The following is a 144,179-nucleotide window of genomic DNA, read 5'->3' on the forward strand; positions in this document are numbered from 1 at the left end:
AATCTCATATCTGTCCGTTCAAAACGAAGCAACAGGATGGGAAACCATTAGCATAGCATAGCATAGCATAGCAAACCCTTAAGACATGCAACAGCTAGCTTCTCCCAACTAGCCACATTCAGCAAGTCACTGTGTTAGCCAACAGTCTGGGGCATTATCCCGCATAAAAGCACAACTTCTTTCTTTTGTTTCTCTTTTTTTTTTACACAGATTATACAAAAGAGATATAGCATGTGTTATGTTGGGTAGTGAGCTTTAGAGGCGCTGGTGATGAATAATTATACTTTCGGATGGAAACACTTTGGTCATTTGACTTAGCTAGGCTAACTTCTGGATGCTACTTCATATTTCAATAAGCAAATATGAGATTGGTATCATTCTTTGATATTGCTTTGAAAAAACGATTTCTTTAAGTTGAATTTAGCCCTGAGAAACACAGTAAAATGGTACCTTAAAAACATTGAAAAGAGAAAACACAAAGAGGCAGTTTTTCATTTTCTCGATAATACAGCATATGTTTACCTCTTCAGCTATGTACAAGGCTTATCAACTTTCCGGGTAAAATCAAAAATCAAATCATCACAAAGACTTTCAATCACCTATCAACTCAAATGAATAATATTGGCCTATGATATCATATGGATTACAATGATGGAGCACACCCAGGATACCTTTTTGCAAACACACAGCGTGTTTATGTCTTAATGTGTGCCCTTTGACGAAGAGGAATGATGCAACTAAAATAAATAGACATGGCCTGAGTCTCCTTGGATAAGAAACTGCCTCTTTATTTGCCAATACGTATTCAGTGTTTCATTGCCTGAGAATTTGTCCACAGTTATGTTGAGATAAGTAAATAACTAATGGTGTCAAAAAATAATCTTCATCTAAACTGGTGTGGCAAGAGGTCTTTAATACTGAGAGGAATGATTTAAGGAGACTTCCAAACACTCAAGGATCCACTTTCCTCTGTGTCCTATCTCAAAGTGTCTCAGACCCAGTATTGGTTCTTTTTTAAGGCCGGGTTCGTTGTCCGACAGTCCTGCAACAACTCCGGGTCTGCGTCTTTGGAGTCCATGTTTGACATTGGGATGTTATTGGCCGGGTCAGTTTTGCGAAAGGTTTCTGTGCCGGTAGCCACCTCTCCGTTTTTGGGCTTTGATGCTGCCGTCTGGACGTTGTGTTTGCCTGTCTTGTTTTTACGAATCAAGTAGTAGGCCAAGACGCCTGCCAGCAGCAACAGGAGAAGGATGACCAGGATTGGGATGAGAATAGACCAGAAGCTGCTGCGCCGGGAAACATGTGGATTCCTGTCGGTGCCAGCGCCTGCAGATGCTGTGGTGGGGGCTTGTCCATTGGGCCAGTCCATGTCACCATTCCAGCGGGGGCTAGCTTGAGTGGATCGAGGGGACCCGGCTACCCCAGGGATGTCATTACTTTCCTTTGATGGGTCATCTAAGGGAAGCCTCAACAGAGTGGCAGGGTAGACCCCCGAGGCATTGTAGGGGCCCGTCTGGAAGGAAAACACACATTCTGCCGGAGGAACCCCATGGGCTTTGAGCAGGAAGCGGGCCTCATCCTGAATGACACTACCTCGTGATCCAGAAGGGCTCTTCTCTAGGATTTCCATAGCTACGCGGCCCTCATCTAGCTCTTTTTGGCTGAATGTGTCCACTGGCTGACCTGCACCAGGACCTCTAGACCACACAAAGCGAGCCCCCTGAGGCTGCTGGATGACAGTGAATGTAGGGTTGGTTCTCGTCTTGTTTGCCAAAGGAGTTGCATCCAGAAGCTTCCTGTCGAGTTTAACAAGTGCGCCTTGAGGTAAGAGAGGATCCTGAGCGATGTTGGCCAGAGGCTGCACCGTGATGTTGAGGACAGAGGTGACATTGGCACCCCTGCTACGGGCTACAAATGCAACACTGTCCCGAGGTGAAGTGGACTTTACAAAGCGGACACTGACTCTGCCTTCCTTGATCTGTTTCTGGGTGAAGGCGGATGTAGGCTGCCGGTCTACCATAACAGCTGCATACTTAGGTACACTTGTGATCTTGTAAAGGATGTCCTCCTCAACAGGGCCCCCGGTAGTTACCTTCAACATCTCCTCAGTCACCAGGGTCTCATCATCGCCTTGCTTCACCTTGATCTCAGGGGCTTTGTCAAGAAGCAAGGTCCGAGCTAGGACGCTAATGTGGATCGTGTGTGGCTCTGTTTGGTGTTCTCCATCCGAAACGATGAATTCCATAGAGCCATCGGAAAGGCTGCCATCGCTGTCGAAGCCCACCTGCATATGATTGACCATCTCCTGTGTGAACTCAGAGATGGGGTCCATTGTGAGTCGGTCAACCACTCGACCGTTGCTGGGGGCTTTTGTCACTTTGTAGTATACCTCATCTGGCGAACTGTCCTCGTCTTGAGTGTTAAACTGCTTCTGGGACAAAACGGTTACGGAGCCTTGGAAAACCTCCAAGAGCATGTCTATTGTGACTAGTGTTGGCGAGTCAGAGCCCCGCCGTTTGATTGCGATGTGAAATACCTCCTCTTGGACCAGCATATCCGAAGGTGAGCCCACAGACTCACCCTTAAACTTTAGACTGGCACTGAAGGAGAAGCTGTCAGAGGAAGCACCAGAGCCATCATGGAGATACTCCAGTTTTCCTTGAGCTAGGTCTTGCTGCTTAAAGAACTGGGCAACACTGGACAGGTCCTGACCACCAAGGGTGATACGACCGTGGTCAGGGAAATGCTTCATATCGAAAATCACATCCACATTGCCCCGCTTATCTTCAGGTAGGATAGCCAGAAGATTTGAGGCGTCAAGAATTGAATCGTCAATGGCTTTCCTCTGGCCTTGCACAATATCCAAACCTAAGGGGAACACAATTAAAAACAAAGAGAAATGTTACTATCATACACTATTTTAAAATTAAGTATGTTGTTGTGCAGTTTGGGAAAACAATATTAAACCATGCAGCACAGTTAATTTTGGATGTTGGCACATTAGGAAAGACAGGTGGAGGGACCGGCTTGTTGTTTTGGACATTTTTGCAAAAATGTGACATTGTAAATAGAGTTGATAACATGATAACACTTGAGCTATTCAGTGATTCCCACTTAAACTAAGGTCCTTTAAACTAGGGTATCACTTAAATCCTATGCAAATGTAGGTATTCTCCAAAATGAAAAAGAAAAAGGTTTTACTGTTTAAACACAACACATTTCAGTTTCTAAAGTGTTACTCTGCCCAAACTATGTTGTATTGTTTACATAATACAAAAACATGAAATAAGCAGAGGGACTGTTACTCAAAATATATATGTATTTCACGGTATTCAGTATTAGTGTCTTATTTCTGTTTCAGGAATATGGCAAGCTAAAACAATATTGTCTGATTTCTGTTCTAATAAGACTCTTTGTTTTCTTTGACTGTTAACAGGTTTTTGCTGTAATAGATCATGCACGCTAAGCCGCTCTACCCTGTATGAATAACGTTTGAATTATTGAATATGCATCTATTAAATTGACTAAAGACTAAACCTTCAGATTGTAACTATTATCTTAGGTGCAGACCTATTATGGGGCTTCACAGGCTTAACTTATCTTCTCTGCATCTCAATATCTGGGGGAATACTTGAACAACTGCAAATATGTGATTGTTAAGATTTTGTTATTACACATTTTATCGTACCTTTGTTCCTCCACAGCTGTGAGGAGATGTTGCTGTGAGCAGCATAGTAAGAGATGGTGATGGGCAAAATGTGACGGACGTCTGGGGCTGGTTGGGAGGACAGAGTCAGTTCTATGGAGTCCCTCACAACCCAAAAAGGATCCTCAGGTATCTGGTGCTCATAGTACACCGCGCCTGACTCCAGCTGTGTGTCAGGGGACACAAAATCAGAAGATAATCAGAATCAGAATCAGAGCTGTCGAACACTTTTGATAATTGCATTATGTTATTTTTTGCCCATTAGGACGGGCCGCTATTGAATAAGATGATCATGTAAAGAAACATTTTCAAAGGTAGTTGAAAGGTAGTTCACTTTTTCATATCCTTGCTCATGTGTCTTTTGGAGAAATATAATAACTATTTAGGGTCAGTAATAAAAAAAGAAAATTGGACTTTATTTTGGTCAAGCATTTTATATAAGAAATCATTTTTAAGTCCATATTTTGTCAATAAACATTTGCATTTTGATCTCCGGTTTTCAGTCACTTGTTAATGACTTTTGTTTTATTTCAGTAATTTGGAAGAGAAAGACATTTTAGTTTGCTAAAGTATTTTATTGCTGTTTTCCCACGTTTGTAAGAACCAGTTCAATCGGAGCTCAAATGGTTTGGCTCATCTGTACTGGGATGTGACGGCCTGTGTTTTCTCTCTGAGGTCACTGTGTCCTGAACTCAACTCTCCTCTTACACACAGAGACACAAAGCAAGCTGAAGAGTGTATTCATTCATTCACACAAACACACACTGCTGAATTACACCAATCATCAAATCAGGTTTTCAACTCGACGTAGTGTCAGATTTTCCGTCACTCTCTAAACAGAGCAGGGAAGAATTCTTTCTCATGCTCATTCAAGCACGGTCAAGATGTCCGGGATGGAAATCAGATGGAGACAAGAGTGAGAACACACATCGCAGACGAACTCTGCCATGAGCCTACTGCAAGTGTAGTGTTCAATGTACTCAATAATCTATTAATTGCAAAAAAAATCCCACAGTTATGTAAAAACAGTAAAAGATTGAGATTTTATTATATAATCTGAGTATTATAAATCACACTCAATGAAGAAAGGGGCTCTTTGAAATCAGGAACCACACCCAGAAAACACGTAGGCCAATAAAGCCTAAAGCTTTTTATTTTACTGCCAATAAGTGTTAATGTTCTCTTCTTTGTGAGGTTACAACACAGTACAGTAAAAACTGAAAATGCTGTTAATTCCCTTAAAAATGCAGATTAAAAAAATAAATAAAAAATATATAAATATATATATACATTAAAAAAATAAATGTATAGATCAATAAATAAATAAATAAATATACATGCTTATGTATCACTTGTATAGACTCTTATGGCACTACTATTCAATTGTATTGTATTTACTTGCACTATTTTATCTGTTTATTGTGTTGCACTGTTGGAGGAGCCTGGGACCTAAGATTTTCATCGACATAACTACACTGTAACTATGCACAATGACAATGAAAGCCTTGAACCTTGAACCTTGAAGTCATATTCAATGAGGCCCCCTGCTGGTGAAGAAGAGGAACATGAACAAAATGGAATGCAATTATATATCATCGTCTGTTGATGTTTGGTACGGCTGTAATTTATGTAAAGGACAACTTTTACTATTTAGTCACATTTCCATGAGCTAATAGGTCGGTTTAATTTGTTTCTCTGAAAGGAACACACTTTACTTGTTTGGTGATTAAAGTAAGATTAATAAAGGTGAAACATTCTTTACAGTCATTAACAGTTCTGTCAACAAACACAAAGTTATGGCTCTTTAAATCTAAATAGTGTGAGCTATCGAGTTTATTGCATTGACTTTTCCAATATAAAAACAAGTCAATGCTTACAGGCAGGGAAGTCAAGAGCTGCTACCACAAGCATTTAAATGACTTAATTTCCACCTCTGGGAGAGCGGTGAGATCAGCAGCACCAGTCGGTGTTGAAAGGAGGATTAGTTGCGTTTTTATGCATTAAAGTGGCATTAAGTCTTCTTGTATGTCTGTCTGATATTCTCTGACGCAGACGACTCAAGAGCCTTTAACAGCTATGACTACTTAGTAACACAAACCTGCTATTAATAGGAATGTATACCTGAAAGTGGGGAGGATTAAAGCTTTTTGAAAAGAAGAAAATGAACAATAACAGTTGAACTTACAGTGCACCCTAAATGCAACGGATAATTTAAACCAAAAATCCATCAAAAGATGCTTTCCCTGTAAAACATTTAATCCATCTTTTTCATTATTGTTATTCCCTTAATTTAATGTTTACTTTTCACTGCTACTAATGATGTATTATTATCTTCAAAGGTTAATGTGGAACATTCATTTTAACAAGGGAGGAAAGGAAATGAGTTAATGTCTCCGAAAAGAAACACATCCCAGCAACACACACATATACCACACGCACACGCACACGCACACGCACACGCACACGCACACGCACACACACACACACACACACACACACACACACACACACACACACACACACACACACACACACACACACACACACACACACACACACACACACACACACACACACACACACACACACACACACACACACACACACACACACACACACACACACTGACAGTAATTACTGTACCTGTGTTTGTGAGAAGCGGGTAATTTCCTCGTATTGGTTTCTGTCGTTGGCCAGGATTAGTCTTCCCAAACGAGGGGGGCGGATCAGAGAGTAGCTTATCTCATTTCCATCCTCATTGGTTACGGCCCCCAGATTGGCACTGGTGATAGACTGCCTTGTTCCTGTAATAACACACACACACACACACACACACACACACACACACACACACACCACACACACACACACACACACACACACACACACACACACACACACACACACACACACACACACACACACACACACACACACACACACACACACACACACACACACACACACACACACACACACACACACACACACACACACACACACACACACACACACACACACACACACACACACACACACACACACACACAGACACACTAAGTGTTGTGGTAAATGGCCTCATGCAGTGTAGCTTGTGGAATTAATTCATGCACATTACTGTGAAGAAGAGTTTCCTGATCTTGAGTTTACACCCAAATGTATCCAAGCTTTCAAAAATGTGACAACTCCTCTCATATGTCATGCATTATAGTTACGTTTATTATGAATAGAGCTGAGGATGACACTGTACTAGTAATTTCTCAAAGGTTCCATCCGGAGAAGTCGTGGTGTTTTTTGACAACCAAAAATCAATTTACATTTTATTTCCAGAGTATTTACACTTGAAACGTAATAACTTCTCTGTGGTGTACTGGGACTATTTAAACTGCAAAAGAAGGATTACGTTTAAAGTGAGAGTATGTTCCTTTCGTATTATGCAAAAAAAATGAAGCACATGCACTTAATATATATTAAATTAAATAAGGAATTAAATAATTTAAACGTTTTTTTCAGCAACAAGCTTCCTTGGTCATTGTTGCAAAATAGAAATACTGAAAATAATAAAAAAGTGTTCTTTACAATCATTTTTCTTAAAACTTGTATGATACAAGTGGTAAATAAAGATCTATATAACTTAATTTACATGTAACATAAGATAGTAATACAAACAACTTGACAAAGAGAGACTAAATCAACCTACAAAAAGTCATCTTTTATCAATATGTTTGGACAAACGTTGTATTTTCTGTGTTGTTTCATAGATTTGATGATCGTCTTTAATGTCCTAAATATGTTTAATTGAATCATTTGTTCATGTATGTAACTGAAGAAGTGAGAAAAGAAGATGGTATATTTTTCTTAGTGTTAAAAAAAGACCTATTATTATGTGGCCACAAACACTAGGTTGAACGAGGAGCGGTAATCCTATCATCACTGCCGTCTTCACAACTTAAAGTCTGCAGGATTTTGGCGTCTTACCTGGAAATACCATGAGCTCCTCCTGCGTTACCATGGTGATGGTGAGAGGTCTGGCTGTGACGACAAATTGGTAGAGAGGAGACGTGTGTTCTCCGTCTGTCACCGTGAAACTGAAGCCTCCAGACTCCTCACCTGCAGGGACGGAGGAGAGGAAGTGACTGACTGGTCTTATATATCATATTATTATTATACTTATTTATATATATACCACTTATTGTTTTCCAAGCAGAAGGTATTTTAAAACTGGGTATTGTCTTAATGAAAATCACACTTATTTGGCACAACAAAGGGACACAAATGACGGTGATATCTTGACCGTGCTTGAAATGTAACTAAGCACAATAACTTAATTACTGTACTTCCTTAGAAATTCGAGGAACTTGCACTTCACTTGAGTTTGTCTATGTTATGCTTTTTTATACTTCCACTTTTCTACACCTCAGAGGCAATTTTAAACTCTTTACTCCACTGCTTTTGTCATACAGCTTTGGTTGTAGTTATGTGTTGAATTGTAATGTTTGCGATAAACTATAGGATTAAGGAGGAAATCCTCATACTTAGTTGAAACTATTTGAAAAGCCTCTTGGATCAGCTGGAAAATAGATTGTCACAATCACATTTAAAGATTTACTGCGAAATGAACACTTTTGCTTTTCATATTTCAACTACGTTTACCTAGCTGATTATACAAAGATCCTTTCTACTAATGTAACGTTTTAAATGCAGACCTATATAAGTAGTAAATTATTTTAACTGTGGGTATTCGTTCTCTTACTGGAGTAAAATACCACCATATACAGTATAGTAGGGGTTTACAAGTGTCATGGGTCATAACCCCACCCTCACTTTCCTCCCTCACATCAACCAGGTCACAAAAAACGCATTCTTCCATTTAAAGAACATCGCCCGCATTAGACCCTCCCTCTCATCGACCGCTGCTGAAAATCTGATCCATTTCTTTATAACATCCCGACTGGATTACAACAGCACTTTTTGGATCACCTGCACCTAAAAAAACTTCAATATGTCCAAAACTCAGCTTCCCGCTTGCTCACCTCCACCCGACGCTCCGACCACATCACCCCTATCCTCCATGACCTCCACTGGCTCCCCATCAAACACCGCATTGACTTTAAAATATTACTTTTCACTTTCAAAGCCCTCAACAACCTTGTCCCCCACTACCTCTGTGACCTCATCCAACGACACACCCCCACCCGTCGCCTCAGGTCTGCTGAAGCTAACCTACTGCAGCCCATCAGGACAAAGCTCCGGACCTGGGGTGACAGGGCCTTCGCAGCAGCCTCCCCCACACTCTGGAACTCCCTCCCCAGCCACGTCAGATCCGCCAACACTCTCACATCATTCAAACAATCCCTCAAAACTCACCTTTTCACTCTTGCCTTCAACTCCTAATCAACTAACCCCTTGCCCTTATTCCTCCTAGCTTAGCACTTTCTACTTTTGTTGTTATTTAGTTTTACTTGCTTGTAAGCGCTTTGAGCACCAGGAAAAGTGCTTTATAAATGTAATGTATTATTATTATTATTATTATTATTACTGTTAACTTTTGGAGGAATTCAGATTTCTTATTAGACGCTTTCTAAGAAGATGACACATTATACAATGCTGCTGTAATACAAGCTCTCTGAGATAGAGACTGACAGTGGTCTAATATTATTATACATCGCAGTGTCCTCACCCTCATGAATGAAGATGACCTCCCCTTTGTTTATGTGAGACTGTGTGAAATTCAGGAGCTCCTCCTCGGGCGCCTCTTTCAACGCCACCATCCCATTGGTCGGCAACTCGACGTTGTACACCAGTTTCTCTGCGGCGGTGTCTGCGTCCTCGGTGTTCAGCATGCTGGAGGTGATATCAGCCTCCTCTCCAGCAAGAACCTGTGAGATATCAGAGAGAAAGAGAAACACAGATGAAAAGACACCACAGATTACCCAGTCTGAGTTATGTTTGGAAGAAGGTGATTCAAGGGTCAAGATTCAAGATTCAAGGCTTTTATTGTCATTTGTGCATAGCTACAGTGTAGATATGACAATGCAAATCTTAGTTAGATAAGAGATTGCTTAGTGTATGCAAGACAAATGGAAAATGGACTGCAATTAAATAGCGCTTTTCTAGTCTAGGCGACCCTTTAAAGTGCTTTTACCTAAAAAAAAAGGAACATCTGCATTCACACATTAACACACATTCCTACAGAGATAGATGCTGCAATACAATGTGACACCTGCTGAGGTAATCTACTGCTGGGGTTAAGTATCTTGCCAAAGGACAAATCAACATGTTGAATGCAGGGCCCCTTGAGCCACAGCCACTCATGTACATAGTAGTAAGTCTAAATGGAGCTTAGCGCAAGTTCAACCAGGAAGACCGTCTTTAGTCATTCTGGCCCAATCCCAAATCACCCGCTCGACCCTACCCCCAGGGCCGGCCCTGACCAATTTGCTGCCCTAGGCAAGATTTTAGCTGGTGCCCCCCCCCAAAATGCAGACACTCACTATGACTGGCGCATGCATGCACGGTTGTGGCATGACCACCAAAACAGAAAGATATGGACACAAGATGTGTGCAAATGTATTTAGTATCCTATCCATTTGAACATGATTTAAGTGGGGGGTGGACCTAACCTCCTCTAGGGGCATGCTCCCCCGGGAAGATTTTTTATTTTTTATATTGAAGTTAAAAGCATCAATCTGGTGCACTTTGAGAGCAAAATTAAGAGATCTATGGATACATCTCTCAACACCCATATGAAACAGAACTGTAAACAGATTTTCTTTTTATTTATGGATATTTTACAAATCACTCCCCTTTTAAACTGTATTCTTTTTAATAACAACTTTTTTTTACTGTTATATAGTATTTTATACTATAAGAGAATAGATGAAAATCTATTCTCTTATTTTTTTATAACTATAATGATCATATAAAGGCGTGCCTTTACCTCACTGAGCTGAGGTTATCAGAGCCTCTCAGTATTTCAGGAGAGCTCTCTAAAGCTCTCCCCCCCCCGCGGCCGCTTACACAGTAAATTCCAATGTTGATAAAAGCTGTATACGTTTTTTGGGAGTTTGATTTATTTTAAATGAACACAAATACAAAATTCAAACCTATAATTGCACACTAAAACCATTATTTAAAAAAAAACAACTATTTCACATAAACCTTTTTACTGGGGCTGGGGCAGTTCATCTTGATTTGTGGGGGGGGGGGGGGGGTGCGCCATAGTTTATGGGCGCTGTACGCAAGCGTAGTTCTGTTAGTATAAGATAATAAGATGTACTTTGTTGATCCAAAATCGGGAAATTGTGTTGTTATGAAATTACATTTTTTTTTTTTTCGGCGCCCCCCATTGATGCGCCCTTAGCATTCGCCTATACTGCCTATGCCAAGGACCGGCCCTGCCTACCAGTGGCGTTTTCTCCCGGAGGCCAAGGGAAGCCAGGCTTCCCCTGTTTTTTCGGATTGTAGTTATAATTTAAATAAATAAATACAAACACTTTGTTTTGTTTCGATAATTCTCCTTTGCTGTGTGTTGCTGCCGGCCCGTCTCTCCCCCATTCTCATTGAGTATTTTACAAAGAGTGAAACAAACAGCGCCCCTCTAGATGTTATGGTGAAACAGTAGATTGCACTCACTGTTGCGAGAGGAGGCCAGCCGAATCTAGCTTCCCTTGGTGAAAAAAAATGGAGGGATTGACCAATCAGATGAGGCCCACGTGATGCCCCTGCCAACCTGTGATTGGTCAGGGCCATGCCAAGGGAAGCTAGCCGCCTCTTGCTTCCCTTCAGAGGCGGCTGGCGGCTGGCGATTTGATTGGACACTGCCATCCAATCAAATCACATCAACATCAGTTTTAATACTGTAACTGTCATCACCGCCGTTAGAAATTTTCAAGCAAATGAAGTATTATGGAGGGTGGAGATTTGGCGTACTTAATCAAACATAACTTTACTAAACTTCCGCTACAGCAGCAACTACAAATTAAATCAGATGACAGGCCAATGCCCGCACTCGAGCTGTGTGTACGCAGAGGAAAAAGGGAGAGAATCGGACGTTCAATGAGGACAATTATGTCCGCACGGAGTGGCTAACTGGAAGCGCTAAACTTCAGCGTCTAATTTGCTGGCCATGTCTTCTTTTTGACAAGGATTCGTGCTCCCTGAACAATCCTTGGGCAACTTCAGGATTCATCGACCTTGCCAACCTGTCACGGGCAATTGAGAGGCACGGTAAATCCAAAAATCACATAGATTGTGTGATTGTCTGCATACATTAATAAGTAAAATGCTTAAATTAATAAGGAGAGAGTTTCAGCTGGAGAGTGCGTGCGGACCTGTCGGTTAGATAACAGGCGTGTGCAAGTCCTGCATCTGTGTGATACCAATGTGTGTAAAATGATACCGGGCGCTGTAATCACTCATCTGGTTACGTTATTGACCACCCCCCGACCCAAAAAATGGGCTTCCCCTACATTTTTCCCCACGCCACGCTACTGCTGCCTACCCCTCCGTGACGGAGTGAACTCCGTCTGTAGCCACACTCGCAGCTGAATGAAGTTCCCTCCATTAAGGGTTAAGGGTATAAATACAGCAGCAAGCTTTGGGACAAACTCCCCTCTCTCCGGCAGAAACAGGAAATGCCGTAACTGTATGTAACAACGGTTTCAAATCAGCATTTCTTAGACAAACAATGTAAATTAATAACTCAAATAAAACTCCAAACATCTTTCATTGTGTTACTTTTTTGTAAAACTCTTTTAGTTTTAAACCTGATGTTTATAAGCTTCTTAGTTTTTGCAACAGTCTGTAAATATACACAACTTTATAATAAAATGCACACATTTACCTTTTTCTAGACTAAACACAGGTATGATCCTAAGTTAAAACATATGAGGCTATCATGAGGTTGTTAACATCGCAGTTTATCAGTGGATGTTTGCTGGAACTACTTGTTAACAGCGTGTTTCCTGACGGACACACACAGCGTTGACTCCGGTCAGGTCGAGACCGGTCTCAAGTCAGCACCGCTGCAGACTCGCTGTTTGAGGGCTTGATAGCCCACTCCCCTCCACACTCGTTGGTTTGGAACAGCACTTAATATGGCGGACCCTCCGCGTGAACGAGCAAACGGAGGGGTAGGGTGTAGGGGGCGGTTTGGGATTGGGCCTCATTCACATATTCCCAGTGTAAATGATGTAACAAAGTTGCCTTAATTAAAAAGGAATAACCCAATTTAACGTCATAGTTCAATTAGATAAATAAATACTTTATTTCATGTTATTTTATAATCGTTAAATATGGCATGATAACATGTTAATTATGTTATCGCTCCTCCATGATCGCTCCTCGCTCCTCGGTCCTCCGGCAGAAATAAGCGCCATGGGACGCTACTCAAGATGGCGCAGACAAATCAACTTCCGGTGATACCGAGGACCGAGGAGCGAGGAAATGAAAATAATCGACCTAAGAAGGACCCTTTGTTTGAAGCTCTGCTGAAGTCTGTGACAAAGTTTAATGTGACAAAGTTATACAGAAAAGGAACTGTAAGATGAATCTCCTTTCACGACAAGCGGCCAACGAGGTATTTGTTTTATGTTTTAATTTTCTTATTTTCATTCATACGTATAGCACAATATGCTATGTTTGGCTATGTATACGTGTCATTTGGTGTTGTAGTTCTCACGGCGTAACGGAAGAGGGGAGGCTACAGGATGAAAACTCCAATAAATAAACGCCAGTTTTAAAGAACCGATCTGTGTCTACTCTGTGTCGTGAAGAGAGCTACACCCAGCTTACTACTCTCTCCTCTCAATCAGCAATCGGGGCGTCACTCCCCAGCTAAATCACTTCACCTCTATTCCCACAAGCCTATCATAGTGCATTGCTAAACCTTTAAATCTGCTCTCTCCCCTTCCTCACAGTTGTCATTTCAGGTGACTCAACGCAGCACAACGGGGTCTAATCACCAAATACCATTACATGCATCTGTGTATTCCCGGCAATACATATATATCGTTACATCACAAAACAGTCTCTCCTGATTGAAAGAGTATCAACTTAATTTCCAAAGAAACAGTAAACAAAATAATTAAAGAAATAAAAAGAAACTAAATACAAAAGCCTTGCATCTAACAGCAACCTCCGAAGAAACAATTTAAAAGGTTAATTATTTCTCCATGGCAGTCCAGACGCTCCTGTTATCAGAAGATGGAGCGCGGCTGAATGACTCTCCCTGGGAGGAGCGGGCTATAATGGACTTCTAATGGTTGGCTGGCTGAAAGGAGCATTAATTGAAAGAAATGGGCCAGATCCCCAGAAAGACATTCTTAAATAGCTGGAATCAGTGGAGAAAGTGGGCTGATGGGGCCCTGCAGTTAGAGGCACATATCGATCTCTGAAGACATTCACGCTCTCTTTCTCAAGACTCGGGATGAAGACCAAGAAGCGATGAGAGGAGAAGACTCGGTTGGATATATTAAAGCTTCAGGTGTCAATCACTGAGAGTCGGTTTATATGTAGATGTTAACTGAGGCTATGTGGCATGTGTAAATCCTTAATGTGTATTACCTAAAGAGTTCTAGTAACATATGAATGGTTGCCATCAAAACGGAGATACAGCGTCCCACGGTTTATTACGTCAAGACTAATAAACTATTTTGTGCCCGAGTCAATCCCAGGTCAAATATACTCTAAAGAGTCTTGAACACGTTGTCTTCAGTGATTGAAATGTTGTGTTAAATATCTGTTTCTGTATTTCTTGTCTTAAGTATGTGTCCTTGTTGATGCTGCAAATGGAGCTGCAGGGATTCAAGAAAATTGTCCGCCTTTCTCTGACAATGAAGTATTATTGTTTCATATTGAATTGTGTCGTATAGGTGACTTTTTCTTGTTGACTCCAGTTTCTCTCAACCTGCCTTATCCACTTCTATCCCAGTCCCCAAGATAACTTTAAAGACTTGTAATGACTTTAGAGAGTGGGCATGAACTTTTGTCATCTTTTGGGTTGCATGTAAAGAGTGAAGAAAGAGAGAAATAACAAAAGTAAAGCATGAGATCAAGAGATTTCCCAGGTCTGAAACTGCAAGTCAGGCTTCAAAATCAATATAATATAATATGTGAGAATATACATATTTCTACAGATTGATGCCACTGTAAGAGTTAAGCTGTTAAAACACATCAAAAGCTGAGCTGTTATAAACCTGCTATTTTCCTGGGGAGTTTGAAAATGCACCACCAAATAATACAAGTGAGCCAGAAAGACAAATGGTACATTAACTACAGCTGTTAACTAGAGCGATTAAGTGCTTGAGTCTCAGCTTTCTTGTTAATTTACTGTATTAGCTGCCTACATTTAGCATATAAGGTCACACTGTCTGATATTACTCTTCAAACAAAGATCTACACCACATGTGTCAAACTCAAGGCCCGGGGGCCAAATCAGGCCCTTGGTGGATTTAATTTCGGCCCGCAGGATAATTTCGAATTACTATTAGATCTGGTCCGCCGGTATATTGCACGCACACCTTCACTCAATCCTGAGGGTTTCCTCAGCTCAGAGCCTGAGCCCAAACATTGATGAACTTGCACCCAAGATGAGATGCCAAGTATCTGAACTATATCACAGAGCAGCACACTGAGTTTAATGGATGTTTCCTTCTGCACTTTGTTTCTTGAGACAACAGGGCATGTTTGGTTTTTTCTTTGAGGGAAATAGTTTTTTTGAAGCTGTTGTTGGCCTGTGGAGAAATGTAATCATAAGAAATGACTCTGCAGATAGAGCCATAAGAAATTAATGCAACTGATTATTTAATGTTGTTTTTATAGGCAATAATTTAAGCTTTGTTAGTCCCAGGTTTAATATGTGCAATAAGTTCATTTCAATAAGTTTTGCAATAAACATTGAACCAGTCCGGCCCTCGACTAGTATACCATTTTTTATTTTGGCCCACTGTGTATTCGAGTTTGACACCCCCTACAATCTAGTAGAAAACAATACAGCAGTGAGAGCCTTGTCAATGAAATATAAACCATTTTTCAAATCAAGACTAAGAGCCTACAGCTACGCTCATAGCGGCTCTGCATGGTAACATCCTCACAAAGCAATTTTTCACCCACACTTTTAATGTAAGTTAATTTCTCTGAGATGTTATTCTTTATGTTTTGTTGGAGTTGTTCTGACAGCAACACAATCACTCAGTGCTCTATGATTTCTGGAATGTAGACGCGTCTCGACTGTCTCAGTATAGCAAATGTGTTGTAAAGTGTATTATTTAGTTGCCTTGAAGTGCTTGTAACATCCCATTAACTTTGACAATCCATCAAAGATTTATCATCATGACACACAACGTCAAAAGAGGAAATCCATAGCCCACCATTACACATGTTGTGCTATTTTTTGTAGTTCACATTTTTTGTAGGTTGCATCTTTTCACAACTGGGGTTGACTTCACAGGCAATTTAGATTTTGAGTAAAAGGAACAATATTTTCAAGGTCTTAGCACGACTGACTGCAGAGGTAATTGAATGTTTCAAAACATAGAAACACTTGTAACACATACAAAATATGTTATTTGCAAACCAATTAAAGTATTTTGAGAGGCATAACCAGTGTACATCATTCACACTAACTGAGAATCTTGCACTAGAAGGTTTAATTTAATTCTTCGTCTTTAATGGGGTAGTCAATCTGTTATCTTGCTTTCTTTAACAATATTAAGAGCATCTTATTATAAAAAAGCCTGTTCAAACAGGATCAGTTCAACATATGTTGTGATGTCTAAGTGAAGCAGAATAAATCTGGTTGAAAGGTAAACATTTTCAGAGTCCTACATGACATAAAACAGCATTTAAATGACTGTAATCGAATGTGCGTTCAGCCCTGTTTCACATTGAATATAGTCATTTGAATGGGCGGTCTCAGTGCCAGGGTGACGATGTTTGGAAGTAAACAGGTGTCTAAATTCAGGATAATCTTTGTACCATCAGATTAGAGGGGATAGACGCCTGCTGCAGTCACAGACAGTGGGGAACCCCAGCTGCCACCCATAAAGTACAGCACCTGAGAGTTCAGCAGGAATGAGTGAAACATGGATTCCTCCCAGCAGCTCACCCTGTGGCTGCTGCTTCCTGCAGTGACACCTATGGGTACAATAACCTTTCATGTGTCAGATTCCTGTTTGACAGAATGAGGGTAACCTGCCAGGAAGAGCTCCATAGGTGGCATGTCACCTTCAGAGGAAGAAAATCACAAAAATCTCCTATACTGGAAATGCTGGTTCTGCATCACTTCAAGCCACTGATAGGTTGTGAGGGTATTTCTGGCAGAACTGACAGCGTTATCATATCAGCCTACATCAACAAACAGCATTTTATCCATCCTGCTCTTGAAGCCTGCAGAGAACCTGTGATATCAGGCTTTCGGAGAATCTCTGCCTCCTGTGGGCAGTTTTTACATCTCAGGGCTGCAGAAAGCCTGATAGCTTGTCTGGGAGTTCAGCCCTGATGGGGGAGTGGAGACGCAACCTAAAGCCAGATCTGGACTCAGTTAGGGAGGATAGAAGTGGATCAGTGTGCCCTAAGGCAGGACACTCCATATTGCAACATGAACAACACAGATGCTCTGTAGATTCGCTTTCTTTTGTTGCATCTCCTTATCAAGAGAGAAATGAGAGGCTGATATGCACACATTTTTTAATCTAATATCGCGCTACCCACCTGGACAATTTCTCAGTTTTAAAAAGCTTTGTTGAAAGCAAAAACTAACATTACAATACCTTAACTTCATTCTGTCAACACTACTAACAAAGCTAAAGATGGAGCGTGGGATCAACCTCCTTTCAAGATGCAACCGAGTATACCGTCTTCATATTGAGATACATTTGCTCTGACATACCACAGCTTCAAAACAAAAGCTTAAAGACACCTCAAACATGAACTCATTTGATTTCAGTATAACTTTATCAAGAGATGTCGCCATTTATTGCCAACAGGAGGATTTTAAAAACAGTAGATGTACAAATGTCTCCATATTCCTGCAATAAATTAGTTTACACTTGCAACTAGAGATGATAACACATACTTGAATTGGTCAATTAAAGCATTTGAAGTAAGAAAAAGTAATATTTTTAGGGGGTTGATACAGTAAATTGCTCTTTAATCTTCAGGGAATGCTGCTATTTCAGATATATGAGGCCCAATATCCAACATTTCCCTGGTCAGTGCTAATAGGCACCAAGACATTTTGAATATGAACACACAGTAAATGTGACACTTCAACTAAAAACTGGGTAAGACATGTTAGATAGAAATAGTAGTTTAACTATTCTATTTTTAGTCAATATAAACCATTATTATTTCCTTCAATCGCTACAAAGGAACAGTCTGTCTCCTCCAAGCATTTTCAAATGTAGTTAGTTATTCACTTTGCTGCATCATAGAGACGTATTTTTAGAATAATCTGTTAAGAGCAGAACATGACATTTCTTTCTATCTTTGAAATAAGAAAAATACATTTCTCAACGATTAATTCACATGCTTAAGGCAAATCCATTGATTAAACGGCTATAATTACAGTCTTATGTAACACCCACACAGGAAGTACGATCTCCCGAGGGATAGAAACGACTGCAGAGTTACAGTAAAAGGGATTTGACTATTTTTGTAGCTTGTTTCTTTCCATTATAAATTAGTCAATCAATTGTGCGCTGATTTTGCTCAAAATGTGTGTGTGTGTGAATATGTCTGAGCAGCTGCTGAGAGACAGTGCTTGTTTTTTAACACATGAATATGTTGACCATTTAGCGTCAATTGGCTAAACTTTCTATTAATTACTTTTACTGTAAGACACATATAAAAGTTCCCAAACTGAAAACAGAATCATACTTCTTTAATAATTAAAATATGTTAATATTTTAAATTAGGTCACATCACTATAACAGTATTGTCAGTTATATTATCTCTACAGTGCAATACACACTCCCCACCACTAGATGTCCCCATCAGCCTGCTCTACACACACAAAGCAATCTAGGGCAGGTACTCGGAAAATGGCCTTGCAAATTGATGCTTTATATAACAATCAATGCATTAAGCACCTTAGAGGATGGGCTGCAAATTCAATTTTATTGGACACAATGGCTGATATTTCATTTGGAGGCAGTAATGAAGGAGCTGCCATAGGCAAACGACTTAGTTTGCCGATGACTCAACAGGATACAGCCATACTTAAAATGTTTGAGACTCTAAGGGGCGCCAGATGTCTGAAGCAGTGTCCCAAACTGCCTGGGCATCCAACATCTTGGCTGAAGTACTGTAAGTACAAGGAGGAAATAGTATATTTTGGGGAAAGGCAACAACAGGATGATGTTGATTGTCAATACCTGAACTGTAGCAAAATAACAGTCTCCATTTTGATTTTGGCTCCCCATCTGCAGCTGTGGGATTTCACTGTTAGACATATTGACTATAGTGTTACATCCTGCTCTGATGAGAGATGAAACAACAGAAACAGTACTCAATCTGTCACTCACTGGTCATGTGCAGACATTACAAGGGAGGGACTAGGTTGGCATTACTTTTTCTTGGGGATATTTGTGTAATTCTGGAAAATGTGAGTCAGAGAGGAGGAGGCAATGGCAGAAAGTCTGATACAAAGATAGATAGATATATGGATAGATGGATGAGTACATGCTTGCGGGAGTGGGAATGCAATATTTTGACGACACGCCTTTTTTTAAAACAACTTTACGTTTTGTTTATATCCTTTTCTTGTTCTTGCATTTTATTTTTTACCTTTTTTCATGTTTACAAATTGAACGTAGGGCACTCAAACCCTGACACATTTAGTAAAAAATGATTTTACAGGGAAAACAAATTAGATAGCCTGACTCAGATTGAAAACTATTTTGAGATACAGCAAAGTGAAGTAGAGCCAGACCGAGCGGAGTGTAAACTCTAATGGAGACCAGCTGTATCCTGCAGACTGGGCCAACTGGGATCAACGGAGATCCTGCACAGAGCCTGATCCCAACCATGTTACTCATCGTGTCCGATCATCTACACACGCACACTTCCTGCTTTAAATCAATCCGAGCGCCGCTGCTGGGATAGCTTTGGCTCTGTGTGTGGAGACATCCACATATCATTATGTTACCCTCCACAGCCGCAGAGAGGAGGCTCAGGGATTGGATGCCGCCCTCACCCTGCCAGAAAGCCGTGGTCTCTGCGACCATCTTGGTTTTCCAAAAATACGGGTTGCCAGGGCGACGTGGAGCCGCAGGCAGAGCAGGGAGGGCTGAATGACACAGTGGGTTTCCACTTCTGTGAGCTGATTACTGCTGGATTTTTCCATCTGCCTGCCTGCAGTGCTCTTACAGTAGAATAATTGATCCTTAAAAACTTTTTTTTCATGGTTGAGCTGAATCAGTTGGGAAGCGTCTACCAAACAAACTCTGTAAAAGAAACGACTGTACATTCAAATCTGTAAAAAGACTTTGAATAAACACCTTTCTTCACCAACTAAACGTTATTATTGTGATGATAGTTTCCAGTGATAAATTAAAGAGTTATCAGAGAGTTATCAAATCCATTAATCCCAGCAAAAAGGCAACAATCCCAACATTTCTCTCTCACCCCCTTCCCTGAACTCCTTTGTTTACTTCCTTAACATAATAGGCGCTTTCACACCCAAGGCCGGATTAACCATATGGGCAACACGGACAAGTGCCCAGGGGCCCTTGAGCAAAGAGGGCCCTCAGTGACAAGATGACCATTTATTTTTATTTTTTTATTTTTTCGGGCACAACCTCACTCATCATACATTGTTTTAAATGACACTCACTCTTCGCCATAAATAATACAGCTTTTCTATAGGGTCAAATTAATATATTTTCTAAACCGTCTCTGTACTGTAGGTCTCACTATGTATGCGCTCAACTTTATTACTACGCGGCGGTGGTATATAGCCGAATCACAGCCCCACCCTCACTCATGTCACATTTTGTCACGTGAGCAGAAAAAATTGATGGTGCCGGTAGCCAAATGCCCAGCGGGGCTGCGAAAAGAAAGAAAAAGAAGAGAGAGTGGCGGCTGCATTAAAAAATGTGCCAACAATAAACAGCTTTTTCAAAAAAGCAAAAAGTGACGAAATAGGCCAGCAACAATCACAAGGAACAGTGGCGGCGGTCACGGAGGATGTTGTTGAGCTAGCGAGCAATGTTAGCCTTGAACCTAGCATGCTAACGCAGCGGGTAGAAGAGGAGGAAAAAGATGAAGACGAGCCTGACGAGGACGTCACAGAGCAGGGTGAAGGTTCGAGTTCATCGAAATTTCCCTGTGTCTCTCAGGACCCTGCACAATGGGGATTAATTGCTGGAAATGTCCGGGAGGAGACTTTGATGAAAGGGGTTTCATACTTTCATAATCGGGCAACGAAGTATCCAGCATCTCGGAGGGAGACCGATGCTAGCGGCCGGACACGCTCACTGACCAACGATATGGTGACCAGACAGCTTCACAATGGAGAAATCGTTCAACGCGATTGGATTATTTATTCTACATCTATCGGAGCAATTTATTGTTTTGCCTGCAAACTTTTGTCCACTCACAGCCACAGCAATGCATTTGATCTCGGCTTTAGTGATTGGAAGCATCCCGAGAGGATAACGGAACATGAGACGAGTCGTGAGCACATAAAATGCGTACTTTCACTTACGCATCGCACTAAACTCATGGGCACTGTGGGTGCTTCTTTAGGGATGCAGGTCGACACAGAAAGTCAGTACTGGAAGGATGTATTGAGACGTGTAGTTGCGGTGATTACATTCTTGAGTGAGAGGGCTTCCTTTCCGGGGAAATGACAAACTTTTAGGATCCGCACATAACGGGAACTACCTGGGAATCCTGGAGCTGCTCGCGCAGTTTGATCAATTTTTAAAGGATAATTTGCAGAAGTTTGGCCAGAAGGGACGTGGTAGGACTTCATACTTGTCATCAACTATCTGTGAGGAGTTTATTGGTTTGATGGGTGACAGAACAAAGGAAGCAATAGCAACAGAACTACAGCGACTCAGCGAGCAAGGTATTTCTTTGTCATCGTAGATTCTACACCTGACATGTCTCACGTCGACCAATTCACTTTTTTTTCCAATTTGCGAGTGAGAAAAGAAAAGTTATTGAGAGATTTATTGGATTTGAACCCATTCACAGTCACACTGGGTCAAGTCTGGCCGACTGTGTGATGAAGATGGTCATTGATATGGGGCTGGATCTCTCAAACTGCCGTGGCCAGGCTTATGACAACGCATCCAACATGTCGCATTCCACCGATGGAATAAAGTGTTCACTGAAAACGTCACACTGACGCTAAAATCTCTCTCCTGTACAAGATGGAGCTGCAGAGGAGACTCCACAAGAGCTCTTTGTGAGAATTACACTGCAATAAGAGGGGCTTTACAAATGTTGGCGGCTGATGACGAAGAGTGTCATGAACTAAGTACAGATCGCGTTCACACCGGAATAAGTCCCTGGGGAAGGATTAGGCAAATTAAGCCGCTGACGTCACTTCTTCTTCTTCTGGTTTACTGACAGGCCGCAAACAACTTCACGGCGTATACTGCCACCCGAAGTCCCCGGCCGGAAGTCCCCGGAGTTGGGGACTGGCTTCAGTAGAAGCTGCTGACTCCCAGCAGCTTCTACTGAAGCCTTCCGAGTAAATCGCCAGAACGCCGACACCTCCTCATCTCCACCGCTCCCATGTTTTATTTTGTGTTGCCATAAGTTATTCTCTCTCCGTTTGTGCGCTGGGCTAATGCTAATAATGCTAATGCGAGGATAATAAAATGGCGGCTTCACAAAACATTTTGGGAGTTTTACGGGGCGTGGTTTGCAATCCGCCCAGCCAATCAGAAATAGGAACCTTTTTCTCCCACGAAAGTCCCTGCTCTCTAGCAGGTACGGAAAATGGGGTAAAAAGGTTCTCATTAACTCATTTTAGTTCCGGATTTTTTTGGTGTGAACACAACATTTCGGAACTATATCGGAACTAAAGTGGGAAAAGTACTGCGGTGTGAACGTGCCTAATGACATCACTATGTTAAACCCGCGCTTCTATTGGCTAGTGCTCCAACACATTGAACGTGTTAGGCTCACAACAGAGCCGGGGGGCTAACCAATCAGAGCAGACTGAGGCACAGAATACAAATATGAACCTGAAAATGTGCGTAATATGTCCTCTCTAACTAAACTCAATGATATACTGAAATATGTTTCCAAATGAGACATTATATAATGTCCTTTTGATTAAAGTTATTTATTAAATCTAGAATTGTGCATAAAACAAAGTATATTTGAGATAAAGGTACATAATGTGAGCATACCTATGTTCTATCAGTTACATCTGATATATCAGCAGATGTGGAAAAGCATTAAAAGGATTACAGATACTTCATACAGTTCCTGTAATACTGCTTGACATTGCACTAAGTGCATTCAGAAGTGAATCACTGCCCTCTTATACTTGAGGCTTACATGATTAATTTGCAACATTTTAAAGCAGTCGAGCTGAGAATATGCTAATTCTCTTCTACTTTACAGCTCCTTATAAAAACAAATATACTGTGGAGGCCACTGCTGAAATGATGCAGCATGTGTAATTGTTCGGGAGGTCAATATGTTTCTGCTTCCAAGTAAAAGCTTTCTGCATTTATTATACTTGACGTATGAAGTAAATCTATTCTCACTTCATTCAGGATTCATTACAGCACACTGAAAAAAGTTCATCCAGGGTTCAGATTTCATTCATTATTAAAACATACGATTTTCGATCAACTTGAACCTATACCGGAAACTATTCCATACAACACAAGGCCTTTTAAGTCTTTGTGATTATCGTGACTTCTAAATTGGCAGTTATACTTATTTTTTGTCTGAAATTCTATCTTAATTAAAATAAAGCATCAAGTCAGTTACATGATCATTTACATGCACACATATTTATATAACACAATACGGGAACAGGAAAACCCAAAAAGCACAATAGGGCCTCTTTAAATCACTGCTAGAAGTTTTTATTACTTTTATTACCCCTTCTCAACATGTCAGAACCTCATTTATCACCCTAAAGCCAATTGTATAGCCATGTATATGCCTTTCTTTCATATTTTGAGTGACTTGGGCATCAGACCAATCATGTGGGAATGCCTACAGTTATCACATGTTCTTCATTCTTATTTCCAGCTTATTGCAGGAACGAAAGCAAATATATACACAAAGGTGAAATGAAATGAACACTGGAACTCTGTGGGGAAGAAAACTTATTTTCTCCAAAGTTTCGTCTTCTTAGTATAAAATACTCCCTTGTTTTGAAAGGTCGCAAATAAAAAGTGTGTTCTTTCCTTCCTCATGCAAAGTGACGCTTGTGGTCAGCTTGAATTCTCATCACATGAAAAGTGCTACAGGAAAATAAAAGACTCCAACAACTTAAAAGTTTACTTTTTATAGCTAGAAACATTTTCCAACAGCAATTGAACATTTACAATTGTTGGAGAAAAGCTCAAAGTAGCAGCAAAAAGAGCAAAACATTACCTCCAGTCCCGTGTTACGTGTCAGTTTTGGCGGCTCATCGTTGACTGCTATGACAGTCACTGATATGGTGACAGGGAGGCTCCGGCGGTCGATCTCATAAGCCGAGGCAGAGAGTGTAAAACTGTCCTCTGTGCTCTCAGTGCTGTCATGCATGTAGTAGATGTGTCCAAGTTTTATCTGAAGAAGACAGAAGAAGAAAAGGATCCAACTGTCACTCAATTGTCAGAACTTAATTGTTGGAAAGGCATAAAAAAGACAGCGGGCGTGAGCCTAAAAGGTGGAATACAATTTTAACAGTGTGACAATATCCAAAGAACACTTTTAACAAACCCCAAACCATCCTCTCCTGGTAAACCATTACAAACTGAAAAGAAAGTCAGAAGAAACTCCAATTTGCTTTGTTCCTCTGTCAAATTCTTAATTTGTTTGCATATTTCAATGCACAATCCTCTCAGATATTTCTCCTTGTTCTGATACTTGAAATTTCAAATTTCACTCATGATGATAGTCAGTTTTGTAATCATTTCGGAGACTTCTCTGCCTGTGAAAACATAATGAATAATCTCTCTTTTGTGGCTCTGGGGGATCTAATTATCTCAGCTTTGGCTTGGAGACAAATTTATAATAGAAAGCCAGCGTTACAAAGGGGAGTTTGAAACTTGAGGGATTTCTCTAGACCGAGAGTATCTGACAAAAAGATCCTGTTGATTGCAATATGGGAAAGAAAGGATCTAGGATCTAAGGGGTTTACACCTATTGGGAATAAAAGTCAGAACATCTCTTCCTCTGCTGCTTACATTTTTACCATTATTTTATGAATCTGTCTTTTGTGAGCCCACCAACTTTATGGGAACAGTTCATCTCAAGAGTATGCCTTTATATCACTTTCTATCCGTCATCTCCATATGCAGGACTTCTTTTATATTGTACTTATAAGTAGTGATGTTACGTATTGCGCCGAGGTTTGAGATAGAGCACACTGTTGAGATGTCCAATCTGCCTGTTTTACACACTTTGACCAACAGGGGGATTGTGTTCAAATGAAGCCCATGATGAAGCCTCATGAGATGAACCCTTTTGCGAACCAATTGGCTGGAAAGCTTCAAAGCTTCATCTCGCCATCACTACTTATAAGCAAAAGTTAGTCCACTTGAATAGTGCTATATATATATATATATATATATTATAAGACAAGATCAAGAAAGTATTATTTTTATATATATATATATAATACTTGCTTGATCTTGTCTTTGAGGGCATTTTAATAAACAGTGAATGACTAGAAACATTAGAAAACAACTTCACGGCGTATACTGCCACCCGAAGTCCCCGGCCGGAAGTCCCCGGAGTTGAGGACTGTCTTCAGTAGAAGCTGCTGGGACTCCCAGCAGCTTCTACTGAAGCCTTCCGAGTAAATCGCCAGAACGCCGACACCTCCTCATCTCCACCGCTCCCATGTTTTCTTTTGTGTTGCCATAAGTTAGTCTCTCTTCGTTTGTGCGCTGGGCTAATGCTAATAATGCTAATGCGAGGATAATAAAATGGCGGCTTCACAAAACTTTTTTGGAGTTTTACGGGGCGTGGTTTGCAATCCGCCCAGCCAATCAGATATAGGAACCTTTTTCTCCCACGAAAGTCCCTGCTCTCTAGACGGGACGGAAAAGGGGGTAAAAAGATTCTCATGAACTAATTTGAGTTCCGGCTCTTTTTGGTGTGAACGCAACATATCGGAACTAAAGTGGGAAAAGTACTGCGGTGTGAACGCGCCTAAAGTCCCTGCTCTCTAGAAGGGAGTGAAAAGGGGGTGAAAATGTTCTCATGAACTAAGTTCTAGTTCCGGATGTTTTTGGTGTGAACGCACATTTTCGGAACTATATCGGAACTATACTGGGAAAAGTACTCCGTACACTGTGAAAGCGCCTAATTGATCTAGAATAACGGCATAGTATTACCCAATGTTTATAACGTGTTATTGAACTTTTAATGTGCTGGATTTATTTTTGAGTGGAGTGAGGCTACCTTTTTCATCCTGCTCCAAGCCTTTTTTCAAAGCTAAGCTAACTGTCTTTAATCTGGTATTTAACAGATTGATCACACATTGTGAAACAATTCCTTTAAGGGTCTATGTTTCTAGTAAACAAGAAAACACAATTACGCTTTTCCTAACAGACCTATATTTCTTTACGGTATCCAATATATCTTTTGTTGACCTTAACAGATAATAGATGTTTTCAAAGCTTTTGAGATAGAGGCTATGATCAGGTCTTAAAGTCTGGCAGCAGCACAAGAACAAGGAGAATCTCTCTTATGGGACGAAACCTTGAGGGAAACCAGATGCACAAAGGAATCAGTCATTCAATCTGAAGTGGGCTAGATAGAGAACAGCACCTGCGGCTAGGCCAAGCCAACTCTGTTCATTTTCTGCATACAGAACAGGACTTTCAGCAGCCAGCATCTTATATTCTTGTTTCTCAGTCCTAAGGTATCTGGATGACATAATCACACCTGATACTACCTCAAGACTCAGGATCCTTGTGTGCAAAGAGGACAGTTGGAACTTTGTCTTGACAAAAGCCAGTAAGCTGCTGTGATGGGAGGACCTGCTTCAGAGAGCAGGAAGTGCCAAATGGATCCCATATGACTGGCATCCTTCTGGAATAACAACCCCCATCAGCAGTACTGATCGGGGAAAGCCAGCGAGACAATCAGTCTGCTTGCTGGGACAATAAACAGTGGGTGGTTGTTGGACACGTGGCATTAAGATTGCAGAGAAAGATTCATGCCTGTGCCAATGTTTATTTTATTTTGAGTTTTGATTGATGTATACCGTCAAGTTCTGTGTGTCTACTGTATTTTGGAAAATTAGTTATGTAAACTCAAGAAGACTTTGTTCTGAAAACATTTTGTACTGTAAAAAAAGATGCCTGTGTGGACTTTAATAGGTTTCCACAGATGGAGGACGTAATTGAGACCCGATGGAGAGCTGAACCTGATTAGAGTAAAGGTGTATTGGAGGAAAGTGTTTCAGATGTCCTATTTCTATTTTCCCTCAGGTTGGATCCCACTCAACAATGCCTAACTGAAAGTGCTTGGAACTTTCTTGTTCAAAGATGGAATAAATCGTAGTTGGCTCTGTGGTTAGGAAAATTGTCTGACAGAATCTCTGCTTACAGTACAGTATGTGACACATCCTGGCCACATGGCACATAGCTTACTGTACAGTAACTTTACATTCTTGTGGTTAGTGTTCATGTCGATTTTCTGATGTAGACACTCACGAACACTCTCAGTTTTTCTCACTGCACACCCACAATGTTAATGTACGCTTACATAACCTCAGTGAACTACCCCAATTGGTGAGTTTATCGCACAATTACTACACACACCAGTTAATCCAGTGTCCTGTCCCAAGGTCACGAGAGACTTGAAAAAAAGCTTGAAACAACATAGAACATACAGTAGGAAAAAAAAAAACCTATACTACAGAAAAGTGAAGACAGAAGATTGATTTTGAAGCAATTACGGTCTGGTTTGAACCTAGTGCCGGCTGTGGCTAGAGCATTTATTCTCCAATGTGGTACTCATTTGGGAGGAATGAATGTTTCCTTTGTATGTTTATAAGGAAAACAGTAAAACAGTACCCACATAAAAAAGTTACAAAAATGTATTGTCTTTGGGACATGTCTATAGTGGCAGTTAAGGATATGTTAAATTATATGCTTCCTTGCCACCTACGTTATCGTTACGCTTAAGACCCATTTGAGATTTACATTGGGATCTTTGAAATAAAGTATGAGTGAGTCGGACGGTAGGAAAGCGCGGGACTTGTGGCCACTCATACATTATTATAGGGATATACCGGGCCAGTTTATTTTGGCTTCAGGCAGTCCAAAGGCATCATCAGTTTTTCCACAATCCTGCAGCAAAGTAGAGCAGAGTAGAGGCATACTGGGGCTACATGTAGGAGCAATATGATATGTCTCTAACTATCTCCAGTAAGCTATGTGGTCCATTCAGAATGCACAAGGAGTTTTTCACCAGTAACTACGCATACATTTTTCATATTTTCCCATAGCTGGGGACCCTGAATCACACAGAAAGAGACCAGGTAACTGTGACGTAGCAGCTCCCGTGTTCTCCCTCTCTCCTCTCTGTCTGGTAAAAAAACAACACATCCAACAAAGCACTGAGAAGTAACCAGGTAAAGTTTCATGGGGAAGTCGTACTGTGTAATCCTCCTAAACAGCCAAATGATCTAGTCTTGAGAGATGTTATACTCCCTGGAGTCATTTAGAGAGTATTTAATATGAATTATTGGTTGTTTGTAGGTGTTCTCTGAAGTTTTTGGCCCAAGACATACTAAAATATAAGGTTCCCTAAAATTCAGGCACAAGAGAAAATGTCCATGTTTTAGTGGGGTTAGACCATAGACATGTGCTTATATGGTCAAACCAACCATTCTGTAAATAAAAAGCCATTAAAAGTGTTATGATGCAAGCTTAATAAAAAGGGCAAAAACAAATGTCAGACATTTGAGTGGAAAAAAATCAGGCAAGGGGAACCAAATGGAAAAACACAATAAAAAAATGTAAGATGATCCATCAGCATGTACTCCCATTTATGTTACAGTAGTTTGTGGTGAGGCTGCTTCGTCAAAAATGCCTGGCTAATATGCAGATAACATGTAATTATAGAGGTTAATACATGTAAGTATACACAGAAAACAAATATCTAAAATATAATGCAAATAGAGAAGAGGAGATAGATCATTGACAAAGGCCACAATGACACTGCTCATGATCAATTAAGCTAGTATAATGAAATAAGATGGTCATCAATCTCAATCAATGATAAAGAAGTATATACAGTATAACTTGAATGAGGATCAAGATATTTAGAGATCTTTGGTCAGATTTTGTTGGAATATTTATCTGGATTTCATCATATCATAACGTACCTCTTCCCATGTAAAGTAAACAAGTTCGTCTCCATCCAGGTAACGGATGTCCCCGTGCTTTGGTGCCTCTTCAACAACAAAGTCGATGTTTGCTGAGCTGTAGAAGGGATGTGAGATGTTAACAATCTCTGCATTGATCGCCCGGCTGAGGCCTTCCTTCACTGTGAAGTTGAAGGTCTGGATGGGGATGATCCGTGGCACGATGTTTACAGAGACGTGCAGGTCCTCCACTGTAGTGAAACCATTACTGACATCAACTGTGAAGGCGTCACTGCCCTGAAAGAGATGGATGTTCAAGTAAGTTATTGATCTGCTAAAAATAAACCTTGTACCTTTGACTCATCAGAGGCTGAGGTTGTCTTTTGTCTGATTGTACTCTCAGTGTGAATATTAAAGGGAACAAGCTGCCACAGCTGATTTACTACCACAGAATAAATTAAATGACATCAAACCTGGATGGATGCAGACACATAAAGAATGCGTCCCTGATTAATGTCCTCTTGAGTGAAGGAGTGAATGTAGTCGAGGACAGGCGAGTCTGGGCTGTCCGAGTTGTTGGTCAGCTTCACCACATGTCCGAGACGAGGAGACTCTTTAATGGTGAACAGCATTTCTGTAGGAAGTATATCAGCTTGATCCACCTAAAAAGCAAAGACACAAAAAGTTAATTTATTTTTAACGTCTTATATGTCAATGTGCTCATCTAAGTGTGTGTTGTAGTGGATCCATTCAGCTTTCTGACAAATTGAATATACCCAAATATGCTAATACACAATAAAGTAGTTTGACTTTTTACCCTTGGTAATGATAGACACTTTTGTCTCAATGCATGAAAATACTCAGAGAGGGCAAAAATAAGTGAATGTTGTGCAACTATTCCAGTGACAGATGGTAAAACATATCAAATAAACTCATAAAACTTTTAAATTCTGTTTTCCTTAGAAATTGGCAGCAGTGTTTCAATGTTGAAATTATATTAGAGACATTTGGCTTTGAGGACAGGAGCAGTATTGTAAGTAAATGTCAGTGCACTACACTTATTCGTTTTATTTTCACTACAGGAATAGGGCACTGTCAACTCTGTTGCACATCATATCTAATGTTACAAGTAGCACATGATGTCTGATTGGAACACTGTGATAGCATGGTGAACAAAAAGTCATTTGGTAACATTTAAAGTCATGCTGCAGATTTATAGTCATCCCACTGAGAGGATTTAATAAACTCTCTGGAGCTTGAAGGAGTGTTGAGAGCAATTGTGCAGTACTTGCATTTGAGCATAAGTCAAAAGATCAAACTACTTTTTAATTTCATAGAAAGCAAACACATTGGAAAAGCCCAGTGTTTTAAAGCTTTGTTCAAAACAACATGTGTATTATGTGTTTGGGTTTGACTCTAGACAATACTGCAGATCTCAAATGTTTACGATAAAAGAACATTTTACTTTCAGAAAAGTCCCTCCTTATTTTAAGTCAAAATACATTTACTGAGAATGTGTCATGAATTGACGAACATTTTAACCTCATTAATACATTCAAGATGAAGTGCAGGCAGGCTCATCCTATAAATTAAAGTGGGCTTCAGGAAGCTCCTCAGGGGATACTTAGTGCTCTGTTTTCCACACTTAATAGACTGCAATTTAGTGCATCAACTAGATTAAAAGCAGCAACTGCACAGTCATATTTAGCCCTGCTTTCATGTGGTGGTAATGTAGATTAAAGACAGGGTTACAAAACAGGGCAGTATGCTTGAAATTAGTCATGTGAAAGTTCTGTCTCACAAAGAGAAAAATATACTTGAATAAAACAAGATGTGTCAGATAATTCCAGCCAAGTTGTGTGAAATGCTGTCTAGATTAATAAAAACAAATGTGTGTTGTAGAATAAATGTCTAAATATGTGAACTGTAGCTCTCAATCACATATGAACATCTTCTAGTTAGCAAAAACGAATGAGTTTTGCTCAATTTAGGTCATGTAAGGGGTCAGTAAACATTACCTTGAGATTGTTCTCGTTGATTACGGTGTGCTCTCCCTCATAGGAAATGATGACCTCATTGTTCACCAACTCAGGCTCAGAGAAGTAACCTTGCTTGAATATTCTTATCCTAAATGTGCCATCCTCAGAATGTCCTCTTGCTTGGACGGTGAAGCCGAAGGAGTCCTTGGACCTCAGACTCTCGTAATTATGCTCATATGAAATTACTCCTTTTTTCAGGTCCTCCTGGGTGAACTCTGAAGACTCAATCCCACTCACAATAATCTTGCCGTTGCTGGGTGGCGTTGTGATCTGGAACTTGATCTCACTGCCATCTCTGACGTCCATGTTGGAGTCAGCGCTCAACAGTGTGGTGTTAAGGGTCTTGGTGCTTCCATGGTCGATGACAATGATTGTGTTGTTTACAACTCGCAGGTAGGGCTCACCTGCCTGGATTTCAAGCAGCGCAGTGGTCTTGTGAAAGCCATCTGACACCTGCAGCGGGAAGCGTTCCCGGTCTGCTCCGTGGTGAATGAAGAGGATCTTCTTATCTCTCAGGTCGGCTTGTGTGAAACGGAAAAGGGGCTGCGAGGGATTAGATGTTGAGACAATGTTTCCTGAGAGGATTCCCTCACGGGCGTAGACAATTTGGGTGTCATTGAAACCTGAGTCGTCGTCCTTGAACTGGATGACATCTGTTGTTAGCAGGCGCTGACCGTGGCGGACGATATTGAAGAATTTGTCCACAACCCTCACAGGAGCATGCTCGTTCTTGGATTGGATGGTTATCCTGAAAACATCGTTTATTGTTTCTTGATTGTCTTGACTTTCTGCTGAAAAACGGAACTCATCACTGCTTGTCTTAGAGCCATCGTGCTTGTAAATAAGCCTGTCAAATTGGAGGTCCTCATTACTGAATACTCTTATTGCCCCCTCAAATCTAGGCTGCCCGGGAGGGGAGTCCCTTATCAATCTTCCGTACTTTGGACCCTGTGTGACTCGGTACACAATGTCTGTAGAACCTGGAGAGTACATCCAAAGGAATTTGTTGTTCAGAGTATGCTCACCACCCTGCAACACAAACAGCCTTTCATTGGTCAAAACTGGAGCAACTGGAGCATCGGCGTTGGCAAGGATGGTAATTGGGAAGGTGTACAGAGGGGAATACTGATCATTCGCAATGACTCTGAACTGGAACTGGTCTAAACTATCCACAGCTCTTTGCACACGTACCCTGTAGCTAACTGTATTTTCTAAAATGTCCTTCTGTGTGAAGATGTCACCCTCAACCAACTCTGTGTCTGACAGCTTCAGACTGCCAAGTGTTGGAAGCTTGACAAGGATGTATTTGACAGTTTCTGGATCTACGTTTTCCCCTATCACTTCGGCTTGAAGCTCTGTGGATCCAATTGTTTGCTCTTCACCAGCCTCCATTTCCAGCGGGACCATAGTGGAAACTTTTACTTGAGCAGGGATGATATTGACTAAGAAGGTGTTGTTCCAGAGGGAGAACTTCCCCAAGTGGACATCAAACTGAATTTGTTCGCTCACAGTTTCTTCCTGGTTTCTCGAGTCTGTGCTAATGTATCTCAGCTGATTTTGATCTAGGTCTGACTGATGGAAAGTTGTAACCTGCCTGTATATTCCATCGCTTGTCATTATCTGAAGTTCTCCAAATATCAGAGGCTTAGTGATGTTATACATGACATCTCCATTACGCGGATGAGCTATGACAGCAAGATTTTGAACACCCATGGATGTGTTTGTTCCTTGAACCAAGTGGAGGCCAGTGTTGATGACAATAGTCATATGTGGCTGTGTCACAGAAAACTTAAAAGTAGTTGAATGGCTTTCTGATTGTCCATCAGACACCTCCAGGGTAATTTCACCAGCACTACCCCCTCTGTGAACAAAATAGATATTTCCATCTTTCAATTCTCTGCAGGTGAACTCTGAGATGCTTCTTCCTGACTGTTGACCGTTTTCTAAGTAACCAACTTCCATTGAAGGCTCTGAGGATACAGTTACTACTAATTCATCACAGCGGCTGTCAGAATCTGTGATTTTAATAAGGCTTGGACTCAAACGAGTTCTTCCGTTTGCTGTAAGGGTGATTTCTCCTCCACCAAGTTGTGGTATGTCATTAACGGGAAGAATTTCAACTGGAAGGACATACTCCTGAGAAGTCTTCAAACATTCAGGGAGGAAGTCATTACTTTGAACAACAACCTGCAGCTGGATTTGATCTGTATGCCGTTCATTTCCATCATGCATATACTTGATCTTCTTATCGACAATATCGAGAAGAGTGAACCTTTGTGTGCGTCTTGTGTTTGTGTTCATATCAACCAAGCCATACAGGGGATCACTCTGGAGAGTAAATATGATCTGAGACTCTCTCAGTCCTGCAGCACTGAGGTCAAATGTGGGGAGTAGGTTGTTGATATCAATTAAAGCGTCTCCACCTTCAGGCACGAGTAGTGTAGTGACATCAAGAAGTTGTGTTACATTTCTGTATATCTCTGGTGTGTCATCTGTTGGATAGCAATGCTGATCAAGGATGTCTTTATCAGCATATTTGATTTGAACAGGGGGAGAAGTTGTAGTTAAGTCTATTTCATAGTAACTTGAGTAGTCATAGTCCTCTCCTTCACATTTAACATGAATATCTTTGGTGATCAAAGCATCCTGCAGGCTTCTATCCTTCTGATTAACTTTGATTTCTCCCAAACAACCAATGAAGGATTCGGCTGTCATTTCTTCCTCTACTTGACTTAAGGACCCGCTCTCACGAAACACATCCTTCATTCTCCCCTGGATGCCTCCCAAATACAAGTTTCCAACCAAGTCCAATTGTTGTGATGAATCAAGAGGGAGGGAGGAAGACTGGCTATCTACATTGATGACAAATGAATCCGGACTGACTTCAACCTTAACTCTATGCCACTGATCATCATCCAGCTGCACCTGGGTATTCTCCAGGATCTCCAAGCCATTTCCGACGTCCAGCATACCTTTGAGAAAGCCTTTCACAACACCAACAGCTACAAAGTCAGACTCTCTGCCAGGGTGGAAAAGAAGTAGAGCATCCTCGATGGTTGTCTTCATTAGGAATTCGAGGGCCCTCGGGGCACCACTAGCCCCGCTCCAGGTGGGGAAAGACACAAAGGAATCAGGAGTGCTGAAACTAATTGCCTCCCCATCAACAGCCTCAAACTCAGTGCTGCAGGAGTCCTTCGTGTGATGGCAGTCTTTATACACTGCGCTGAGGATATCAAACTGGTGGGACTCAAATTTGACCTCAGTCATGCAGCCACGGAAAGGGGGAATGGCATTGCTGAGGTAGTGAGTATCCAAGTCTCCTGTTCCTCCAAGCCAAATGCCCATGTCAATATTTAGCAGTTCTTCATCATCCTCCACAGGAACGTACGTCGAGAAGAGCTCATCAATGGTCATGGTGAGTTTGCCGTCTTGCAGTGTGAGGGAGACTTTGTGCTCCAGAAGGTTGTTCAGCTGAACTCCTTGGGATGAAGAAAGTGTCACCTCGTCATTCCCCATGTTCATCCGAGCCTTAGGGAAAACAAACACATTTAATAGTTGTATTCTACATTTAAATAACTAAATATGTGCAGCCTTTGTACATGCACATCGTGTTATTAATGCTTGTGGTTTTGGTTGGTAAAGTTAATATTCAACCAATGGGCAGCACATCCGTGGGATTTATTTCTAATGTTTGAAGCAAATGTTTTCCGCAAAATGAACAAATAGTACAAGTTACAACATCAATTTACTGTGATGTGTGTCCTCACAACAGAGATCTGCATTTTTAATAAATCAATTATGAATGCCAAGAAGTAAGACATTTCATATGTAATGTTTTAGTGATTGTATAGCAAATTAATGATTAGGTTGTTATCAAAAGGAATAATAACATTTCTTCCATTTGTATATGCCGAGCATTTTCACTGTTATATTTTATGCTTATCCATTATGCCTTTGGCAACTTCTGCTTTTGAAATGATTTTGAAAAAACTCTATTACCAATTAAGGTGTTATTTTACGGTCAAATACACAGCTAAAGTATTCACTTATCATATTTTTGACGCATATCATTTGATAATTACGTTTGGTTCGATCATTATTGGTGGTAACAAGAACCTTCTTACCTTGACGTCAACTTCAACAACGTTGAATACAAATGTTTGTATTTTTGTGCCTGACTGCACTTTTTACTGGCTGTAAAAGACTATTTATATAAAATGGTGATGATGTGTTATCTTTTATTTTTGTAACTTATTTACAGTTTTATACACATTTTCAAGATGTTGTGATTTTGGCAGATCTATAAATATATTTTTATTTTGTTTACTAAAACATTTCAGACTTCTCCACAGTTTGTTAATCATTCACCTGTATTTTCCCATTCTGCAGCTCAAGGAACAGGTAGTCCTCCTTCCCTGCAGCCAGTAGCAGCAGCCCGCTGCGCCGACTCGTCTTGATCTGCAGAGACAGGTGGAAGGAGGAGACATCTTGGAAGGCCTGTACATTGCAGTGGCTGTCCCCAAAGTAGGATACTGTGAAGAGGAAAAAAAAGTCAGCTTTGAAAATGTATGTTTACAAAACGAATTGATTCATATCTTATTTGAATTTACATTTGAACTTTCCTTACTGTGACCAACAAATTATTTATTTTTTAATTGACTTTTTCCATTTTTGTATGGATAATATTTAATTAGCTTTGTTGTAGAGTGCCAGAGGCCAAATAATTGTATTGCAAACAATCGCTTCTCTGTAATTATTGCCCCAATACTATGCATTGGAACGTATCAGAATCTTTCACAGTTTGTCACCTGAGAAATACGCATTTTTCTTCAGAATTACATTTTTGAATCAAAACAATTAGGCCACTTTTTTCCGTTTTTCCATAAACAAATTAAAATGCCTGACCTCACAGATCACTGCATTCCTTTAGCAACATCACACTTGTGCATAAGATGCTATAAATGTATCCTACAACTGCAGAATGGCAACACAGTGAATTCTAATGTGGGAGAAACCAATGACTGTTTATGAGCATTTATCTGCATCTCACGTTACAGTGCAACTTGCTCAAGACTGATTTGTATATTATCAGGTGTCCTACAGCTGCTCCTGGCTGAGGGGAGCCTCTCTGGCCTCAAAGGGATTCTCTCACTGAGACATCAGTCATTACCCCTGCAGAGGTTTTCCGGGCATATAGAGTCCTGGGGGGCAGGATTTCCCAGGCTTGAGCTGTCAAGTTTCCAATGAAATGCAAATTCAACCACCTGCTTCGGACTGTGCTCTGCGAGGCCCTCGACAAAATGTAAACCACGGAGGAAGTCAATTATTTCCCAATGCACATGCTCTGAAATTAAACTGGACCACCTCCAAGACTTCCGTTTCCTCAGCATTCGTTTTCCATGGCCTTAGCCAAGAGATATAGAAAGGGGGCTTTCCATTAGCCACCCACTCACCCACAGGGGACAAGACACAGCATCTCATTGGAACATAGCGAAGAAGGCAGTCTTCTGATCACACAATGCTAATGCTCTGAAATAGTGAAGCAGAGCGAGGCATTGCTGTGTCGCAGATACAACATTCCTCTGAGATCATGTGGACCAAAATATTCCATCAAAGTCAACAGTAGCATCTAGTAGCCTAGCAGGGCTCGATTACAAAGAGGCAAAGATCTTGCTAAATAACTTCTCAGGCGAGACTCAGAGTTAGAAAAAAACAAGATACGAAACATTCCCTTTCATAGCTATAAATGGAAAAAGTATTTCCTGAAGATTCTATTAGGAGGTGTGGGAGCAAATGGGTGCATGTATGTGTGCCTTTGAAGGGCAGCTTGTCTCTGTGTTGCATCTACATTAACGCCACGCTGCCAACTTCAAAAACACTGGAGGGTACATTTGTCCTTTGGTTTTCCAATCCTGCAAATGAACCCCTCCATCCCAGAACTGGAACAAAGACAATTATTTTGATGTCTGCAAGGACGAAACAGAGCTTTTATCATCGTGCCCATGCTTTTGTGATTTAGCTAAGAGGTGTTTGCTTTTGGTCTCAAGGCTGAACTGTCACGAACAAAGTCAGTGATGAACAGTCTCAGCACAAGGACAAATACTCAGAGACATTCAACTACACTGCTGCACAGCATTGGTCTCCTGCAGCCAAAGAAACGTCATTTGGGCATCTCTCGGAAATAAATATCACAGGAAATGTTCTTTGACATTATCTCATTTTGTCATATTATGCAATTTCTCAAATATGTTCTGAAAGGAGTTAGAGAAAACCTTAAAAACTAAAGATCCTTCCTGGTTATTCAAAATGAGTATGATGCTGAACATGCACATTGTATGTGTATTACTGAATCGAAGGAATTATCACAGATACTCATCATTTATTTTCACAATGTCACTCTTCAGGGGCCATTGTCTATTGAGTTTCTTGTAAGGCGAAGGTATTTCAAACTAGAAAGACTACTGCTAATTGCACAAGAGCCTCCAGGCTGAAACTGAAAAAATGGGGGAAGAGAATCTTTTCTTACAGGCAATTGCATTAACAAAGAAAATCGCAATGAGCTCCATGGTTCTTAAACCCGAGCTTTTGTCGGATTGTTCACTGAGCATGGGGATAAGAAGCTGAAGGAGAGAGCAATTCTGCCTGGGGATTTTCTGGTTCGTATTTAGCTTGCTGCAATTGCCTTGAGGAAAAGGAGCACATTTTCCAATGATACACACAAAAGCTTTGCTCTCTGCAGTGTACCTGGATCTGGACATCATTAGTTCCCCAGCTAAGCTGAGTAAAGCTCTGTTCAGAATTAGCATTGTGTAGGAAAAGCACATTTTTAATATGATATCTGTGTAATTGCTATACTCTGTTACACTTATTTTGTCTCTCCAGTCTTGCACCTCTTCTGTGTGCAAAAAGTTCCTCTCATCTACAGGATGGAAAAACACAACCATGTGAGGCTTTTGACTTTTGCTAGAATGTGCATCAAAAGACTCTTGTCATCTTCTTGATCTTAGCACTATAATTGTTCATCTTCAAGGGTCTTGGGGCCTGGTGTACATAGGATGCAGCTGAGGTGTTTTTGCTGACAAGCCACCATTATGTGTGTAGGATCACCCCTGAAGCTGTGAAGCTGCTGCCACGCTCTGTGTCAGTCTTCATGTGGAGGTTTAACCACCGAAGAGGACGGCGTCTGATCCCCTTTAGCGACCACACCCCTCCTCACACTAGTTTATTGTGCGTCAGGCAGAATCTTGGTCCAGGGCCAATGCAGATGGCTATAATTTGATGACTGACTGCGCTTGTATTTATAATGTCCTGAGGAAACTGAGTCTTCCTCTCTTTCACAAGCCAGTGAATGAATTACCCTGTTGTCTTTCTTCCCTTTCCTCCTCCTCCTCTTCTCCATCCTTGTTTGGTCTCAATCTAGCGACACATGTCCGGAAGAGGCAGACGCTGACCACAAGTGCAGGGAGATTGGAGACATTCAGGCGACTTTTTTGTCCTATGACTTGACTGTGCCTGTGAGTCAGTCACTTCAGGCATATTTTAAGCTCATGGGAAGATGCGGCAGAACGATTTGAGGTTTTTGGATACTTTTGATGGCCTGATTGCATCCGTCAACAAAGAAAATAGATAAAAGCAAATACAAATCCTCTTTAATGGTGTCTTGTCTTTTATCAACATGATGGTCCACATTTGTTTAAAGCAATATGACTTACTTCTCTATAATGTTATGCAGAAGTGAAAGATACCCAGTGTGTTCCTCTACCACAACGATGCCATGGTAACGTTGCCTTGAATCTAAACAAACCACCTATATGTGTAACCTGTGGTTAAACCATGGTTGGCTTCACTAAAAATAGGGACTATGTTAGTCATTTGTTTCCTTTGCTAGGCTGTGTCACTGTTACAGCAGGGCAGAACAGCTTCTGGGTATAATTATGTGAAGGAGAGTGTGTTGTTAACCATAGATAGAAATGGAGAGCTTTTAAGGCTGAAATGTCATTCACCATATGGCAACACTCATCACCATTATGAACAACCCCAAAGGTCAATATCACTTGAGATTTGTGATAAACATTTTCTTATTTTGTTATGTCTGCAGATAGCAACCCAGTGGACTATTAAGCACATGGATTAAGGCTGGCTGATTCTATAATTGATGCGTAATCTTTATCAATTAATAGATTGTCATTCAACCAATCAAAGTGCTGTCCATCTATTAGTTTTCAGTCTCTGAAATGTGCTGCTTTTTCTGATTAATATAATTGCAAGTTCAATACCTTTGAGTTAAGGACTATTTATTGGACAAAACAAGTAACTGAATAACCTCAACACTAGATTGCTCAAACATCCCCACATTAATCAATGATAAAGGTATTCATTAGTTGCAAATCTTTAATGTACAACAATATATTTTACTTGTCATAAATCTGTTCATTTAGTTAGTGTTTGTCCTTTCTGCTGGATAACCAGAGCCATACAGTCTTACATATCCTTATACAAAATGTATCTTGCCTCTTACAAAAAGTCCTTATTTCCCCAACGTTATCCTACAAATCCCCAGATGTTCTTTTCCCTCTTGTAACAATCATTTAACAATTAAAAAGAATTCTTCACAGGAAACACGGTAGGAAAATAATCCTGATTCAGGTTTATCACTACAGAAATTGTTTTACTTAAGAATGTAAGTTAAATACGAAAAGTGTAAAAAAAAGTCTCAAAGATGTGACCATTTAGAGATAAATGTTTGCTGTTGACTTATTTGTGTGTGAATATCTGTTTATTTGGATGTATATGTATTACCTGAACCCTCGATAACCAGAAAGCCAACAACAATTTATATTCCCACACTTATCACAGCACATTGGCGCTTTACAGGAAGTGATTATGTTTGTGCAACATATTTACAGACCTGACTCTGAATACAGAAGTCTGTATAAAACACACTGCTAACTCCAGCACCGTTAAACAGCAGAAAGCAGAGCCACAACTCTACATACTTTGACAGCGCTGCTTTAAAAAGAACCCCCCTTCCCCGCTGACTTTTCAGAAGTCACCAGGGACACACTTTTACAAGCTTTAGAGAGCCATTTCTCAGGCCAGACTATGTCAGTGTGAAAGCAAACACAGCATCATTTTAGACCTCTTTCAAGTCCCAACCTACCTCTGCATCCCTCTGAGACTCTCCAACACTAGGCAGAGTGAAGAGGTACAATACACGAAAAAAAACAGGCTTGTGGAGCTCAGCGGGTGGCCTTCTCCCAGGCGATAATTAAAACTGTTCAGCCTCGCTCTCTGTAAAACGCATACTAACACAACAGACAAGGGGTGGCAGCAGGAACGAAAAAATTATGACCTTTCCTTGTGAAAGGAGAATGTCAATGTAATGTAATTTCACCTTAGGAAAATGGACCTGTGAGAAAAGGGAGGGAAAGCATGGAAAGGATGTGAAAGACTCAGTGTTGTCTGGGTTTGTGCTGTTACTGCGAGAGGGGGTCTGAAAGGCTGGGCTTCTATACAAAATGAAAAGGAAAAGACCACCTTCCTTTTCAGAAAAAAAGGAAAGGGTCTTTCTTTATTTATAGCAAATGTGTTTTGTTGAGGACAACTGACTTCATACCTGCTGCCATTTTCTTCCTTTAAAACTAGCCAGAGATAAGATTGAGAACAGGAAATCAGACGTTATGAAGCAGCATCCAATCAAATCACTGTAAATCATTGTTTTATATTTCATAAAATTCGCCATGACCTCTTCTCTGCGGTGTGTATACGTTCTTGCAGAGCTGCCAGTGAAAACATTTCCATCCAATGTTGGCTGCATTTCAGGTTCATGCTAACTCTGATCGACTGTATTTCAAGAGAGAAGCAAACAAAGAAATATTGTACTGCTCCAAAACTACACAACGGGACCTTCTTACATTTTCAGTTTCAAGGTAAACGTCTTTCTTCAAGCCCACTATTGCAGCCAAATAAGGCGTGTGACAAATTCAGGTTGTTGGCCAGGCTCATCACACTCAACTCTAAAAGACTTGTGGGTCATAATGACTTTGGACTGATGATCTCACTCACATAACAACGTTGTAACACAAACACAGCCGTGAACAGAAGCATTGTAGTGACTCAGGGCTCTGCTGTAGTTTATGACTGGCTAATACAAAGCATGCCTCTGTCAGAAGAGCCAAGCTAAGGAAGCCATCAACCAACAAGGTCCCAGTGGGTGGGTCCTGTTAAAATAACCCCCCTGTGACATCAGAGGATTGCCCCCCACTTCATACTTTTTCACCTATATCCCTTCTCACACCAACTTATCCCCTCCACACCCATTTACTCACACACTTTGGTTTGCCAAATACTCATGCACTGCAAGACACATTCTAACAAGAGATTGTTTATACGTTCACTGTGACTTTCTCTGCTTCCTGTCAGCCAGAACAAGGCTGTTTATAGACTGAGTTGAAGAACATTTTAACACACCCATTATAAATTCCTGCGTGAAATCTCACCATGTGAAAAAGTGTGTCAAGGGAGAAGACAGGAAGAAAGAAAGTAGTGCCAAATAGCGATGTTAATCAAAACTCAAGACTTTTACAATTATACTTTCCTCAACATGCAGAATACAAAGGATCCTTAATGTCTGCTTCACTAAACTTGAATCATCCTTTTACATTTACTTTGAGGTCAATAAAGGATTTTCATTATCCTATGGTACTTTATTCTAAAATGGAGTGCACTGCATTCACATGACTGCTCTGGGTTTGTTGAACAGCACTGAGGGTCTCAGGTAATTGCAAGAGGAAATTAGACAGCAGTTAAGCAAAGCCACTTAAGTTTCTAATATTTACAAAGTCAACACTTGTGAGAGCAGAGAAGTTCTGTGTCCTTTGCTACATCAACTGATTACCATGGATAATTAAAGTAAATTATTTAAATGTTTTTTGATGTTAGGCCACCAGTTTGAGATCCTTTTTCCTAAATAGGGGTCTCTTCCCATTTCTTATGACCTGTACACTTAAACCACATTATGGCCTACAAATCCAAAATGTCAAGTGTCTTGCATATAAAGGGACCGATGACACTTTCTTAACTGTAGCTTGTTCCTTCACTCAAAGCAACACTAATTTCTTTCTTCACAACATAGCAAATACTCTCATGCTATCGTGGCGATAGCGATAGTTATGATAGTTATGATGTGGCATCATAACTCCAGGGCTCCATAAGAAGAAGAAAGCTTAGCAATGTATTGGCAAAGCAATGAATGGTGGGGAAATTATGCAGTTCAAAAGTGGATTTTACTGCAAAAAGAATTCTAGGAAATGTGTTAACGTTCTTTTTGCATATCTGAGAGGAATCCCTTGTGATTAACTACAGTTAGTGAGCTATCCAAGTTATAAGATGTCCATAATGACTCCAACATGTCTTTGACTTTATTGTAATATCCCCGACATTTGGAAAGAGTAAAGACTTCAGCTGCCACATGCTGAATGAGTTATTGTCGTACATTTAGGAAAATGCATCAATGCCACACTTCTGTTTGTGCTTTTGGTCTACTTGTAGAGCTAAAGCTATAGGATGCAATTAGCCTACCTAGCATATAGTCTGGCAGCGGGGGAATGTAGCTAGCCCTGCTCTGTTTTGAGTTAAAAACAAACATACTTGACATATTTAAATTTAAATTTAGTTTGTTTAATCTAATTGAAACAAACTACATTGAGATTTACATATCATTTTACTATTTTTTGGAAAAGCAGAAAGGCGGGTAAACTAAGCTAATTATTTCCAGGCTAACGCTAAGCCACACTTGAGTGTTACTGATCTCTTTATCTAACTCTTGGCAAGCAAGCCAATAAGTATTTCATATTGTGTAAGAGAGCACACATGTTTAATAGTGAAAGTATTTTCAGTGGAGTATTCCCTTACTTCTACTGTATGTGTGGGGTTTCCAGCTTTAACCGTCATAAAACATTCTTGATGTAGCATGTTGCGTCATGATTTAAACACGCCTTTACACTTTCTGTTACTTCACTTAATGTCAGCATATTGCACGATTGAGGGTCATGTGTGGGTTTTAACGTTTCCATTATAGTATGAACGGTACGCTGTTGCACATTATTGAGAGGGCCTAAGGCACTATTGAAACTGTCACAATTTTAAGCATAAATAAGAAGAGAGCACTTTACAACACTATGGTTTGATCCTGTAATTTTCCACTATGGGGGATTTCGAATGGTATATTTGCAGGTTTGCTCTTATCCTGATTTTCTCTAGGTTTGCCTCGTTCATCGCTAACAGTCATTTTCAACATATCAATAGCTCCATTCAGCTTTAGCTCAGAGTCCCCTTATGACTGCTGTTATGAGTATGACTGCAGGCATCACTCACTCCACCACTAATTATCAGAATGACATTGGCTTTTTCAGTGAGCTGGAAAACACTTCCAGCTCACCGTCATAAATCATTCCAATTTTACGTCAGTACAGGAAGAGATTTAAGACCTGGACCCCAAGAAAGCTGAGGTCCAGTGCAAGGGAACACTTGATAGAGATTTGGTTTTAAGTTGGGCTTGGCTGCTGCTCAGGCTCTAAATATTTCCCAGACAGAGCTCATAAATTAACGGACTCACTTTTTCTTTTCCCCCTCGGTCTCTGCCTATTTTTCATATTTATATCTCATTTGGGTCCCTCATCTGAAAAGCCAGAAAATGTTTCGACTTTATGTAGACATTGATACATGCCCCGATAACATACATATGTTTTTGTCCAAATAAGAAAAAAATGAAAAATATCAACTTTATTTTCTTCAAAACCTCAGCTGGGGTTCGTTGTTGGATTATTGGCTTGATGTCAACATTCAAAGTGTCAAAGTCAAAGTGTCATTGAGATAGCCCCTTACCCAAAGTTTTCTCGGATACGCAACCTTTTTCCACGCTTGTCTGAGGGGAGGCCAACTTAGAAAAACCCCAGGTCTAGAGCCCCTTTGTCACATCAATTTTAGGGTCATAGCTACACACTTTTCCATGACCGAATCTGATAGTGAGGCCTTTCTATAAATGAGGCCTTCAGTCTCGCTGTGCAACAAGGAGGGAAACTATGATACAGAAGCTGCAGTTAAGGGGCCTCCCAAAACCCATATCCGGCTTTAACCTGGTCTGCAAAGTCAGTGTGTGTTTGAGATCAGAGCGTCACATTAGCCCCATAATGAGAACCAGCTGAAGGCACACACATCCAGACTGACCCTCTCCAGCTCAGACTGATCCCCCTCACCAGCCAACCCTTCCCCTAAAACCCTGGAGACACCTCTCTTTTGCTTAACTCCACTGAATTTAGACCCAGATAAATGCTTTATCCAGATGCTTGCTCTCCAACCCTTCCATCAACCGGCATTACTCTAAACTATTCCAGTGCACACACCCAAAGACAGAAGTACATGGTGCAAACATAAACACTCACCCATGCACATATCGTGCCATGGACACACACACACACACACACAATCACACACACACTCATTTTCTTCACCATGAGTTAGACGTCTCACAACCTGGCAGTCAGTCATCCACGTCCTGCTGGCTGATTCAGCCCACCGTGTCCCGCCATTTATTTAACTGTTTTCCACCAGGCTACCGTTGTGGAGGCCCGCCCTGCTCCACCCAGACCATACAGCCACTTTCCTCCCAAAAACAGCTCGACTCTCCTTTCGGAAGAAGTTAGTAGGGCTCCTGCTTCCCGCCGTTTTCAACCCAAAAATAAACAGCATATAACATGGAAAACCCGGGAACGCTGAGAAACAACTTAAACTGCACTTTAATGTTCCAGCTGCAACTCGTACATCCATTTTATTTTCCCACAATTTGCACGGTTTGGTTTCATTGTTGAAGTTCTGACTTGAAGAAGGATAGCTCTGGTTTCAGTGGAAAATGGTGGTAGTTAGATGTGATTTGAATTTGAAACAGGTCTTGCTCTTTCTTCTTTTCCACAAACACATTTCTGATCTGATTAAAGCAGTTTTGATTTGTCAACAAAAAATATATGTGTTTGGTTAACACTAAGTGATGTTGAACGCCATATAAGTTTATTGTTGTTATGCAAGTGACATTATAAATTGTTAATTTAAAGTACACCAAACCAAAGCAGTCAAAACAGTAATGATTTTTTGAAAAGGCACTAAGTGGCAGAAGTGGGGATTTGGTCCAGTGTGAAAATATGACCTTTGTTTATTTAACCTTTCTTTAAACAGAGTAGTTTCAAAGAGTGTGAATGACTTTTTCCAGGAATGCCCTGCTCCACAAACGTACACACACACACACACACACACACACACACCACACACACACACACACACACACACACACACACACACACACACACACACACACACACACACACACACACACACACACACACACACATACACACACACACACACACACACACACACACACACCTAGAAGTTAAAAATGCAGGAGAAAGCAAGTAGCTTTAAGAGCTCCTTACGGTCCGTCCACACTACAGCTTCGACAGCTTCAAAAACGGTTTCCAACGCGTCTGCCCATTCACTTTGAATGGGGTGACGTCACGTTGCCTCGCTTTTCGCCGAACTGAATTGTGGGTAGCATAGCGGTCCGTCTCCGGCGTCAGAAGTTGAACAATGTTCAACTTCTGACGCCGGAGACGCCGGAGTAGCCAGCGCCAGCCAATCAAATCCCGTTTCTGAAAATCTGACAGCTCAAGCCCTAGCCAATCAAACCGCGTCTAAGCTGGGAGAGATATCCCGCCGTTCATTTCTATATTTCAAAAAAAGATGGAGGAGAAACGAATTATCGCCGTAGCAAATCACCCGGTTTTGTATGACCAGACCCTCTTCACCTACCGGGATACAAACCGGAGGAACCAGGCATGGAGGGAGGTGGCAGAGACAGTGGGTGAAACTGGTAGGTTTTCGCCTGTTTGGGGAGTTTATATATATATTGCTCGCATAAAATCCCCGGGGTTTTTTGCTTTGTATGTCGGGGGCGGGAATGACAGTCAGTCATCAAACATGTGATTGGTTGTTGGTCGCGTTGCTCGAATAAAATCCCCAAGCTTCAGACACGCCCAGCTCCAAGCTTTTTTTGAAGCTGTAGTGTAGACGCTCCGTTAGTGGTAGAAATGATGATAAAACAAGCACCACATGTGTTAAGCGACTGGAACCGGCAAAAAGTATTGTCACATGTCATTTTCTACAGACCCTAAAAAAATCCTGCCATCTGCCATGGGAAGTCATCACTGCCTACGCAAGGCATCTGAGGCTTCAACACAAGAATACACATTAACCGTAAACACTGTTCTTGTTGGGCCTAAACACTCATATCACATTCTTGGCAATGGTCTAAACATGTGGTGACAAAATGACCCAAGGGGGGAACAAATACTGCAACCCTGCCAAATTATTCACAGACAGCAGCAGCTCTGCACACTGCAGTGGGCCTGGAGGGACGTCGTGGCAACATGCATCCTCCAGCAAGAGCCAATGTTTACTGTACATAACTCACGCCCTTTGGCAGCTGTGCAGAGTACAGATGTAGCAATAGGAGAAGCCCAATGGTGTGATCTATGACGGCTGCACTAACCTTCACCTTGCTGGAAATGAAACCTTTCTTTACAGTTTTCACAACAAAGGCTTTGCAGTCGCTGATAATAATGTAGTAGATATTTGTTTCCCACCATAAACCACACAATTATTCCCAATGACCATTGAATTATGTTCAGCTCAGACATGTTCTGCTGCTCATGGCCACATTTACTCTAAAGGTCCAAATACCTCCAATGTGGCTGGCAGCCATTGCTACACCTGGGGGGGTATACTATGAAGCAGGATTTTCGCTTAGCCGGCTAAATTCAGGGAAAACTCCGGCTTTCCGGTCCTACGAAGCTGGTTCTCTTTTTAGCAGGCTAGATCTCCATGGTAACTTATGCTTAGCGGCTAACCTGGTCGGGACCAGGTTAGGTTGCAGGCTAAGAGCTCAACTCAGTGAAAGCACTGCCTGCTGACCAATCAGAGCTCAGTGTGCGGAGTTTAAAGCGATCAAGTCATATTACAGGAGAAAGGAAATACAGAAAAGCTGCCGTTGCAGGAAAGACGGCCGGCAAAAATCACCGACTGTGTGAACGTGAACATTAATAGAATATCACCTCCATCTTCAGAGCAATCTGACTATTATAACATTAGCGTTAAGAAAGCTTACTTAAATATCTGCCACAACATAAGTAACCGGATCAGAGTAACATTAAGTACAGTCCGCAGCATATCACATCTTAATGTATCATATATTTCCTTATCTGAGTCAGCTGAGCCGTATCTGGCCGTGCAACACTCACAGTGTCACATACTGTATGCAGAAGTATTATTTTAAGCAACACATTAAGTTAACGAAACACTCGAGTCAAATGTAATTAAAGTCAGATCGTGTCTTAGACGGGGCAGTGATATCATAAACCTGTTAATGTACGCATTCAAACACTTGTTCTGTTACCAGCTGTATTCACCTTGCAGGTGCAGCTATGTGGCTTTGATCCTGGATAAAGTGTTTAAGTCATGGATGTTTAAAGTTTAACTTCTTCATATGTCTAATATTATATTCAGGAAGTATGACGCTGCGCTGTCAGTAGCCTACGCTTCTCCATGTTTGTGATTGGTCGAATGCTCCAGATACCACCCCTTTCATGTGAACGCGCACCTAACTAGATAGGACACGGCTGGCTTGAGCGATCCACTTGATAACCAGCGTCGTAGTACCGTTTAGCGAGAGCGCGTATGTTTTGGATTAGGCCAACCGGCTAACTCAAACATATCCAGGTTAGGTTGAACCAGCTTCGTAGTATAGGCCCCTGGAAGCACTTACTTATTTATTTATTATTTACTCATAGCTTCCAACATTTGAGACAGAATCATCCATCTTGGCCAGTGGAGGACAAAAGCAGGGCGGAAAGTTCTACCATGGAAGGTGTTATGTGGGACAGGAGGTTTCGTGGATGTATTCCAGCAGCCATCGCACAAATGAACAAGTTGTACCTGAACCTGTATCCAAAGTGACTTAATGTCCACCTTTGCTACCAACAGCACAGTCAATATATGGAGGACCTGCAAAAGGTCATTTGTCATGAATACTTGAATAACGTTTGTACTAGGAATTCGAACAAACAAACAGTGCCATCTTTTATCCAGTGAAAAACCGTCTCATTGGTTTTAAGTCCTCATAAAAAGGGTAACTTGTGACAAGGGTCATGAGTCAGATTTGATTTGATCATGTGCCTCAAAGACAGAATGCAACAAACAACTTCAGAAAAAGATTAGACAGACAAAATGTTCTGAGGGCAAGAAATATGATGAGAAAGACCCAGAGAAACTGGGAAGAATATTTCTGGGAAGCTGAAAACAATCTGCTAAAAAGTACAAAGAGCAAGTGAAGAAAATATTGAGAGCCTCATCAGGCAGCTGTTGTTGTTCCTGTAAGTTGGCAAAGAGCTTCTGCAGATAGACAGACAAACACCTTATTACATCCAATTTGCATAAAGAGGATAACAAGAGCAGCGAGTTTGAATGGGCTGTTGTTTCAACAACTTCTCAGTGTATCCAACAGATATAATTACGAGTAATAAACCTCATCGCCTCTGACTGATTACAGTGTTAGTTCTTCATTTTATCTGAGAGAAGTTGCTCGTCTTCTTTTGTGTAACCGCTAAATGTGCCTGGCTGACTCGACTAAATGCTCAACAGTGTGTTTGAAGCGACCATATGTGTTGCAGATGATTGTGGGGAAATTAAACTCCCTCCCATATTTTACCACCCACTTCGAGTTTGACAGTGGATCAGTGCAGCTATTGTTGGAGGTGGATTGCTTCTCAGGACTCATTTATGGAGGTTGGACTACAATAAAAAGGTACAGTAGCCTACAAGATGGTACACATACAAACATGTGGATAAATTAAGCACCTTGGTAAGAAATATCCACTGTAGTTTTGTCAATGAAGCTAGATAATGTGCTTTGTAGACATTAAGCAGTTTAAATCAGCTTTTAATTAGATGTCAAAAGGTTCACATCCAGCCGAGTGATATGCATTTTGCTTAGAATATTGCTGGAAAGAACTGGAAAATGATTGGTGTCCCTGGGCTTAAGGGTTGGGAGGCCGCCCATGAACCACAATGTTTAAAAGAAAGGATGATGCAGCATGTTGAAAACACAGCTGATATATAACTATCCTCAATGACTCTGGGAACATAAGCCATCTGCTTTCATTTGACAAGATCTGTCCAATCCATTTATCAAGTGTCTCAATGCTTTTGTGTCTCAAGGCTGCTCCATCAATAAACTATCACAGCATCCATTCATATTTACCTGCTTTATGTTTTAGGGCACATGTTCTGAGAATGTGTGTACACTGTGTTGGAATAAATCTGCTAATCCAAACAGCGTGAGCCTTTCATCCATCATCACAGATATTTAATCTTGCCACGGCACAATACGTGTACTGATGAGGGGGCCACACATGGGTGAGTAATTTGATGGTATAAGACGTGCTATAGATGGCTCGCACAGATTTTGTCCATAACACCCAAATCGCTACACGTAGTTTTACATACAATGCTGACTGCTCCTCTATATTTAGATTTATGAACACATTTGTTCATCTCATCGTGACGCTAGATGGCTTTTTGCCCACTTTGCTTGGTGAATATTGACATGGCTGTCAGACTTAGATGAATCAAGGGGCTGGAGGGGCACCATGTTGAAACACAGTGACAATGAGAGGGACTGATGGGGAGACAGAGATATCATCAACGGGAGAGAACGGAGCACTGGCGAAAGAGGAAGTGAGGAATATGTTTTTTCTAATTACAGAGTCACAGTCTTGGAGACTAAAAACAAAGACGATGACTAAAATCAATGCTCGCCTTTTGCAATACCCTGCAGCCGAAAAAAGCACCTGATCGAGACGAGAACTAATTTAAATAATGGGTTACTGTTTTAATCTGAAATAAACTATGAAAGAAATACATGTTTAAAAGAAAAGGTTCCTGTGCCATTCAATGAGTCCCAGTTAACATGTAATTCTACTTTCTTCTTTTCTTAAATCATTCATATTAGATAATCTCTGTCTAAAATTGTAGTTTTGTAGTTTAAATCCAGACTAAAGACTTTTCTTTTTGCCGCTGCTTTTAATTGAACTATTCATATCTTAAACTGCACTGTAACTTTTATCCATGTATTTTTTCTTTTAATGTTTATTTTATTATCTTTTCTTTTTAATGACTGATTTTAAATGCCATTTTCTTAATGTCTTTCGTTTTTTGTAAAGCACTTTGAATTGCCTTGTGTTGAAAGGTGCTATATAAATAAACTTTCCTTGCCTTGCCTTGCCTTTTGTGACCGGATTACACCCGGACCTCAATTTATATTTAAAAAACAAACGCAATATCATTCGTTAAGAACATATTTTTCTTCTACCACCGTCCCATCTCACTGCTGGAACAACTCTGCGTTGAACTTGGAGCTTGTCTGGGATGCATCATTGTCATAGAAACACAAGAAGAAATAAAAAAAAACAGGGGAGAGAACGGAGCACTGGCGAAAGAGGAAGTGAGGAATATGTTTTTTCTAATTCACTGCTAGAGGCGAGAGCTCCGTGGAGACAGAGTCACTGTCTTGAAACAAAAAACAAAGACGATGACTAAAATCAATGCTCGTCTTTTGCAATACCCTGCAGCCGAAAAAAGCACCTGATCGAGACGAGGATTGTAAACTTTGAAGTAGTGGAGAAAAATAAAGAACACATCCTGAGGGTTTTAAAGTCTGTTTTGCAAATACAGATATTGATTGTATGAAAAGTTTTACTTTCAAATGTGTCCACAATGCTACTTTTTAACACTGATATATTTTGACTTTTTTTGTCAGCCACATCCACAATAACACTACTTGATATACATACTTTCCATTCAACCAACATGAGAGGCAAGAATTGTCTCTAAATAATAATAAAAAAAAAAAACACAGGTTCAAATTTGTATGTAGTGTCTCTACTGTGACATGTCTCCATGCTTTAATGTTCTAAAAGGTCTTTATTTGTCTCATACTGCCTGTGCTGCAGCACCTCTTTTCACCCTCTGTCGGAAACCAGATCCCAGTCTGCTCTGATTGGTTAGCTGGCCGGCTCTGTTGTGATTCGTCAACCGAAATGTCCCGCCCCTAAGCCTATCATGTTCAATATGTTGGAGTGCTAGTCAAAGAGGCCCGAATGTTACATAGTGATGTCACTATGTTAAGGAAGTAATCAAAGGAGTCCAATGGAGGCGTTTCAGGCAGAATGTGTGGGAGAGAAACTCCCTCTGGAGAGACTTTGGGATATTAGCATTTTCAGACCATTTAGATGCATTCCATAATATCCCCAACACAGGAAAGGAAAACCCCAAAAAGCATATTAGGGCCTCTTTAACATACGTGACTTATTTGTAAGCTATATATCCCTGGCACAAAAGAAACATAGGAACCAAAGAAAACTAGAATTGGTATTATATTGGATAGTTAGTTATAATATACTGTAATAAGACTTTTAATTAATTTAGTTACAACATAACTCCTTTTAGATGCTGAACCTACTATAGAAAACAAACTATACATGTTTACTTTCTGCATACTGTAATCATCTGTTCCATGTGTTACATATATATACTATAGCTATTCAGCAAGCTTTATTAGCATCATACTAAGAACACATTGTGTACCATGGGTTTTGAAATATGTAAGTGAATTAATTAAAGAGTCTACTTCTCTGCTCCTGCTCCCTGCACTGTGGGTGAGTGAAAGTACGTCATGATGGTGCCATTACAGATAATGGTCCCTTCTGGAGCAAATGCTCTGTCCTTCACCTCCTTTCTTCTCCATTTCCCTCCTAATGTTTTATGAACATGTGCTTAACATGCTGCCATTTGGCACTCTGACCACACGTCTTGTTTAACAGCATTGGAGGTCAATTATATCGTAGGCCTACTATATAGACTCAATCCTCTTTTAATAGTGACAAGTTGACTTTCACTTTGGGATTTTGCATTTTTACTTTACATTTAAAAGCTCTTTGATGTTAAACAGCTAGCAGCAAAGGGAACTTTAAACCTAAAGCTATAACTCAGCAAGTCGGTGATCGCTTTATATCAAAGGATGACAAAAATGATTAGTGCGGCTAAAGATCTAACTTCTTCTGCTCACTGCTGTTTATGAATTACGCTTATATTTTGCTCTTAAAGTATCCATCGAGTGACAACCACCATAGATGAACCTTAGATGCATGAAATTGATGAGGACTCTTCTTTAGTCGTTATATGATTTGACACAAGAAGTGATGCCTCTGAAGCTGACTTTCTTCTTGTATATCAATATGTCAATTGTGACATTTCTTGTTTAATTGGGATGATATCAAGATTTAGAGAGGGTGTGTTTTGATGTGTGTTTTGATGTGTCTTAAAGGGGCCCTATTTTGTTTTTTGAGGTTTTCCCTTTCCTGAAGTGTGTTATAAAGGATACATGCAAATGGTACACACAGGCTACAAGTTCCCTCCAGTGGGATTTCCTTTAACTGAATTGACAGCTTTATTGGATGTAATAAGGTCAACATTGGCATTACAGTATTTCACAGTTCAAGAAAATATCTCCTTTTGTGTAGGTTTTATTGTGTTTTTCCTTTATTTTAGTTTTTTCTATCAGTAATATATATAAAAGGGCAATATTGAACTGGGACTATATGGCGTAAAACACAATGACTTATAATCACCCTTCTGGACCTGTCTGCTGCATTCGACACGGTGAATCATCAGATCCTCCTTCGCACTCTCCAAGAACTTGGAATTTCAGGCTCTGCACTTTCCCTCCTCACCTCCTACCTCAAAGACCGTACCTACAGGGTGACTTGGAGAGGGTCTGAGTCCGACCCTTGTCAATTAACTACAGGGGTCCCTCAGGGCTCTGTTCTTGGTCCCCTCCTCTTCTCCCTGTACACAAACTCGCTCGGATCAGTCATTAGCCCGCATGGTTTTTCATACCACTGCTACGCTGACGACACCCAATTAATTCTGTCCTTTCCCCGCTCAGAGACCCAGGTCGTCGCACGCATCTCTGCTTGTCTAGCTGACATCTCTCAGTGGATGTCTGCTCACCACCTCAAGCTCAACCTTGACAAGACTGAGCTGCTCTTCCTTCCGGGAACAGATTGTCCCACTCTTGACCTAACAATCAACATCGGCCCCTCTGTTGTTTCCCCGACTCAGACTGCAAGGAATCTGGGTGTGACCCTAGATAACAACCTGTCATTCACTGCAAACATCGCTGCTACAACCCGTTGCTGCAGATACACTCTTTATAACATCAGGAGGATACGTCCCCAGCTGACCCAGAAAGCAACGCAGGTTCTGGCCCAGGCTCTCGTCATCTCACGCCTAGACTACTGCAACTCCCTCCTGGCTGGTCTTCCTGCATGTGCACCCGCACTGCGAGGGGGACCCAAGTTCCCATCAGCAAAAACACGTGGGTTTGCTATCCTGGCTCCAAAATGGTGGAATGAGCTCCCCATTGACATCAGGACAGCAGAAAGCTTACACATCTTCCGGCGCAGACTGAAAACTAATCTCTTTCGACTCTAATTCGAGCGATAGAATTACTAACAAATAACTTATATACTAACAAAGGACTGGCTTATCTAAAGCCAGTTGAGCAGCACTTGAAATGTTTTAGCTCTATGAAACATGATTCGATAAAAGCGTCAGCTAAATGTAATGTAATGTAATAATCATCTCAATAAAAATGTGGGAAAAAGAATGAAAGAAAAGTCATATACCGTACTCCAATAACTGATATTCCTTTCTGTTACAGTCCCATTTTATTCACATGAGTTTAATAAGGAATTGATATTTTAATAAAGAGTAACAACTCGCCTAGCGTAGCCTTCAACAATGCAGAGATTTCACAGTGATTCACTTTAATCAATGTCTATTGAGCTATGACTTTAACTTCCTCAGCTCATTCATAATCACAGTGTGTGCGTTAACTATTACAGAACCAATAATTGTTCCAATATACTGCAGTGTCTTTAAATTCAGAGGAAGCTCTTCATCTGTGTTAAAAAACCTGGATGTCAATCATGGAGCCAAACATCCAAAAGTTAGAAAACTGGTGATAATCCCTTTTTAAAGTTAGATTTTTGAGGCTTCAGGAAGGCTTTCTCTGTTACACTCGCTCTTCATTTGACCTCCAGCAGAATCCCCCTTGGACACCTGTATGGATGTAGGCCGTTTATTGTTATTCATCGGTTGTTACTTGAATGTCGGCCGTATAAAATCTCCGTGAACTTTTTCCAAAAAAGGGAATTATCATGCTTTATGTTCCATCTGGCTCGTTTGGGAAGAGGAAGAGTATGTGAAGATTAAACTTTTCCGTTCTCTTTCAGCGTCATTAAAGTTAAAATGATATACGCTTTCACCTGTAATGCATTGGGGGAAAGTGGGACAGGAGGCCTACATTACAAACGTAAACCATCTGCAGATCTGTTTGCTGGTGCTTACAGGCTAAGTAAGCAAATGTTGCAGAATGTCACTCACTGATGCAGCACATGGTCTGAACATGCATATATTACATCTCTTAACCTCACAGGGAGATCCAATTCCTTGAAATGGGATGCCAGCGGATATGATAATCAAAACTCTGAGGATTAGCTTTTTCAGTTTTTCACAGATCTGCATGATCTGTCAAGCTGGCAACACGCTTCCTGCAAAAGGTCTCGGGTCCCTCACAGCCGCCTCACACATCAGACAAACAAATCATAGAATCATATTTTTCTATCATTGTAGAAATGTCTAACCCTTGATGAAATTAGACATCTTATTATTAGATTCTTCTTTTTGATTCAATGAGTAGTACCTCAAAGATGCCTGTCAAACACATGCTTGAAAACAGTGTTCAAATATATGTACGATATATCAGCTGATCATCAAAAGAGGTTAACCCCCCTCATTTTGTGAAGTGGAGACTGGATTCAAGTACTCGTTACTGGCTCATTTGTTAAAGAAGTTTTAAATTCCTAACCCTTTTCTTTCAAGATTCAAAGAAGTCCTCGACGTCACCTGCGATGTTGTGTCTGCTTGTTTACTTCAGTCTGAGTTCGGGGGTTGAAATGAAAAACAGCTTACGAATCCATTAATTAAACACGTAAACAACACAAGCTAACCCAGTTAAAAGCTATCCGAGTGTAATTAAAATTCCTCTGGATTTAAATACATTCTCCAGTGTGCATGCTAACGGCCCTTTTGGGAGCTTCTTGGACTAATCGGAGAGACTGAGAAGTGTGTTGCTTCTGCTAATGGGTGAACATATGATTTCACAGCTCCCAATGCGATTATGCTCTTATTAGGGTCAGACATTTATAAAGACTCATTATCAAGCAGTTTTTCCTATCATGTGTGTGGGTGATATCTTTTTCATCTCTTTCAGTGTGTGCAATCAGTTCCTTTGAAAAAGTGAAAGCCACTAGAGTGCGTGCACCCAAATGTCACCCAGACTTAATGACAAGCAAAGGTCTAACCAAAAAGGACAAAAAGGAGAAGATGCTCGCTTGGCTGGTTTGATGTTCAGATGGTATAATTTAAACATTTTGAGGGATCATGAGTTGGTTGGTTTTCTGACAAATTAAACTCCACGCATTTTAGGAAGACATCTAGTACACACTGTAGAGGCTAAGCCAATGCTTTAAGCCTCTGAGGATCCGCTTGGTGGGTGTAATTGACGCACACCTTGTTTGCTGCCGAATAAAAGTTAGAAACAAAGTTTCCAGTTCGAAATAGTCCATTTATTTCCCTTTTTACTGGTTTCTTCCCAGCATTCACCACACGATATTACGGTTTACACAATACCTTTTGCTTGTTTGTAATCCCGTGTGTGTGTTCCGTGTGTGCTCCTTGTGTGTGTGTGTTCCGTGTGTGCTCCTTGTGTGTGTTCCGTGTGTGCTCCTTGTGTGTGTGTGTTCCGTGTGTGCTCCTTGTGTGTGTGTGTTCCGTGTGTGCTCCTTGTGTGTGTGTGTTCCGTGTGTGCTCCTTGTGTGTGTGTGTTCCGTGTGTGCTCCTTGTGTGTGTGTGTTCCGTTTGTGTGGTCAAAAACTGTATGGGCCTTCCGGCGGAACCTCTCACCAACACACATAGGTTCCTACCTTTATACCCACAGTTAATTGGCTCCTACACACACTTTTCTTTCCGGCTATATACTGTATGTTGCTTTCAGCGTGCATGAACACGAGACACACTTCACTTCAAAAATGATAGGTGTGAACATAACACCTCCCATTTTCAGAGAAGTTACAGGAAATGTACTGCTGCTTTGTGCTTTAATTAAACTGCTAAAAATAAAGAGCCAGACATTTTCAAGCCTTCCTGCTGAGTCTACATTTGAATTAATTGAATAATGTGCAAGAGCTAAGTGATGACAGTGTAATTAAACAAGCCATCACTGCAAATAGCTGGTTGAGAAGTGGCTGTCTGAATCATACCATTGAAAGTGGGTAATTGGCAGTTTGATCATCAGTTGTTTTTATTTCTCAAAGCTGCAAGACATTTTGTTTCCTTTCTTTGAATCTTGTGAAGGGTGACATTCTCAGTTTTTTATTTTATATTTGTTAACGAGCATTAAATACGTGTTTTACTTCTAATATCAACAGCATGTTAAATGTAATACCTGATATATAAGTAGTTATTTTATGGCTGTCACAAGTGTATTCACAGACCAAAACACATAAAGATTGTCACTATTGGGAGGAATCTAAACTTATTTATTAACCATATTTTTGGCAAAAACGCTTGTTAAAAAGTTTCCGCAGATCAACGGAGGACATATGGATAAATAAAACAAACAGAACTGAATATTTTGGCAGCGACCAAAATGAGAAGCTTATAATGTATGACACATCCATCTGTCTTTATGCTTCGGATGGCCACACACGAAAACTTACACGTACACACACACACACACATACACACACACACACACACACACACACACACACACACACACACACACACACACACACACACGCAAGGATCCCCATTTTCTGCTCTCACAGATAAGCCACAGACACGCTGAATTCTATCCACACAGCCTTCGATGCTCACGATTGAGCGAGAGCATATGCCTGTGCTGGTGGCATGAAGGTTACAGAGGGTTTATGACTGCAGGGATGTTAGTTTGACTCCCTGAATGAGCTTGGGGGTTGGGTAATGCTGTTTCCTCCCACTAAAAAGGTCCAACGAGGTGCCTTTGAGCAAGCCACGTTAGCTGCAGTTAACACTAGTGGCTCCCCTGTGCGCCTAATGATATGAATGTGAAGCCGGGTGTGCCCTCACCTGCCATGTGGAGAGTATGTCTACAGTAATGATTCTGCCACATGATAGATACACATATGGGGTGTGGTAAGCAAACAAACATGTGAGTTTACAAACAACTGAAAACTGAATTGCACATGGGGATTAAAATCACAAACACATTGGAAGCGCAACAACAGTGTTTTTTTGCAGCTGATGACAAGGAATGCTACATTTTACTGCCTTCGTTCTTTAACTCTGCCAAGCTTTGAGGTGGTTTTGGATCGAAGAGAAGAAGGCTCTTTTTTTAAACATTTATGAGCTGCAGGCCTGCAAAAGGGAGGGGTCATCCAACACAGGCTGTGGAGCAAACAGCCTCCCCGTACAAAAAAGCACACTAAACAAATGGTACCAAAAGTTATTTTTCAGATGACTGGTGTAAAAGGAGTCTTTGTGTTCTCAAAAACTTACCTAAGTCCAGCAAAGGGAAGTGCTAATGGAAAGAAAGACTCAAAGAAAAAAGTACGCAGTGTACCCAGTGGGAGGAGGGGATTTTCTGGTGAGCAACAGAAAGATGTATTTTGGGCAAAAGAGCTCCTTCTGGAGGTTTCTGATCCGCTGTGTCACCAGAAGCCATGGCTTTGTGTCTGGGCGTTGGTCTTGTTTCCAATAGCGTCATTTTGTGTGCGACAGCAGCTTCATAAGGCCTTAATAACATGTTTTATTTTTAACTGCCTCTGTTATTCGATGTGGCAGCACTATCTGCAACAGTCGTGTTCAATGAGAAGCTGCAGTCAAAATACAAGTGAGGATTTCTGACATACAATGGAGAAATGTGTTGAAATGCTTGTCAATGGAGAGCACACATGAGTACACTGAGCACCTCTATTAGCTAACAACTGCTAATGGGCATTTATCCTCTTGGCCATTACCCTGCGACTTAAGGAAACCCATTTGATGAATTTGAGTCAATTACAACACAATTATTCATGTGTAACTCCAAGCCTTTGGTGCTCTTACTATTTAACATGGTATGCTATGTCAGGAAATAAAATACTGAATACATCTTCTGAATCTAACAACAGACATCCATTTTTAAATAAACATAACTCGCGTTCTAATGCAGTTCACTTCAAGGTCTCGCTTGTGAAATCAAAACTTATCCAAGTTGAAACATGAACTTTCTGGGTATATATTAGGGATGGGAATTTGAAAGCAAATATATATTCGAATATTCGACCCCCAAAAAGACGGTTAACGTATTAACCGAAATGTACATATCCTATGTTATTTTGACAAGAAAATACAAAAATAAAATAAATGTTCAAATAAGTATAGAAACCAAGTCGAATTAGTCAAATGTATTGAACTGGTGATCACAGTTTGAACAGTTGACAGCTATAGGCCTACAGCTTTCATGCTTAAAACATAACTTGGTTTTTAAATTAAAGAGGGATCATACACGAACAACATAACGGGTTAGGGTAACGTAACCCGTGACAACAGAGATCAACAACCTATAACAGGGCCTATGCACAGAATGCAGCTATTCAATACTCATTCTTGTTTAAGAATATGAGCATGTCTACTCAGGGGAGAGGCGGGTGCGGAGGCGATTCAGGCCAGCTGTAGAGAAGACCCTCTCAGCTGGAATTTGGGCATAAGATGAGGTTTGAGTCTGCTTGATCTGTGTGTAGGGAGGGGCAGCAGCCATATCCTTAGCTAGAACTAGCTAGATCTGATGGATTTGGACACAAACGCGAGTGAAGTATAACCGGACGCGAGAGAGAGAGATCAGCACCCGCAGCTCTGCCCACTGTGAGTGACCGGTGAGCGGAGCAAAACACACCTTTAGACCTAACACACTTAGCTATGGCACTGTCGTATACATTGAATTATTCCATTTGATCATATGTAATCAACTTAGGCAAAAAAAGATTAATTGTTCCCATCCCTATATATATGTCAGCGTCAGGATGCTAGATATTATAATGGCTTTTGAAACATGTGTGTAACCCAGTATGTGGGAGCTCTTCAAAATTCATAACACTGATCCTGTGAATCTAATGTAAATGAGTTCTGGCCTTTAGTTATGAATATATTCACAGTTGTTTATTAGCATTTGAATGAGGTTGACGGATTTAATTCCACAGGCTAAATAAGGTAGCCTATATAATTCTGACTACTAATGAATGATGTTCTGAAATGTACTGATTCTCGATAATCCTGCCAACGGCATACAGTGCCATCCAGCTGGCATTCAGATGTTCTGCGTTTGATTCACCAACAATAAGGACCATGGAGAAAAAAAGCATCCAGAGCGCTGCACAGTATGGAAAGCGTGAATGATTCACTTTCAACATCCTCAGCTGTGTTGCTTCAAAGCCAACTGTTTTGATTTGAGTAACACTACAGATATACAATAGTCGTTTATCTGAGTGTTTTGGTTCAAACTGACACGCTCTCAAAGCCATGAGACCAGCGATTTGACACGTCATACACATATTTGTAATTGTTGTCAACTGTATATAAAATAGCCGAAATTACAGAAAACCACACCGAAACATCAACGTAATATTTCCAGAAAACATCTCTGTTACAATTGAATATGGATGTTCAGATACATTTATATTATATGTGTATTTCAAATTGTTGTTTTGAAAACGGAGAAAACATTTCGTTTGCTGGACATCTATTAGATTGGGCCATAGAAACCACATATTTGTGAAAGTAGGATGGAGTGAAGTGAAAAGCCAAGAGAGAAAAGAGTAAACATGCTTCATTATGAACTCTGACTTTTTTAAAATTAAAAACACTTTGTCAAAGCGTCTTTGTTATCTGATCTTATTCCATCATGAGTTTGATAGTTAAAGGGGCCCTATTATGCTTTTTAGAGTTTTCTCTTTCTCTTTATGTTATGCTTCATAGGGAGTTCCTCTCAAACACTTCCCTACATGAAACGCCTCCATTGGACTCCTTTGTTTACTTCCGTAACATACTGTAATGACATCACTATGTAACACTTGCCTTACTATTGGCTAACACTCCACCACATTGTACGTGATAGGCTAAGGGGCAGGACATCTCTAAGCGGTTGACCAATCACAACAGAGCCTGCCAGCTAACCAATCAGAGCAGTCTAGGCTCTGGTTTCAGACAGAGGGTGAAAAGAGGTGCTGTAGCACAGGGAGTATGAGAAAAATAAAGACCTTTTTGAACATTAAAGCACGGAGACATGTCACAGTAGAGGCACAAATTACATACTGTCTATGAACCTGAATATGAGCATAATATACAAATATATACAATGAAGTCACTGCATCCAAATATTTTGACTTTCTTTGACTGTCAAGTGTGAAGAAAGAGGAGAGCGGACAGAGAGAGCGAGGCAGGGTGGAGGCTGGAGCAGTGGCGGTTCTAGACCAATTTGACTTGCCACTGCAGTTATTTTCTGAGGAGGGCACAATACATGCAGGACGAAAAAGAGAACTAGACAGTATGAAGTAATTGCGCATAAGAAAACAATGCAATACAGTTATTGGTATTTGTTTCAGTACACTTATTTATTTCAGATAGATCTTATAGTTATTACTGTTAGCTTCAGCTTAAGTTATAGTGCAATGTTTGCACTTACACCATATTTATATAAAAATAAAGGCAATGAACAGTTGCATCTCTACTTTACATAAGGGTGTCTGCACAATCTCACATTACAGCAACAAAATCCTGCGGTTTTTGGCAAACCGAGAACCAGAAAATATACATTTAAATATACATTGTTAGGGGGGCCACAGGGGGGTCAGAGGTCAGTGTTAGGGGGGCACTGGCCCCCCCTTCCTCCCCCCTTAGAGGCCTGCTCCTGTTGGATTTGGCAATAACATGTCCAGCTCTGCACCACCTACAGTATGGCACCACCACAGCATCGTCCTCACACAATGTGTGTTCTATTTTCACAGTGATTCACTCAAATCGTTTACCATGTGCCCATAGGAGACTTTGGTATGGCTGAGTTTCAGTGGTTGAACAGTATATGTATGTATATGTTAGATATATTTCACTCAACAATGCAATGGTGCCATTTTTTTCCTAAACACTGTTTTTGTAGCTCAAGACAAGAAGAGGAGTATAGTATGTCTAACACAACACACATGTTTAGAGTTAAAGCCTCATTCATAAATCCAGTACAATAGTGTGTTACAGGAGAAATGACCCAACTCCCCCATTTCTGTATACGGAGTCACAGACAGTCTGTTTCTGGGCCAGCGAGTTTGTTTCCACATGACCTCACCGTGGAGCGCAATGAGTTCAAACGGAGACCAGCAGTAGTTTATGACTTGAATTTAAAAAGATGTCTGAGAGGTCTTGGACATGCATGTGAAAGCATTATGGTCTGTGAATGGATTGTAAATCTGATAGTAACTCCTCGTGTAACCCACCAAGAAGAATCCACATGTTTTATAAAAAAGCCGTGTAGTAATAAGTATCACGGTATCTGAGAACATGTTCCCAACCACGTTTGAATACGAAAATATTAACCTGGAGAAGCAAATCTCCCAACACACCTGCAAAATGAAAAAGTACCTCCTTAATAATGAAAAAATACCTCTTTAATCATAATAAGGTTTTTCTATTTTCTACCTCTCTCGCGCCACACCCTGATTGGCCAAGAAGGAAAAAGCAACAAGCTGCCTCCAGTTATTAATTAGGATCCAACAGGTGATCTGAATCACAGGGTAATACATCAGTTCAAGTGTGAAACTACAAACTCTAAAAATCTAAATCCTAACTCACACTCACTTCTGCAGCTGTTTCATTTCCACTTGAAAGTACTGCAGAGCTGATCCCAGCATCAGCTCCCAAACTGAATCCACTCAGGAATGCTGGTCTGCACACGGAGACAGATGTCAGGTAATGGCTGGACATTCCCTGGCGGTAATGCGCGATTTCACATTTCCAGACACCAGCGAAACAATGTTTTTATTTCAATGTGTCATGTCTTCTGCAGTGCTATAATGAGGGAGGGGCATAGTGAAACGTTGAGAAGACATTTGATCAGAAGAGTATGTTCGAACAAGTCCGTCAGTTATGAAAGAGGCTGAAGGTTCCCATTAGAGGAGAGGGGAAGGTTACAACAAGCTCAGGCTGTCATTTGTTTTATACTACAAGCAGCAATGGCAGACTGAAGTGGTCCTGTTTGGGTTTGGATTGCACTGCCTCTAATAAGGACATCCATGATTACACACTAATCAATTATCTTTTATTCAGCCCTACTCTTGAATGTGTGCAATTCGAATCATTGTTCTCGTGCTAAGTACCGGGATAATTGCAATCCTGGCTATTTTTTACTTGTTTTGTTGGCAGAGCAGTGAACCCAGTTTATTCCAGGAAAAATATTTGTGCTCGAAAGTAGCTGCAAGTTGAATGATGCAACGACAGCAAGTTAGAGTTAAGACTTCCACCGAGATACAGAAAACGACAACTTACCAAAGGCAAAACTTTACTCACGCAGAGATAGAAATGTCTCTCTCATAATTCAGATTTCATCAACATCCACCAACACTCAACAAAGCTGTCTCGTTTGATCATGTCTGGTTGTAAAGTAAACAGCTTATCGTTGTGGTTCTAAAACTTTAAAATACATTTGAATTCCTATCTTAGAGTTCGGACCACACTTTCCAGGGATAAGATATTTCTATTTCACCGTCTGCTACAGGAAAGTAGTAAAGCCTTCGAGTAAAGATTCAGACCCACCCTCCCATTCATCATGTCTCCATTGAGTCATAACTTAAATCGGATTCTTTACTTTACTTTACTACTGAAGTGGAAATAGCACATGGTCTTACGACTTTGAGTATGGACTTTCTCAGATGGAAGCCAGTGAGTTTAAATGTGAGTTTAACACCCTAGGTATACTTTTTAGGTCCTTTATTGGATGCCACAAGACTTTCCCCTGAATACAATTTGACTAAATGGCCTTCTGATTATATGACACATTTCACTAAGAACAGTTAATGCGTGTAATGGAAAGAGGGTAAACAAGCAGGAGAATGCTCCTTTTCTTTTAAATGAATTTGCGTTAGAGAATCAGGATGTACAAGCATGTACAATGTTTCCCCTTTAGACTCGCCTTAGGCTTATTGGTACCTTTGTGTCTAGCAAAAATGATCTCTCACACTGTGAATTAGCCATACAGCCTCTGGAGGTTATTAAACCAGAGTTGGACCACATTTCTGTCAAATTGGAATACCTGGACAGTCCATGTGTGTCATTGGTTTGCAAAGAAGAAATATAGGATCTCTTGTTGTGGAAATGTCTTCAAACGTCTGAGAGCATTGCAATAAATCTACACCGAAGTCAAAAATGTTCAAAACACCTACACTGTCTCCTTTGGGATCACTTTTACAATCGGGATTTGTCAAAAGAGAAGCTTGGGAATGCGTTTTTGGCTGTAGAGTGACAGGATGCTCCGGGGTCACGCGTGGTCAGCTTCCCTGCGCCGAATCCTTAAATTCCCCAGAGCCTATTCCCATGGCCCAGTCAGGCACAATATGATACATCACACTGCATAGTTGGCCACCAATCGACTGGTTGCTTTCAGCATGCGCACATCACTCCTTTCTTCTGCTTTTCTTCTGGTTTGGCTGCTCATTGTTGACTTCAGCTGTTGTTGCCAGTTGCTCAGAGATTCTTTTCCCTCCTAATCTTGTTCCTCTTCTGCAGGATAGTTCACTGTTTGTTCAATGAAGCCTGTGATCATCCTTTGAATTTAGGCTCAGAAAAGGATCAGAAGATAGGAAATGTACGTCCCACAATGTCCAAATATGTCTCTACTGTCTGCTTGTGCACCTCAAAAGTGTGTTTCCCATCAGTTATTCACTGGCTAGGTTTTGCTTCTCTCCACCAAAACTGTTCTTCATGGGTTCACTTATGAATGGATATAATATTCAATGAGACATACAGCACATGATATCATCTTAGAAGAGGAGGAAACATTTAGTTATCATGTAATTGTTGCAGACAGTACATAATCGGAGTCTGTGCTCTCTTCAGAATATTGCATGATACTAGCAAGAACTTTTCAACATCTGTTTTGGTACTCCATGTGTGAAAGATTCAACACATTATTGCACAAGGGGCTTGGTTGTCTGGTTGTGCAGCTGTTCTCAGCTTCATGCTACTGCAGACGGCCGTACAGTCAGTCAAACCAATCTTCATGGGACACATCATTTCCTACGGTTATTCTAAGCCTTCATAACCAGCAAGATGACGACATTTTCTCGGCCTCCCTAACACTGGGATCTGTGTGAACCGCAGCACAGACCAAACACACACACACCCACAAATGCCCCTCCCTGGATCCCCTTTCCTCCCCCCTTCCCCTCTTTCGTCAGCTACATGTGAAGCAACCTAGTCTTTTGTTGGTTCTCCAGTCTGGCTATATTTATCTGGAGCGAGCTATTCCAGACTGTCACGTGCACGCTCCCGGCCCCCTTGATTCTGTCTGAACCCAGCCTGTAATGAGGCCGTCTGGCGTGAAATTACTCAGAACACTTCATGATCCCTCTGTGATGCCGATGAAGATTCTGAACAGGATGGAAGTTGGCGCGGATCTGAATTTATGTCAGCATGCTGTGAAAAGTAGCCCTCATAACTGCAGAGTCCCGCTGCCATGTTGTGGAAGTGTGGAAGTGGCAGAGCAGGAGACTAGCTATTTGGATAAATATGGAAGGGGGATCTGCACATTTTTCATTTTTAGCTATCCTCATTTGAGATAAAAACTATTGGGTGTAGAATCGTAAAAGTTCTAAAAATGATTACTTATTTTGTTTAGATGTGTACCATTTTCAATGATTTTCAATATCCGTAATCGTATAGTGGAAGGTCCTTTGCGCATGCATTAGCGTTCTAGTTTAATTTACTTTTTATTGCGTTATAAGGCATATTTCTATCAACCACATTTGATAACATGTACATTTTAACAGGATGATTTAACTGTGATTATTCAGCTTCAGGAAAATCTGATTGTTATCACGGCAATGGATGCCACAAGACGGTTTCTTGTTTCTGTTTTGATTGGGAGAGAAAATGACAGTATGATTATGCAGGTCAAAGTTATTCATCATGTTTTAAGTGTTTGCCAGCTCAACTTGGTTAGAGTGTCAACATGTCTGACTTGGAGAAAAGTCGTTTTCGAACTACAGAAATAAACGAATAGTTTGGAGTCAGATGTCCCATGATTCAACACAGCGGCCTTGTGCTCATGAGTCATACACCGTCTGAGCTGGAGGGAGTCCCTGCACTCACAGTGGATTTCTCTATATTTAAAAAAGTGAGTCATGTTTACGTGTGCTTATGTCCCTGCTGGATAGTGCTATGTAGAACATAACCCAACACATGTAAAATGCAATATAGAACATTCATATTAAAGATGTTTTCCATTTTGGCTCTTGTTTCATTTGATGTATTGGAGTCCCTGCTGAGGGTGGCTTATGGTACTTTCTAAACAGACTTCCCCAGGAGTCTGAGGGTTGCTGAGAGAACAAACATAAAACACATCTGATAACAAACCGGTCTCGCAGTAATTGCGGCAGCCAGGCAGTCTTTCACCGCAGTTGTTTTGTCTATATTAGGCAAGAGAAGCGACGGGACAATTTGATGAAAGCTTCCAGGTTTGGCTCGCTGCTAACTGACCAAGCCCTCTCCAGATGTCTGAGTGGAAAGCTCAGGCTTTTCCTAACATGTCTCAGATGAGTCAGCCCAACACTGGAAACATTTCCCATGATGCACGCTGCTTTTCCAGTGCCTGATCAGCCTTTTGTTACCGCATTGGCCACATTGGTTTGATTCCACTGATCAGAGCATGTGAGCTACATGCGATGCAGAGCGTTCAACAAAGCAAGCATTGTTCCTCTATCTGATTTAGGCATTAGCTTATATCATATGATGATGTACGATAACAACAGTGATAATACCAGGATAACACTCATGATAAACAGGAAGAGGAGATCTTGAAAGATGATCTTAAGGGGTAAGTTAATTCCATAACAGCCCTAGGGTGAGAAGACGTTTTGTTTTTTCCTTTTAATTTACTTACAATGGATAAGAGAAACAATGGCAGCCAGAATAGCACATTTCTCTCTTTTCATACAGAAGATGATAAACCAGATTCTCCCAAAAAAAATGTAAAAAGAAAAACCAATAGAGGACATTCATATCGAGACATCTGGTCATGCATAATTCCTGCTTATTGAAAACTTGGCAGTTTTGTGATGATGAGAATTTTCTCTAGAGTTTTCATTTTGGGCACTAAACTCCCCAACAGCTCTTATCGAAAATAAACACGCAGAGTTTAGTTGCTGCAGTGGGGGAAGAATTTAAACCCGTTTTACTCGGGTCAGACTCACGTTCCTTCAGATCTCTGCCCCATTGTCGTCCTACAGGTATCCTTAGATGCATCTGGTCTTGTCTTCGATCTTATGCACCACTGTCTGTTTGTTTTATTATTTTAACATTTGTAACTGTTATTATGTTATTAAGTAATTGACATTAATCTCATCTAATCCATATCCTGTTGCCTGCTACAAAGAGCCACTATCCTCAAAAACATCATGAGCCAAATCTAATAAACTTTCCAGATTTCCGAGTATGTCAAGCTTTTGGCCAAAGGCATATAATTTAATAGGACTTTTTGTTCCAATCACTTTTTTTTTGTCCACTGTTGGATTCAAACTTCAGCTGTACTTTAGATCAAGTGCTTTTTAACAAATGTTAACAGGCTAAACTATACTGATGAAGATTGCTAAATCATTCCTGCTACAAATATGCATGGTACTGTTGGAATATAAAAATGGTAAGCAAATATCATAGTGAGAAGTATTACAAGCATAAATATTTCTCTAACATGTCCACTCTTTGTAAAATCTGGTAAATACATCCGTTACATTTTTGTATTCTGTTAAATGGGTCCAACACAAAAAAACATTAATAAAACCTGGCTTGCCCAAGACCTGTTATTGTAAAACTCAAAGTGTTAATACATGTGGAGAGATTACTTTATGTCAGAATGCCACTTTCCAAGACATTTAACTTTTTTTTTTACTTTGCAGTCCTCTTATGTAAATGTTGACTATTTTCCTCAATTTCCATGCAATTCTAACCCCATGCTTCTGCTGCTGTATAATACCGTGTCCTTAAAATTACCTACTGTATGATTGCACGGCGACAAGGCAACAACACAATTTTAAATCCCCAAATTGGCGTAACAGACCTGAAACTTCAGTGTATCATTCGTCACTATATTGCTGTGAAACCCCCTTTCACTTACTTATCTGATTGACGTGCAAAGGGTTAAAACCACATGGGAGCACACCATGAGATGGCCTTTGACCCTCCACCTAAGCAGGGAATCTGGGGCTGTGTTTATGTACAGAAACTCTTTTGTGTACACACCCAGGGCTAAATGAGGTCTGTGTGTGGGCCGTCTGCAGATCAGGGCCCTCAAATATAATCCGTGCAGCCTGCCGCTGACAGCCAGCAACCTCAAAGAGAGCAATGTGGGAGAGATCATCTGCCAGGGTGCCATTGAGTCCTCAAGGAGAGGGACAAGTCATTTCTTGCTAACTGTTCTTGCATCCCAATGAGAAGAAACTGTGCTATTATGTGAGTCAATCAATCCTCAGTCAATTTGAAAGCAACGCCAATCACACATTCAGAAGGAAGGCAGAGTTTCTTTCTTATTTCGAAGGTTTTTTGCTTCTGGCACATCTGTAGCCCTGTGAAGAAAAACTGGATAGCTTCATCAAATAAATCCTCTGCTTTAAACGATTCTTGTGATTTAATACGAATACTTACTTTTGTAGTTTACAACATTGGACTCTTCTAGTTAACTGTTAAGATCTGGGAGGCTTGAAAAAACGTGAAGAGTCAGATGATCGAACTGGCTTTAAAGAAACCCGTGGGCAGGGCCAGATTAACAATTTATGGGGTCTTGGGCTGAAGATGTGCTGATGGGACCCAACCTGATGCACCAGAAGGTTTTGTAAATATAACTATTAAACAAGTTGTTGTTGGAAATTGGTTTTGGAAAGGGCTGGCACTTTCAAACAATATGATTGATGAACCATTTGTCTATTACCTCCAGTTGGAAGATAAAAACAAAATCAAGAAAAGCTGTCAGTTTCATACTTTTCTCTATTAAGAATTTCTCCAGTTCGGATTTGACTGATGCTATTGCAGCATCCACGCTAAACTCTCCAACGGCCTGCTGTCGTTTTTCTGATCAGTCGTCTCACACGCACCAACACCTAGCTCTTGACAGGACGTGGATTGATCTGAACAATGTTGGTTTGGACACAAATGCATTACTTAAAGATGAATGGATTTTTTGTTTGATCTCACCTAAATACTAATGGCATTAAAACCATTTTTTAAAAACGTTTTGGTCCCGCTTAAAAAGTCCTCTGAGGATACATAATATAAAAGTGATTGTATTGTGGTTTCAGGGTGCATGCATTACGAACAAACTATCACATTACCACAAAGTAATAACCACACAGTGAACCTGGATCCTTTGGGAATCCTGGGGGTCTGAAGACCCCGGGGCAGCTGCCTGGTTGGTCATATAGCCTTGCCCTAAGGTTAGCCAAACTCATTAAGTAGAGAAAGATGATTAGTAATATTAAAAACCATTCTCTTGTAAACAGCCACCAAAGATTGATTTAGAAGTTTAACGTTGATCAACCATATCACTTTCTATGGCGTGTTTTGATCTTTCCATAGGTATTGCTCTGTGTTTCAAATCTCCGCTGTTACTGCTGTGCATACGTCGTTATAATAACATGACGAACAAGACCCAAATTAACATTAACCAGAATGATCCTTTAACTAGCTGTAGTGTACTTGTGTGATTAAATGGTCAGAAAGGCCGTCTTTAGCATTTTACATTTAGCTGGCATGCTTACCTTAACAGCAGCTCGCTGTGAAAGGGCAGCTATGGCATAATGTCTTGTTCAAGGACACCTCGACGGGAGTTATTGCTGTTACAAGAGTCAAACCTCTCGCATTTCCATTATTGGAACGCCGATGTAATCACCGGGCAGACATGCTGCCCACCAGACAGATATAAACAAATCTACCTGTGGTGACAAGATGAAGTTATAGAGTGATGTTTGCCGGGGGCCAGATTCCCCAAAAAACAGTTAATAAACCATGACTCATTGAAACGTTCTCTCTGAAAGTGGCAGGATAGAGACCAGGCAGAAGTAAGGGAGGTTATATCATATTAGAAGTCTTATCAATATTGATTGTCTTCCTTGCTCGGAGAAGTTGTAAGAGCCTCATTTTCATGACACCAACAGGAGGAGGCAGAGCAATATGTCTTACTGACTACAATAATGACTACATTGCACGTTTTAAAGTAAATGAAGTTGTTTTAAAGCTGAGCAACCAAAGTTTATGATCTTTCACAAAAACACTAAAGAGTTTACTGATACCATCATACAGATGTTCTTCTTCTTGCTCCTTTTTGACCATGAAAGGTATGACATTCAATCAGCTGATTAGATTCATTTTTTGTATAAAGGTCTGCGTTGGAGGTTCTTGCACCTAAGTGATTTAATTTAATATCTAAAACTCTCTCCTGAGAAATGTTTCATGACTCTAGAGAGACTACTTTTTGGTGGGATTTTTAGGCACTTTTTTAGGTATTTCTGCTCGGCATTTGTATAAACACTCGGATTTTCTTGTTTGGATTTTCTCCAAATGTCCCATTTTTTCTCTGTCCTAACATTGCGTGGTGTTTAAACTAAGAGGTGAGGAGAGGGTCACCAAGTGTCTGTGGGACCAGCACAACCAGCTGAACTCTAATCTCATCAATTTCCCAATGCAAATATGGAATTTATTAATCTTCTGTGCAGACACTTGTAGTCACACCATTTTCCCTGCCAACTCTCAAGGAGCACAAGGAGGCCTTGTGTACAGACATTTCACAAAGCCAAGGCAAATTTCATATTTATTTGTTCTTGTTACCATGGTGACATTATACTCTAGGGGAGATAGCAGGCTCATATGCAGTCTTGGGATACAAATCCCATCGTTAAGCCTTGCAATTGAAAATGCAAACACATTCAGGATGCAAGACATGTCTAAAACACTCACCAACACACAAAACACATTAGACAATGTTTGGAGCAGATATTATTGACTTATTTTACACTTTTTAACAATTTAAAATAAGCCTTTCAATTAGGTTTGAGATAAATCAGTCAATACCCTTTTAGCATTATCTGGTAGCTTTATACATAATTATTTCTGCCAAAAGTTGGAAGTGTTTTGTTTTCTCTCCATTTCTGTGGTTTGCCTGTCTCTTCATGTGTTGGGTCATATTTGTATTTTTGAGAAAATCCATATTTTATAGATGGATTTCCAGAGAACAAGACAAGACAAAACAAAAACAACAAACAGGGGGCTTTGTAGAAAGCTTGGTAATGGGGCGAGAAAGAACTCATTAACTTTTCACACTGTTTGACCAACAGAGGGGAGTGGCGGCGGACACGGCTCCCCAAGGAACACAGAACTTTCTAACAGATTTACATAACAACCGCAAACTTTGGGGGGCAAACAACAGATAGAAAAACAGGAAAACAACTTCAATTACCATGCCAACCAACAAAAAACATGTCCTGGAGAGAAATGTATGGTTTGGAAATAAGTATCCTGCCAATTGTTACAAACCTGGCAGTTAAATAGCAGCCTTGATGGTAGCTGAAGGGATGCAGAGCTGCAGTTTTAAAGAACAGGATCATGTCATGTCCAATTTCAGATTCAACTGTGATAAAGTGAGCATCCCTTGAAGTCCTGTCACATTGCTGCTGAATACAGGAACAGGTTCTAATGGCAAAATGTTCCTTTTCAATCATATGGGGAAATGGTGTTCACTGAAACATTTGGTAGGCAACATATGTTCGAATCAATCACAGATGCAATGGTGAATTGAGGGCAATCACCAGAAGGTTAAACAAGCAGGTCGGTGAAACATTTAATCTTTTACCTTAGTGTTCTTATATTTCCTCCACTTATTCTATGCTAAGAACTGTATAGTATTGATTTGGTAAGCTCTTGTGTATGCTGTTATTCAGAAGCAGACCTGTCTGAGAGGAAGGGGTGAAGAAAAAAGCACCGATTGAATGTGTTGGGGCACTGGCACACACAATGCTTTCTAGAAAGCAAACTATATGGCTGAATCAAGTTTTCTGTACTGGAAGGTCACCTTACAGAGCACTGAATCAACTTCTCCCAACTAGGAGGGCATCAGAAGGTGCTAAATCAATCTTTCTCCACTGGAAGGGCATCATAGAAAGCACTGATTCAAGCTTTCTTTCTCTACTGGCAGGGGACCCTAGAGTGACAGGATCATGTTTTCTCCACTGGAAGGCCCCCTAAAGAGCACTGAAATACGTTTTCTCCACTGGTAGGGCACCCAAGAAGGCACTGAATAAGTATTGTGGCATTATGTATTATGGCAAAACATGAAAGTGTGAAAGCATGCAAAGTGCTAGGTTGCAAGAAAAACGTGTGGAAAAAATGTAATTAAAGGTGAAGGCTTACTGTGTTTATGATTTGATTATAATTGCTTGACTCATCATGTGGTTGCAGACTGTAAGAAGAAAGGTGCCAATGACTTGAACACCCAGGCATCTACACATCATGTGGCACATGGCCTGTGACATTTGAAGATGTAAACACAGGGAAAATGAATGAAATGAATCCCTGTGTAAGCCTTCTACAGAGTTGGAGGAAGAGTCCGCCACACAGCTGGTGGCAGGCATGTTGTCGAGCCAAGGGGGGCCAAAATCGAATCAAAGACTTGGTACATCTGGTCAACATTAGCAATTAGTTCTCCATGTTCAGTGGGTCTACTGTTCACACTAAGGCAGCGAGGTTTGCGCCAGCACATAATGAGATGAGGAGAAATTGTACCTGGGTTTTCCAGTTTTATTCTGCTATTTGAAATGGAGGAACAGTTGATTTTGGACATTTGGAAACTACATGTGCTGCACCATCTCACCAACCTAACTATAATGCTAACTATTGTATGTATATTTGCATAAATATTGCAATATGCAAAAAAGTTTCTGTGAGTCATCAGCAAAAGCAATGCGACCACACTCAGACTGCCGACACTGTTTGCACGGGGTACAACAAATTATTTAGAACGGGGGTGTCGCCGTCACGCAGTCAGTGGGGTTTATCTATAAATGAGCAAACAGAAGGGCAGATGAGTCTTTCAGTGCTCGTGGTGAACAGATCACAGTGCCGACGATGTGAATCCAGCTCTCCAGCTGAGCTTTGATTCTGTGCCACTGAAACAAAGCGATACTCCCTCGTTCAGATCAAGAGACACTTCTATACTTTAGCTGCCAATAAGACACTCATGGAGAGGTTTGCCTTGGACTTAATTGGTGTGGAATTTGGAGTGTGAGTTTGAAGTTCTGACAGCTGGAGGAAGACAATGAGCTCAACAGCTGCTCTAAGTCCAAGGCTGATGCTGTCGCCATATGTACAATTTTGCGCGGAGGTGAGTTGGTAAAGCTGTTTGTTGGTTTCAACTTCCCATCCACATACTGGATTTACCTCACCCAAACACTAACTGTACTCACATTCGGGAAGATTAAGAAGCATAATTCCTGCATCAAGTCATACTGAGCAAGGTACATCTGTGGCTGAATTTACTCATGCACTATGTGTCCATTGTATGAGCCTTGGCCTCCAAGCATCCCCCTCTCCAACACGCACACTGCCTCCCTCACTAGCCCCCTTTCTCGCTCTCACTTTCATCTCCCCTCTCTGGGTGGATAAGGAGCAGCTCTGCCTGCCACTGTGCACTTCCCTCTGAAAGAGCCATTCATTGCTGCCGGCGCAGGGACCTCGGCTCACCTATGCACAGAGGGTTTCAACTTCTCTACCTCCTGGCTTTTGGCAACACGTATTCAACGCAAACATTCTCAAGGTAACAGCTCTGACACATGCAGAAGGTCAAAGGCTGAAAAGCGGAGGAAAAAAAAAACTGCTTTGGATGAAAAACCGACTGACTTTGTCTCAAACCTTGGACCAGGGTTAGGCACATATTTCCCCTTATGCATTGAGTTTCTTCCAAGAAAAAATAATGTTTCACTACTGTGCAAAGACTATGAGAGTGGACAGCACTAGATACAAATAAAGAAAACATCATGTAGAGTTTTCTCTAACTTTCTGCTCAACTGGTGCAAGTTATAGGGAAAGTTTCTGAAGTTAATTTACTAAGTTTGAGGCATCAGCGTGTCAAGCATTGATTTATGCATTGGGGAAGCGTGCATCTCTCACAGAGGGGGAGAAAGGGAGAAGGGGGGAACAGGACACTGACAGAGTGATTTGCAGTGGCACTTACCTCCTAGAGCGGGGCTGGGGAGGCAGAGCAGCAGGGTCAGAAAGGCACCGACCAGGACCGAATGCATGGCTCTCATATTTTCGTGCTGAAAGTTAAGTCCTCCACTCTCACGTTAAAGACACTCCATTCAGAAGGGGACTGAATGAGTTTCCAGTTTTGGGACCTGCTGCAGGATACTCCTCCATGTAAAGGGGCTGGGCTGGGGAGGGACGATGAGAGAGACGCCTTCTTACAAACCCCCCCTCTCTCTCCAGCACACACACAGACTTCTTTAGATTGAAAAATCCAGAGATGGCAAAAGTACACACAACCTTTACTCAAGTAGAAGTACAGATACTGGTGTTTAAAAATACTCTTTAAAAGTAGAAGTACTGACTACACTTCTTTACTCAAGTAAAAGTAAAGAAGTATGGGCTTCGAAATGTAATTAAGTAAAAAAGTACCCACAACTGTTTTAAAGAGTACCTGACCTCCCTTTATATGAATAGAACAATAATGTCATTGTTAGCTAATGAATGTTTCCATGCTGAACAACGGCAACATGACAACGTTTTCATTGGTCCCTCTTCTTTAGAGAAGACCAGGAAATGATGGATACACGGATCGTGTTCAAATCAATAGGCACGCAATGACTCTAAATAATAATGATCACGCCACCAAACACACATTCAAACTAAAGGAACCAGCCTGTTTGGAAAATGTAAGAAGTAGAAAGTACAGGTATTTGTGTTCAACATGTAAGAAGTAAAAGTAAAAAGTCGTCAGATAAGTAGTGGAGTAAAGTACTGATACAGAAGTAATGTACTTAAGTACAGTAACGAAGTATTTGTACTCCACTACTTCCCACCTCTGGAAAAATAATATCCTGCCTCTCCCTCCTGCCGCTGCACTTACACATTCACAAGTGCAAGAGCTGTCAGTACACACATATGCGCAAAACATCACACATACAAACACATTCACATGTATCTGTTTTACCCCTTGAATCCAACAAGCAACACCGCCTTTCTCTCAGTCTGACTACTTCTGGAATAGAAGATCTCGGCTTCTTTTGTCTCATTCAGTAATTGGAATGGCCTTTTGAGACTACCACTGCCTTCTGCAAGGATAACCCTTTTACTTTTAATTAAAGACAAATCAGCTTGCCCGACTCTCTTGGCACTTTATCTTCCAAGCCTTTCCCTTGATCAATGTCTTATTCTTTATGTTTTTGTTCAACAAACCTGCTACAGAAGTTAATTAACCACACACTTTAGCGTGGAGAGGCGGTTTGTGTTGCATTTGCGTTCACTATCTCCGCTTTATTGATAGGGCAGCGACAAAAGAGCTAAAGTTACTCATGGTGAGTGCTGTCCCTGGCTGTTCTCCACTTGGCTTACACTTAATTAATTTTTTGTAATGAACATGCTCACACTTCTCCCTAGGATTAGTATTTTCTGGTTGGATGCTAAGATTAAACATCAAGTTTACTCTCACAGCTTGAACGTTCAATTTCTCCTGTCTCACAGTTAGCTAGTTGACAAATTATTTATCGTTTTTGCAGACGGCTGAATACAATTAGAATTTCCTAAACACTTCCTTTCAGGTGTGGAATAACGCTACAGCAGTATTTCACTGTTGAGCGCAGCCCATGCAGTGCAATTAGTTTTCTTTTCAACTGAACAGACAATTCCTCAGAAATTGCCTTCAAATTAGCTGAACATCAAATATGATTAACCCTTCCAAAGCAGGAGAATGAGACAACACAAGTGGATAATTGTCATCTCAGAAACTTGCAAATGCATCAAAAATATCAAGGTTCATACCTTTTCTCAATCGGGAGAGAACATGATATCCACACAGGAATATGACTTTCATCTGACTCCTCTGATCTGTGCAGAAGAGAGCAAGTTCCCCCTCAAACTAAATCTGCATATGTCTTTTCTTTGAATCAACAGCACCTCCAGTGGCAACAGCTACACACTAAGGATGTGTTGAGAAATCAACAAACTGTGAAGCTAAAGAGGGCAGCTCATCCCTTTACTCTGCAAAAAGGTTATGAGTGTGTGTAGCTGTAAGGAAACCTGTAAAATAACACATGGCGCCTGTAACACGATCAGGCAGGCAACGTTTTCGGAAACCTCGGCTTCCCTGATTATTTCAGCGTGACACAAGCTACAATTAAAATGCTCCCTGTGAGCTCAAGCCAACCGTTTGCACCGATGACAAACCCTCGCCTCCCTGGGGAAGCTTAAAGGGCCCCGGAGGGATGTCACCCACTGATATGAGTGGGCTCCTGCCATATGTGAGCACAGGCTGTTTTATATAATCCACAACACCAGTGGCCCCCTTTAGCGTAAGCACTTCAGCTGATGCAAGTAGATGTGTGTAAACCCCTCTTTATCAAAACAAGATGATGCAATTCACGAGATGATTTGGGGCTTAATAACGCATTGAAATGCTTTGATTTAAGGTGTCCTGCGGAGCTCTTTATTGTCAACAACAACAGGGTTTGGTTTATATTCAACTCTTCTCACCTCAATATTAAATGTGTCCTTTAGGCCTTGAACATGTTGAATGCATTTCCCACCTTATAAAAAGCCCTTTTAAAACTCAAGACACCTGTTTACATATTTTCCTACTCTTTCAAAGCGGCATGTCTACATTTTACTGTGAACCTGTAACAAGTTAACTCTCTACACATGTTAGGAATGTGCATCTTTCTGGTGGACAATTTGAAGACTCACTAATGGAATCCTTACACAAAAACACTTGTGGTAAAAATGAAATTAATACAAAACATGTTGGATGTTTTTGGCCACTTTCATTTGAAGTTTTAGTAGATCTTTGGTTTTTTATTTGGTTTTGGTCTCCATCATTCCCTGTGGGATACATCTTGATCTTAAACTGCTAAATACTCAACTGTGTTCAACAAAACCCAAACAGTTGACATTCAGCAAGTTTTCCAGAGCTTTATTGCTGAAAATAGCTTCCTGTTGTGTCTGGAAGCAAAGTTGATGAGCTAAGACTGCAAGCTATAACATGTAAAGTAAATTAGCTACAAGAGAATAAAATGGTCTGAACAGCTGAATTGTTGGTGGTTATTCTGCATTGACTTAGTCATTTAGGTCATTGTTGCCTCTGTCAAGAAAGTCATGTTTAGCCGTGTTTTTTCGTTTGTCTGTTAGTCAGGATTACGGAAAAAACGGATTTCATGACACATGGTGGGAGGGTGTAGCATTGACAAAAGAGTAACTGTTTAAATGTGAAACGGATCTGACTCACAGTGAAGAAGTATACACACGTTTTTTTTCACTTTCATTACATGACATCACATGTCCCGTCTCAATGACGTCACAGACAACCATGATGGGGTCTGACTTGGAATGCAATATGCTTGCGATGCTAACAGTGCTAAGGGTGCAACAATACTATATGTTTTACACATAGAGGGATGATAGATAAGGCTCTCAGCAGTGTGAATTCAAATCAAACTGGTGTCTTTCAAAATATAATGTTTTTTTGTATGAAATTCCCTCATTGTGTCCTCTCCCCCAGCACAAAGCTTTGTATTAAACAGACAAGTTAATCATGAAAAGTAAGATTCATAGTTCATTTGAATAAATCAGGCTGTCCACTATCTCCTACATCTCATTCCATCCTTCGGGTTGATTAGTTCCTCTCTGTAACACAGTGCCATCTCACATCACCTCACAGTTACATCTCAAACGTTCCTGAGTCTGGAGGAAATCTTATCAGATGTCATTTCCCTCCCAAGTTTTTGTGATTTTCACACAGAGCAGTAACTTGTGACATTTTGCTGAAATATCACCTCTTGGGCGAGGAGCTCAGCTTTCACCACACCGTCTCAAATATCACCTTCTTGTGTTTCTGCAGCCGTCTGGCCAGACCACAGCTATGCCTTCAAACTTCCACACTTGATTAAACTGCAGCAAGTATTTCAATGTTATTTTAAACCTGTTTTTTCCAATGTCAGGATGAGAACTTGAGTCACATGTCAGATAATCACAGCAGTCTGTTTTAATCACCATGCTTTACTACTTTAAAATAACCCTGTAATAATCAAATGGTCTTTGAACAAAGAGCTTAATGGCATTAGCAGTAGAAGGTATCCTGCTACGGTAAAATAGAACAGCGTCATTATAAGAGATTCTTAATTTTGTCCATGAGGGAAACATTTTCTACGCCTTTTCAGCTAATGGAAGCCCACTCACTTTTCGTCTCTTTAGTATAATGGCTCACTTATGACTACATTTATATTTTTAATCCATGACTCCCTATTCATTTTCTTTACTTTCCATGCCTACTTTATTTGGGGAAAACAACTGACACCACCTGCATAATATCAGCGCATCCCATGCGATTTGGGAAACGTTTGGAAACGTTTTTGTGTGGAGGTTGCAGGTTGCAGCCTCTGTCATTTAATAGCAAAGGTAAACACTTTGATGAGAAGCTGTGAAAGAAAGCAAGGTTCAGTGTGACATTCTCCAGGCACAAGGTTACTTCGAAAATGTAATCTGGACTTCAAAGATTTGTGAAGAATAGCCCTAACAGATGAAAGAGAACGTCATCATTCTAAATGAATGTTTTATATATATAGCAAGTTTGTTACTTTACAAGTTTTGTCCATTTTGCTGTAAGACCAAACGTTATTGCAGTGGCGAACCGTCAGGGCCTTCAAGGTATTCAGAGAATACCCTGGAACACTCAGATAAAGGGGCGGTGGCGTGGGGTGTGTGTGTGTCTACCATGTGTCTACAGAAGGTCCAGTTGTGATAGACACGGTTCGCCACTGCGTTATTGTAATAGAGCAGGGGTGCCCAACCTTTTTTTAACCGAGAGCTACTTTTAAAGTTGCCAGTCTGCCGAGATCTACCAGTCCAAATAGAGAGGCGTAGTTACTGACAGCCTACTACCAGGAAAATACACACTTCTACTTGTATAAAACTGAACTTTGTACGATTAATACTTCATAAAATACTGCAGATCCTTTATCTTACCTCTTTCTAATCTACACACATACAAGTATTTAACTGAAGCTACACAACAGTGTTGTTGATACAGAGTTGGAGTTTATTCACACGTCACACTACAGTGGGTAATGTTTTCAAGAAACATTGAACAGTGCTGCCACATATGACACAGGGAAAAAGAAAAGACTCTGAACCCTTTCTTTGCCATTATATAAAAATAGTGTTGCTACAAAAGTATAAATTAGGCTTATTAATAACTCAGATCTGAAGCTACACAGGAATCTGCTGGCAAAGTGCAATAAAAAAGACAAAATTAATAGAATCAAACCCTTTTTTTGTTGCATTTTAGTAGATTATAAAAATAAATGCCTTTAAAATAGGATGCCAGCAACACTAGTTTCTTAACCTGAATTGATAATAGACTATAATCAATTTAAGTTTGCATTCTTATACTATTTTGTACAATAATTATAATAAATAAGTTCAAACAAACTAAAACTTACAGCTGATTAATAACGGTATCTAACTTGAGTTTTTATTATTTCAAAAACCTGTTGAAATGCAACTGTTATTTTTTACTGTCCCCCAAAAGCGCGTCGGCAGCCTCCAGGAATGCTTCTTTCACAACTTCGCCGTCTTTGAAAGACTTCATGTGTTTCTCAAGAACGTGACTGACACGATAAGATGCTATGGTAGCAGCCTTGCTCTTGTTGTTGGGCCCTGGTGAAAATGGACTGCTGTGCATTTAGCTGTCCTTTCAGGCCCCTCCCCTTTTGGAGCGTAGGGCAGAATTAGGAGGGAATTCCGTCTCGTAGCGTTTGTGCACTGTTTTGAAATGCCGCTCCTAAATTAGAAAATTACCCTTCTTCGATAAAGCCACGCTCGCATTGCAGATGAGACAGATGGACTTTGAATTGGAATAGATACAAAAATAATCATCCTCCCACTCGGAGTGAAAATTATATATTTTGGGCTTTTTTGCTTCTGCCATAATTGCGGCCCTGTGTGTGTGCGGACTGTCACTCCTGTTGACACGGACACGTTGGACAACGTCAGCGAAATAGTGCACTGCCCACTGCCGACCAGCCACGCCCCGACACATGGGGTCTAGCCGGCCAATCACAAAGCTTTGATGCGTTCAAGTGCATTATTCTGGCACGGGAAGATTATGTGATAGGACATTAACGATAAAACAGAATATTGTTGTTCTATTTTTAGACAGATCTCGCGATCGACTGGGAATCTCCCCGCGATCGACCGGTCGATCGCGATCGACTGGTTGGGCACCCCTGTAGAAATAGAGCATAAAGCCTCCACGCCTTTATTTTTTAAAATATTGTTTTTATGTAAGTATTATAAAAAAGATTTGAAGAACTTTTTGTACACAGATCATTTTATGAAAATTGTTTATGGTTAGATGAAACTAGTTGGTCAAAGTGTTACAAATTGAAAACATTGAAAATGAAATGTTAAGACTTATTTAGAAGATTGTCTTACAGTTTTTCTCGATTGCTAACACACTTTTTTTTTTTAATTGCTCAGTTTCTCAGAACACTAAACACAATTCACAAAGCCACACACCCAAAGTGCAAAACACCTCATTTCTCCTGCTAAGTGAAGAACTGCACTCAAAACTACATACACACTTACCAAATGCAAACTTTAGCACCAAATATAACACACTTCATTCATAATACTGGATGGTTTGACCACCCAACTACACACTGCTGAGCATACTCTAAAGCACTTCATCTGTTATGGGCTATGCTCTGTACAGAGAGGTTTCTGCAGAGAAAGATTGCTTGAGTTTACAGAAATACAGTAAATGAAGAAATACAAATGAGTTGTTGAAATAAATCACATTTGATTCAAAGATAACATTGAGCAACATGCATCTCAGCACATAGCTACTCTGCTTCGGATCTCTCTAAGTGGGATGCATTGTTTGCCAAAACCCAGTTTGTAACTGCTGCTTCCTGCCTCATTGGAAATCCTTAGCCTTCCACCTCTTTGTTTCTCAGTCCTTCAGATAAACAACAAAGATATAGTGGTCGGTCAGTGTGTGTTACCACAGTACATTGTGCAGGATTGTTGTACAGTTATAGTATGCAACATGCTAACAATTCAATTACAGTAATGAAGTAAATACGTGTCACACAACATATATAAGCACTGATATATCACGAATTATGCAGAGATAAAACTAACTAACCTGTTTTCAAGTCTAAGTGTCCGGATTACAGAGGCGACAGTAAATCGGCTTAGATTAGGCTGAACCCTCTGTCCAGCCTCTCATCGTCAAACCATGGTTGATAACATTTCATTTCATTAGAGAGTATTCTTCTTTGTCCACGTCCTCTCCCTCCAGCTCTACCTCTACCTCTTATTCTTCCTCTTGCTCTCACTCTCAGCCCAGCTCTTCCTCTTGCTCTCACTCTCTCCCCAGCTCTTCCTCTTGCTCTCACTCTCACTCTCACCCACCTCTTCCTCTTGCTCTCACTCTCAGCCCAGCTCTTCCTCTTGCTCTCACTCTCACCCCAGCTCTTCCTCTTGCTCTCACTCTCACCCCACCTCTTCCTCTTGCTCTCACTCTCAGCCCAGCTCTTCCTCCTCCTCTCACTCTCAGCCTAGCTCTTCCTCTTGCTTCCATGTTGGCTTCCATTGTTGCTGTAAGAGAGTACTCACCTGTGGTCTTTTTATAGTGCTAACATCCTGATTGATGAGCCAACAATTATGCTATCCGGTGTTTGGTCAGGTGGAACGTGTTTCTTGATCATTGGTCCATGTGTGAGGCCTTTTGAATATCAGTGTTTTAAACCTGCTAACACGTGACTTTATGTCAGACTCCTGTGTCTTACGTGGAGAAACGTGTGCAGTGGTTTGCAAAAAGTGCCATGTTGATTTGCAAATTGTGTGAAAAGCTGAAAACGTGTTTAGAGTTTTGGAGATTTGAGCCGATGTTTTGCTCTTTGAATTTGAGTGTGTTAGCAATCGAGAAAACTGTAAAATAACAATTTGCATGGAGATATTTGATCACAGATCATTAATCACTATCCGTTTTGATATATGATTAACCCTTTGGGTCATTTATCAAGGGAAATTACCAACACAAAATAATTTCTCCGTTTTGTGTACACTTAATATCATATATATTTAATATCATTATAATTTATACAACACTTTACTTTTGTAGACTTTGCCGTCGACTCTTCTACGTTGAGATGGACATTTTAAAATGTTTTTATGTATTTCATACACAACAATGATCAATTGATTGATCAAGAAAAATATCTGCGGATTAACTATGAAAACAATTGTAAATTACAAATTGTGCACCATAGTAAATCTCAATCAAATTCTACATCTCAATTTATTCTAGACTAACTTTCTACTCTAGTTTTAGTCCAGGAGCGAGTCCTTGAGTCCAGAGAAGAAGGTGTCACCAACATATTAAAATAAGATTAGCATTGTAGTGTCTGTATATTCTGCACGAGGGCTCACTGCCAAATAGCAACAGGCGGACCGCGGGCCGACCCAGACGCCGACCTATACGGACCCGGACCTATAATCAATACATTAATAGGGGATTTCAATTTTGACGGGGCGATTCTATTTTAACCGCAGCCGACAGGGGGCGAAAGAGACGAGTGAGCGATACAGGGAGAGAAACACAGAAGAAGAGACGAGAGAGCGGCAGAGAGGAAAGTGAGTGAAGAGAATAATTATCGATACAGGGAGAGAAGCGGAGAGGAGAGTGAACAGGCGTGTTAGCGGCAGACAGGGAGAGACAAATAATTACACATGGCGCTCTCCAAGAAGAGGAAAGTGGACAGTGAGAACAGAGCTTTTAACCCCGAGTGGACGGACTCATTCATGTTCATCCTGCCCACTGGGAGCACAGAACCAGTGTGTCTCATTTGTTCAGAGACCGTGGCGCTCATTAAAAGTGCCAAAACGACACTATGAGACAAAACACAAAGTCTTTGACCAAACATTCCCTCTCAAGTCAGAACTGAGCTCACAAAAAATAAGCAGTCTCAGAGCCCAATATGATCAGTCCACCAGGATCAAAATTAAAACTAAATATCGTTCCAGGCTAACCAATGAGCACCTGCATGTGCACATGAGAATGGCCCTGACACCATTTCAGCCCAGATTTAAACTCCTGGCAGGACAAGCTCGAGCTCTATTCTTGCACTGAACAAAACAAAGTGAGAGGGACTGCAATATAAGAGGGAAAGAAAGAGAAACTTTTAAACTGTTCAATTGTTATGATGTGTAAAGACTGATATTGTTCTATAATCGGCTGAAACTGTTAAGTCATGATGTGAAACGGTTAACAAAGAAAAAGGGACACTCAAGCTGCTGCTACACTTTATTTTATTTATCTAAAATTAAGCACTTTTAAGATGCACATATTTTCAAAAGCTATTTTATTTATTTTCTCTATTTTATTTTTAAATGCAGCCCGAGAGGAACATTACACATATTCACAGTATTTACTGTATATCTGTGTAGTTCAATTTTAATTGACAATAAATATTGTTGTTTTTTAATTGTACTTTCTTTATTTGATTGACAGTCAGTTGTTGATTACATGCAGACGTTGATGAAGCTGCAGCTACTTCAATATATATCACACTAATTCATAAAGCAACTTAGACATTTTGATGTTCCGGACCTTTGCATGGGGACATTTTCTCTAACTGGACCTCGTTGAATTTTAGTTGAATACCCCTGTCCTATACTGTGGACAATACCAGGCTTACATGGATACATTTGGGTGGAATATCAATTCAATGAAATCTATTTTAAGCTGTGAGAACCCAAGTCTGCCTCGCACTGACAGTTAGGGGTGTTACAGGGTGATTAACACTGTCAGAAATGTGTTGATTGAACTCCACAAAATGAAGCTCCAAGAATTATTGGGATTAATTATTATCACATTTTAATAAATGAAAGATCCAGACTGCATGTAATGTACCAAAAGTTATTTTCTATGCTGTCTGAGAGTACCTGATAAAGTCAGTTTCCTCACAGGACACTTGTTCAACTTTCAGACCACTCCCAACGACCAACAGCCAACATTTGCTGATAATATAAAAGCATGGTAAATATAATTTTCCAGGGTCTTATTTTGTGCAGCTAAATCAGCAGATGCTAGTTGTCAGAGCAACTTTCTTTCTGCCATAAGCCTATTACAGTCCTTTTTTGACGATTAATCTTTGATGTCAACTTAATTTGCCTTTTCTCACCTCAGCTAATGCATGAAACTGGAAAGGTAGTTGACTAATTCCAGGTGTCTACAGATGCAATTCTGTGTCTCCAATATGTATTACTAATGCTAATTCCTATGACAATAACTGTGTCACATTCAGTTCCATAATCACATATTTAGATATGTTTTCTCAAGGACAGTAACATATTAAGTTTGCAAATCAAATAACTCCTGAGCCATGTCAGTTGATAATGAATGGTTTTAGCCTAAACTGTGTTTTTTGGCTGCATCATTTCAGGATCTTAAATATCTATTAACATGTGGTTTTCACAGACACACCATTTCCTGACTAAATCCTAACCACATCCAATTTGTTTATCTTTTCCCTGTCAGCTTTGTGACTTTGAATCTCTCTCTCTAATGCCCCGGGGCGAATTGTCTGCAAATAAATGGGGATCCCGGTATTAAATTATGCTTGAGGAGAAAAGTAAATACAGAAAAACAATACAAAGATGCAGGGAGAGAAATTACTCAGCACATTTCTTTAAGGGACCCTATTATGCAAAGGCTAATATCCCAAAAGTCGCCCCCCCCCCCCCCCTCAACAACGAAACTCCTCCATTGGACTCTTTTGTTTACTTGACCTGACTATGACTATGCAACACTCAAGCCTCTACTGGTTAGCGCACACATTGTACGTGATCTCAAAGCAGGTGACCAATCACAACAGAGCCGGCCAGCAGACCAATCAGAGCAGACTGGGCTCTGGTTTCAGACAGAGGGTGAAAAGAGGTGCTGCAGCACAGGCAGTATCAGAACAATAAAGCATGGAGACATGTCACAGTAGAGGCACAAAACACAAATATGAAGACGAAAATTAGCACAATCTTTCCTCTATAATGAAAACACAGGCAGCAATGTCAAAGATAGCACATAAAACATCTCAGACGACAGAAAGCATTTTATTTTTCCTTCTTCAGTGAAACAATGGCTTACCAACTATCTATTCAATGCCACAATTTGAATTTATACCAAATATGTGATCATTTCAAGGTTAAATTCTAACATATGCTGTCTTTGGTACAAAAACTTTTCCAATTTCAGTTCTTGACACGCCCAGAGCTGTGAGGCAGAACATCACAGCCGATCTGAATTTCCCCTTCATCAAAGCCCACAGATCATCAGTGTGACAGAGTGGGACAGAAATCTTTCTAACAATCAATTGTGTGCCAGTCGGCATGTACACAAAACTAAATTCTGAATTTCATGCGCCGTTTCACTTGATAAAGAGAGGAATGTCGCCGCGCCAGCTTCTGTCATATGAACTCGCTAAATGGAAGGAAGGATGGGAGGGTGCCAGAGTGGCGTTGTTCTTTTAACACTGAGCCCCCTGCTGTGTTTGAACATCACAGTGATTTAAGGCAGCAAACATGCAGCATGCAGTACACAGAGCATATGAAGCCACTAATTTTCTTTGGAGGGGAGTCAGGGGATGATTGAAACATTCAGAAAACAACAGTTAGGTTTTGGTTTTGCTCTGTCGAAACGAAATGGAAGAAATGGGACGACTTTACTACCAACTTTACAGTCGTTAAATGCTACATTCAAAAGTGCTTTGGACCGCGTGCTCCCCTCCAGCTTCCTCTGTACCTCTTCGGAAGACCAGATTCCCAGTAGGTAGCTGGTCTCTTCAGTGGACCACTGCCGCTTGTAAGTTTTAGGTTTTCCATCGTTGTCTCCAAACTGGATAAAACGCGGGCTTTTTGTTGTTGTTAGAGGTTGATCCCGCCCCTGCCCCCGCCTCCGACGTAAGCGTGACATATGCGGTGCTTGCTTTCTAGTCCGACAACTTTTTGGTGCTTGAAAACGATCCGGATTCCGGAGCTTAGAGGCGGCTCCGCTGCGGTGTGAACAGGAAAAAACGGTGCTTTTCAAGCTCCAGCTCCGAACCGGCCCTGGAACCGCTTTGGTGAGAAAGGGGCATGTGAGGCTGCTTTAGTTTGAAGTCAAATAAAAAGCATCCTTTGATTTTGCTCCTGAAATCAATAAGCAATGTTCTGCAGAATATTCCTGGAAAAGCACAAACAAGAAAGGACTGTCCAAGAAACCTTTGCAAACTACACTGGTTGTAAGATACTGGAAATAATTTAATCATCTGTCTCATATTGTTTTTGTATTGCAAGGTTTTTATCATACTTTTGTGTCTATACAAGATACACCGCCCTTCACACTGGTAAAAAAAATCAATTTTGGCCAGAAAAAACATAATCTAACCTTAATATGAACTGGCAGTTCTACAGATGTTTTAAAATATATATTTCTCTTCTGTCTGGTGGAATCTATGATCATGAACTCAGATGATTAACACTTCACTGCTCTCAGCAAGACATATTTTCAGATGCAAGTGGACATGTTTGTCCTCCAATATATCCTCACTGTTATCTTTTGAACCTTGTGAAACATATGTCATGCATTTTATTAGCTCCTGAATTGGAAATCTATGTTTTTATACATCAGTGTGAGGCGATGCGGTAGTTTTAATGCCAAGATGTGGGCGGAGAGACAGTCGAGGTCTGAGCGTAGCCTTGGTCACATCATGAGCAGATAAAATACTTTGATTCGAGATATGATACTCAAAAATAAACTATTGACAGATGGTGTTTTATTCAAATACTACAAATAACCCAACTATCAAAGTATAAGAAAAACATGTGTTAATAGAAGAGGCTACAGGTCAAGGGGATGTGTTTTCATTTGGCTCTTTGATACTGTTCTAATAATATTCTCACACCTCTATTACTAATCCTTGTCATTTCTTCAGCTTGTCCAGGCTCTCTTGTAAAAAGCAGAAATGAGCTTCACTGTGATCATAGGAGACTAAAACAACTTCATTAACTCCTAATCTGAAAACCTTGATTGAGGATGCCATGCGGAAACCCAGAATCCTTCATATTTCAAACATTTTAAATAAACCTTCTGGGGGCTGAAAAAAAGTATTTGACTGTCTTTTGTGTTTGATTATTAAAACAGCTCAGTTTCAAGCCTCTCAACGATTCTGTTCTTGTATTGTTTTCTGAGGCGTGTTGGCAGACCGTCCCACCCTACAGGCCGATCATGCAGACTGCGTGGGGCCTCACCTTACGGAGGGGGCCTCATCTTGCGGAGGGTGCCTCATCTTGCGGAGGGGGCCTCATCTTGCGGAGGATGCCTTACCTTACGGAGGGGGCCTCATCTTGCGGAGGGGTCCTCATCTTGCGGAGGGGGCCTCATCTTGCGGAGGGTGCCTCATCTTGGGGAGGGGGCCTCATCTTGCGGAGGGTGCCTTACCTTACGGAGGGGGCCTCATCTTGCGGAGGGTGCCTCATCTTGCGGAGGGTGCCTCACCTTACGGAGGGGGCCTCATCTTGCGGAGGGTGCCTCATCTTGCGGAGGGGGCCTCATCTTACGGAGGGGGCCTCATCTTGCGGAGGGTGCCTCATCTTGCGGAGGGGGCCTCATCTTGCGGAGGGGGCCTCATCTTGCGGAGGGGGCCTCATCTTGCGAAGGGGTCCTCATCTTGCGGAGGGGGCCTCATCTTGCGGAGGGGGCCTCATCTTGCGGAGGGGGCCTCACCTTACTCAGGGGGCCTCATCTTGCGGAGGGGGCCTCAACTGAGCCGAAAATGCGGCGCACCAATGCGCTTATGCGGCGCAATTAGTGTGGCGCGGCACGGTTTCGCCGCTGCGAGGCTCCACTAGCACACCCCCCCCCCTGTCGACGCTCGCGAAACAGAGGGCCTCATCATATAACTTTGCGTGGGACCTCATGTTGGCCAGGGACGGGTGTTGGCAAACATCCAAAGCACCTCCTATCTACGCTTTGTAGATTTATACCTTGTAGAGTCAAAGGAAATACAAGTTTCATCCCGCCCTGTCTGGAAATTAAAGCTGCACAAAACAGACTGGATGTGTTGCAGGGATACAGAAAATACCCTCAATCTATTGAATGGCTAGATACAAAAAAAGAAGGTAACTGCATTCCCTTGCAATTCCATAAAAAAAGACATAAGATTACTGTTACGTTACAAACAAATGGGGATTACAAGCAGGATAACAGTGTTAGCATACATTTGAAGATCGATTTAAGGTATCATAGGTACTTTGTGGGTGAGGTGGTGCGGTTGTCTTTGAATCAGAAGGTTTTGGGTTCAATCCCAACCCCTGCAGTCTTCTTTTTGTCAATGTAACACCAATTGTCTCGGGAATGTGTGTGAATGTTAGCTTCCTTGAGCAGGTGGCACCTTGCATGGAGTCCCTGCCTCTGATGGTGTGAGATTGGGTAAATGCTGTATGTAAAAGTGCTTTGAGGAGTCGTTCAAAGACTGGCTAAAGCAATAAGTACATTATATTTACTGCCTGAATTTTCTTTTTTGTTTGCAATCAGGCTACTTTCATTCTTCTTTATGTTGACTATTTTGTTTTAAAAGCAGTAGCTGGACAGCTAATTTATTAAACAAAAATGCTGTGTTTGCTCTAAAATCCTGTATTAAACAAAAACAGCATTCGTAAAACACACGTGTGTGATTCTAAATATCTTGTTTTCTTCTTTTCTAATGTTACGTTCTGTTGTCTTACATTATAAACTTTAGCAAACAAATGTTATTGTCATTTATTTTCTTGGCATTTTTTAAAGGCAACTAGTAATTGTAATAGAATACATTTTGTTCTAATCACCCTCCCAACCCTTGTCTACTGGACAGTATTAGCATCTGCAGTATTTAGTAGCTATTGTTCTGAGAGTGCTGTGTCCTAATAAGCACAGCTCTGAGGTACAGATGTGCAGCCGCGGCACCATGGGGAGTCTAGCAGAGCTCTAAGGTCAAGAGAACACTTACTGTAGCACTGCCCTCTGGTGGAGGATCAAATGAGCTTTGATCACCACCCATGAGGCCTCTTTGCCTGTACTCACTTGAAAGTGTAATCACACTCATTGTAATACATGTGTTGTTGGAACTTTTAGCTATGAAAGAGTCTGATGACTAACCAGAGTCTGCTCCATGGATGGAACATTCCATGCTTCCGGTTCACAGAGTAATTACTTTAGATTTTATTGAGTACCACTTGTGGAATGAGTCAGCCATGTTAATAAACTCTGTGGCGAATAAACAGTCATTTCCGCTGTTGCACATGGTCAAACTGAGATGGTCAAAAAATACAGGGTCAAAGGCAGGGTCCCTGGGAACAACACAGTGCAGGATGCTTGTAAAATGAATTGATGTGAGCATAATGTCCTCAGTCAACTGTGGTCAAAGGTCGTCATCACTCAATGGGCATCTGAATGAATCAGAGCAGATGATCTTGTCACACATGAGCAGTGCGACTGATGTGTATGGAAATATGTGGATCCGTGCTTAATTAAACGTTTTTATCTGATGTTGATTTCAATCAATAAATCAATCAATGTTTATTTATATAGCCCAATATCACAAATGTTACATTTGTCTCAGTGGACTTCACAGTTTGTACAGAATATCAGTATGACAATACGACACCCTCTGTCCTTAGACCCTCACATCGTACAAGGAAGAACTTCCGAAGAAAACCCACAGTTTAAAGGGAACATGGGAGAAACCTCAGGGAGAGCAACAGAGGAGGGATCCCTCTCCCAGGACGGACAGACGTGCAATAGATGCCGTGTGAAAATTGAAAAGATAATACATTTGCAACATAGATAGACCAAATGTTTGGAAATGCATGTGTGTATAATAGGAAGGCAGGCAAGGCAAGTTTATTTATATAGCACCTTTCAACACAAGGCAATTCAAAGTGCTTTACAAAAAAATGAAAGACATTAAGAAAATGGCATTTAAAATCAGTCATTAAAAAGAAAAGATAATAAAATACACATTAAAAGAAAAAATACTTGGATAAAAGTTACAGTGCAGTTTAAGATGTGAATCCAAGAGGATATCCATCCAGGACCTATGATCCAGGACCACAGCCACGACTCAAGATCCAGGGCTCGCGATCCAGGACACAGGACCGCAGGATCATCCATGACTCCGGATCCCGGCGTATATAGACACCAAAAAATAATTCTCGTTATTTGCAAAGAGCAGCAAGCAGATCCTTAAAATCCTGTTCTTTTATTAGTTCAACTATAATCACAGCCGATAATTCCAGTGACGTTTCATTTCAGCAGTGGATTGTATTAACACAAAAGCAATCGCGCTTCTAAAGCTTTCCCGTTTTTCAAAAGCTGCCTTTCTTACTTTATGAGCTGTGTGAAGCTACGTGGCAGTCCCTCAGCGTTTCAACAATATCCTTCCAGAGTGTAAGAAGAGGCTCTGGTAAGAAAGATTATGCAATGTGCAGCATGAATGGTCTCTAAATCACTGTTTCAGAATGAACAAGATGGCCTCCTGCGGGCTTCTATCGGACCCTGATGACTTGAATGATATTGGCGGTGAAGTTTGAAAGGCGGTTTTGTTCACACAAATGGTCAGCGTGCCACAGAAACACTTAGAAATGTTGACTGGACATAACAATATCCTTCTTTTCTTGTCTCTTTCACTCTCGTAGGATATTGATGTGGAAGATCTAAGAGGCCCAAAACATGGCCTCTCCTTACTTGAACCCAGCAGCAGGGAACATTTTGAAAGAGGGTGCTGTCGTGATGAACTGAAGCACCCGCCTCGGGCAGCCTCTGGCCCAATTTATGCACTTTAAGTTCCAAAGTGCATCTAAAAACGTTTAACTTCATTCAACAGGCTATGTTGAAAATCTGTTGAGAGGTGAGCTGACCCAGAATATACCTTCTTAAAAAATGGCCCTAACAAATGCAATGTTTAAAATTAATTTATAAGGATGAAAATGTGTCATATGCAAATGCTTTATTAAATACATTTACATCAGTTTTTAGTAAACACTGAAACAATTGATATTTCATTGTACGAAAGCCCTGAGCCCTGAAAGGTGAAACTATTTGTTTGTTATGTACACTGTACAGAGTGCCGGACACACACAAAGAACAGAGAGCACTGTTAATCTAAGAACTATAAAATAAAAATCACTTTTGGTCAAATCTCACATTTTATTTCTCGCATGTAGCCCTAATCGTCTTCCTTCACATTGATTTCCCCAGCAGTAGTTTCACCTTCTGGGCAGCTTATGATGGCATTGCTTTAAAATTGATCTGCTAACTTCACAAGTTAGCAGATCAATTTTAAAGAATGCATTTTACTGAAGATGTCACACTCCCAGGTTTATGTCACGGGTTTAGTGTTGTCTGTCTGGTTATGGGTTTTGTAAGTCTGTTCATTCGGTGTTTTGTCTTCCTCCTTGTGTTTTGTCTGGTCCTCCTCCCTGTCGTTAGTTTTCCCTGGTGTGTCTGATTGTCTCATTGTGTTCACCTGTTGCCCTTGTGTGTCTCCCTCCCCTGCCCAGCTGTGTCTTGTCCTGTGATTACCCTTCTGTGTATTTAGTCTTCCCCTGTGTTCCATGTCGGTTCATTGTTTCCCCTCCATGTTATTCCACGGTCTGTGTTCCTTGTGCTGCTCGTTTGTTTTGGATCTTTTGGATATTGCCTTTTTTTGCCACAGCTTTTATTATTTAATAAAGCTCGCTTTTCGTTAAATTCTGCATTTGAGTCCTACCTGCTTCACCCAATCGTAACAGAAGAGAAGTACAGATGATTGTGCTTTGAGTCTATTAAACCAACATTATTACTTCCATTCTTTTAACATGTTACTTTCACTCAAACAAATGACTTTCTCCAAATCAAGCTTCTTAAAGCAACCATTGCTCTATACATTTAATTAAATGTAACCGGGTGAGTGTATGTTGAAAAGTGTTTATGTGTGAGTAGGCGTCGTGTGAAATCAGCACCCACTCCTTTTTCCCGCCAGCCTTGTAACTCAGCTCTATGAATACACCAATGTTGAGCCAATTTATTTTATGTGTGTGAGTTATGGTGTTTTGTTATTTTTTTCTCCCAGCAAACCTTGGCTGTCTCTCTCTATATCGCTACATCTCTGTCTCTTCATCTCACTCCTTCTTTCCTGTTCTTCCTCCCTTTCTCCTCACTGCACCAGGGCCATTGTAAAACACTGGCCTCAGTCCCAAGCCCTCAGGAGGCTCAGGGGCTCAGGGTTGACTGATCGCTGGATTTCACCACAGGCTCCAGGAACGGGGATTGTTCAAGAAGCTTTTCCTTCCCACTGAGACCCCTGTGGATTAAGGATTCCTGGCTTCTGTTGCAATAATAAGGCCTCACACACTGGCAAAAGAAAATACTGCAGTAAAGCTGTGCACTGCTTCATTTGTCGATGCTCAGCAGCGCCACATTTAGCCACTAATAGTTTATTTCCTTTTTTATTATAATCATTTTTTTATAACATTCAGCAGTGGTCTGGTACCTCAGAATGAAATGCTTTGATTGGTCAACAAGGATGTACAATGGTAATTATTAAGTTGTAAAAGTGCCATAAAACAGGTGATATTTTCAAAATAATAAGCATTTTAAAAGCAATATTATAGGCCTATTAAACATATTGCTTTAGAAATATCAGGCAAGCTTTCTTATTTGAGTTCTGAGCTTTATAGGGAACAACAACATAAAGAAATGAATGTAGTCTTTTTATTTAAGTGAAAATCTTTCAGTAAGTACATTAGACTGTAAAGGTTGTAGCTAAGACTCACGCCCACATACATACACCAGTGCACATAGTAACACACGGATGACTGTATACATCACATACTGTAGGCCAACACTAGCTTTGCAGAAGCTCAACTGCTCCGCAAAGATCCATATGTTTCCCACGTCCATCTTTTCAAACACTTTATTACTCACTTAGCACTCTCAGCTAAGTGCCAATGGGTTTAATCATAAAGCAAAAGTGAGCCAAATGTAATAACATAAAATAAACTTGAGTTACGGCCCGTCCACACAGCGGCTTCCAACGCTTCTGCCCATTCACTTTGAATGGGGTGACGTCACTTTTTGCCGAACTGCATTGTGGGAAGCAGAGCGGAGCTTTCCTGGCGGCTGGAAAAGTTGAGCAATGTTTAACTTTTGAAGCTTCTGAAGCTTTCGGTGGAAGCGTCAGTCAATCAAATCATATGCCAGTACAAGATCTAGCCAATCAAACCGCTGCTTGTGTGTCAGGGGCGGGAGATTCATGTGATTGGTTGTTGGTCGAGCTTCAGACACGCCCGCCGGCAAGCTTTTTCCAAAGCCGCTGTGTGGACGGGCCGTTACTGTAATGTGTTGCACAGCTCTACTAAGAAGAGAGTAGTAAGTAAAACAAATGAAGAATTAGACTGTTGTAGTCAAACGTTTAGCTAATCTTTTTTATGACTGATAGGTATACTAACTAGGTCTACATAATATTCATAAACTCTTTAAGGCCTCATCAGTTCGATAAGTCATAAATGCACAATTTGAAATAACATTGTATTATATAATATATGTATCTTAACTAACCCTAACCCTAGCTGCATAATGTAAGTAGTTTTGATGCCTAAACACTACCTTGTAACATAAAAGTTGTTTCCTTGAAACACGGAAGTGTATTTTGCAAAAGACGATGTATTCATGAAATGAAAAAACGTACTCCATACAAGAAAGTATCTCATAGGACCTCCATCAACAAATGATAGATAAGTATCCATTAAATAAGGACAACTATAAATAACTTAATTGGCTGTGTGCAAACATTTCTGTCAACAGAAAGAAAAAGAGAAACTTCCAAAGAAAGAGAAATAGAGCCAAACTGATTTGCAGCCTCTAATTGTATAAACAGACTAATGTGAGGACAATAGTGATCTTCATCAGTGTCGAAATAGACCGTCACATGATGCTTAATATGCCTTCATAGTCTGCCAAAGTAAATAAATCCACTTTACAACCCCCCCTTCCCTCCCTGATTATGGCAAGCATCAGTGGTCTTATGGAGCCTCTGTCACAATATGTAGACCTCTTGGTGACTTCAATGAAGGTCTAGAAATCAATCAGTGTGCTTGAGACCCTCTTACTCCTTTGAAGTTATTGTCCTTTAAGAATAATGTTGGATTCTAGTAGAAAATAAGAAATAAATATATGACACTCATGAAGAGGAGAAGCAGCAAAGATGGCCGGATTGGGAGGAAGCCACTTTCAGCTGCCTCCACACGGTGGGCTCCTTATGTGATGTTGATTGGCTCAGGTACAGTAGCAGCTCTTATTGCTAATGACATATTCATGCTGCTGCCATTGGGCTGCAGCTCCAGATGGCTCTCTGCAGTGTTTTTGAGGCCACAGCCTTCTTCATGCAAATTATTGGCAAAGGCAGACCAACGTTAGCTCTTTATGGAAGTTAGATTTCATTAAGCCCATTGATTACATTATTGTCGAGTGCCTCAAACTGTCACGATCTGTCTGTGTTGTGTTTTGTCTTGTCTCGATCTGTCTTTGGTTTTCTGTCTGCGTTGTGTTTTGTCTTGTTTAGATCTGTCTGTGGTTCCCTGTCAGTTTCCCTGGTGTGTCTAATTTACACGATTGTGTTCACCTGGTGTCCCTGTGTTTTCTCCTCCCTCCTCACCTGTGTCTTGTTTGTGTGATTAGTCTTGTGTGTATTTAAGTTCTGTTTTTTCTGTCTGTCTTTGTCGGTTCGTCTTGTGTTATGACCTGGTCTTCGGTGCGTGTTCTGTGCTGTCTTTGTTTATAGTATAGCTTTGAAATAAAGGAGATATTTTTGACACTTTAATCTGCATTTGGGTCCTGCTTCCTGCACACACCGTAACACAAACAGCCATGGCCTCATCCTCATCATGCTGTCCTTTTAGCCCTACAATAGGCTCTGTGCACAAGATGACGTCTATCAACTTCCGGCGGCTGGGTGGGCGGCTGAGTACTTCCGGTTTGAGTACAGAGTTTTGACAGCTTGACAGTTTGTCGTGACACACCAAGAGCAAGAATGAGCAGATTTCGGGGTAAAGAAAAGCGATTGGCCTTCCAGCGGGTAAGAAAGTTTGAAAACTAGTTTGAAAAACACCTTTCATTTGGGGAAGCTAATTTAAGAAACAAAACGATGTCTAACATGAACAATATTACATTCTTAGATTTGCCACATACAAGCATTTCCTTGCCTTTTGGAAATTGGTGGAGCCAGCAGCCAACACCAAGATGGTGCGGATCACATTACATTACATTACATTTAGCTGACGCTTTTATCCAAAGCGACTTACAATAAGTACATTCGACCAGGAAGACACAACCTTGAAGAAAACAGAATCATATAAGTACATCAGGTTTCATAGAGCCAAACATTTCAAGTGCTACTCAACTGGCTTTAGATAAGCCAGTCCTTTATTAGTATAAAAGTGCTTCGTTAATAGTTCTAACGCTCGAAGTGGAGTCGAAAGAGATGAGTTTTCAGTTTGCGCCGGAAGGTGTGCAAGCTATCTGCTGTCCTGATGTCAATGGGGAGCTCATTCCACCATTTAGGAGCCAGGACAGCAAACCCACGTGTTTTCGCCGATGGGAACTTGGGTCCCCCTCGCAGCGAGGGCGCAGCGATTCGTTTGGCTGATGCAGAGCGTAGTGCACGCGCTGGGGTGTATGGTTTAACCATGTCCTGGATGTAGGAAGGGCCAGATCCATTCGCAGCATGGTAAACAAGTACCAGTGTCTTGAAGTGGATTCTAGCAGTTACGGCCCCTACACACGGCGGCGTGCGTTACCGCTTGGCGGTGGGCGTGTCTGAAGCTTGGGGATTTTTTACGAACAACGCAACCAACAACCAATCACATGAATGTCCCGCCCCGGACATACAAAGCAAAGCATTCATTCTACATCCATGCTGGCTAAATATACTGTCTATGCTTGCTAGCTGTCCATTCAAACGAAGTACACTGGATATAAACTCCCCAAAAAGGCGAAAACCTACCAGTGTCACCCACTGTCTCTGCCACCTCCCCCCATGCCTGGCTCCTCCGGTTTGTATTCATGTATGTAAAGAGGGACTGGTCATATAGTACCGCCACGATCTTTTTCTCCTCCATTTTTTTACATATGGGAAATAACTGCGGCCTGGCTCTCCCAACATACACGCGGTTTGATTGGCTAGCGCTTGTAATGTCAGATTTGCATACACGGGATTTGATTGGCTGACGCCTCCGTCGAGGCGGCAAAAGTAGAACATTGCTCTACTTTTGCAGCGAGCACCGCGAGAGAAGCTACGCTTTGCTCCCACAATGCAGTTCGGCGAATCGTGACGTCACCCCATTCAAAGTGAATGGGCAGAAGCGTTGAAGCAGCAACGCACGCCGCCGTGTGTAGGCTCCGTTACCGGAAGCCAGTGAAGGGAGCGGAGGAGCGGAGTGGTGTGGGAGAATTTAGGAAGGTTGAAGACCAGACGAGCCGCTGCATTCTGGATGAGCTGCAGAGGTCGGATGGCACATGCAGGTAGACCAGCCAGGAGGGAGTTGCAACGCCAAGGCATCCTCTGCCAGCAGCTCGGATTCCTCTCAACCAACAACAACGGTATGCAGCATACAAGCATGGATGTATATTAATAATTATGCACGCTGCGCACTATACCACCGTTTAACAAGTGCATCACATCACACACACACACACACACACACACACACACACACACACACACACACACACACACACACACACACACACACACACACACACACACACACACACACACACACACACACACGCAGAGAGAACAACAAACCCCAGGAAAATGTGTTACAACTGTACCCGGTCTCCCCTATAACAGTATCTACAGTATGCCTAACACTTATTTGTTTTCACAGAAACTTCCAACAATAGATGAGCTGCTGCTGTTCCTCATGCACCTGTCAGTGGGCCTACATCTGAGGGATGTTAGAAGTCATAAGATTTCTTGCTCCCAAACCAATTGTGTATTTCATTGCAAAAAGCAGTTCTACCATACTACACTGAACAGAAATATAAACGCAACACTTTTGTTTTTGCTCCCATTTTTCCTGAGATGAACTCAAAGATCTAAAACATTTTCTATATACACAAAATAACCATTTCTCTCAAATATTGTTCACAAATCTGAAAAAATCTGTGATAGTGAGCACTTCTCCTTTGTCGAGATAATCCATCCCACCTCACAGGTGTGGCATATCAAGATGCTGATTAGACACCATGATTATTGCACAGGTGTGCCTTAGGCTGGCCACAATAAAAGGCCACTCTGAAACGTGCATTTTTGCTTTATTTGGGGGGGTCTGGGGGGGGTCTGAAAACCAGTCAGTATCTGGTGTGAGGGGTAGGGTTAGGGTAATGTTGTGAATCGAGTGGCCCGTGGTGGGGTTATGGTATGGGCAGGCGTATGTTATGGACGACGAACACAGGCCACTCGATTCACAACATTACCCTAACCCTAACCCTCACACCAGATACTGCCTGGTTTTCGGACCCCCCCCAGACCCCCCAATAAAGCAAAACTGCACGTTTCAGAGTGGCCTTTTATTGTGGCCAGCCTAAGGCACACCTGTGCAATAATCATGCTGTCTAATCAGCATCTTGATAATAATGAATTATAACCTCAAAACAAATGCTCACAAAAATAACAATATGATAACATTTTACAGATTCATTTAATAAACTTTTACAAAACATAGGTTGATGTTATATCGGGGAAGAAAATACATATTTAAACATTTCAATTAGTCTCTGCATATTTAAGTAATGCTAGTTTATGTAACAGATGAACAGATCAATGCAAGATAAGTTAGTTAGCATCCACAACTTTTGCGGTGCCATTCCACACTGTCGCTCTGCTCCCTTGTGGCCACCTCGATTTTCCTTGCCATGAGCAATGTTGTCGCAAGTGACAGTAGATGGAGGTGCTGTTGGTGACGGCACACAAACTCACAGGTGGTAGGTTCCATTGTATGTGAACAATTACGACAGAGCCGGCCAGTATGAGAAAAAAAGAGATTTTGAACATTAAAGCATGTAAACATGTCCCAGTGGAAGCACAAAATACATATATGAACCTGGAAATCAGACTACTAGAGTCCCATATGACATAAGACAACACAACAATGTAACCTTAGAAAATAAAAAAGAAGGATATTTAGTAGAAATGTGTCCTTTGCTCAGAGACTTTATTTGTAGAAAACACAGTAGCCTATATACCAACAATGAAACACATGAGCACATACAAAAGTTAATACAGAAAAAGCTCTATTTTATTTTAATACAAACAGTTAAACTCACATACACAATTGTATGAACATAGGTTCACCAACTGAATAAAAAAAAGGAACAAATTAACCAGAGAAGGTGAAAACCATAAAGAAAATTATGTGTAAAGCACTTTGAATTGCCTTGTGTTGAAAAGTGCTATATAAATAAACTTGCCTTGCCTTGCCTTGTAAAGATCCACACTTAAAGTATTAGCCTATACAATACAGCTTACAAAGAAGAAATACAATCTGATCCTTTTACAACAAACAAAATACACTTGTTTTTTTGTTTTTAACCACCATTTTAATCCTGCTCCCCAATTTTTAGAAATACAACAATAACCTTCTTTTTTTGTATCTGTAAGGGAATAGAGTTACCTTTAGATAACTAGTGAAAACAAAGAGGTTACATTTGAAATAGAGGAGGAATAGTACAATAAAGTAATGGAAAAGTTGAAATTGAACACCATTAGCAGCACTACTGACATGACCAGATGCTGTTCGACTCTCAGGAACTGACACACTGCCGGTTAATTAAATGTAGCACATGACAGCTAAATAACGCCGATACTGACCGAGATCTTCCGTGCTGAGGCTTTCACATTGGATTGATCCCTCTGGCCTCCATAAAAATGAGCGGTGAATTCTAATGTAAGCTGGTGTGAATATAACGAGACACCGCTTCCATTGCACAATACCAAGGATTACAGAAGCCTACTTTTCTGATCTCCCTAAAGTTGGAAGAAAAGTCATTGCTGGACTTTTGCACTTGATAAAACAGAGCCAGAGACAAATAGACGGCTCCATGGTTTCCCCCTCAAAGTAAAGCTAGTCAATAATTCCTCTGTTAATCCGTTCGCCTGGCTTTGAGATCTCTAAAGAAGGACTTGAAAGACAATTAAGAGGAGGTGGAGAAGGAAAGAGGTGGATCGTTATTTCTCTCTGGAGAACGCACAGAAATAAACCGCACCCTGTAGCTTTTCGTGTTGTTCTTTTATTCTGTGATTTATTAGGAATTTAGCTTTCTACTTTATAGACATGTCAAACATCAGAGAGTTTGCTGTTTTGAATACCTTTCCAGAAGCTATGACTGGAGAACTTTTTTTACTTTCTTAAAACTGCACACATGTATTGATTGCTTAGTATTTCTTTAAGTACCACCATAGACTTATTTAAACATCTGTGCAAAGTAAATCTTGTTTGCAGATGGTGATAAAAAAGCTGCAGGTGTTAATATCTGGTATGCCTGTGCATTCATATGTACAATGTCATATGCCCAGGCAGCCGTTCAAGTAGTTTTCCCACAGGCTAAACATGTCTTAATGCCAGTGGGTGCACTTTAAGAATACAATGACAAACAATGCTATTAAGGTTTATCACTCATCTAAAGAATATCTGCACCATTCCCACTTCACCTAGATTTTTTGCATAGCGTGTCTCGGCACATTAAATTCAAATTAGCTCAGAGGATTCTTTTCGGCTTTAAAGGTGATTTCAGCTCCGTCCTTGTCAGCCTAAACCCACAATCCATTACTGTACGATAAATGTTGCCGTACTGAAAAGGACTTTTTTAATTTTTTTATTGAGACAAACAGCGAGTCCCTTGACTGGTAGCAAATGATAAAGGTGTGCAGAATAGGCAGGATGCTCTGTTTTGTGTTGGATTCTACAGTGTTATACATTTCACATATGAAGGACGCGGCTTCAACAGATAAGAAAATACATCCGTCACTACATAAATAGAGGCAGATGAGGTGAGTAGGAGGCAACACGCACCATATACTCTTTCAAATGCTCAGTGGAATAAAGCTTGGAAATACATTTGTGGAATAAAACTCAAAGTGTGTCCTTGGTAGTTTGCAATAACCTAGACACTTTCTTTATCTAGTATTCATCCACAAAAAGGCTTTTGATAAACAAAATGAAAACAATGTCTAGTATAGCAAAGCGAAGCAGTTTGAGCGTGTTTTTATATAAAGCTGTCTTTTTCCCATTATTTTTCTATTTTCTTTCTTTATGTATTTATTTATTAATGTTTTTAGTTATTATTATTTTGATCAAATGTTTTTATTCACACACATTTAGTAAAATACAATGTACAATCACAACACAAATTACAAAAAATACAGAAAAAACAAACAATAACAACAATCAGACAAGAGGACAAAACTAAGGGATACATAAAATACAAATAAATAAACCCTCTTACCCCCAATCCCAGGACCTCTCAGGACCAATCACTACAAACAACTATATCAGTTAAGATAGCTACATCCGCTCCTTCAATTGTTCAGCTGTCGACACCCATAAACCGATATTGGACTCCTTAACTCAAATCACGCGTGCAGTGGACAGTTCCATGTAGAGTACGTCAAAAATCGTTAGTAACCAGCAGGTCACTGAGAGCTTGTCGGGTTGTTTCCATAGAAACCAATTTATTGGCAGCCGTAAGGCGAGCATAGAGAGGTCTTTTCTGGTGCCCAGTAGCCGGCAGCTGAGATAAGTCATTCAAAAGAGAAACAGGTACAGTCAAAGAAAATATGTCGGACAACTTAGAGGAGACCCCGTTCCAAAAGCGAGCAACAGGCGGGCATTCCCAGAACATATGGAGAAATGTACCAGGAGCCCCCAAGTTATTATTATTATAACAAATATTATTATTATTATCTCTATTAATTATCTTTTGTATTATCCATTAATCCTTCGGTTTTTTTCAGACACTTTTTCAGCTACATTTCCAATTATAGCTTCTGATGTGTTAGCTCTGCTTCCTGTTCAGATCTCACTTTCCCCAGACCCAACACCTCCGGGTCAAAAACACACACAAGCATCAAAGAATGAAAGCCAAACCAAAGAAAATGCTCTTTCGAAGTCAACTCATCAAATATCTATGAGTGATACACTGGTGAGAAGCTTTCAGTATAAAGAGAAGGCCCGTTTCTGCCTGCCTAAGGCTCCTCTGAAGGGGTTGTGCGCTCGGAGAAAGGTTCAGCGCTGACTTTGCCGGTGAGCATTCACATGCAACAAAGGGTGAGAAAACAGCATGCTCACAAATACAAATACAAGGTCGGCTAGTCAGGAGCTGGAATCATGAGAACACAGAGTGGGAAAATAATGAATGAGAAGACCGATGCCATGACACTGTCCTCAGCTTTCAGGATAGAGATTACTCATTTAAAAAGCTCTGATTTCCTGTTTTGTAGTGGTGGAAAGTCAGGATATACTTCAGTATTGTACTCAGTTTTGGAAGAAGTACTCAGATCTTTTACCTAAGAAAAAGTAGCAACATTACAGTGTTAAAAAACAAGATACAAGTAAAAGATCTGTATTCAAAAGTGTACTCAAGCAAAAGTATAAGCATTACACTTTTTCTATAGTACCAAAAGTTAGGTTGTCATTATGTAGTATCGCCCATTTAAGAATCATACATATTATATTACTGTATTGTAATTATTGATGACCAATCAGAGCAGAGTTAATGTACTTATATCCACCACTGAATGTACATAAGTACAATTTGAGGTACAGCTTGCATTAGCTAAGCCTTGATGGCTGTAACACCAAAATGCTGCTTGATCAGTTTTGTTTCAAAGCAGGTGACATGTCTGGTCCGCTACAACAACCATCCATCCATCCATCTTCTCCCGCAAATCCGTGGTCGGGTCGCGGGGGTATCAGTTCCAGCAGAGAGCCCCAAACTTTCTTTTCCCTGGCGACATCAACCAGCTCTGACTGGGGGATCCCAAGGCGCTCCCAGGCCAGCGAAGAGATATAATCCCTCCACCTGGTCCTAGGTCTACCCCTTGGTCTCTTCCCAGCTGGACGTGCCTGGAACACCTCCCTAGGGAGGCGCCCAGGTGGCATCCTAACTAGGTGCCCGAACCACCTCAACTGGCTCCTTTCGACGCGAAGGAGGAGCGGTTCAACTCCGAGTCCCTCCCTGATGACCGAACTTCTCACCTTATCCCTAAGGGAGACACCAGCCACCCTGCGGAGAAAACCCATCTCGGCCGCTTGTATCCGCGATCTCGTTCTTTCGGTCATGACCCATCCTTCATGACCATGGTGCTACAACAACCATGAAGAAGAAACAATGACAGGCCACTTTTAAATACTAAAAAACTTACGAACAACAAAGTAACAGAAGACAGGTGAAACAAATCACAGTAACGATTGCTCAGCCTCACAAAGTAAATGTAAGCTCATACTACTTCACCTTTGCCAGAGTATTTGTTTTTCAATCTTATATACATTTACTCAAAAACGAAGGGAATGCTTCCTTCTCCACTGCATGTTTCTGTGACACTGATTCACACACACACACACACACACACACACACACACACACACACACACACACACACACACACACACACACACACACACACACACACACACACACACACACACACACACACACAAACAAATACTCACGCACACAAACACTCACACACACACCCTGTCACCTTTACCTCCACCTCTGCTACCCTCATTACAGCCTCATGATGTGACCCCTCTGCAGAGCATCACCTCTGCCACTGACAGCACCTGCTGCAGGTATGCCATCAGCAGATATGACTGTATTCATATAAGAGGTACAAATAAAGAAACATAGACACAGTAGGTAGCACACTGGTAAAACAAGACGCTATGACGGATAAATCAATAACTGTGGGCCAGGAGTGGATCAATTGTAAATACCAACCCCCATAATGACGTTCTGACACTTTGAATGAGACGCTGGTATTCAGGGTCAAGGTATCTACGTTTCAATATTGTATGAAAAACAGAGTGATAAACTCTCAGAGATGTTTGTGTGAATTATGAGGGAGAGAAAATGAGACACAAAGAGGCCGAGGGAATAAGAGGAGGTATGAAAGGCTGGCAGACAGACTATCTCAGGAGCTCCTGTGTCTGCAACGAACCGCTATGATATTAGAAGCTGAAACGCTGGTTTGATGTTTACAGCTTGTGGGATATAAAAACCATTTGCTTGGCTCATTAAGGAGGAAATTAATGAGTTGGAAGTGAACATTAAAGGTTAAACATACTGTAGTTTCTTTATGTGTAGTCTAAAATACATATAATGCAGTGCAGAGAAGAGCTTCAATATTTACCATGTAATTGTATTCATGTAATGTTAAACGTCCCTATGATGCTTTTCGGGGGTTTCCCTTTCTTGTAGTGTTTTATATAGGTTTTTGTGCATGTCTGCAAAAACTAAAATCCCTATGTTCCCTCCAGAGGAAGGAGGGAAAACCTCAATTGGACTCCTTTGTGTACTTCTGTAAGCGACATCAGTAACACTGGTGCTTCCATTGGCTAGCGCTGCAACACATTTTACGTGATAGGTTAAGGGGCGGGACATCTATAAGCGGTTGACCAATCACAACAGAGCCGGCCAGCTAACCAATCAGAGCAGACTGGGCTCTGGGTTCAGACAGAGGGTGAAAAGAGAAAAATAAAGAACCTTTGAACGTTAAAGCATGGAAATATATCACAGTAGAGGCACAAAATACAAATATGAACCTGACAATGATCATAACATCTCCTCTTTAATGAAAATAATAATGTATATCAATTCACATGATACATCACAGAACAGATATTTGACCTGAAACATGGAAACAAAATGTAGAACATCAAAAAGACATCTCTTCTGAAAGACTTCCACACAACTGTTTGCTGAAAAGACATGGTCCAGGTTACAAGCACAAGGGCATTTAATTAAACTGCATCAAAAACTGTGATTGATGTGCACATGTGTGCATGCTCAGAGGAGAAAAATGCAATTAAACATCTAAGGCAAGTGTATTATCAAAGGACAAACATGAATGAAAAATGATTACTTCATAACATATTTTTGAATAAATATAGAGTGAAAAGATACTCTCTTCCAAATCAAAAATGTTACTTTACTTGATTGCATATTTCAGAGCTGATGGCATCTGGTTTGTTTAGTTAAGTTTATAGTGTCGTGGACAGTCCCCACTCCCCATTGATCAACTGTCACACCAAACAGTAAATGGGGCAGCTTTAGCCAACATCAAATCAAATCAAGTTTTATTTATATAGCACATTTATAAACGATTTTTGGTCGAGCCAAAGTGCTGTACATATAATAAAAATAGCCTACAGTAGAGACACTTTACAGCAAATACAACAGCACAGATTGTTCAGAATATCAGTATGAGAAAAAACGACACCCTCTATCCTTAGACCCTCACATCGTACAAGGAAAAACTTCCAGAGAAAACCCACAGTTTAAGGGGAAAAAATGGAAGAAACCTCAGGGAGAGCAACAGAGGAGGGATCCCTCTCCCAGGACGGACATACGTGCAATAGATGCCGTGTGTAAATCGAAGAGATAATACATTTTACAGCATATAGACCGAATGTTAGGAAATGCATGTGTCTGTAATAAGAAGATGAATCCACGAGGATGTCAGCTACAATCCTGAGGAAGCCATCAGGGAAGCAGCATGGCGAGACCCAAGGCAGGACCGCAGAGACAGGTTCGGCCACGACCCGAAGTCCACGACTTAATCCAGAACTCAGGATAGAGGATCCAAGACACAGGACTACAGCAAGAGGATCAGCCTCGACTCCGGATCCCGGCGTAGATATAGATACAAAACAAGAAAAAAGATTTGGCTGGGTTAATCGGAACAAGAGAATACACAGACACAGACCGAGAGGGAAAAGGTCATTGGATAAAAGTTATTCTTGATAACCCTCTAGAAAGATCTCATGAACTTCCCCACTCAATCTATCAAGACCCGAGCAGTTCTATTAAATATAGGATAAGAAACAGAGAGAGGGAGCACAACAACTTCTTCGTCAAATGCACTCCCCCACAACATTGCAAGTTTCCAGCTGTTGTCCCCGGCCAGATGTTAATGGACACCCTCAAAATCACAATCAACAGCATTAGTTATAAAAGAAGGATGAAAGACAAGTAGAGAACAATACACCACACACGTTACTACATACAGTACATGTCACATATAGCACGTGTACGACTTGTGTGTGTTAAAAGTAACTACACACACATTATATTCCCCCAACAAAATCACACAATAAGCAAGGACTGCAGACCCTCAGCCCCCCATCTGTCTAACGCAGTACTGTCGGCAAAAATATGTTGAAGCTTTCAGATCTCCACAGCTGTCTGTTCTGCTTCAGGAGGAAGAGGAGAGAGTAAAGACAGTCCATATTCCCCCTCAGGCAATGGCTGGTGGAGTTCAATAGACGTAACTCTAATTGGTCTTACTTCCTCTTACATTCAATATGACAAAAAAAAATGTGATCCGGCCATGTTCTAAAGGGGGAGCTGTTGCTTAAAGCTCAACACACCTGTGATGAGCGGCTCACCAGGCAGCAGTGTTACTCTGCTGAGACACAGCTTGTCACAACACAGCTCACAGAAGTGCACAGACCTCATTTGCAATCAGACTTTCAGGAGTTTGAGCACTTAACCTGATGGAGGAAGCGCAACAGCTCTACTTTCGTCTTTTTTTTCCTATCCTCTTTTTCCTGACACCTCTTCAAAGCTGCCGGCTTGCCAATTTCATTTATAGACGTCTCTCACAGTCAAAGTAATTGTTTTAATTTGCAGGGCTCACTGTTTCCACAATTATTATCATTTACGTGGTAATAAAACAGACAGGCATTCAACGAAATAATTCTGAAACTACATTTTATTATCGTGAAAAGGTTGGATGTCATTATAATGGAAGCTGTGCAACACAAGGCTCCACTGCCTTCTCAAAAACCCATGGCATTTCAGAATCTTGTCGCTTTAATGGATGTTAAAATTAGTCCTTTGACAACTTTGACATTTTCTAAACTTTCAGAGAAATACTCAAATTAAAATAACTGATTGCATAAAATAAAATTAATGTGTTGATGTAGGACAAGCTGTCATGAAGAGCATTTGGGCGACAGACGCAATGGCAACTTGTTCCCAAAGAGCTTTTTCCTGCGTATATAATTATTAAGAAGTAAAGGGCAAAAATAAAGAAAAAAAGCATGACCATCAGACACACTGACATGTCCTTTTTATTTGTTTCACGATCTGAGCGAATACAAAAATGTAACTATGAACATCCCTATCATGTGTGCTTTAGACCCAATAATGTGAAAGCCTGAATAACTTTATTTTCAGAGAGAGAACCTTTAGAAAGATGGTACGCCATCTTGGATCTCAGTGTTAAGCTCTGCAGCAAACCTTATGAAAGTGTTCACTGGGTACCCTTAGTTAGCTTTCTATTAAATGACCATTTATTGTTTTAAATATCTTATCTGACACTTGATCTAAATGGTGCGGGAAATGACGTAAAGTGAGAACTAGAGTGAGACTTTCAATTACATGTTTTAACCCATAACATAAAACAACCCTCAACACATAATAATGTAGATTAAATGACAAAATATTGTTAGTTTAAGTAGATAATTCCTCCTTACTCTTTACACACAAATTGCATACATTCATGCTCAGATTCTGAAACTCAACAATCGGCAGTGAAGAAAAAAAAGTAACATTACTATATTTTAAGGTAATAGTAATTCTACTAGCAAATTATTTCCATATTCAAAAAGTCCAGGAACACCTAACTTGTTAAGTTAGTTTGTTTACCCGATACATCCAAGGCTAATACTCAATGGCTTCTTAGCTCTAAGATCTTTTCAACCAACTCTTGAAAGAAATATCTGCGGCTTGAGCTTTCATGGATATTTGACTTTCTTCATGAGCTTCTTGCTAACAGTGTTTACAAGGGTTCTGAGCAGGAAGCAGACAGTAAGTTTAGGAGCTTATTGCTGAAATCATCCAACGCAGGCAGTTCATGTGAGGTAAAACCAATGACCCAAAGGAGGCTGAAAATGTATGTTATAGTTTTCGGTGTATGTTTTACCTCAAATGACCCTCTAGTCATGAAGTCATTCGCATTTGAACACTGGATATATTCCTTTAAGGTTTATTGTGTTACGTAATGCTTACACAATTGCAACAGATACAATTTTGGCACTTTGAGTGACAGGAAACTTCTGCTTGAGTGAAAACCTAAATCACTTCAGGTGCTATTCTGTGTCAACCTCTGACCTCCAAGAGAACATTCTGAAATGAATCAATCGATGAAAGAACAACAAACCACAGAAACAAAGTCTGAATTGCTCCTGAAGTGAGCCAGCAATGAAACACATTCTGTGAAGGTGCTTTTTTCCAACAGGCCTTGACATTCCCATTCATGCTGAGACACAGCAGTCTAACAACATCACACTGAAACAGATCCACTGTGACATTCAAATGAATATGTAAATCACACATTTTCAAGCTTCACATCCAGTCAGCTGAATTAAATATCCCTAAGCATGACGAGTGACTTTTCCTTTTCCTACACAGACCTGGGACTTTCTGTGAAGAAATGCTACAGTGAGAACAGCTGTTTCCCTGAATTATAATATCTGTTTTTCTCATGGTGGAATACATCAAACCATACGATATATCATTCTGGGTTTCGGTGGTTTAGGAAATGTAATTGGTGAAGAATCATTCTGTTAGGAGCCCAATGACTCACACGGTTGTACGATGTCAGCATGATGTTTGAACAGGAGGCTGTCAAAACCCATGGAATTGATTTTAAATTTAAATTCATATACGGTTTTTTTTTTATGCGCATGGGAATGAAGCCACAGATTTGCCATTTCACTGACATGACAGGTGGTTATACAAGCATCTAACCAGCTGTGGAACATATCCTTCCTGCAGCTCATGTCAACATTATTAAACCGTTCTTTACCGTATACAGAAAGTTTCCTTTGAAAAACAGACTTTGGCTGATTTGTTTTATCCTTTTTCTCTGTTTTAAAGATGCCAGTAGACATTTTGAAAAAAAGACACCGGTAAAATGGAGGTTTGTTGTGAGTCAGCCGGTAATCACTGAAACAGATTGCACTTTTCTTTCACAGCTCAAAGAGACTGGAAAAATGGAGCTGCCATCTTTTAGTTTCAAGGAGATTGTCTCTCTGAGTCAAAGCCTGATTCCAGTCAGAAAACAACTGTGTGAACAACAATAGCATGCCGCCACATCTCCATATTCAACTCTGCGGAGATAAACCATTTCAAACACATTTCCATTGTATCACTAGCCCATGACAGAGAGCAAATGTGTGTTTAAAAGCCCTGGAAGCCCACTTGGGAAACATGAATAAATGAAAGTGCAATAACAAAAAAAATAAAGACTTGTTTGAGTGGAGGAGAATGAAAATACTTCTGCTAATATTGAAAAGGATTATGGATTTCAAAACTCCTCATCAAACTTTTACTTGTACATATGAAAAACACAAGTCTTAACAAAGTCATTTGTATTATGCTCTTCAGTATATGTATATGTTTACACATAGGAGGAATTTGCCCTGGTGTAAATGGTGCACAGTAAGAGGAACTATTTAACTATTAAAACACATTTAAATCTAATCACATCAAAAAAGCTCAGAGCAGCATAAGTATAAAAAGACGAAGTATTGAACAGAAATGTGCAACATAGTATTCACAGGGGATTGCAGGACTCACACTATTCAAAATGAACAAGACTTGAGTCTATGGAGGAGGTGAGAGCAAGTATCAGGATATTTTAATCAGGATTACTTAAACCTACAATAGCAAGTGTAAATGATATACATTTGATCATATATTGATGTTTCACATTTTAAGGTCATGTAAAAAACTTTTTAAAAAAGAAAACATTTAGCGATTACTGAGCAACATCTTCATTCATAAAGTCATGTTTATGGCCATATGGAAAATATAAGTCCAATTTGTAAGTTCGTTTTTCCAGCTAAGAAAGTATCTGCTTCTTCAGCTTGTGTGTACTTTCAGCACTACAAGTGTTATTCTAACATTGTCTTTTTCTCATTTGAAATAATGTCCTTATAAAAATATGAATTGTGGCCAGTTTGAAGGATAATTCCAGTTCATTACAAGATGGTATTTTGTTTGTTTCAGTTATTATTACATTGTTTACAGCTAAATGATGTGACATTACTGTACCTCCAAAGAAGAACGAGCAGTCCCAAAATGTGCATTAAACACACTAGTTTGATGCAGAATACTTACTTTACTTGGAGGTAAAACCTTGATAAGTGCAGTAGGTCAAAGCCAAATCACAATGAAAAGCTGGGATATGAATTTTACCGTTCCTCTATATTTTTTACCAAATAATCCAGATTTATCCTTGAAGGCCACATTTAACTTGAAGTGACACATTTAGGGGAGAGTTTGAACACTCTTTTAACTGAATGTGATTTAATAGGATGAAAACTAAAAAAGAGATTAGTGTTCAACATTTTGCCAACATTCATGAAATCTGACTTGAAGGCCCAATACTACACTGGGAGTCGATATTGAAGCCAGCAGGAGAACCTTACACAGCGAGTTGAAGAGCATGTGACTGCATTGAACACAATGTGAGCGCAATCATGGGTAATCTTATTTTATGTGCAACGTTTCAATATGAAGATGGTGTTTTGGCTGCTACAGAATATCGAGATACATTCACGTCTGACAGCTCTGCAGGAAACCTCGCATAAACACGCAGGATGCCATTTAAGTGTCTTTACACAGTCGTGAAATCCTGCTGTATGAATTATGTTGCTGAATGCAAGCAATCATTGTTCGACACAGATTACAACCTCCACTCATCATGCATCCTTTGCTGCTTCAGACGAGTGTGGAGATCTGTTCAATTTTGTATTCATATGAGCTGCCTATTGACATTTTTATTATTTTTTAAAGAATTTGCCTGAGCTCTAATGTGTTAACTATAAGATATCAGTATTCGATGATATGCAATGCTGCCACATCTTGTGTTTTCTATTCCAATATCTGGTCAAAACTGATTAAATATTAGATATTAGGTAGAACTGACGGTCCATCAACTGCGGCTTGACCGGACCCAGTGTCCCCTTTTCAACACTGTCACTTAGATAAAGGCAGTGATTGCCCCAAAACAAATAAATGATATATATTTTATTAAAAGATTCTAACATTTATCTTAATGATATATATATTAATGAATAATTGTATACTTTAATAACAAAACAATTCAGAATCAGAATACCTTTATTAGTCCCACAGAGGGGGCATTTGCATCGTTACAGCAGGAAAGAGCCACAGACAGCTTAATGTTACATATGTTAACAAAAAAAGTACTAAGTTATGATATAAAAAAAAAAAATAAAAAGTAAAAAAAAAACTTTTCAAAATACAAATCCTGTAACAGTTCTTAGGAGTTAGAATTGACACCTAAGCCCTATTTGCGGCCTTTACCGGCTCTATTGTTCATTAAAGGTGGGGTAGGTAAGTTTCAGAAACCGGCTCGAGTGCACTAACATTTGAAAGTACACAGCCGAAAAGAATCCGCCGCTTCCTTCAGACTTCCTTACAGAGCACCTCCTCCAACACACATGAACGCGCAATGCACGCCCAATTACGGCACGCCCAATTACGGCACGCCCAATGAGGGCATGAGATACATTTGTGCGTGCACGAGATGGAAGGCTGACAGACAGGGCGGCAATCCAATCCGTTTAGCCGGCCGGCTTTTTACAGTACTACGGCTTCCACAGATGACATTTTTTTATGGATTTTTTGTCAAAGCACTTAAGATATTCATTGCTATCGGGATGTTAAGAGCATTCCATGGAATATAACAAAAAGTGTATCTCGAGCCGGTTTCTCAAACTTACCTACCCCACCTTTAAGTTCAATGAAATAATATTAAAAACGTTCAACAAAAACACAACATACAAATTATTTTGCTACTTGTTTAGGATTAATAATGTAAAACTTTGCCTTGACTAAAAAACTACAAAGGTAATGGAAACTCAGCCAATAGTGCTATGAAAATGTGTAACAAAGAATCTCATTGGCAGATTGTTGGGTGGATAGACCAACCAACAAATGCACAGAGTAGCATTGGCAGGTGAAGTGTATTTTTTTTATTATTAGTGGCGCTGTGAAAGTGGATGGCCAAGACTCTCTGGGGAAAGGGAAACATTGAGAGGAATGGATCCCATAGTTAGAAGAAGCTGAAGAAGTTAGCAAGTTTTCCAGTAAAGCTAATTATATCAGCTATACTGTGTTTCTATGGGACGTTTTTCTTTTGTTTAGCTAGCGGCTACAGAAGTTGGATTTCAGGACTGGTTCAGCCAATTGACTGCCTGGGAATAGAAACTGGACCTGAGCCCAGATAGGATGGAGTAAGGGCAACTGAGCACATGAGAAAATTGAACACTTGGAGTTGTGGAATTTCTCAAATCTAGTGGGAAATATAAAGTGGTTTTGGGACACCTTCTCAACATGGAGTACTGAAAATAGGTATTAGGAGAGTGAAAGCTCTCCCTCTCTCTGTTCTGTGTGTTTGTTCTTGTTTATTAAGTACATATAATGTTATTTACCCTAGTACTGATTGTGGTGTTTTATTGTTAGGGTCAATGCAACTCATTAGTCATTGTGTGTTGTCCCCATGCACAGTGCCTGCGTGGGCTTTCCCCAATGTAACACAGGCTATTATACGTTTCCATGCTTATTCGTTGGGTTTTTTAATCAGCGCACTGGTTCCAAGTTGTGTTGTGTAATGTCTTTATAAGTCATCGTAACAGAGTCATAATATTAATCTCTCAAGTAGTCCTTTGTTGTTTGTTCTGCTTTATCCGTTGTGGAATATATATTTACAACTCAAGCAGGTTAGTGTACTATTGAATATTACTTATACTTAAATTGATTGTAAATTATCCAGAAAAAAGCCAGTTTTGCCTGTGTTTTTTAAACTTAGCAGTATTTAAATGTATATATTTTTAATTGTTTAGGACTATATGCTATTATAACATGTAGGCTTACAGTCAAACTGATACCTGTAATTGACTAAAATAATTCCTATTTGTTAATAATTTTAAATAAAAAAAACATCTATGAGATAAAGGCAGGTCATCAGCCAATGAGCGTTTGTAAAAAATGAAATAAAAATGATAGACATTGCTCTTACAGTATTAATGTTTTTGTTTAATCTATTTGATAATACCCTTTGCAGTTTGGCTCAGTATGTTGGGGTTTAACGTCTAGTAGTCGTTCAATATGCATTGTTTTAACATGTTCATTTTTACTTCATTATATCCTTGAACTAGAACTAGTTGGATTGTTATGATCCTTAGTTTGTGAGAGGCTGCTCCTGTCCTTATTTCTCCTGTTGTTCCACATATACTCATCTTGATGTGGCAGAGCTTGTTTTTTCTACATGTGCTGCCATTCATTCTTGCCCAGTATGAAGAGGTAACAAAAACAACTTCCACTGGAGTTAATTATCCATCACACACTAAGCCTACTTGGGTTTGTGGCTGTTTGTGTGCCGTTGTATTGTGCTTAGAGTGTTTTTACATCATTACACACATTATGCTATGCTCTACTTCCTGTCAATCACCTGATACCCACAGGAAGAGTCTCTGCAAGCACATGGTCTAAAGATACTTTTAATAAGACAGTCATGTTTTGTTATCTGGGGCAGCAGTTATTTTTAAACTAGTTTTAACATTTCATTCGTGATTTGAAGTCAACCCAAATTAGGAAATGTTAATATATTGCATTATGGATTGCATTCTGCATGCACTGCAGGCTAGGCTGAAGTAAATAGGTTATATGTATCTGCTATAGGTCTGTGTACTGCTACGTTATGGAATTTGAGTGCCAACAATGTGTTGATTGCGAGATTTATCAAATGTGAATATGTGCTGTTTTTTGTTGTCTTCTCTACACTGTTGGAGAGACAAAAAACATGTACAAACAACCTGCACATATGACTTACACTCGCTCCTGCATGTGTATATATTTACCATCTTCACATAATCTGTATGTATATTCAGCTGATCAGTGTTTTACCGTTTGTTGTTATTTCAATCAGGAGAGACGTGATGTATGGAATACATATTTATTATCGGTCACATTATATAAACGAAACATAATGATGACAGTTTATAACAAGTGAATGAAATGGTGTTTTGGCGATTAGGCCCAGGTTTTGTAGGATATCAATCGGGAAGGGAAGAACCGTTTCCGATGAACCCCCCTGGGTCTGGACACTGGTGGTGGTGATAAGTGGTTAGGTCCGGTTGGAAGGGAGAAGGTTAAGCTTGGTCCTGAGTTGAAAGCAGGAGGCGAAGGGGTGGAGGAGGGTTGCGCGTTGACACCTGGAAGACAGCTGAAAGGGGAGAGCATATATAGAGGGATAAACAGGTGCGATGATTAGGCTTGTAAATGGAGGGGAGTGATAGGTTAGCTGAGGAGTGGCGCTCCCTGTCATTTAGTGCAGGGAGCGAGTATTGCCATGACGTGCAATACGGAGTGATAGGTCTTCCTGTCTGAACTTGCGCTAAGCTTAATTTCTTTTCATACTGTTACTTACATGTTTACTCTTATTTTGTTCATATTATGCTTGTGTGAACTCTTATCCGTGCTGTCTTGTGTTTTACACTTTATTCTGTTGCTGCTTCAACATCTGAGCTCCATACGGTGATCAATCTTATCTTATCTTCAAACATGACATTTAAATACGATGCTTCCAGACATTTTGATTGACATTATCTGACATTTAATTTGCTTCAGAAATGAAGAGACCAGTACATATAGTAAATAATAGTTAGTTGGTACTCCAATTGTATCCGTGTATAATTCATGTATTTCAACAAATCAAATCGGGAGCAGTCTTGCAAATGAGAGAGCCAATGGCAGAAATTAGAGAACATTAGATTACATATTCACATACTTGAGGAACAAAAGGCCAAAGTTGGAGCCCTTAGGGTCCCACCAGCTACATAAATGCTGGAGATACTATTAAGAAATATAGAAGTAATGGCTGAGAAATGTATGTTAACATTTACAATGTACCTAAGGTTATTATGCCTTAGCCTGCTGTAGTTATTTCAGTAAAGCCTGCAGCTGCTCCATTGACGATGAAGGGCAGACCGACTTTTGGGACACAGAAGGTTTATTTGAGGTTCTTTTCCACTTGACTGAGCTTTATTTCCGTGTCCCACACTGTATGTCATGCTGCCTCAGTACACACAGTGGTGACATGGTGTCTACTGTCCATTGTGAGTCAGATGTTGTCCTCTTGAATAGCACATGTGTCCCTGGTGGACCCACACTTTTTCTGCTGGTACACGCTATGTTACACGGGCCATCAAACTTTAATTTAGGTGTTATTTATATGTAAAATATGACAATGTTTCTCATTTTTAGAGGGGATACAAAGGTTGTGTATTCAATGTTTGCATGTATGTGGCAAGCGAAATCAATACGGATGGACTTATCACGAGCAATTTCCTTTTAAAATCCTCATATACTTTTTGTATTGCTTGTTGATATGAGGATATGCAGGATTTACTTTTTCATTACGGTTTACCTTTAAAATTACTTTATTGGAATTCAATACCATGTACCAAGAGAGATGTACAGTACAATGTGGTGTTACATTCTCCTTTTCTATCCACACAGAAGAGAGTTGGTCAAAATGATAACATCTGACCGTAGGAAAGCCAAACTTATATTTATGTGCATTTAATTAATGATCACATTATTTTCCTTCTTAAGCATTGGTAGAAGTTTTCAAAGTTACATTTGAACAGATTAAGGTGATTAAAGCACCCGTCAAAATACAATCTGTCCATACAGTGGTTGGTCACCGTTGGACACAAAATGGCTGAAAGAGGACGGATTTGAACTGGCTCCCTATTTGATCAAAGTCATTGTAGAGGGAGGGCGAGGCAGCGAGATATAAGATCGAGCAGGGGAGTACTGTAAGGGAGAACAGAGCGTAAGAGATGTCCGGTGCCTCAGAGAGGAAGACAGATAGAGAGATGGTCAGAACCGTAGAGAGAGATTGAGAAAGCAGAGTCGACACGGAGCCAGAGGAAACCAATTAGGACAGTGATAGGCACTTAAATCAGGCTGTTATTCAATACTGCACAGTCTGTGTGGGAGTATTACAATTCCCTGAAGCTTGATGGAGTATTGCTTGTCTGTAAAGGGGGATAATACTGGTGTTTCCCTTTGTGTGTTGCTCTTACACTCAAAGAAAAACTGTCTGTATTAGTGAACATTTTCTGAACAACACATTTTTCAAGACTACACAATAACAAATGTTTGGGGATTGTAAACTACTTCTATTTAGCACTACAAGATAAAGCACAACAATTGTGGTTATATTGTCTGCATTGGAACAAATGATGTGCTGGCGCCGTGTATATATATATATATATATGAAGCAGTTTCAAGAAACCCAACAAATATTTAAAGCTGCACTTTTTCTTATTTTGAGTTACTTTGAGGCATTCGGAAAAGTAATTATTATCATGTGATAATAACAGTATAATTATTATGTTAGCAAACAACTGCCTATACTCACACAATGCTCATGTTTCCATCTCTCCAACACAAACTGTCAGCTGACAGATCAACTCCAGATGGTGATGTAAATCCATCTGTGGACTGTGGCAAATAAACTGTCTATTATACATTATACATATATTCAACATATTATAATCAAACTCACTCTTCATCTGGTTCCAACACAATATTGTATGAATTCACTCAGGTTTGATAATTGTATGAGACAACATATTCGTTATTGTGCCCTGCAGGGAATGCACCTGTACCTCAATCAGAGCAGCTACTGTACACACACCAAGGACAGAATAATAAGCATGATGCACTAAAGCGCTAACAAATTAAACTACATGTGTTATCCATTTAGTACCAAGGATGCTTTACGCAATACATGTATGTCTGTGCATGAACGCAAATACTGATTAGACTCTCCGATCCGACAACAACTTATTTAAATTAAGAATAGGTGTTCCTTCATTTAAATAGGCATACTAAGAATAGTAATTGAAGTATGTTCAGATTTGCTGAGAAAATGAAAAGCTATAAATGAACTGCCAGCTCTGCAATTCTCACAGCTTAAAGCATAAACTCTGTGATATGTTGGAGATGTAATTACCTCCAACACTGATTTTCCCATTGATTACGGCAATGCACCCTCTCGTGATAATACCTCTAATCCAAATTCAAACTGATGTAAGCTTTAATATTAACTGCCATTAAAGCTGATGCACCTAATTAAACGCGTGCAGGATTTAGTCTTTGTTTGTTCTACTGGAACTTAAATCCCCTCACAAGCACACACTCGCTCTCATTTCCTCCCTTCTCTAGAGATGTAGTTGAAATACCCAGAGTAAATAACAAGGTTTAAAGAGGGAAGGCTTTATGTCCAATCACCTAGGAACTGTAAGGGAGGTTGCTATGAGATCTCGGGGATGGAACACAGCCAGGATCAGTTGTTATGCTTAAGTGACTTGTGTGTGTAGACCTGCCTCACACGCTACCTCGTCAAATTGATCCATTAGCGGAGCAACAACAGGAAGAAGCAGGAGCCCATTGCCCTATTTCAAAAAGACATCTTCATTTCTATTGATTTGACCCGAAAGTCTGCCAAGAGCTCCGTGTATCCTGTGTCATGCATTCTTAGTATTGTCCTCAGCAGACCTAATTTCGGGCACTGGGCGCTTCATCGCATGCCAAGCGAACACTTCTCAGTGATCAGCTGTTGGGTAGCGGTAGAAATGGATCCAGGGATTTCATCCGTCTTGCCACTTATGTGCCATAGTTGCTTTGTTCGCAGATGGCTCTTCACGGACACACACATAAACATTCACACACAAATCAACAGTTTCTATAATCCAAGTAAAAAATAGCCTGTCAGTTTCTAAACAAGTATATGAGCCCAAACAAATAAACCACTTTTTAGACATTAAGCAGGGCAGGAGTTTAGCTAAATACAAACAATATTGAGGGGTGTTCCCTTTATTCACGCTGCAGACGGTGGGCAGGGAATTATCGGCCACATTTTTGTTCAGTGCTGAGAAGGCCTTGAGGCTGGTTCAACTCAAAGTCTGCAGCAGTTCAAGACCTTTTACAGATCAGTCCTGCAAATCAGTCCATCAGTCCACATAACAATGTATTATTTATAAATACTCACTTATTTATCTCTAGATTATTAGTTCATATTTATCTGTAGCAAAATCAACAAACTCTGCACTCTCTGCTTTAAACCCATCCTTGTACCAGGATTTTAGTACTAGGAGCAGTGGGCAGCTAGTGTACAGCACCCGGGGAGCAATGGGAGTGAGGGGGGGGGTCTGGTGCCTTGCTCAAGGGCACCACGGCAGGGCAGGAGATGAACTGAGACCTCTCCAAGTAGAAGTCCACACTCCGTATTTAGGTCTGGTCGGGGACTTGAACCGGCGACCCTACGGCTCAGAGTCCAAGCCCCTACTGACTGAGCCACTGCAATATTAGTTTTGTAAAGCTGCACACAGAAGATAAGTGAAATATTAACCACAGGAAATAAGTAATCGCTGATGCCAATAACCAGGCGGGAAGCAGAGTAATTATTATTTTATTTATTGTGGTATTATTGATAAAGCTAATAAAGTAGCTTATGGAAATTAAATATGGCTTCCACGTTACAACCACAGTTAATCGTGCTATGTATGAGGCTGTAATGTGGGTTCAGACTGATTATTGTGTTAGCATGGTTAGCCTTTGTTGGAAGTCAATATGAAACTCTGTAAACTGTTTACGAGGTAATCAATCTCTGGTGGCGCTGGCATTATGATCACATTGTAATAGGGTTTATGATTCCAGCTACTGATGATGACTCTAACGGTGTTGCACAGACAGATCAGACATGGTAATCCCACAGGGTAAAGCCGTCATCATTTCCATTTTAATAGCCGTTATTGTCATTGCCAAGGTTACAGCTGCAGCTATGCTTGCTGACATTTTGTGTTTGCGAGGTGTAGATGATGTGTATTCTCCCTTCACTGCACATTGTTATTGGATTCCCCGACCATATTTATGTTTTTAATCCCCTGCGAAAAAAGTCACCAGAGGGAACATGCACCTACAAACAGCCATATCTTCTACAACAAGTCCAGGGAGAATCTGCATCATTTTACCCTCAGATATACAGAGCTTTACGGCTTGATGCCTCGTGATAAATAGCTATATGAGTTTGTTTTGACTTTATTTAAGAAGATATACTCTGTTTTAGTATGGTTGTTTTGAATGCCACTACCTTTCACTGTACAACATTGAACCTGACAAACTTAAGAATTTAAGGTTTTGAAAAATCACTCAACAAGAAAATAAAAGTCTATGATGTTTATTACTTGCGAAGTTGTATTTTAATGCTATGTTGACAATGCCAAGACCTTTGCAAAAAGGGTAAAGAGATAGAAATATACAAATACCACTTTCGAGAGCTAATGATCTGACTGTTACAGTATATTACAGGTTGACCTGAATAATTGATATATATAAAGATACACCCCACACATTTAAACGGTCATCTATGTACAGGGGGGAAAACACTGACATTATTTCATCTTGTCTCTCTAATGCTTTGGACAAGGTTCAACACTGGCTGAACAGCATTTGCTTACAGTTAAATGCAAAAAAAACAGTGTGCATGATGTTCAGTAAACGACCAGTCAACATGTGTTTTTAAACGGAGCAGAAATAGAACTAGTCTCCCACTTCAAGTATCTTGGAGTCATACTGGACTCAAACTTGACTTTTAAGAAACATAGTAAGAAAGTATCCAATACCATTAAATTCAACTTGCAAAATGTTAAACAAATTAGACCTTTCTTAACTGTCAATGCTGCAAAGTCATACCTCCACTGTATGATTCTATCCCACATTGAATACTGTTTTACAAACTGGGCGTTTGCTTGTGCCACGAACCTGAATAGAACAGCTGTACAAGAGAGCTATCAAGGTGTTAGACAGAAAGCCAAATTCATACCACCACTGTACCATCCTTGAAAAACACAATTTCTTGAGTTTTGACAATTTTAAGTCTTTTAAAAGTATGTGTTTTTTTTTATAAATGTTTACATGGACTGCCCCCCCCCCCCCCCCCCTCCCTTAGTGGAATTCATCCACAAGAAACACAATGGACGCTGCACTAGGTCAGAAACCAGAGGAGACTGAAGTCCACCGCAGACGGACCACTTTCGGTCAAAATGTCCTCTCCGTAAGGGCAGCTCATTGTGGAATAGCCTCCCAACTGAGATACGGGATTGTCCCACTCTCAACAGTTTTAAAGGTCAACTCAAAGAATGGTTGAGAAACAAACAGACGTGTAATCACCGCTAAATGCACTTTAATACAGGGGTATCTCCTTTCGCACTTTATGTAGCTCTTGTATCATCTCTTGCACTTTATATATCGTAGCTGCTACATTGTACTGCCATGTGGTAAATACTTATATGCTGCTCATGCTCTTTCTGCATATCATGTATTTATTTTTGCTATGTATATAAATGTCATGTTCTTAAATGTTGAATGTGAGGGACTACGGATGGAAATTAGCTAAAAGCTCAAATCAGGCATATTTACATTTTGTTAAACATTTTCATTGTCCCTCTTCAAATAAACGATTAAATGAAAAACTGAAATGAATCAAGGTTTGCTACCGAAAATAGCAAGAAGTTTGATTTTTTTTTTTTTACAATTTCAAACCCGTAGTGAAATACATTACTAGTGAAGACTGGATTTTCCATCTGCTTTAAATTTTACCTCTTCCTATGCATGAAATAGATTTTCTGCCACAATCCATGGGATTAAATTAGGAAAAATAGAGTAGATCTCCTCAGTATCAATCAATAGGGATAAGACACTATTCACTGTTGCAGTGTTTCATTTCGATTCGTGCTGAGGAGATGGGTCCATTAATTCATATGTGTATCCTCCCTAGCACAACCTTAAGCCTTTTTTTAAATACTAAGTAAAACAAGGAAAAACAGAAAGTCCGTGATGTAGTACTTCACACTTGTAGCACTTCGAGATTTGTCTTGGCAGATGAGAAGCGCTATATAAATTAAATGTATTTATTTATTTAGTATAGTAGGTGCTGTAGTATAGCAGTAAAACATTCAAACATTCAAATACATCATATGGCGTGTGAAATTCCTAGTCTAGAGTAATTAAAACGCTATGTTTGGCTTCTCTATTGTTGATCTATTCAATACGACAAGCGCAGATTTATATGATGTTAGGTTAGCTTTATGTCGTCTGAACATGTAAAAGTCTGAAGTGCACAGCGTCAGAAGGTCATGAGTTATTGATAGCCTGAAAGAAAAACACTCGCCCTGTAACAGTGAAGATGCTTTATGGACAATCATCAATCATCAATTTCATGAATCATCAAGTTCACTGGTGCATTACAGTTATGGGCAACCACATGTCTGAGTGATACGTGACTGATACCTTTATATCAAATAACGTCCAATTTCGCTCTAAGAAAGCTCCCTGGATAAGTAGCATCAGTATGTTCAGCTGTGTAGTTTCTATGATACAGGATTTAATAAGTTATCATATAGTTATTTGATAATAACTGAATGGCTGTGGCTCTCAGCCAATGGGCAGCTGGCAGCCAAAGGAGTTGTCTGGCTGATGAGTTTGAACAGATGGTAAACCCAAGGCAATGATTCATACCTGCACAATTTTAAAGGTGTGTGATAAAGATTGTTATTAAAATTAGCATATATCCTTTCCTACTGGGAATGCAAATGCTGGGGAGATTAAGATACAAATTATAAGTATATAAAATGCAGAATAAGCAAAGACCCCCTGAGTAATATAAATGTACAAAATCTGCCATCATTCAAGACCCAAACAGATGTTTTACTTTATTTATTCATGTTGACTATCCAGCTCAGGGTTAATTTCACTAGCCTGTGGTGCCTGAGCAAAGATGCAGTGCATTTGCAATCTATTTGACAAATTAGTGCCTTGATATTTATTCAACATTGGAGATTTCTGTCTTTTTTTAATTCAGTTTGGAAAGTTTTAACTCCAACAGCAAGATAGCATAACCCTTCCCACACTGCTGCATCTTGCACCCTGGTGCTTCTAGCAAAAATGAAAGTAGAGCTACTTTCTTTGATGTGAATGTTGAGGCCTGTGATCTTACTTAGACTAATTAATTAATGACATTCAAAGTATTTCAGTCATCCTGGCAGGTTTACTTACAGCCAAACCACAGTTGGTGTGTAATGATGAGCGGCTGTGGTTTTCACTTGACATTACCTGTCTGACTTTTTCTCTCTTTTCCTTTTAGTCTCTACGTCTCTTTTTAGTAGCAGCAGCTAAAGGAAAATGCATGCAGTCAGTTGCTCAATTCTTCCTACAGTGTGGGGTTGGCTGTGAGGCATTTCCGAATGTCCAAATGTCGTCCTTGTCCTAGAAAACGTATCACTTCAATCAGAATATAAGGACATCTTTCTTGAAAGCCCCCACGCTGGGTTCTATGGCAAGATGGAAATACAGGGCATCTGTTGTTGACTGGAATTGTGAGACCTACTTTGGATGTGGCTCTACTCTGTCAAACCTGCCAGGAGAGGGAGATGGACTCTTACCGCGGCAGAAGTTGCATCCAGCGGGGGTGACGAGGCAGAGCGGATAGCAGACTGACAGCTGTCATCAATCACTCGCCCCACCAGACAGATGCAGGTTGACAGCAAGGGGCACGTTGGCTGGAATGGCGATTCGTACACAGTTTACCGGATATGTATTTTTGCCAGCCAGTCTCTGGTGTAATGCTGTCTGCCATTAATCCATCGGACCAACTATCAATCAATTACTTTTCCAGGGTCAAGCCTCTATGTGACATACTCCATTTCACAGCGATGTTACGGAGCAGTGACACTGCTTTATTGATATTTTCAGGGCCAACAGGCTGGATTTACCTGATGAAGAAAAAGCTGCAATGTCCAACACACCAAAAACAAACCTTGCTTAAATGGAGACACACTTTGAAAAAACGTTTTAAACTCTTATGCTTGAATAAATATTTGTATTTTGTGCCTCTACTGTGACATGTTTACATGCTTTAATGTTCAAAAAGCTCTTTATTTCTCTCGTTTATTTCTATTTCGCTCCTCTTTTCACCCTCCGTCTGAAACCAGAGCCCAGTCTGCTCTGATGGGTTGGCATATAACTCAATATAGAAGTAATATGTTGTATGTGTCTGGGCCCTCAATCTTGGTATAGCTTATGGTCTTATGGTTGCACTTTTTTTTTTTACTTTTACATAAATAAATGTAATGAGAAAATGACACATAATTGTGCATTTGGAGAATTTGGATTTGAAGGCAAGGCAGCAAGAATGTGAAAGGATGGACAAGAAAAGTAAAAGTTGAGAAAGGAGAGACTGAGAAACCCAGAAGCTAAATAGGGCCGGTGGAGGGCCGCCTGATAGACAGGACAGAGAAACTGCTTTGTCTCCGAGGAGTTTCCGTTGGATGGAGCTCACTGACTCTGAACACACCAGACAGCTTGAGCTAACTCTCAACAAATCTTGTTTTCTCAGCTTCCACTATATAGGTGATATTTCCATTTCCCCTGACGACATGTATGTTTACAGTCTGGTAGAAAGAGCAATAAAATAAATGCATCCAGGGCATGAGAATATTACATGTAAAGGCCTACAGTGTGTGAGTGTAATATAATGTTGCATAGTAAACCTTCATAATTTAATATTTGACTGTTATAAAACATCCGGAAAACATTCTTTAATAATTAATCATATATAGTTTAGACCGACTTAACTTTACTGCATAGCACATCAAGCCCTCATTTCGCACTTGTTTATTTTAATCCATACAATAAACAAGTTATTATGGTAATACTAACGGTCACAAGAGGATTTTAAAAGAGGGAGTGGGTGGAAGTAGAGCTGTGCCATCATTTCATGTTTATGATCTTTGTCAACATCTCCAACATGTTTCTTCCTACTCTAAAGTAAAGAAACCCAGAGTCAATGCAACATTTAAAGTCCTGTCTCACCACCTGAAACTGTAATTCAAACAATGCTGCTTTCACTGTCTGCTGATCTGCAGGTGGTTAACAGGGTTGTATCTGTTTAGCATGTCCACACATATGCTTTTGATTACTCTTGCTTTCAGGCTTGTGGTTTTAAATAGTGTGTAAATCCATGTGAAGTCAGTAAAACGATAACCTTAGGGCTATTTATCCACAATCACTAACTAAGCTTTGTTCCATGTTTTCTTTAGTGGGTTAGTCATGATGGTAAAGGAGCCCTACTATGCTAATTTGCAGGTTCATATTTGATTTTGTTGATCGGTTCGCAACCGAGTGTGAAGCGGCTAGGATGAGGATCAGCACCTCCAAATCTGAGGCCATGGTTCTCAGCAGGAAACCGATGGACTGTCCACTCCAAGTAGGGAATGAGTCCTTACCCCAAGTGAAGGAGTTCAAGTATCTCGGGGTCTTGTTCTCGAGTGAGGGAACAATGGAGCGTGAGATGGGCCGGAGAATCGGAGCAGCGGGAGCGGTACTGCAGTCGCTTTACCGCACCGTTGTGACGAAAAGGGAGCTGAGCCAGAAGGCAAAGCTCTCTGTCTACCGGGCCATTTTCGTTCCGACCCTCACCTACGGTCATGAAGGATGGGTCATGACCGAAAGAACGAGATCGCGGATACAAGCGGCCGAGATGGGTTTTCTCCACAGGGTGGCTGGTGTCTCCCTTAGGGATAAGGTGAGAAGTTCGGTCATCAGGGAGGGACTCGGAGTTGAGCCGCTCCTCCTTCGCGTCGAAAGGAGCCAGTTGAGGTGGTTCGGGCACCTAGTTAGGATGCCACCTGGGCGCCTCCCTAGGGAGGTGTTCCAGGCACGTCCAGCTGGGAAGAGACCAAGGGGTAGACCTAGGACCAGGTGGAGGGATTATATCTCTTCGCTGGCCTGGGAGCGCCTTGGGATCCCCCAGTCAGAGCTGGTTGATGTCGCCAGGGAAAAGAACGTTTGGGGCTCTCTGCTGGAACTGCTACCCCCGTGACCCGACCACGGATAAGCGGAAGAAGATGGATGGATGGATGGATATTTGATTTTGTGCTTCTTCTGTGACATGTTTCCATGCTTTAATGTTCAAAAAGGTCTTATACTGCCTGTGCTGCAGCACCTATTTTCACCCTCTGTCTGAAACCAGAGCCCAGTCAGCTCTGATTGGTTAGCTGGCCAGCTTTGTTGTGATCGGTCATCTGCTTGAGAGAGATGTCCCGCCCTATAGCCTATCACGTACAATATGTTTGAACACTATGTATTAATTAACATATTCCAGTCAATATTTAAATCTCCGATAAAATAAATCTCTCTGTCAAGATCACAAACTTTGTCTAACATTTCACATAATTTGTCTAAATAAATTAAGTTTGCATTTGGAGGTCTGTAACAACATCCTACCAACAAAGGTTTCAAGTGAGGTAATTTAATTTGCAACCAAAGTACTTCAATATCAGCAGACATCAAATCATATCTCACTTTAGCTGGTATTTGCTTTTGAATGTATACTGCCACCCCACCTCCATATGCATTCCTGTCCTTTCTAAATATTCTATATCCATCAATATCCACAAGACATGTCTATGCTGCCCCAGAACGCCTCATTGGAGATTTCTCATTTTCCATTGTTAAGTGTCACGTGATGTCATTATGTTACAGAAGTAGGAGGGAACTTCGGGATATTAGCCTTTTGCAGACGTGCACAAAAAACATTTTTAACACACTACAGGAAAGAGAAAACCTCCAACAAGGCTAATAGGGCCTCTGTAACCTTAACAGCGTGGCATGGTGGCAGTGTGAAACATCTCATTCAGAGAGCACTGGAGCCTGCAGTTTACCTGAAGAGAAGAAGAAGGGCAACTTCTTCCTTACAAGTTCAGGGTGTATATATTGGGTTTAAGTGTCACAAAACACTAAGGTGACAAGCTCTTTGGGATGTGATCAAGCGTAAATATGATTGGAGTGCAGTGGAGCAGTGACACTGCTGCCTCTGGGATGGGCTTTGATTATGCTTGGAGCTAGCTGCTGAATCAATAGACCTTGACGCTACCGCTGTCTGCACAACAAACACCTAGCTTTCATGTACCTGTCCTGTCTGGAGGCAGCAGACAATCCATCCAACTGACTCACAGTTCTCCGAAATGAAATCTATAGTTATTTGTACCATCAAACTACACATGGATTCATTTTGGACACATTTGCACCGACAGCTGATCACCAGGTTGTATTTAGCTCTAATGCTGCCTCTACTAAAGCGGAGGATGCACAATTAAAGGATACAGCCCCTACATGTGCTGTGATTCTGCAAAGGTGGTCAGCCGTGACCCGGTTCATCATCGGTGTGTTTGAGCAAAGTTTTTATAACATAAGTCTGTTTCTACGACCTCGGGGCCCTTGGGCAAAACAGCAAAAAACGCATTGACATCAGCACAGATCTTTATTAATTGGTCCTGAGGACAGTTAGGAATATTTTACGTGCTTTTCATTCACTTTGTTCTAATTGTCTTCAAAAGACAAAGGGAAATAGGTTGGCTGGAAATGTGGAGTAGAAGTAAAAACGTGTGCGCTTGTACTTACCTTGAACACGATTAGCATGTTACCATTTGTCGGCTGAGATGGAGAAACAAGTATAGTTGTGTAAAGACAGCATTGGCTTCATTTTAGCAGATGCAGATTTAAATAAAAATAAAAAGCCAAGATCTGCCTTAATAATGATCTTAATGTTTGGTTTGGGACATCTCTAGTTACTGTGATTCACTTAAGTGTTGTATATACATTTCATTAACAAACCACAAAAGGCAATGCATTTTCACATGTCCTTTAAAATAAACATTTTAAATGACATATATCAACATGATTGGTTTGCTCTGCAACAGACATGTACTTATATCAGAATTGTGCACAATAAGGCGAACTGACTGTTATCTGCCATGCCGGAGAAATAAAAGGAAGCAGAAAGCAATTAAAACAAGACAAGACGAAGAAGGATGTCAGCGTCTCTCACACTGGTGCTGCACTTCTTTTCTACTTCATCCCTCCTCTGCTTTTTGTTCGCTGACAAATAAGGTTTTGCAATTTAATTTCTTCTTCAATCTATTTCCGCTCTACATTGTGGATAATGTGCATATTCTTGTGCTTCTGTGTGTTAGAGATGTTTCTTGGTGCTTCCGGAGATCCTTCAGAGTCCACATGGGGAAAAGATAAACCGTAGCAGCAAACAATATATAATTTAATTTGATATGATTGCATTTCCCAGGTGCCTTCAGCTTCTTTAAGGAGCTCACTCACTCGTCTACACAGTTGAATCATTGAAGAGCACCACATAGAGAGGCGAAGTCCCTCCCTTTCCGGGGGAGCTCCATGGGACTTTATTTCCGAAAAGGTATGTATTGAAGTCAATGGAGAGAGAAAGATTATCTTTCGATCCCGTTTGAATACATATGATGTTTGTCAATTTAAAAGATAATTTTGCCAGTCAAAAAAAATTAAAATGTATCGTAAAACTGTGAAGTAACACTTCTGGTCTCGCAGAACAACACACGTCACCAAGATGGCCGTCACTACTGTCTTGTCAAAAAAGTGATAGACTACCCTCACTATCACCACAATGAAACACGTCCAGAAGAATGTCATGCAAAGCTGCCTGCCTGCCTTCCTTTGATTCTCTCTGAACTGCCTGATCTTATGTCAGTATCCTCTTCAAAGGGTTCATGAAATATGACTACTACTCTTACTGTTTAACATTTTGGGTTACTTGATGTTACTTCATGTTAAGGCTAATAAGAATAACCCAAGGCTGTAATGCTAACTAACATGCTAGCTACTAGCTAGGTAGCCAGGCCCGGTTCTACGACTCAACCCTCAGTTGAGTCGTTATGCACCCTCATTTGAAAAATGAAAAGTGAAAAAAAAAAAGTAAAAGTAAAAGAAAAAAAGTGAAAAATATGACATATATAATATTAATAATAGTAATAAGAATAATAAGAATAATAATTTAGTTGATATAAAATAAATTGTAATTGTGGTTAAATAACATTGTCTGCTGCATTTGGTCAATTTAAACGGTAAGTAACGTTATTATGTCAGGTGTGCGTGACCTGTGCCGCGTTTGTCATCTGCAAGGTGCTTACACAGCAGTCAGTGATAGACATCAGAAAATGGTTGAAACAACCAGCCCTAATCGCCAGCAGTAACACTGCATCTACTGCAGGTAATAACAGTTCAGATCATGGGGACATTACGTTACCCGCGGCCACTGTTGTGGACAGTAACGTCCTTCTGCCCGACTTGCCGGCTTTGCCCGCCTCGCCCACGTAGGCGGAGCAGCCGCAGCCATCTTCGTTGCCCCAAACACCGCCACCCCTCAGCGGCCCGCAAGTGCCAGAGGACCTCGGGAAAACAGAGCCTGCCCAGGTATATTTAAAAAAGTACCCAACTCGCCTGTACAGTGGGGTAAGGCGCTCAATTTGCAGCTCATGGTTTCAAAACAGAGATTGGCTGGAATATTCATGTAAAAAAGATGCCATCTTCTGTATGCATGTAGACATTTCGGTTTAAGTAATTCAGATGCCTTCACCACAACTGGCTACAACAACTGGCGCCATGCTCTTATAGGCTACGTGATAAGGGACTGGGAAGGCATGAATCAAGCAAAGAGCACATACTGTAGATCCATAGATCTCTTCATTTTGCACTCTAAGTGCACCAGATTGATGCTTTTAACTTCAATATTTAAAAACAAATCTTCCCGGGGGAGCATGAGGACCCCCCTAGAGGGTAGGTCCACTCCCCACTTATAAAAATAGCATTTTACCACTGCACCCTCTCTAATCTCAGATGCACCCTGAGTCATTTTGTTCTGGAACCGGGCCTGTAGGTAGCTAACTTGATCCAGCCACTCCTGGTCCTTTCATCAGACGGGAAGCAAAAGAACGAGCAAGACCCATTGCTGATATGATAACAACCTGGTACTAAGCACACATGCATCTTGTTAAAGTTATCTTAGCTATCTCTTATATTTAGCGGAGGAAAACAATTGTGACATCAGTTATGACATCACTTACGCGACTCTGGGATTTATAGTCTTTCTAGTTGCGTATTTTTCACAGTCTTATATTTCAACAGTTTTAAGACAAACTGTGACTTTTTTGACATGGAAATTATTTTTTAAGATTGACAAACATCATGTGTGTAATTCATGGCACAATTCAAACGGGATCGAAAGATACGTTTTCTCTCCCCATTGACTTCAATACATCATTTTTCCGAAATAAGGTCCCATGGACCGGAAGTAGATGGGCGTGACTTCGCCACTCAATTGTGATGTAGGCAAAGCAGAAAGTTACGTATAGCTCTATTTAACAACAGAGTGTCAAGGGGATGTTGCCAAGACAATTTTCATATGAAATAGCAGTGCTATCCTCATCTCAATTTTGTCATGATGATGAATTTTTTGACCGGCTACTAAGTCGTTGATTTTAGTCTACGTCTACTCTGTGGAGAGATTTACGAGTAGATGTATCATTGTGCCCGGTTGTGGAGCTCATAATCATAAAACAACAGGCACAGTGTCTGAAAACTGTGAAAAACAACGTGTCATTTCTGCATTTTTTACCGGCACTATCTCCTCTCTTTCATGGAGCTGTTTTATAGAATGAGTGATTCCATCGCGTTTAACGCATCATTTCCCTCCTCATTGTGAGTGTGGAGGGAAGGGCGATGTGTGGGTGGTGGCGTATGGGTGGTGGTGGTGGGGAGGGGGCCCGATGTCCTTGCATTTTATTGCCCAGTCCTCGTCCTTCCAGCATGGCTAGTCAGAGTGGTGCCTTGGGTATTACAAATAAGCAAATGCCCTTTTCGTGCTAACGCTCAACTTTCATTTCCTGTATGACCAGAAGACAGGCGGGGGTCCTCTCTGTTTACGGCGAGTTTAATATTTCATCTCGACGACATGGCTCTGAGGGATAAGCAGTCAGTGATTCATGAGAAACAAGAATTTGTGAAATTAAGAGTGCAGGATTAGATGTAGTTACTAGAGAGCATTGAAGGAATTAAACACAGCTTCACGCTTCAAGCAGCTTGGACAGGTCTGCATCAAGATCACAGCAAATCCTCCTCACTTAGCCTGATCAAAGAGCCGTACATGGAAACTTGACCATGCCCTCTCCGGTGCCTATATTTTGTATCTAGACACTTGTATCTACACTACATTTCTGAACCCTCCTTGAACTAAAGTTTCAAGCTGGTTTCTCGCCTTAAATGAGCCATGACTAACTGGTTTTACATTTCACTTTAATTACTGATTGCTAATACGCGACTGCCTCAAATTGTTCATAGCTGGGTAATTTTTATTTTGCTTTCCTAAATTGATTTATTTAAGCTTAATGAAAGTGTTATCTTTGAAATGCAGCATCATCACTATGGCATCTCATAAAGGCCACACATCAGTGCAGACCCACAGCATAGAGTAATTTAATAAGAACATTTATAATTTCTTAGTATAACTATGTTGGTTAATATTATTCTTATAGCTCTCTTATCTTCAAAATAATTCCAGTTTATTGTAACTTTATGATCATGATGTTTTAAAGACTTAAAAAAGCATGGAGACATGTCATAGTAGAAGCACACAATCAAATATGAACCTGAAAATAAGCATAATAGGGCCCCTTTAATGCCATGCATTACACCTGACCAACTAGAGAAAACATGGAACAAAGCTTAGTTAGTGATGATGTGGATAAATAGCCCTAAGGTTATCGTCTGGGAGTTTTACTGACTTCACATGGATTTACGAACTATTTAAAACCACAAGCATGAAAGCAAGAGTAATCAAAAGCATATTTGTGGAAATGCTAAACAGATGCTGTTGTGTCCCGTCAAAAGTGTTGAGTTTAGTCTTGTTTCATGTTTTTGTTTGGTTAAATTTCGTATTGTCTCCCACTTCCTGTTTTATTTTGACACTCATCTGTTATGCTTAATTCCAGGTTCCTTGACTCCCTACCCTTGTGTGTGTCTCCCGCTCTCATCAGTGCCAGCCCCGCCCCTGATTGTTTCAACCCAGTTGCCTCTTGTTTAAATTCCCCAGTCTCCCCTTGTTTTGTGTCAGTTGGTCTTGTCCTGTCTCTATGCAAGTAGTCAGCATGCCTGCAATTACTCACCTTGTCTCAAGCCTGATTTATGCTCTGGAATTATTTTGTAAGTTCCTCACAGTGAGCGATTTTCTTTTGTGCCTTTTGAACCTTTTTTGTCACCTCATCAAGAGTGTCGAATCAATCCTTATTTATTATCCTGTTTTTTGGAAATAAAGTATCTTACTCATACTTTACCTCTGTCTCCGGGGTCGTGCATTTGATTCCAACACCTTGTGTTTCCAAGTTCGTCAAAGATACAACCCTTTTAACCACCTGCAGATCAGCAGACAGCAGCATTGTTCGAATTACAGTTTCAAATAAAGACCTTTTTGAACATTAAGCATGTACACATGTCACAGTAGAGGGACACAATACAAATATGAACCTGAAAAGGAGCATAATATGTCCTCTTTAACAGGGAAAAAAACATCAACTCACTTTATCTTTAAAATATAATTGTTTTGACGTCTACTATCAAGTCACAACAGACACATATGGTTTTACTTTGTTATAAAGCAATAGGTACAGATTCAACACCATTCAGCAGAGTATTAAAGAGTTTATAAATACATATCATGACAGTAACCACTGCTATCAAAGCCAATATCAATACATATTAACTTATTAACTAGTTATAAGCTATTGTATTTCATGGACACTGAAAAGTACTGTAGGGCTGAAACAACTATATTATGTTTCACAATGGAAAGGAATAACCCATACTCTTCCCAGACTCTTTCCCCTTAGCAAAATGATAGTGGCAAACTGAAGGCCAGGCGTCTGTGTCTTAATTCAAGTTAATCAATGTTACTTTAACAAGGCGAGGACAGTCATGTCTTCCTGAACACTGCCCTCGACTTTCCGTTTCACTTCTTCCCTTCTATTCCCTTAGTATGATGGACAACTGTGACCTAGTACATGAGGCAGTTTAATGGTCTTCAGTAAGATTACACTGGACAACATAGGGCACATGTTTTATCACTTTGCTAATGTAAGGCAAGAGCTGTTCAGTCAGAAATACATTGGAGAACTTGTATGGAATTCATGCACACTATTTCTTGGACATGTTCACAAATATAACTATACTGTATATAGACAATTTTGATTCTAAAACAGGAATTGCTTGAGTTGAGCTCTCCATTTCGATCATCAAAAATATCTGCAATTCTTGTTTTTTTACCTCAATTTCTACCTGCACGAAGAACAAAACAACCCCCAGTGATAAGGCCCTGACACACTAAGCAGTCAGCAGAGAACTCGCCGACGCCGATGCTGGCTGTTGCGTCGCCGTGTTCTCCTGCGTCTTGGCCATGTGTCGCACTGGAACACACCGCAAAGACTTCAGCCGAGCACGTACGAACTGCCCATGCGTGAGTGGCAATAACTCTCCTTACCAGCAGGCGGCGGTAGTGTGTATTCGTCATTCAAAAGAGGCAACAACCGGAAGACAGAGAAGAAGAACAGACTACGTGATCCAAACAAACAACAAATAGCGTGTGCGTTCCATTTTCACTCTCGTCCATCGAAAACATGTTTTGTGCGGTACTGGAGCTATCAGCCATTGGAGTGTTGCTTGTGGAAGACATTCTCAAGCAACCGTTTCGCTTCTCATGCACTGATTCGCTAGCTGAACAGCCAATCAGAGTGATTTCTTTGTCCGAATGCCTGTGGCCGACGCACGGCCGATTCGACATGTTGAATCGGCCGTGCGTCGGCCATGAAAGGCCAAATAAGGCGTGTCACGGCCGACGGTGCGGGACACAGCAAATTAAGTTTGGGCGACAGGGCACGCTTCGTCGTCCGACTAACGAAAACGGCCGATTTCGGCCTGGTGTGTCAGGCCCTAGACATAACACAGCTTAATGGCATCTTGAATTAAAGACAACACACAGATGCGGCTTTCACACCAGCGCTTTTCCCTTTCTAGCTCCGAGCTAGAGCTTTTCTGGTTCAGCTCCGGTTTCCCTTTTCTGCTCCCGCTCTGTTCACACCGCCCAGCACCCGACTGGTGCTGCCGCTGCTGCGTCATGACGTCACCGTTTACATCGCTGATTTGCTCCCCAACGGCGTTACGGCGCTCGCAACAACAACGGGGAACTGCGTCGGGTCGATGATCGTGTTGCTTTTAATCACACGAAGCCAGAATAAATTGAATAACGACTTCTCCAACCTTATACTTTGCTCCAGAGTGCCGTGATTCATTGTTTATTTCTGCAGCATTTACCGACCGCTGCAGTGTTGGCTGCTCTGAGCCGGAGCTGAAAAGCGCTGGTGTGAAAGGGGCAAGAGTGTAGCTTACCAGAGCTTTAAAGGTCCCCTATTATAATGTTTTCCATCAATATATTATAGGTATCAGATATATACAAAACATGTCTCTGAAGTGTTTGGCTCCAAATACCAAACAGATCCTTGTAGCGTCTCATAATCCTCTCTGTTTCAGCCCTGTTTCAAAAGTGCTGATTCTCTGTTACTTTATATGAAAATAAGGAGCCACTCCCCACGCCCCTCTGAGAGATATTTGGTTAAAAAGAACCATGGTGCTCTAGGAGGAGATTCAGGTGACATAACTTTTTTGCCCTGGTTCTCAAAGGAGCACCTGGAGATGTTGCTTGGTGCTCATCCTTAAAATGAAATAAACCGTAACTTTTGAGGGGTGACACGCGCTGAACACACATGCAGAGGTGAACACAGAACACACATGCAGAGGTGAACACAGAACACACATGCAGAGGTGAACACAAGACAACATTAGCACGACCAGTAATCCTACAAGCTGTCATCACTACCCTCCTGACTGTCAGACATGGTAGCTGATGATGTAGGCCTACTACTTTCTCTCTGGTTGAGTCTGCTATTAGCTGCTTGCATCCACAAGTCAACAGCTGGTTTTGGGTCGAAAGTCTCTGTTGTCATTTTAGACAAGTGGATGTAATCAAATAAGTATGTGAACATAACCAATAGCCTACCATAGCCAATAACAAATGAATGTAACTTATTTTATTGTTGTTCATTCATATCTTATCATTCATATCTTATCATTTATTTATGCATTTTTTTTAATCTCTCCAGTTTTAAAGGATATTTTTGGTTACTGTACTATAGTATACATTGGAATGATTTAAAACCTGTTTATCCCAATAATTATAAAGGAGTGCCTTTGAAATATGTGTTTACATAAATTGCGACCAAACCGTTTGAACTTAGACTTTACCTCACTGAGCTGTAGTTATCAGTCTGACTGGAGAGGACTCTCCCTCCACATTATTGTAGAAACATCTTCTTCTTATATCCGTTAGAGCAGCTAGCACGGCACCAGATTCTAATAACAACAGCGCTGGTACCACCCTCCCTCGCTCACTCGCATTTTGGCTGTGAGCTGCGGGCACCAGATAAGCCAACATCCCCCATTTTCATCACTTACAGCGCCCATCGTACAGGGCAAATGAAACGTGTAACCGGGGTGAAAAGGGTATTACATTTACTTAATTATGAATATTGTTACATCAAGGCCGAAAATTAGGATGAGCCCCAACGGTCAAAATGTTTTTTTCCCTCCCAGAACTGCCAGCGCAGCGCCTCCACAGATCTGGCGCCCTAGGCGAACATCTAGCCAGCGCTACGGGCCGACCCTGAGTTCATATCATGGTTCATACATGTATGCAACTCGCAAATATCTTTCTCTCTCTCTCTCTTCTCTCTCTCTATTTTCTCTTTTCCCTTCTCTCTCTCCCTCTCTCAATGTTGGTACGCAAATTATGCGCTTTGTTTCAAATGACCCGGTGCTCTTTTTTTGGCGGAGGTGCGCATGCGCACCTCCGCACCAGTTATGTGCAGCCCTGATTATGACATCATAAAGTGGCCAAAATCTGATCAGCTCATTTTCAGACAGGTTTTTATATAAATGGATCAGGACAAAAAGTGAGAGAATCTTCTTTCCTGAAACTTTCAGAATCTCTTTACACAGAATACATGTTGATGTAGAAAATACATGAAAACGTGGATTTTGCATAATAGGTGACCTTTAAGCTAAAAGAGGGTACAGCGCAGTTTGCAGATAAACTTGCAGCCAAAATGAATGCCAACATAGAACAGCTACCTGCTGCACTTTGTATGACAGCACGGCCACTATCATGGACAAAATAAAGCTGATAAAGATATCACTGTGTGGCAACATTTTGCCTTCCCCGTGAAATATATGGAAAACTATTGGCACAAAATGTCAGACTAGGATCTGATGGTTTTTGCAGGTAAGGAAACTCAAGCTGAAGTCGTAAATTATATATTGTGCCAAAAAATAATGGCTCATCCTTTTCGAAAAACATTGCAAGTAAAGGTTTTATGAGTTGTTATGGTTTAGTTTCGATGACTGTTGAATAATTTAAATATGCAGATAATGTCCTTGCAAGGCACTTGGTGAAAAAGCCAGAAAAATGTGCTTGTTGATATTTTTAAGAATGCAAAAACTAAGTAACTGAGAGGAAATTAATTACAAGAGGCCTCCCACACTGCATTTTTCCCATTGCCTACAAGAATCCTGTGTATGGGGATAGTTAGGCTGTAAATGTAACGGCGAAAACAGGCGCTGTCAGGTAAGTCTTTGGGAAATAACCCCATCAGAAATCCAACGGCTTGTGTCAAGCACTCAGCTGACACCTTTGATACAGCTCAGCCATGCTGCCGTCATGGTGGAATTGCTTTTAGTGGAGCTGAGAATTTGAAGGCTACTTTGTATTGAGATGTTTTCCCTCCCCTTTCGTTCCCACCCTCTCCGACGGCAGACACATTGATAAGGACAGACAGATGGAGAGACAGAGGGGCTGAGCAAAGACGGGAGAGAGGGGCAGCCCGTGACGAGGAGGTAATAACTCCACACCTCGTCGGCGGGAGGAGACATCAAAAGAGCCACGACTTAAATACATTCTGACAGACTCTGGGTGCAGCCCATCAATATCCTCTGCCGCCATTAAATCAATACCTAGAAAAAACATGAACAGGGTACCTGCTCATAAAGTAATCCTCTGACAAAAGATTTGGACCCTAACGAGAAAGCAGGTGACGGACGCACAAATCCTGAGATGGGTAGCTAAGTGACGAGCAGCATGGCTAATGAAAGGGAAGCCTCTTAAATCCCATGCTGGAGCTTGCTGGAGCAGATTTCAAACAGTCAGAACAAATGAATACGTGTGGCAGAGCTGTAGCGATTAGAAGATAACAGAGTAAACATCATAAACATCAGTGCTACTTGGATGTGTTGAAGGACATCGCTGTTCTTATCGATAAATCCCTGCAACAGAAATATGGACTTTTAACATGAAACAAAATAAGTTTAAATGTTTAGAAACAACAGCAAAGGCATTCATTAGTTTTTCATTCATCACAATGAAAGAGAGCTTATCTACAGATCTCCAAGATTATTTTTTCTAATTGATGAAGTTTGACAGATTAATTAAAGGGTTTTCATAAACAAAAAGTTATGAGTTATGAGTTACTGTAACGCATTACTGCACCATCACCCTGAAAAACCTTTACAGGAACTCAGAGTTCTGCCCCTTTGAGGAGGAGGAGAAGGAGGAGAAGGAGGAAGAGGCACAAAGCAGAATCAGTCGTACAGACAGCCTGTGCAGGACCATAGTCTGTAATGTAGATCTATGGAGTCGGACAGGGTCAGTGGAGGCAGTGGAGTGCGCTTTAGTGCACCATAACCTCAGACCAATGGGAAAGGTGTGGTAGTGCGAAGAAAAAAAGGCGAGAAAGAAAAATCCTACTCCGCTTCACGTGACTAGAGAGTTAGAGTATTTAAAGGGGCTTAATTATGCTCATTTTCAGGTTTCATATCAGTATGTTGTGTCTCTACTGTGACATGTCTCCATGCTTTAATGTTCAAAAAGGTCTTTATTTTTCTCATACTGCCTGTGCTGCAGCACCTCTTTTCACCCTCTGTCTGAAACCAGAGCCCAGCCTGCTCTGATTGGTTAGCTGGTCAGCTCTATTGTGATTGGCAAATTGGTTTATTGATGTTTTGAAAATGTCATGCCCCTTAGAATATCTCATGTGTTGGAGCGCAAAAACCTATAACACAATACAGGAAAGGGAAAACCATGTGCCTCTTTAAGATAAACTATTTTCATTCGCAAAGGCTTTTACAATCCTGTTGTTTGATCTATATTAAGCTTAAACTGAGAGCAGCCAATAGCCATATACAGATGATTAATTGCAGATCAGAATAAATAGATGGATTTAATTACTTGCTGTAAATCAATATCGTAATTTCGGTTGCAGCTCATCACGCAGACTTCCTCCAGCAAAATGAAGAGTTCAAACTCTCTCACATCCATTGCTCCAATAAAGGCCTCACGCCTGCAAGCGTATCATTTAGATTGACAACAGAGGCAGAAGCAATTGAAGTGAACTTAAGTCTACCCCCTGCCCTATAAATAATATTTAATCCCCCTTTGGAAGGGAGAATTGGTAATGAGTCCCAGAGCTTTTTTGATGCATCACATTGCCTTCAGCTACGGCTGACACCAATAGGATATAAACCAGACAGCTTTCTGCGGCCTACAATGGTGAGATAGGACAGCGTTTTCAAGATCAGATCAATCAAACAAACAGTTGAAGTCTGGTTAAATCAGGATATTGAGTCTTTTGTCTAAAATGTGAAAGACTTCCAGGAAGAAAGTGAGAGTGGGAAATGCTATAAAGCATCGTGGTCCTTTGAGGCGTTATTAAAAACCTAAGAGGTGTTACCTCCGATATTTGAACTTTCAGCTAGAAGAAAGGGTAGCTATGAAAAAGGTTTACTGTGGAGAAATCCAATAAAGATTAGGAGTAAGTATGTAAGCTTTAATTGTTGCATGTTAATTCCATTGAAGGCTCGATTCAACCTGGCTGTTTAAGAGCACTCGCTGTTTGTGTTAATGCAATTGATCTTTCACTCTTTTTTGCATTTAAATGTCAAAACAAATTCCTAGTATGCTGAACTCAAATCCTTTAAAAATAATACAACACTTATACCCAAACAGAACATGTCAGGTGTCTGCTTCACCTGATTTGAACCAGAGTGTCTAGGCATGCAGTGCAATAATAATTACTGCAACTGAAACGGTAATTTTTAATGTTTCATCATTCAAAGTGTTTCACATTTGAATAAATCATTCTTTAACTAGCCTCCAGGACTGTGTCAACCAGAACTGTAACATTCTTATCTGTTCTCTAGCTATTAAAAACATGTTGCCAGGCTTAATATACTCTCCTGCTGCCTCATACTGATACAAAGTGAGTATAATATTACCTAAATGGTGAGTAAATAGATTCCATGGGGAATAATAGCCGTCAGCAGTCTGATCCAATAAAGTAGTAAACAGGGAAAGCATGAAGGGAAGATGAATGAATCTTATTAAAAAGTACTGATGCCTGGTCAGCAGGAAAATGAAGAAATAGGGACTACACCTGCATGGCCGCTGAGCAGGAGCTTCAAGCCGTCTCGCTCCAGTTGGCATTCCACCTATTTATTATCTGGGCTTTTACTGATAAGAACCCAGATTCAATCAACTTCTAGATCAAATACACATTGGTTTTATCAACATAAATGCTAACCATTTGTCTTGTATGGAGCTCCTGCAGTTGCCTCTTATTACAGTACCTGGTATAAAGCTAGCTGTTTCCACCTGGTTCCAGTGTTTGTGCTAAGCTAAGCTAGCCATCTTCTTGTTTCAGCTTTATATTTAATGGACAGACATAAGAGTGATATCAATCTTCTGTCCTATATCTTGGGGAAGGAAAGCAAATAAGCTAATTTCCCAAATGGTAGAAGTTGTGGAATAAAACGTTTCTGATATATTCTGAAATGTTTATTTCCAGACTTACTGGTTTTGAGAGAGAAAAATCTACTTGTCTTAGACGTGAACATTAACCTAAATGGGAGGTTTTGCACTCATGCACCATTGTGCACTCATGTTCGCCGAAGTCCATCGTTGAAGATGCACATTTCTAACCTGACATAATCCTCAGTAGACCAGAATGCAATGCAGCCACGAGACATGTTACATTTTATGTGAGGCACTTTCACCAGAGTGAAAAAGCTCATGCTGCCTTGCTTTTTTAATGCTGTTGCTACAGTATCACTATTTCTCTCTCCACCTCCATGTGCAGCTCTACTGCTAAATGCAATACGTCCCTTGCTGCTCTCTTGGGATTTTAAAGTAATTCTGGGCAATGTGGGAAATTACTTCCTGAAGTAGAATTGGATATGGTTGAAGCAAAATACAGTCAACAAATGAAAGACATTACACCATTTCCGAATGAATACCTGGAATGAACCTAACATCACAGACTTTGACAAGTAATAATACAAGACACACTGAGGGTGGACCTTTCCTGTGCCTTGCCCAAAGGAAACTCAGCATTGGTTAAGGGAAATTGGACTCCATCTTGTTCTGATTCATATGCATTTCACTGAGGTCAGTCCGGGGATTTAATCAGTCTAATCTTCCAACTTCTTCTGTTTCCATTCGAAGGATTGATTCCCATATTAGAGATTAGAGCTCCACTCTGGTGTTTCTGGTGTTTTCTCATCAGACTAGTATGTTGTAAAAGGTCAATGATTCACATATGGAAATGAGACACATTTCTATCAGGAGCTGTTTTAAATCCAAGGCTTAAAGACCATACGATCCTTTCAAATGAGCTTTTTCATTGTCATGTCCTTACCATGTCCCTGACACACAAAAAAAGCTTCTTGACACATAAGCAAGCGGATTTGACCTCAAGGTCTCCATGTTTATAAAACTGTGTTGCTCTTTTTGCTTTGTAGTAAACAGCAGTGTTTCATTTATTTTGGCAACTGCCAAAGACTTCAAGAAAGAATTCAAAATTGCACAGAATATTCAAATTCCCACGTAAAGCATCAGTTTAGTCCAAATGGCTCTCATATATCACATATATGCAGTAAACATGATGTTGTGGAGGCGGTAAGTGGTTGTGGTTCTCAGCTTTGTTGGTGGGCTCTTTTTAACGCCTGCCAGCAGACACGCAGGGTGTCCAGGTGCAGAGTGTGAAGACAACCCTCTGAGAAACCCAGCCTTCATTATTTATCAATCTGCAAAATGAAGCTGCGAGAGGGAGTCAGTCAGCCGTAAAGCTAGCAGGAGGGGAGGTTGCTTCCTTGTTTGCCATCGACAGAGGTTGAAGAACTGGGCATTTGCGGCATGTAGCTGCACGAGCGGAAGACATGGGATTCAATTCCACCTTCTGCGTGTGACAGGCCGAACATAAATCAGATGAAGTTGTTAATTTCAAGACGGCAGGCCATCTTTGACCCTCCTAACAATCCCCACATAATCGACCATTGCAGGTCCCACATCATCTTTAATCGTGCCCACTCATTTTCTCGCCCTACATTCTTTCTCTTCGCTCTGCCTCTATACTATTGTCATGGCTTAGAGCCGGATCCAGCCTTGATGTTTTTCTCCTATTCAAGGCATTTTCTCCGCTTTCATGAGCAATTGTCCATTATCCCTGGCCAAGCCTTATAGACTCGATAAATGCCATTTGACTTCCTTTTCACTAGATAGTGAGAAATGGGGAAAGTGAAGCTGTATTCAATAATCCTGCCAATACGATGAGTCAGTTGATTTTCCTCCTGTTATACTTGCAGTGAAATTGCATTGTTCCCAACTCTAAATCTTTTCATCTAATAATGCAAACCAATAGATGCCCACTTTGTATTTCCGACTCAGATTTGAATGTGAACACTGAATCAGCGCTCGATCTCAATCCCCTCCATACACAGGATTGCCAGAGTGCAACATCATGGTAGCCATTACTTTTGGCTTTTGTAAACATTTTCCCATACATTTTTGGCAAGTGAAGGGAACTTTTCATTATAATCTCACTGTGGTAAAGGTACATGTGCATTACTTACTTTTAACACTTCAATTACTTTAAAATATGCAAAACAGAGTAAAATATTTGTAAAGACGAGGAAGGTGAGTGTGTGGCAGTTCTAGCTTGCCAAAGGATTTAGATTAGTATTCAACTATCAACACTAGAGGCAATGATAACAACTAGATTCTTCACATTAGTGTTTAAAAGTATATATTTAGACATATATCTCTGTGTGTACAGAAAAAAATGCTTTCCATCTTGCTGTTTTTTCTGATTGAAAGACTTAAAAAGCTCATGAACTGTGCCAGCTGAATCTTTTCAAAACCATTAAGAAATATTGCTGCCTCAACCCTAAAGCTCGTCCATACTTCCCTAGTAAAAGCAAACCATCATTCACACTGAGAGGTTATTTGTGAAGGACATAAATAAATCGAATGGTGAAAAAATACGCTTTTACCTCGTTTACAGCTCCTTCACTGCATCTCACTGCAACTTTTGCATGTTGTGACTCAACCTTGGTGAGGGCAACTATCTTCTTATCAACTCTAGCCAAATAGTGCTTGAACAGAAAATACGACAAAATACGTGTTTGCTCTTGTCTCTGCTAGAGTTGTTTTCTATGATTTATATTATTTGTTGTTTCACACAACCTTGGATGCTGTCACACAATTTGTTTGGCACTGGTGTGGTCAAATATCCACAGATAAGATGAGAGTTAACCCTCTGCACTGTATATGACCAAATAAGGCTTGAATGAAATAACTGGTATAAGCAGGCACACTCACAGAATATGAGCTTCATCAGTCACAGTCTCATTTTCCTACTGCTATTATACAATGCAGCAAGATTAATTTGACAGGAGTATATTACAGCACTTATCGTAAGGCCTTATGCAAGGACATTGAAAAGAAGCACTGAGAGTAGAAACTATAAGGGCACATGTACATGCTGACCATCCAGGCCTCCACAAATTACCTTTAATGTTAATGTGACCTGTTTCACCATCAATGCCACCACCCTTTGGCATTCAAATGAATTTCTCTTCATCTGTGCAGTACTTGCATTTGAGGACGTCAGACTAATATAGAGAAATCTCCTTAGAGCCATTTGAAAAGGAGCCCGAGTAACACGAGTGGTGCAGTGAAGAGCTCCCTCAACAAAATAGCAATGGGAATTTTCCATTGGATTTTGAAATATTGCAGCCAATTAGATCTGTGGCAGACACACGTTTATGAACACGTTTTGTTCAACAGGTTAATTCACTCATATTACCACCACTTTGTGATTTTAGAAGCAAGTTATGAGCTAATGTTAGACTATAAACAAACAACGTCAGGTTTTTACGTCACCACTGCTAAGCTAACAGACTTGTGTTCCACGTGATGATGTTTAGTATTCTCATTTAGCCACTTGTTAGCAGTGTTGAGTGTAACGCGTTACAAAAGTAACAGAGTTACAGTAATGTATTGCTTTTTTCTGTAACGAAGTCATGTAACGCATTACTAATGAAATGTGGGTAATATACTACCAGTTACAATTATCAGTTACAGTTAGGCAGTTACAACACATTTTAACCCGAAATTAAATGGTGTTTTGTTTTTTAAGAGTTCACTAACATCGCGAGACATTCCGATACCAGAGGAAAATCGTGCGGGTAGATAAGTAAGCCTGGTGTTTACCCTTCAGGCTCATCAAGGGTTAGTGCTAGATCGTATACCTGCTGGGTTTTATGCGGCGGAAGTGACGTAATAGTGGTCGTGGATGAGACGGCAACTTTTGTTGCGCTCGCGCTCCAACAGACAACAGACAGACACGTCTGTCAAGGATGCCAAAGCGCAACAAACAGGATGCTTTCACATAAAATATTTCAAACACTGAAGGATTTCGAGGAAGCGTTAGCAGACGTGGAAGAAACAACACTCACAAAGTATATTGTGTACAAAAAGGAACATGTTTTCGGGGAAAATAGTAAGTTTGTAAGGTTAGATCGAAAATTTAAGAAACAACGATGACATTGTGTCAGTAATCAAATAAGTATAAGTATAATAATGTATAAGTATATAAGTATAAGTATGTATGTATATAAGTAGCTAAGTAGTATAAGGGGCTCACAGAACGGCCGGTCGTCAGGGGGCCGGTGCCGGCAGCGAGGCTCCCCCGCCCTCCTGTTGACAGTTCACGAGCGTTCACACCACTAAAATGTTTATTTTGGTGTTCTGTGTTTTAATGCCAACAACTGAATTATAGGTATAGTTTCAGCTTTCTACAAAACCCATAGATTGATAAAAGCGAAAAATACGTGAAACTGTAGCCTACTGTTCAGCAACAGGTTGAATTATCAGGCGTAAAGTTACTTAAGACATTTCAAATTCCGAGTGTCTTTCCAAATCTAAACTGACCAGTGTTAATGTATATTTTATGGATAAAATATGTATTTTTGTCACAAATGTTTCAATACAGACGTGCAACCTTCACCAGAGAAAAATATATACTGGCAGTTGAAATGTGTACCATATAATGGGGTGCCATTCCAACTCGTGGGCACCAATATGGATGCCACCAGGGAAAGGACAGGTGTACTCGGTAAAAGGAGAAGTACCATGCACAAAAAGAGAAACAAGCGGTATATTTATGAATTGACATGCATTAACAACTTTAAATAATTGGTAAAGGAAAATTAAACAACTATTCGTAATATGACATGCATTATGGCATTCTATGACACATAACACTGTGACACATAACAACATAGGAATCAGCATTATGTAAATACATAAGTCGTTTAAACTTTAGAGGAATAGGAAACCAAATGTAATGGCCTCTTCTGAGACAAAATAAAGGGGGATATCCTTCCTTTGTTCACCTACAGAACCCAACCAGCCCACGGTCATGACCTGGCACCAAATTCTTCCTGTTTACTTATTTTAACAGGGGATGGTATATCTGCAAAAATAAATAGACACAAACAGTACAGATGCAGGGGTAATGACATAATGTCCCACTATACTACAGTTATATGAGCAGGACCTACACATATTTTAAAGAAGACAAAAGAAAGAACCATAGAAAAAATGATGACACGTTATGGAGAGGAGACCATGAAAATGTCTACATAAATTAATATTGTATTTATATACACCTTTTTTCTCTTAGCTTGAAGACCATGTCTTCAATGCAAGACGCCATCTTGTACAAAATACGAAGAAGATGGATTGCCCTGCCCAGATAACTGTCAGTCAGGTCATGACATTTCCTGGTTTCAAGGTACAGCACAAGCACAGCACAAGTGCGTTCAATGCTATAATTGCTCTCGTGTCATGATCCCAATTTCCATGTCATTTTTATGTTCCCCAGATTGCAGAGAACAGTAAAGTGAAGAGGAGGGAGCTCTCCGCAGCACTAAAGGCTGTAGTTGCAGCTGATCCTTCAACAGTTGAAGTAGTCATGGAATACCACACATGCTTCACCCCAGAAAGTGACCATCAAAACCATCCAACTGTTGGAGAGGTAACCATGCAACATCTATTCCTTTAGCTGCTGTAAGAAACAAGATGCGAGGTACAATTTGTGCTGTACAAAGAGGACTTTTTTTAGACAGCTTTAAACATCTATAATTACCCTGTTCAACGTCATGTACAGGTAGCTGAACTGCATGAACCGATGGATTCCAGAGTTGAACAACATAGTGAAGCTCACCTTGGCTGGTGCCAGAAAGCTCAGTGAGATTAGACGTCACCTGTTTAAT

The 144,179-nt window shown here is 40.6% G+C and overlaps 1 protein-coding gene across 2 annotated transcripts; it reads right to left on the reverse strand.

Moving 5' to 3' along the window:
- Positions 1-762: 762 nt before the first annotated feature.
- cspg4 (chondroitin sulfate proteoglycan 4) lies at positions 763-74,176 on the reverse strand. 2 transcript variants are annotated; one of them, XM_034236166.1, is made up of 12 exons: positions 56,183-56,235; positions 55,359-55,428; positions 35,630-35,793; positions 31,241-34,789; positions 29,696-29,884; positions 29,244-29,519; positions 24,287-24,463; positions 9,387-9,585; positions 7,685-7,816; positions 6,350-6,510; positions 3,689-3,872; positions 763-2,868 (listed from the first exon to the last, which is right to left on the reverse strand). In XM_034236166.1, exons 4-12 carry the CDS (start codon positions 34,781-34,783, stop codon positions 992-994), a joined length of 6,738 nt encoding a protein of 2,245 aa, XP_034092057.1. In that variant the 5' UTR covers positions 34,784-34,789; positions 35,630-35,793; positions 55,359-55,428; positions 56,183-56,235; the 3' UTR covers positions 763-991. The 2 variants fall into 2 exon arrangements, with proteins under 2 accessions (XP_034092057.1, XP_034092055.1); XM_034236164.1 differs by lacking the exons at positions 55,359-55,428; positions 56,183-56,235 and adding an exon at positions 74,043-74,176.
- Positions 74,177-144,179: the final 70,003 nt, after the last annotated feature.

Source organism: Gymnodraco acuticeps, unplaced genomic scaffold (genome assembly GCF_902827175.1).
Source record: "Gymnodraco acuticeps unplaced genomic scaffold, fGymAcu1.1, whole genome shotgun sequence".
In the NCBI taxonomy this organism is placed as follows: Eukaryota; Metazoa; Chordata; class Actinopteri; order Perciformes; family Bathydraconidae; genus Gymnodraco; species Gymnodraco acuticeps.

Bases quoted from the DNA above. Each gene is read 5' to 3' on its own strand.
- cspg4 (XM_034236164.1), bottom strand. From the start codon at position 74,118: ATGAGAGCCATGCATTCGGTCCTGGTCGGTGCCTTTCTGACCCTGCTG. The intron at 6,511-7,684 runs GTAAGACGCCAA...GTGTTATTACAG, and splicing joins GGAGCTCATGGTATTTCCAG to GAACAAGGCAGTCTATCACC. The intron at 2,869-3,688 runs GTACGATAAAAT...TGTTCCCCTTAG, and splicing joins ACAGCTGTGGAGGAACAAAG to GTTTGGATATTGTGCAAGGC.